A 114,802-nucleotide genomic window follows, 5' to 3' on the forward strand; every position below is an offset into this window, starting at 1 on the left:
TCACAGAGAGAGGAGGAGATCCTGCTCCCCTATCTCTCACATAGAGAAGCCGCAGCAGCAGCATGGAGAATATTATACAGCAGTAATGAGCAGTGTAGCTGTGGATCCAGCACTGGGGTGAGATAGTAAAACACTTACTAGAAGCAGCAGTGTGTTTGTGTGTCTCTGCAGCTAGTCCCTTCTTCCCCTCCCCTCTCCAGAGACATCTATGGGCAGCAGCTGTAACCTGATCGCTCAGTATAGCTGAAAATCTGTTTCATCTCTGCCCTAGTGAAAACTTATTTTACCAGTGAATTGAGAGTAAATGGTCAGTGCATAAAGAAGAAGAGGTGGCAGATAAGTGGACGAAGAGGCATTTGTCTATAGTTAGATTTATAAAAAAGTTTCTTATCACCACTTGTATGACGGTTACACTATAAAAGCTATGAGTGCCCTTCCAGTCATTTTTTCCCTTTATACCTTATTAACCATTTTCTTTCAATAACACGCAGGGTGCAGATGGATAATACTGTTTATTTACAGCAAAAAAAAATTGTAAAGGTTTGACAAAAAAAACATAAATCGAATCTCGATTTTCAAAAACAATTAGCCGGGGTGATTCAAAGAAAAACAATTATAATAAAAGCATAAGACTAAACCTATTACCGGTAACGATCAATGAAGCTCGCACTGAAACCCAACCCAAGGGTCTCCGTCAGGCCCCTGCCATGCTGAGGCTCTGAATCGGTCCACGCACAACTTCCGGGGCCACATGCCGTGACCGCATGCATTCAGCTGAGAGTACAGCAGGTTCTTGACACGCTGGTACAGGTCTGATGAAGCCTGGGGCCCCCGGAGAGAATATTCGGGTTATTTTATAGCTCTCTCCACATATACAAACTATTTCTAACTCTTAGGGGGGATTCACACGAGCGTGTATTCGGTCCGTGCGGGCCGCGTGGTTTTCACGCGGCACGCATGGACCAATACAAGTCTATGGGGCAGTACAGACAGTCCGTGCTTTTTGCGCAGCGTTTGTCTGCTGCGCAAAAAGCGCGACAGGTTCAATAACTCTGCGTATTTCGCGCATCACGCACCCATTGAAGTCAATGGGTGCGTGAAAATCACGCGCACCACACGGAAGCACTTCCGTGGGACGAGCGTGATTCGCGCAACAGCAGTGAAAAGGATGAATGAAAACCGAAAAGCACCACGTGCTTTTCTGTTTCCGAACATCCAAACGGAGTGTCTTTGCGATGAGCGAAGCCGGACAAGCGAACCGAACTTCACCGGGTTCGGCCAAACTCGTTTTGGCCGATCCCGGCAAAAAAATTATCGGTACGCGACGTCAGGAGATAGTCACTGTCCATGGTGCTGAAAGAGTTAAACTGTTTCAGCACCATGGACAGTGACTTGCGATCCCAAAATACATTAACCTGTAAAAAAACCCGAAGTTCTAACTTACCGATTACTCCTGTCTCCTTCCTGCAGTCCGACCTCCCGGGATGACACTTCAGTTCAAGTGACAGCTCCAGCCAATCACAGGCCAAGCACAGGCTGCAGCCAATCACAGGCTGCAGCGGTCACTTGGACTGCTGCGTCATCCAGGGAGGTGGGGCCCGATGTCAAGAGAGGCGCGTCACCAAGGACGCGTCACCAAGGACGCGTCACCAAGGCAACGGCCGGGAAGTTCTCGGTAAGTAGGAACTTTATCTTTTTTTTTTACAGGTTTTTCGCTGTTGTGTTCGGCATTCACTGTCGAGGGTGCTGAAAGATTTAGCTCTTTCAGCACCTTGGACAGTGACGGGCGTTGACAAGCCTCATCTCTATGATGCCGGCTGCGCGAAAATCACGCAGCCGCGCATCAGACACGCATGACACACGCAGCTGTCAAATGGTTTTTGCGCTCGCAAAACGCTGCGTTGTTTGCGCGCGCAAAAACGCAACGTTCGTGTGAATCTGGCCTTAATCATTATACAATCAAAAGCTCTGGATATTTCTAATATACGCTGTGTCTTAAATATTTTCAAGATCCCTGCTTGCTGTTAGTAAATGGAAACATTCTTCTATAGATCCAGAGTCTGAAAACTAGATGGAGCTCTGATATACTGTAGCGAACCATCCACCTGTCAGCTGGACTTGATGAGGAGAGGTTTTCAGTTTCCGGATGTAAAGAGTGTGTTCCCTACACAGTTTTACACGGAGCATATAGGGGCCCCTATGATTAGAGGAATGGTAACACTTAGTTGTAAAATGATTCATACATTTCCAGGAGGAATAACAGAGGATATGCAGAGAAAAGATTCTCAAATATTGTTATTTCGTAGGGAATGCAAGTATTAAAGGGGTTTTCCAATCTTGGACATTTATGGCACATTCACAGTATATGCCATAAATGTCTGATAGATGCGGGTCCCACCTTTGGGACCTGCACCAATCTCTAGTACTGGGCCCCCTAAACCCTCCATCCTACCTTGTCCTGCTGTCGCTGCTCGACAGCCACTGACTGACAAGGTGATCAGGGGTACGGACACAGCGTAGCTTCATGAACTGGCTGAGCTTGGTTGTGTCCGTACTCCTGACCGCCTGGTAGGAGGGGTTAGGGGCCCCCGTTCTAGAGAGATGCTGGTCCCAGAGTTGGGACCCGCATCTATCGGACATTTATGGTATCCTGTAGCTATGCCATAAATGTCCAAGATGAGGATACCCCTTTAAGGCTCTGTTCACATCTGCGTCATGGTTTCTGTTTAGAACAGAAACCACGACGCAGTGCCGGATTCGCCGTACGATGGACTTTATTGACTTATATCGTATGCAGCGCTATTCTTCCCGTCAAATCTGACAGAATCTGCAATGGTACCTCCAATGCAGATGTGAACAGAGCTTTACTGAAATAGACACGGCACGGATAGATGTCCCCTATAATACCCTCATATGTACAAAATTGGCAAAAGCCAATTTCTAGTAAAAAAAAAAGTATTTTTCCTGTACTTTGATATTAAAATAATGTGAATATTCACCTAAGCACAAAAGTGTACTCAGCAAGATGACAAATTTATCAGAGGCACAGGTCGCATCGGAGTGGAGAGGGCAGTCTTGGTCCGACATAGATTTGACACTGCAGTGAACTGGACAATACTGGGAATGTGATCTACCGCTCAGTTAAGTGTCTCTAGTATTCAGACGCCCATAAATAAGAATAAAACGCAAACTTGGTCGATTAAATAGTTAATTATTCTGCATTGAAAAAAATTACTTATTAAGTAACACGTGTTACCAGTAAATGATGGATGGAATGTCACTATAAATGTTCTGTGTAATTCAAGAATTGTCCACTAGATGGCATTACCATACAAAAGGACACAGAGTATTGATGTGAAGCGGTGGAAACATGACAATATGTGATGGAGAATCCGCACTTGGCATTGATTGAAATCTCCCAGGATATAATGTAAGGGTGTATTTACACATTGCGGTCACGTAATACTGCGGTTTGGCCGTAATTTCGTAAAAATGACATAGAAAACGCTATAGGACCAGGACATGTAAATATTGTAACAGCAAAATCCTGTGATCTCTGTACACAGCCCGGACCAGAAAAGTTCTCACCTTGGCTTTACCACCTTATAGTATAGGACACCTATTGGTTTGAATACTGGTATGCTCAGAAATTGAATAAAAAGAACAGGAAGGCTCCGTGGCCGCACGCCAACCTACCTTAGCGTGGTAATAGGAGTCTTGTATCTGCTGCTTCTCTAGGAAATGCTGGATATTGGCGTAGTACATAAGCATGGCTGCTTTGCAAAGTCGACTCCCAGGGATCGGAGGTCGACTGAATTTACTGCAAATGTAAAGATGATGAACATAAAATGATTGCGGTGGCTGAATACTTATTGGCAATATATTGGCTTAAACAGTTAAGTTCAACGACAATTGCGACTGCATCTCCGGTTTTTACGGATTAGATGAAAGTTGCCGGAACTGGCCGGCCGGCTATCTAATGTGTATGTAAGATCTCCGCATGCCCGATCCTATTTACCTTCATTGCAATATAATAGATAGACTTCTATTATTTTTTTCCAGAAATAGCTCCACTCTTGTCCATAGGCTGTGTCTGGTATTGCAGCTCAGTCCCATTTACGTGAATGCTGCAATAGACGCCGTTTATGGACAAGAGTGAAGCTAAAATTTGGAGAACAAAAAGCAAACCTTGGTGTATTAGATTCCTCAAACTTAAAGTGTAACAAAACGTTCAACAAACTTCTGACATGTGATAGTGACATGTCAGAAGTTTTGATTGGTCGGGGTCCCAGCACTGAGACCCCCACCAATCGCTAAAACGAAGCGGCAGAAGTGTTCGTGTGAGCGCTCAGCCGCTTTGTTTCTGTTCGGCTTTTTCCGGAAATCAATGTACTGGCTCAATGGAAAGTCTATGACCCTGCACTCCGATACATCGGCTTTCCGGAAAAAGCCAAACAGAAACGAAGCGGCTGAGATCTCACACGAGCGCTTCTGCTGCTTTGTTTTAGCGATTGGTGGGGGTCTCAGTGTTCGGACCCCCATCAATTAAAACTTCTGAAATGTCACTATCACTGCGTCTGTACGGTCTCTACCAACTCACGAGCAGGGACAATACAGACACGCTCACTTATATCGCTCCATATCTGCCATTCAGTGTGATAAGGAGGGGCTGCGCATGCGTCCATGAGGACCAGGCCCCCCTTCTCAGGATTGTGGGGGTCCAAGTGGTCAGACCCACAGATCACATTTTTCATGGCACATTTAGCGGATATGCTATAAAAGTTTAGGGCAAACCCCTTTAAGGTCCTGTTCACATGAAGTTTGTGATGTACATTTGGCGTGTATGCCAAGAGCACAGACGTTAAAGGGGTTTTCCCAGGGATACAACATTTTTGTACTAATACTCTATGTCAAAATGAAATAAACTTCCTAATATGCATCATGTCAAAAATCGGAACGTATTTGTTCCTCTTCCCCTTACCGGCCGGAAGTTCTGCTTTTCATTCTAGTGTTTTTTGGCACGGGCGTTATTATGCAGACAGACCTGTGTCAGTACGTCACTGTGTATCAACGCAGGTCTGTCATCAAAGCATAAGCAAAGAATGAACAGCGAGGGCCCTGAGGAGGCTGTGGACCAATAGGAAGCCTCAAATCCAGGACTGCTGAGATATACCCGGGTTTGAGGCACCCTATTAGTCCACAGCGTCCTCAATGCCCGGCCCGTTTATTCTTTGATTATGCTTCAATGCCCGCCGCAAAAATTGTGTCTCCCTGGAAAACCCCTTTAAACATGTCTATAGGGCTCCATGAGCGTGCCGGAGGCCCTTTTGGTCTCTATCGGGCTGGTATACTTTTTTTTTTTCTAGGTATGGAGTGGCGTATTAGACCCGGCGTATATATGTTAAATGTAGGTGAAAAACGTGGTGTGAGAACAACCGTGGCCCTGACATTGGTCTCCGCATCACACTCACCTCTCCACCGTTTGGCCGGTGTTGGCATCTACGATCTCCAGATCCTTGTCTCCCTGAGTCCAGTTGATGCTATGAGAGGGGTGAATGGGTGGAGGGTGTTTGTTATTGACTTCTGGTCCGATAAACATGTATGGGGGGTGCACAGCATACGGGGGATACAAGGTCAAGTCCAAGGGAGAATCAAGCCGACCATTCACCGCCTGGTTGAAAGCTTCTATGTGCTGCTCCGTGGTCCCTGTAGTCAGAGGGAAAGACCCAAATATGAGCAGTTACCCCGATCAGTCTCTTGTGGAATAAGCCGGTATATGTAGATCACACACGTTACCTGTAACAATGCTGGTTATGTACAGGGGTTCCACAAACTGACTCAGTAAAGCCCCCTGGACCCCCAGTGCGCTCCATTTGTGCAGCTTGTCGGTGGCGGTCATACAGCAGACATGTGCCGCCAGTATACTGGGAGGACACTCCGACACGGGCAGCGTGGTACCTTTAGCGTGAATACACAGGTGTATACTCATCTGTTCTTGCCAAGAACTAGGAAACAAGAAGGTTTATCAGGATGTGCAAAGAAAACAAAGGAAGCAACATATTGGCAGCGCATCAAAATCCATTCCTGTGACTAGGTGATCGGTTCCACATTTGGAGGACACGTCTACATATTGCACGTTTTTTGGATCTCTATTAGGTCAAAACATGAGCCGCAAGCTAAGGAATGGCCTGCCACGCAACGTAATGCGGGAAAAAGTGGTCTGGATCAGAGCGGAGATGGGGGGGGGGATGGTCTCGATTATAGCAAAGTTGGAGAAGGAGTGCTCGAGAACAGGGCGAAGTTGGGAAAGTGGTCTAGAACATAGTTGGGGAATAAGTGATCGAGAGTGGTCTAGAACATAGCAAGGTTTGGGAAGAAGTTATCTGTAACAGAACAGGTTTGAGCTGGGTGAGTGGTCTAGAAAGGTTGGAGTTCGGGATTGGTCTAGAACAGGTTGGAGTCTAGGGTAATGGTCTAGAACAGGTTGGAGTCTGGGGTAATGGTCTAGAACAGGTTGGAGTCTGGGGTACTGGTCTAGAACAGGTTGGAGTCCGGCAGAGTGGTCTAGAACAGGTTAGAGTGGGGGGAGTGGTCTAGAACAGATTGGAGCTGTAGGAGTGGTCTAGAACAGGTTGGAGCTGGGGGGGAGTGCTCTATAACAGGTTGGAGCGGGGGGGAGTGATCTAGAACAGGTTGGAGCGGGGGGAGTGCTCTAGAACAGGTTGGAGCGGGGGGTGTGGTCTAGAACCGGTGGAGCGGGCGGAGTGCTCTAGAACAGGTTGGAGCGGGGGGAGTGGTCTAGAACAGGTTGGAGCGGGGAGAGTGGTCTAGAACAGGTTGGAGCTGGGGGAGTGCTCTAGAACAGGTTGGAGCGGGGGGAGTGGTCTAGAACAGGTTGGAGTGGGGGGAGTGCTCTAGAACAGGTTGGAGTGGTCTAGAACGGATTGGAGCGGGGGGAGTGGTCTAGAACAAGTTGGAGCGGGGGGAGTGGTCTAGAACAGGTTGGAGCGGGGGGAGTGGTCTAGAACAGGTTGGAGCTGGGGGAGTGCTCTAGAACAGGTTGGAGCTGGGGGAGTGGTCTAGAACAGGTTGGAGCGGGGGAGTGGTTTAGAACAGGTTGGAGCGGGGGGAGTGGTCTAGAACAGGTTGGAGCGGGGGGAGTGGTCTAGAACAGGTTGGAGCTGGGGGAGTGCTCTAGAACAGGTTGGAGCTGGGGGAGTGGTCTAGAACAGGTTGGAGCGGGGGAGTGGTTTAGAACAGGTTGGAGCGGGGGGAGTGGTCTAGAACAGGTTGGAGCGGGGGGAGTGGTCTAGAACAGGTTGGAGCTGGGGGAGTGCTCTAGAACAGGTTGGAGCTGGGGGAGTGCTCTAGAACAGGTTGGAGCTGGGGGAGTGGTCTAGAACAGGTTGGAGCGGGGGGAGTGGTCTAGAACAGGTTGGAGCTGGGGGAGTGCTCTAGAACAGGTTGGAGCGGGGGAGTGGTTTAGAACAGGTTGGAGCTGGGGGAGTGCTCTAGAACAGGTTGGAGCTGGGGGAGTGCTCTAGAACAGGTTGGAGCTGGGGGAGTGCTCTAGAACAGGTTGGAGCTGGGGGAGTGCTCTAGAACAGGTTGGAGCTGGGGGAGTGCTCTAGAACAGGTTGGAGCTGGGGGAGTGCTCTAGAACAGGGCTTCCCAAGCTTTTTCCAACAGACCTCACAAATAACGACATACATGATGACGCCTGTGCCTCCCCCATATAGTATTTGACAGAACTATTACTCCTATCACTAGGTGGCTCCTCACCATTGATGCCTCACAGTTTGATAAGTACTAGTCTAGGACAGAGCTGGGAATGGAGCTGTCTGGTACTACAGCACTTGGCCTCAAAACAAAGAAGCCTCGGGCTTGATGCATGTAATAATCATTATTGGGCATGCTAGAAATGGCGTTATCAGCAGACCCGCTGCCATAATGTGCCGTAGAACCGACCACACAATGATATAGTGGAAGATGATCCCTGGCATATGACGGCATCCGGCACCTATTACACACACTCGTGCCCATCCCCCATGGTTATAATGCGGTGCAGTACAACGTGGCGCTCACAGGCCGCTCTGAGTTCCTCCTTCCGGGATGCAGCTCATATAGAGATGAAGGTGAATGTTCGGTTTAAGGACCAGGGACTGCGTCCGCTGAGAAGGACAGAAGATGCACGCGTCTCCGGCCCCGGGAAGATTACTGTAGTACAGGCCGACTTCCTTGTATAGATATCTAGGAAGAGAAAGGAAATGGTTAAATGACAGGACTATAGTGACGTGTGATGGAAACGCTCCCGCTCCTCTGCCAAAGTAGGAATAAAATCTAATAATACAAACATAAAAAGCAGGAAAAATCTCTCATAGGGGGCGCCCTGACTACTTTGCTTGGAAACACGTCGACAACTTTATTCCCAAACCCACTGTAGATATGGGATTATGGCGTCCCTATTATTTACATCCTTTTCCATAAGTCAACAGCGTATGCAAAGATAATAAACGCGTAATATGGGCTGTTAACCCCTTAAACTTTTTTATACTTCTAATCTATCAGCGTACGCCTGTATGACACTACATTACACGGTCTCACTATGACACTGGCTGCTGTTAGGGCAACGTTAGGGTCAGTTCACACAGAGTTTTTTTGCAGGCAGAAAATTCTGCCTGGAAAAATCAGCTCCGTTTTTTTTAACGTGGTTTTGTAAAACACGCGTTTTTGGAGGCGCTTTTTATTTTTTTTACCTCTTTCTTCAACAGGCAAATGGGAAAAGCGCGAGCGTTTTTTTGCTAAAAGTGCGTCAAAAACTGCAGCGGCCGTTTTTTTCTGTCTCACATTGATTTCGATAGGGTTTTTGAGGCGGAAAACGCTTCAAGAAAGGTCATGTCGCTTTTTTTTGCCGCAAGGGGGAAAAACTCTGCATCCCATTGAAATCAATGGGACACGATTTCTGCCTTTTTCTGGCCCGGTTTCACGTAAAAAAACAGCGCCAAAAAACTCTGTGTGAACTGGGCCTTAGTGTGCCCTGACAGCAGGCTTACTGATCAGACAGCCCTGGGGTCCTTTCTAGGTCCCCGGGCTGACTGCATGCAGGGGGTTCTTCCAGTCTCCGATCGCATATATGGAAAGGTTTAACCGCTGACATCCAAGGTTCCTCCGGAGGCTTCTCTAAGAACGGCAGCTTCTAGTTACAGCTCCTGCTTAGAGAATGAGCGCTCATTATCCTCTTCTACAATGACACCAAAAGAAGTTGCTGTAGACTAGAGGACCTGCAACGCCTGCCGGCAAAGACAGTGGGCGGTTATTAAAGAAAAATATCTCTTTCTCCACATATCAGAAGCCTCTCTCCCTATACCTGCCTATTGTACTATTTGTATCTATTCAGAATCTCTGCACTCACTGAAAAACAACGTCAACTATCTGATGAGCAGATCACCTTACGGTGTTATACCTGTAGTGGATCCCCATTCACAGGATCATTACAGGTCAGACCCCTTTAAGATGAGAACTATGTAGACGTCTTATTGGATGACAAACCAAACCGATCCCAAATCAATGTCCCTGAAATAGAGATCATAAGTGATTGCACATGGCGTCTCACCTCAGCAGTGCCCTCCTTGCCACAACCAATGCGTGGCAATCGTGAAGCAGCAGGCCGTGGTACTCCTGCCATCCCTGATACCAGGTAACACCAGTTCCCAATGCCACCACCTCATAGACATCGCCATTCTCCTCTTTATCACAGACATCTGTAGAGCGGATAGGCAGAGACTTATATACGTGTGTGAGCGGTAACAGAACCGGGGTATACAGGACAATGGCCGCTCACCTCTCTGCAGTATGAACGCCGCCAGGTTAGTCCTGTGCTTGTTATATTCGCTGTCGCCCACCAAGCAGTAAAATGCGTTATTTGCCACCGCAGCACATCTCTGCTCATGTGTGATAATGTACTCTGCAGGAGACAAAACTATATATATATATCACCTATATACACATTATATCCTTATTATTAGGGTATGTGCACACACACTAATTACGTCCGTAATTGACGGACGTATTTCGGCCGCAAGTCCCGGACCGAACACAGTGCAGGGAGCCGGGCTCCTAGCATCATAGTTATGTACGATGCTAGGAGTCCCTGCCTCGCTGCAGGACAACTGTCCCGTACTGTAATCATGTTTTCAGTACGAGACAGTTGTCTTGCAGCGAGGCAGGGACTCCTAGCGTCGTACATAACTATGATGCTAGGAGCCCGGCTCCCTGCAGTGTGTTCAGTCCGGGACTTGCGGCCGAAATACGTCCGTCCATTACGGACGTAATTAGTGTGTGTGCACATACCCTTAAAGTGGATCTGTCAGGTCTCGTATATGAGGGCAGCACAGGATAGAGGGGGAGACGCTGTGCTCGGGGGTATATAGTTTTTCATTATTTGATTCAATTTTTTCCCGCAAGTGCCCCTACCCCTTCATTTTGCTCATCGGGTGGGACCCCCACGATTATCGTCTATCAATATTTTATCCTGGACTACCCCTTTAATAAGACATTGGCAAGCAATCTGCAGCAGTAGAGGAAATGACCATACTGTATGTCGGAAGGTTTCATCTGTGAGAGTCCGGGCTCTAAGACCCCACTGTTTGAGGTTTGTGAGGGTCTCAGTGCCCAGACCCCCCTGCCGACATATCAGGAGTTTAATGACACCTACGAAGCCACGAACCTCACCTCCATCTTCGCCACGCAAGTCTGAAAATGGCGCTGTGTGATACGGCTTTTGCGGGAGGGACGGGGTCTCCATCACGTCGGTCCGAGAGGCTGAATACATAGAAATGACATTAACATCATTGTTATTACAGACATCACATGACTGGTTATTATATGTGAGGATACGGGAAGAAACAAGAGGGATTCTCTAATCATACGGAAGAGCAGACGGCTGACCGATCCTTCAGGTCACATTTATCAAAAAATGCTGCCACGTTGAATGGGGCTCTCGCCTGGACCGCGAAATCCTCTTTGTGTTCGATTTTATTAGAGGTGTATCATAAACTGTTAGGCCTCATGCACTTACGTTGCCCGTCATACGGCCGCTAATGACGGATCCGTGAAGCACGGACCAAACATGGATGGCTTCCGTTTGCCTTTCCGTTGAGGGGTTAACCCGACACAAACCTCAGACGGAACCCCTCAGCGGAACGCAACGCCTCAGCCAGCTCATATCTATCCCTCCGCTCCTGCTGGAGATGATGCGGTCGGACTGGCACCTTGTACCATATATTCTGGGATTGGCCTATACGTCAAACTTTTTGGAAGGATATTATTTCATTTTTGTTGCCTACTACGGGAATAATAGCGGGTGCTGATCCGGCTCTGGCTGGGAGTGGAGAGAATACCCACTGACTTCAGACGCTTGGAAGTCTCCTACATCCCCAAACGTAGCCGCATTATTTGGGATGTATCGACCCATTGTTCGTATCAACGTCTTTGTTTTTTATCTCAGACAGAATAGATATCAGAATACCCCAGCGACATGCCATCAATATCTTACATTAGGGGATCCTTTTACTGGGATTTTTGACCTGTTAATATAAGGGCCAAAGTTTTTTTTTTTTACATTATGCCACATTTAGGATCAGAATTATCAGTGACTTTGCCACTTCACTAGTCGGGCTCTGGCCACACGGCGACACCTGCCATGTTAACACCTGCGGCTACTGGGCCACGCAAACTCACACACGGCCTGTATCTACAGGACTGCCCGGGATATCTGCCAACATCTTGTTGTTGGCACTGTTTATGGGGCACTCCCTGGTTGGTACTGTTTATGGGGGCACTCTCTGGTTGGCACTGTTTTTGGGGGCATCCTCTGGTTGGCACTGTATATCGGGGCACTCTCTGGTTGGCGGTATTTTTTATGGGGGCAATCTCTGGTTGGCACTGTTTATGGGGGCACTCTCTGGCTGAAACTGTTTAGGAGGCACTCTGGTTGACACTGTTTATGGGGGCACACTCTGGTTGGACTGTTTATGGGGACACTCTGGTTGGTACTGTTTATGGGGACACTCTGGTTGGTACTGTTTATGGGGACACTCTGGTTGGCACTGTTTATGGGGACACTCTGGTTGGCACTGTTTATGGGGACACACTCTGGTTGGCACTGTTTATGGGGGCACTCTGGTTGGCACTGTTTATGGGGGCACTCCGGTTGGCACTGTTTATGGAAACACTCTGGTTGGCAGTTTATGGGGACACTGGTTGGCACTGTTTATGGGGACACTCTCTGGTTGGCACTGTTTATGAGGGCAGACTTTGGCTGGCAGTTCACGGGTTACTTCTTGTTCAGGAATATTTATAGGGGGGGCACTTTCTGCACCTATTATAGGGGTACTCTAGCGGACATGGTACTCCCTGCTTGGCACTAATTAAGGGGGCACTCCTGCTGTCACAGTGTGGGCTCATAGTGTGAAGTCTATGAGAACATTTTCCACATCTACAGTAATTACTAATCATCGCTCCCACAGAAACCTGCACCGAGGACGAGTATGAAGGACTCAGGAGCACCCGTGCAGACATAGCAGAGCTCAGTGCTGAATACACGGACATCACACGCCGCCTCCTCACCTGTCTGCCACACTACACGTCTGCCGCAGTTCCTCGCACACGTGACCAGCAGCGCACGGCCAATCAGCTCCCACTGCCCCCAAACCAATCAGCAGCTGAGATCTACCTTCACCCAATCAGAATGTAGTAAGCTTCGCTACCAACCAATCAGGAGCGCTTATACATCCTTTCAGCCGGGTCCCTCGCAGTCGCTGCGTTGTCGTGTAGCGTTGTTGTCGGGCCTTTTTATTGGTGGAGAGGCCGCCGGTGTCTATTGTATAGACCGGTGGACTAGAAAAGTGGATTACCAGCTGTCTGAAAGTGCTCCTCCTAGCGTCGCCTGATAGTTCACGACAGCCGGAAAGCCACAGGTGCAGCACGCCACTAGTATTACATGGCATTACTTCACCCACAGGGGGTCATTTTAACATAATATGGACACTTAGATGAGGCATTAAGTTAAATTCACAGACTATAAAATGTCATCTGCGGAACTAGCCTGATAATCCGCTGCACGTGTCACATCCTGTGAATAGGGTTTTGTATGACTTTGTTGCAGATTTTTGGTGCAGATCACTTACCCGAAAATCTGCAACAAATACGTGTGGGAAGCCTAAGTAGCATACTGCATACATTTGTCATATAGAAGGTTGTGGTTATGTGAATAGAGCTTTGTTGGTTTTAGTCTTCTAAATATGAAAACAAAAATGTTTATTCACTGACTGCAAACAGAGTTCTTAAAAATATGGGCATTGATACACAAAGTCTATTAGAAAATTGCAGAACCCATGACTGGAAGTAGCGCAGAAACTGAGACAGAGAAGCTCCATTATGAGGAGGCAGATAAATCAATATATCACAATGACCATACACCATCTATAGGGGACGGGTCCAGGGAATTAAACATCGATTTAGAGACAAGAGGGGTGACCACCAAGGCCGGTTATTCAATCACCGATCTGGGACGCTATGGAACATGTGATCACGGGGACAGGGAAGGGACAGCTCTGCTGTGGGACATGCTGAACTTCAGGTATTTTGGGCCCCCGGGCGTTGATATTTCCGGGCTCCATTATGGGGGCGGATATTAACTCCTGTAGTGCTGAAACCTCCGAGACGTGCAAGCGTGATCATAAAGTCATGCTTCTCGGGTAAGGAGGGGAGTGGCGCCTCACCAAAGGTGCTGTGTACTGGTGCCAAGGTGCGGTGCACTGGTGCCAAGGTGCGGTGTACTGGTGCCAAGGTGCTGTGCACTGGTGCCAAGGTGCGGTGTACTGGTGCCAAGGTGCGGTGTACTGGTGCCAAGGTGCTGTGTACTGGTGCCAAGCTGCTGTGTACTGGTGCCAAGCTGCTGTGTATTGGTGCCAAGCTGCTGTGTATTGGTGCCAAGGTGCTGTGTACTGATGCCAAGGTGCTGGGCGTTGGCATCAGTGAGCAGTAAAGACTTGTCCTCCCCTTTTGAAAGCCAACTAGGCCTGCTCTCCTGAAGATACAGGGGGTGGCGCTGTCAGCAGTTTTGAGACCTAAAAACCACTGACGGATTATGGGTTTTCCAACCCCTAAGATTAGGTTCCTACAGAATCACAATATTAATAAAGACTTTAGTCTGAGTTCACACTGAGCGGATACGCTGCATAAAGTTACACTGAGTATCCTCCCCGGTAGCCGAGGGGAATTAGAAAGCTGTGGTGCAGTTTTTCGCCCGGAATGTCGCGCTGCGGAAAAAAACTGCAGCATTTAGCCGGCCTCCTGGGATGACGTTTCACCCCTGGGGACCGCTGCAGCCAATCTCTGACGTCATCCAGGCCGGCCTCCTAGGATGACGTTTCATCCCATGTGACCGCCGCTACAGTCTGTGATTGGCTGCAGTGGTCACATGGGATGAAACGCCATCCCAGCAGGCACGGCCTGGAGGAAGAAACACAGACTTCTGGGTAAGTATAATATTTTTTTGTCTGAGCTGTGTTTTTTTGTGGCGGAATCACTTCGATTCCGCCACCAAAAAAAACACAACTGCTATTTGTTTTGCAGGTTTTACCTCCCCATTGAATTAAACCCGCAACAAATAAGCAGTGATGACGAAAATACAATTGACATGCTGCGGAATAAGATTCCGCACCGCAGGTCAATTTGTAAGCGCTTTTTCCGCTCAGTCTTTACGCAGCGTGTGGAGGAGATTTGTTCTATCTCATCTACTTTGCTGCTACTGTGCGCCGTTACCGCACCGCTGGTCACTTGGGTTTACCTCCGCTTCTTGTTGTCATTGCTGCGTTATGTCAGCCTGGCAGCCAATCACTGGCCTTCTCAGTAAAGTGTTATATATAGTGGCAGTCACGTGACATGACACAACGCTAGACAACACGCCATTGTGCGTGACAAAGGAGCCTGCTGACCATGAGCGAGGGAGCAGTTCTACATTTTAATGGTAAGTATATTATAAAATGCAAAGGTGTAACTTGGGCCCCGGAGCAAAATCTGTAACAGGGCCCCACCAACCATAATACTGGTATCATCTTATGTGGCAGAGCAGTCTTTAGCCCCCCCAAAGGATAAAGGGCCCGAGTGCGACTGCTACCTGGCGGAGGTGTCTGGCGGCAGCTTTACTCCTACTCCCTATTGGCCGAGCACGTGTATGGGGGAATTGGGAGGAATAAGGGTATGTTCACACGGCGGGGGTCCGTAACGGCTGAAATACGGGGATGTTTCAGCCTGAAAACATCCCCGTAAATTCAGCCGTACCGGCATGTGCAGGCGCTTGAACGCCGCGTCAATTACGGCCGTAATTAGCGCTGCTATTCATTGGAGTCAATGAATAGCGGCTCCAAATACGGCCAAAGAAGTGACAGGTCACTTCTTCTACGCGGGCGTCTATTTACGCGCCGTCATTTGACAGCGGCGCGTAAATATACGCCTCGTGTGAACAGACAAACGTCTGCCCATTGCTTTCAATGGGCAGATGTTTGTCAGCGCTATTGAGGCGCTATTTTCAGACGTAATTCGGGGCAAAAATGCCCGAATTACGTCCGTAAATAGGCCGTGTGAACATACCCTAACTGTTGCCCGAATGAGCATTCGGCTGACCGCTATCTGAAGTGTATGGCCAGCCTGATAATTGTGAATCATCCTATAAGAAATAGACCCTAGTATGAAGCGATTGGCTCTAAAGTCAGCTCCAAGGGGCATTGTCTTTTGCTGGACCTTTGGGGCCCATTATCGTCACTCGGGCCCCTTGACAATCTGCTGGGCACGTCTGATCCTGCGACCTGTCACAAATTGGTAGTTGGAGGGTCTGAGCACAATGACTGCTAAGTGTTAATCCCAAAGAGCAGAACAGATTTTCAGTTTCGGGTTTAATGTAAACTGAATCTTCTTTTTGTCTAAACATTTCTTTGCGTCGGCGGTCAGACTCACGTCACATAAACCGCATTCCTGGCACGAAGGGAGACGTGGGGAATTGTTCTGGACCAGAGTCACCTGTTCTGTCGTGTGAGGAAAATGCTAACGTCACGAACTGTAGGAAGCCGTCAGTATCTGATGTCCCGCTTATAACGGCAGCTACAGTTATAGTGGATGTAAAGTGAGGTCACGCGAGGGGGCACAGGCAGGCCTGGCCGTAGAAATGGAGCTTACACTGCGTGGGGCCCTTATACGTATACACTCCCAGGAGCAACCTGATAGCGGAGCAGAAAAAACATCTGACTCCATTGTCATCACCGGTCAGTGAGCCCAGGGATTAATAAGACTGAGCGCGCTCCATAGAGAGATCTGGTCCGCTGTTATATGGCCGCCCTGATCTGTAGGATATCTATAATCACTGCTGGACAGGAAGAGGAAGCTGGAGACCGGCCACTGGGCAGCCTGGAGAGATGAGTAACCACTCCGAATCAGATATATAACCCCTTCACCGCCAGGGGTGTTTCCATTAACACCTTCACTACCCTAGACCAGCAGTGGTGATAGTAAGTGCCACTGCCAGTGATCGGTGGCAGCGGTCTCGGGCCGATATATAAAACGTCATCGCTACTGCCATGTAAACAAAGACTGGTGGGAGACCGCAGGAGCATCGGTGCTGGAGCGGCAGGGAATTTTGTCAGGCGGGTATTGTTTTTCGTTATTTGATCACATATGCTGCTGTCAGGTTTTTTTTAGTGCATTGACAATCTTTTATCCCCAATATACCATAGATAACCAGGGATGTTATTAAGGAGCTGTCCAAGATTAGAGTCTTCCTTAAACTGCGCCACTCCTGTCCTCAGGTTGTGTCTGGTATTGCAGCTCTGCTTCATTGAAGCGAATAAGGCTGAGGTGCAATACCACACACAACCTGTGGGCAGGTGTGGCACTGTTCTTGGAAAAAAGCATCCATGTTTTTTCTAATCCTGGACAACCACCTCACTTCCCTTGACCACCAGAAATTCTTCCATTAACCCTTTCAGTGCCCTAGACAACCGGATATATTACCATTAACACTGTCACCACCCTAGACCGACCTCCCGGGATGTTTCCATTAACCCTTTTACCATTCTAAATCACCATGGATATTATTACTGACCCCTTCATTACCAGGTATGTTATTATTAACCATTTTTCTTTCTACCCAGATCACCAGAGATCTTTCCATTAACCCTTCGCAGCCCTAGGCCATATCTGACTGATGGATGCTGGTCCCACCTATGTCCAGAAAGAGGGTTCACCGGACCCTGCCCCCCCCCCGATGAGACTGAGAATGAATGGAGAGGTGGCCGGCTGTTTCCATAACTCCCTGAAGTAGAATGGAGAGACGTGCGGCCACCTCTCCATTCATTCTCCGCCTCGATGCGGCAGCTGGCGGGCACCATCCCAGGCGGAACGAGGGTTGGGTGAACCCTGTTCTGGACATGGGAATGGGACCTGCATCTATCAAACATTTATAGCATATCCCTATGGCACTGTGGGTGGTACTGGGAAATACCTTTGCCTACTGGGATGCTAAAACGCGTCAAGTTTGGTTTACTAGACCGTGCACCCGCGGCCATAATACGAACGATAGCATACAACCGCATTATAGCCATCTGAATGAGGCCTTATTTTAGACACAACTGGAACTACCGTGCATTACTGCGTGCATTTCATATCATAATACGGTACGCGATCTGTATTGTATTGTGGTTAGCACTTTTTCATATCGGGTGCTGTATATATTGTACTATATACCCCCCCCCCCCCTCTGAAATCAGTGGGAAAGATATATCAAAACTGGTATAAAGGAAAAGTGGAATAGTTGCCCATGGCAGCCAATCAGGTTGCTGCTTTCATTTACCAAAAGGCCTCTGAAAAGTCAGAGGTGTAATCTGATTGGTTGCCATGGGCAACTACTCCACTTTTCCTTTGCATCAGTTTTTATAAATCTCCAATGTGTTTATGGGAAAATATGGCCGAAGATATGGCATCCAATGGCGCATTAATTTAAAAATCAGAACAAAAAAATCACCGCCATATACAGTCCTATGAAAATTCACAGGTATGTATGACAGCCATATTCAGAATACATGAGATCGCGAACACTTCAATGTACATGCGAGCAATGTTTTGGTTATTGGGACTTAGTGGCTGGTACAGTTAATTGTGTAAAGATGTCTCTCTAGTACAGTCTGCGGATAACTTTATTTTAGGTGAATGCTCTGTAAGTATGCCCTGGGTGTGGAGCACAGCAGTTGTCATCACTTTCCCCGCATTATCACTGCAGCCCACACCCAGCTCTCCTCCTGTTAGCTATTTATGTCAGATTGTCAGTGTCTGCATCCCCGCAGCCATGTTGTGTAAGGTTATGTGTATAGAGTACAGTATATTGGTCTTCACAAAGATGGCGGCTGAGTGTAGCGGAATAAGAGACACTGAGAAGGCCGCTGGTTGGCCCGCATACTACTTAGTAGGCGTGGTTACTCTGTGGGCGTGTTAGCTGCTGTCAGGACCGTGAGTCACCCGTCCCGCAGCCGCGCCCTGTCCGGAACCGAGAAGGAGAGAACAGCGGGGAACCCCGGAACCAGCGGCGAGGGAGGGTGAGAGCGGCGTATACCGGGTGTCTCGTATGTAATACATGTATATATTTAGTATGTTGTGCGTGCATCATTGGTATCTGTATACGGGATTATGTGCGTGTCATGTATATACGGGATTATGTGCGTGTCATGTATATACGGGGTCATATGTGTATATATGGGATTGTGTGGGTCATGTATATACGGAGTTATGTGTGGGTCATGCGTGTATATATACGGGAATGTGCGGGTCTTGTGTGTATATACGGGATTATGTGTGGGGCATGTGTATTTCTAGTCGTGCCACTTGTTGCGGCCGAAGTCACCGCGTAGCCCTTGTCTACATCATTAAAAGTCGCCCACCTCTTTATACATCTGGAGAACTTTGAATTGTAAATTTGCGCCAATAATTTACGATTTTTTTTTTCTTTTTTCTTTCTAACCTTTTGATAAAAGTAGATTTCCAGCTTGTCCACGCCCACTTTCCTCGCTGCTTTTTATTTTTTGTCAGGTGTTCGGCTGGGGCTACTTGGTGGCGTTGGCTGCGCACATGACGATAATGTAAGTGATTGTGGCCGCGTTTGCCACCTGCAAGTTGCTGTGACCATCGTAAGAAATGCAAATATTTTGCGCAACGTGCCCACATTCACTTGCATTACTGCTATGTACGCAGCGCTGCGCGACACCGCGATCTTTGGATGTGCGGCGTGTCATGGCCGACGTCGCTGTGTAGCCGTAGCTTAACTCAATAATCATCATTGTGCAGTTAGGTGACGTCACGTGTATGTGTGTGCGTGTGCAGTTGGGTGAACTCATACGTACTAGAGGATATTTTTTTTCATTAAAGGGGTATCCACAGGACAGGTGATAATTTTCTGTTGGCTGGAAGCCCCACCAATCGCGTCATCGTATGACATCCGACCTCCTCTGTCCGGTCGCCGGTCGGTGCGATCTCGCGCTATGACGCTGGCCTAGGAGTGTCTGGAGGAAACAGCCTCATGCTGATAGGTCAGAGGCTCTCTGCTAGCTCCGCCCATTGTGAATCACTGGCGCTCAAAGCCACTTAGCTAGCCAGCGGTTCATTTACATATTGTTCAATAAATAAAGAGGGGGCCAACGGGGGACGCAAAAGTAAGGAACAAACCCCGCTAGACTCAGAACGGCAATTGCGCGAGTCTATTAACTTCGTTTGTAGGGACTAGGGACAGGGACTCTTTAAAATGTTTCCTATTTTTAGGATCGGTTCTAGAAGCCTGACCCTAGTGTGAACATGGCCAAGGACAGCTCAGAACTGGCGGTGCATCTGTCACAGGCATTAGTTTTCATACTGTACGGCGGAGCTATACGTGGGGGGGGGTACCAAGATGGAAGCCTCCGACGTATGCAACGGTACAAGCATAGGCCCACCTACGGTTAAGAAAATAATATACTGCGCAGTATTATCGAACTGTACGGAATAGTGTGGAATAGCAGAGCCGAACATACAGGTAAAAGCAGGTGTACAGACAGCGCCAATTATGTGAGTCTAATAACTGGCGTTGTAGGAGCTGCTGACCGGTCCTCTGTGTATCCGCCCTGGTCGTCGCAGGGAATCCCGGCCGAAGAATCGCACCAAATTGTGTTGCAGTTTTTCAGCCATGTTGTGGGCTGCGGAAATCCGGCACTGAAATAAAAATATTGTTGCTTACCATGGCAACGCGTCCCTCCGACGTCCCGCAACCCCGGGGTGACGTTACATCCCATGTGACCAGTGCAGACTGTGATTGGCTGCAGCAGTCACATGGGATGAAACGTCCTCCCAGGAGGCCGGCCTGGCCAAAGAAGCACAGAATTCTGGGTATAATTATTTTTTTCCTGAGTTGCAATTTTTACGGCGGAATCGCAGCTTTTCGGCCGCAAAAATCCCAATATTTGCTGTTTGTTGCAGGTTTTACTTCTGCATTGAATTCAATGGGGGAAACCCGCAGCAGAAAAGCAGCGGAGACACAAATACAATTGACATGCGGAATAATAAAACGCCGCACCGCAGGTCCATTTCTGAGCGTTTTTTCCTGCTCGTGGTTTACGCAGCGTGCGGAGGAGGTTTGGTCAGATCTCATCATCCTCTGCTGTTACTGTATTATGCTAAATTAGTTGTGGAAAATCCGCAGTATTTACGCTGCGTGTGAATTTATACTTCTCCCTCAGGGTAAAAAGAGAACAGTCCGATTTTTTTTTTTTGCCTGGAATTCGGGACTCTCATCCGCAGTCATTGCTTCCCTAATGAGCATCAATGCCATAACCCCCCCCCCCCCGGAAGGGTCCCAAAAAGCCCGCTTCATCCCATCAATCCCAGGCGGCCCATGACTACCACCGCCCAGGTGATAAGAATCGGGGGGCGCCCGGGCTCTAGTCAGAAGTTGGCAGACTCATTCGGAAATCTCTGGCTCAGTAATGATAACCGGATGCGAGGGATCAATCTTTCCTGTGGACGGTCATGTCCCCCCCCCCCCCTTCCAATCCAACAAGCTTTCCAAATATTTATTCTATTTTGATGAGGTGGAGACAAGCGGCTTCTGGTGCTACTCCTCTCCAGGAAAATCAAAGGTGCGGACATGTTGTTATAATCTAATTTGTACTGCACTAGTTTCCCCTCATGAGACATTGGGCAGACCCCAGTTAGATAAATGATGCTCTATGGATTTCAAAAGGCCCAGTCCTTTGTTGTCCTGGAGATAAGCAGCACCAGATGCATCAGGCAGCCCCTTATCTCTCTCTCGTTATGGCTGTGTACATGCACAATCAGCATACGTGTCTATAGGGTAGTCGGGGGGAGATAGTGGTTGACTTGTATGTTACGTGGATTCGCCTGCAGTCACCACACCCTGCTTGTCATATCCAGAATGAAGCCGTAGCTCCCGGTTCCTGCTAACCCATCCCCCGTTTCTGGAATCGCTCAGGACTAGTATTGTCATGAGGTCCTGGCTGTAAGCCGGTATATACGATGAGCCCTGTACTCCGCTCATTCATAGTTTATCATGGGGACATATATTGTATGTGGACGGACCGGTTCCCCTGTACATTGAGGGGGCGGGGGTGTGTGACTGGGTTGGAGGGGGTTCTATTATTTACCAGGGAGAGGTTACCGCTCCGCATTCCTCACCGGCCGGGCCGGTGCTGTATGTGCATTCTTATATAGCGCCGTATATCTGCAGCCTGTCTAGAGGGATCAGCGGTGTCTAGAATGAATTGGTATTCCGTCAATTGCTGCAGGGCAGATTTTACCTCCCTCGTCCAAGACCTTCCCTTACCTGCCCGACCGGTTCCTCCATCCAGAATACTGTAATGACCTACAGGTGTACAGTGATCGCAGGGCGGGGTCCGTGTCAACCTAGTAATGACAGAAGAGCAAGACTGTGTATATTTGTCTATAGAGGCTGCTACGCGAGCGACTGTCCGTGAGCGATTGTCTATTAGCAAAGTCATTCTGAGACTAGACTTCTATATGGGATCTATGAACGTAGCCATCAATGTATGGCCAGCGGGGGTCTCGCTAATCAGCGGCAGAGCCTGAGCGCCGCTGCTCCTTAACTGCAGTACCCGCCACAGTCCTGTCTTTAAAGGGGCTGTCCAGTCCCAAAAAATCTGATGGCCTATCCTCCGGATAGGCCATCAATATCTGATGGGTCGGGGTCAGATTCCCGGCGCCCCCGCTGATAAGCTGTTTTGATGGGACCGCAGTGCTCGTACACACTTGTATCCGCGGTTCACAGTATTACAGCCTTCTCCCAGATCGGCGCCTGTGCCGGGAGTCAGACCCTAACCGATCCGCTATTGGTGGCCTACCTGGAGTATAGGCCATACATTTTTGGGGACTAGACAACCCCTTTAAGACTGACTTGTACTGCGGCTCCACCGCGCTCAGCCCCATTCACCTGAGCTGCAGCTCTCGGCACCTGCTACACTGGGTTTCCTACTTTTTCTAGTAACGGGCTTAAAGGGGTTGCCCAGAATTAGGAAAGCGATTGCTTTTTTTCCCCCCAGAAATGGCTCCACCATTCTTTAAGTGAAAATAAATGAGCTGCAATACTAGACTTCACCTTTGGACAAGAGTGGCGCTGTTTTAGGAAGAGGAAAAAAAAAAAAAGCTGATTTTTTTTTTTTTCCCCCTCCTTAATCCTGAACAACTTTTAAAGGGACACTGCGCTTGGGAATTAAAAAGAAAATAAAAACACATTTTGAGACTTTAGTGGCTCCTGAAACCTGCTCCCGCCATGATAACACGAGGTGGTACGTAACTTGTTTGGTCTCGATAGCAAACATGCCAGTGGGTGAAGCGCTTTCCCAGAATCGGCGCCACTCTCGTTCATTGGCTGTTTCTAGTTTGGCAGCTCATCCGATTCAGCAATACCAGACACGAGCCATGAACAGCACAGTTTCTGGAGAAATAAAACGGATCAGGGCATGTACATTGGCATCTAAAATAAAGGATGAAGCAACTTCGCAAATAGTCGTGATTAGAAATCTCCAACCGTATTGTGTACACAGCTCCTATGCAAGCCTATGGGAACAGGCTTTAAATTAAACTTGTGAGTAGTGTAACTCTGCAGTCGTGTGATGGCTAAACAACATCCCGTCTATGGTGTTTGTGGGGGGTGTAAAATGAGTTAGTCGTAGCCTCTGCTTGTCCTCCTGGGAGTTGACAGCCCCTCTGGGCCCGCTTTATCCGCTCAGGGCTGGTCATGTTTTATGTGCTAATTATTATTTATTTATTTTTTATTTCTAGGTAGACTGCAAAAATGTTTCTGATCAATCGATACATGGGAGGAGGAGGAGGTGGCGGAGGCGGTGGAGGTTACTTTGGTGGAGGCGGTGGTGGTGGTGGCGGCGGCGGCGGGGGAATCTTCGGGGGGATTCTCAACGTCATCAGGTAAGTAGCGGTACAGATGAACCTTCCGTAATTGCAGTAGAGGGGTTTTAGTGATACTCGTCAAAGGGGTCTGATTATTTTTTTTTCTCTTGTGGAATCTGCGCCGCTCCTGTCCATGGGCTGCGTCGGACAGATATCCAAATTGCCAGAATGGGACTGAGCTATGATACCAGATTCAGCCCGTGAACAAGAGTGCCGCTATTTTTCTGGTCACAGATTACCCTTTTAATATCCATGCCTGAGGCAATTCGCTGATCGCCACCAATCCGGGGAAAAGGATGATTTTGCTGGAGAAAGATGCGACTTCCTATACGTTTCCCCTGCAGCGGCCACTACAGGGAAAATGTAGTATTACATGTGGCCATTAAAACGGACTTGTGTGTGTTGGAGCGAGAGCCCCCTCTGGTGTCCACATGCCCTAAAAGAGTAAATGCAAGGAGGTTGTTGTGATAAGACATACCTATTATACCGCCACTAGGTGGCTTCACACTGTTTTTATGAAAAACGCCACTTTTTTGTAGCTTTTTTTTTTCTTCACAAAACTGCAGTGAGATGTTAGCTGAAAGTCACTGCTGAAATATTGAATGCACTGCGAACGTTGCGTTTCTATAGGTGCCATTTTTTTCTTGGGTTTTTGGCTCGGTGTAGTTTTTCTTCCCTAGACTTCAATTTGTATTTTATTTTTTGCGTTTTTTTTTCAGAATAAACCTTGTGTTGCAATGAGGACTTCTTGCGTCACATGATTTGCAGTGTAAAAAACGCCACAAAAATAAACGCAGGTAGTAAAGCGCACTATTTGCAAAAAAATTCCACCCAAAAAAATTTTTACTTAAAAAAAAAAAAATTTACTTCCCCCCCCCCCCCAAAAAAACTCCTAGTGACACTAGCCTCGGCCAAATCGTCTCAAGCTGTTGGAAATGAAGTTCCCCCAATTGCCTTTTGTAAACTCTGGACAGATAATTTTGATGGTGAATTGTAGTATTTGGGGTTTTTATCCTATTGACCATTATTTATATGTCGGAGCAGCTGGTACTGGGAGTTTTTATCTTCTTGTGATCTGTAATCTCTCGGTTTCTGTTCTTCACAGCGACGCGGCTGCAAACTACAACCCAGATCCTCCGGTGAGAGAATATTACACTTCCTGCTTATATAAGGGTCCCATATATTGTTGGGAATACTCAGGTGGTCCTGGCGTTACTGAGTCCGCTCTACACGAACCTTATGGGCGCTTACTTCACCCACTAACCAGCCCCTAACATGCGCTTTGAAGTTGTTGCAGTTTTCGCTGTAGAAGAAGGACCTTTTTGGATTTCCTATTGATCATCCCATTGAAAAAAAAGAATTACCCCCCCCCCCCCCCCCCATCTGCCTAAAATGTCTGATAACAGGGAACGATAGCGATTGTATTCAAATCCACAGCAGGTTAAAGATAGGCTTTAGATTTAGGGTATGTTCACACGAGGGCGTCCGTAACAGCTGAAATTACGGGGATGTTTTCAGGAGAAAACATCCCCGTAATTTCAGCCGTAACGGCATGTGCAGGCGCTTGAACGCCGCGTCCATTACGGATGTAATGGGCGCTGCTTTTCATTGGTGTCAATGAATAACGGCTCCAATTACGCCCCAAGAAGTGACAGGTCACTTCTTTGACGCGGGCGTCTATTTACGCGCCGTCATTTGACAGCGGCGCGTAAATATACGCCTCTTGTGAACAGACAAACGTCAGCCCATTGCTTTCAATGGGCAGATGTTTGTCAACGCTTTTAAGCCGCATTTTTCGGACGTAATTCGGGGCAAAAACGCCCGAATTATGTCCATAATTAGTGTGTGTGAACATACCCTTAGTGTTCCTGGAGCACCCGGTCTTCTCTCTTTGCTTCAGCCGCACACTGTTCCTTATCTCTGCTTAATTATTACCCTCCCCCTCCAGCCCCCACGGAGCCACATTTCTGTCGTTGAGTCAAACGAGAGCGAGGAGGTGCGACAGTTTCGTCGGCTCTTCACCCAGCTGGCCGGAGAAGTAAGTAATGGGAATGTATTGGCATGAGTTCCAGGGTTGGCACCGTCGGTGTTGTCATAGGGAGGTTGTTTAATTATGCACGGCTCAGTTGTCCCCGCGATTTCTGATGTTGACTCCTTGGCTTCTCTAGGACATGGAAGTCAGCCCGACCGAACTGATGGGAATTCTCAACAAAGTAGTTGGACGACGTAAGTATTCTGCGCTCATGGGGATGTTCTTGCTTTGTTGTGTTTTTTTTTTTTTTTTTTTTTGTAATTTTTAATTTTACATAATTAAATGGAAAGTTCACATTAAACAACCAGATTACAGAAGCCTTATTCTCCATACCACCTGCCTGCAAACTTGGGTAGATTCATCTGCCCTCATTTACCAAAACCATATATATAGCCATTGCCCCCTCCCAATTGTGTTGTGGGGGTCGCTGATTAGCTATCTGAGGAAGCCTCCTCCCTTACACCCTCAGGGACCACAGTCACTATTGACCGCAGCACCTAAGGGGTTAAACAATTTTTGACTATCTCGGCCATGGCCACGACAGTGTCAATCACAGTGGTCCTCCCATGGGTAACGGCGTGGACACCGCTCCTGTCCCTGCGCCGTAAATATACAACAGGTTAAAGCATTTACAGAGTAGGAAGGGGTTAATGACGTCCCTCTCACCAGGAGTAGTCTCCTTTCTCCATATGGAACCGCCGGTACGTGTATATAGACGCTGCGCGTTCTCTTCCCTCCAGGGAGTGACTGTAATCCGCTTCTCTTTATAGATCAGGACCTGAAGACGGACGGGTTCAGCATCGATTCGTGTCGCAGTATGGTGGCAGTGATGGACGTATCCTTTAAGGAATTGTATACCGTGCCCGTGTTTGTACCGGTTACAACCTTTCTTTCTGTTTTATTACTACAGTGAAGTTCATTTAATTCGTCATTTGCTTTTGCAGCAGAACTACGATAAAATTTGGAAACCCGTATGGCCTTACTAGGTCCTATGGACATCATTGAGGGGAATCACATTGTCAGGAGCCCCTCTATAAGCCTGGACGGAGAGTCGCTGACAAACTCAATCTCTTCTCCTTTAACGTTTTCTATGACCTTTTGACAATCCAGAATATTGGATAATCCAGTTCATATCTGGTCTAATCAATGCCGGATTAAAGGAATTTGTACTTAAAAATGTGTCTGCCCAGTACAGCAGCCAGTAAGCCTGGGGGGATTAGGGGTGGGCTGATGTGTTTATCAGGATCAATGAATATATAGTGAAATTCCTTTAATCTGGAATTTGATAATCCAGCACTTGGTTCCAGTACAGAATATGTTGTGAAGTTTTAAGAACTGGAAGCGAAAGACGGAGCAGTCAGAACTAATAAGGAAATTATAAATCTGAGTGAACCCCTTCACTGTGTGCGCTGCTGCGAGCAATTATTATTTATTGCTAAAAAAGGTTTAAAAAAAAATAAAGCAACTTTGTAAGCCGTTGCGATTAAAAAATGGTTTGCCGTTTTGTGTATACAGCTCTTATGCAGACCTGTGTGTGTCCATGGTTACAAACTACAAACAAACCCTGTGTAGTCAGATCCTGCCGTCATATACTTGCGTTTTTTTTTTTTTCTTACAGCCGACAGCTGTCACAAAGGTCTTCATAGAAGCTGCATACACAAAACGGGTTTTTAATAAGTTATCTGCGAAGTTGCTTTATTTTCGGCTGTATATGGTGGAGTACACGGGACTATTACTGGATGCAGACGGTTGATGGGTTGATTTCTTAACGCCACCGTTCAGAGTGACAGCACTGGCAAATTGGGCTTTGAGGAATTCAAGTACTTGTGGAACAACATCAAAAAATGGCAGGTAAGAAAAACGGCAGATGGTAAACAGACTGCACACATGGCCGCTGTCCCATCCGATGATTGTAGGGGGCAGTAATGAGCACTTAGGGGAGAATGCTCTCATGCATTTCATAAAGAAGCTTTGCAGCATCTGAGGTGTGTATAATGTTCTGCAGCAGCTGAGGTGTGTATAATGTTCTGCAGCAGCTGAGGGGTGTGTATAATATTCTGCAGCATCTGAGGTGTGTATAATGATCTGCAGCAGCTGAGGTGTGTGTATAATGTTCTGCAGCAGCTGAGGGGTGTGTATAATGTTCTGCAGCATCTGAGGTGTGTATAATGATCTGCAGCAGCTGAGGGGTGTGTATAATGTTCTGCAGCAGCTGAGGGGTGTGTATAATGTTCTGCAGCAGCTGAGGTGTGTATAATGATCTGCAGCAGCTGAGGAGTGTATGATCTGCAGCAGCTGAGGGGTGTGTATAATGTTCTGCAGCAGCTGAGGGGTGTGCATAATGTTCTGCAGCAGCTGAGGAGTGTGTATGATCTGCAGCATCTGAGGTGTGTATAATGTTCTGCAGCAGCTGAGGGGTGTGCATAATGTTCTGCAGCAGCTGAGTGTGTATGATCTGCAGCAGCTGAGGTGTGTATGATCTGCAGCAGCTGAGGTGTGTATGATCTGCAGCAGCTGAGGTGTGTATAATCTGCAGCAGCTGAGGAGTGTGTATAATCTGCAGCAGCTGAGGGGTGTGTATAATGTTCTGCAGCAGCTGAGGGGTGTGTATGATTTGCAGCAGCTGAGGGGTGTGTATAATGTTCTGCAGCAGCTGAGGGGTGTGTTTAATGTTCTGCAGCAGCTGAGGGGTGTGTATGATTTGCAGCAGCTGAGGGGTGTGTATAATGTTCTGCAGCAGCTGAGGGGTGTGTTTAATGTTCTGCAGTAGCTGAGGGGTGTGTATGATCTGCAGCAGCTGAGGGGTGTGTATAATGTTCTGCAGCAGCTGAGGGGTGTGTATAATGTTCTGCAGCAGCTGAGGGGTGTGTATAATGTTCTGCAGCAGCTGAGGGGTGTGTTTAATGTTCTGCAGTAGCTGAGGGGTGTGTATGATCTGCAGCAGCTGAGGGGTGTGTATAATGTTCTGCAGCAGCTGAGGGGTGTGTATAATGTTCTGCAGCAGCTGAGGGGTGTGTATAATGTTCTGCAGCAGCTGAGGGGTGTGTTTAATGTTCTGCAGTAGCTGAGGGGTGTGTATGATCTGCAGCAGCTGAGGGGTGTGTATAATGTTCTGCAGCAGCTGAGGGGTGTGTATAATGTTCTGCAGCAGCTGAGGGGTGTGTATAATGTTCTGCAGCAGCTGAGGGGTGTGTATAATGTTCTGCAGCAGCTGAGGTGTGTATAATGTTCTGCAGCAGCTGAGGTGTGTATAATGATCTGCAGCAGCTGAGGAGTGTATGATCTGCAGCAGCTGAGGGGTGTGTATAATGTTCTGCAGCAGCTGAGGTGTGTATAATGTTCTGCAGCAGCTGAGGAGTGTATGATCTGCAGCAGCTGAGGGGTGTGTATAATGTTCTGCAGCAGCTGAGGGGTGTGTATAATGTTCTGCAGCAGCTGAGGGGTGTGTATAATGTTCTGCAGCAGCTGAGGGGTGTGTATAATGTTCTGCAGCAGCTGAGGTGTGTATAATGATCTGCAGCAGCTGAGGAGTATGATCTGCAGCAGCTGAGGGGTGTGTATAATGTTCTGCAGCAGCTGAGGGGTGTGTATAATGTTCTGCAGCAGCTGAGGGGTGTGTATAATGTTCTGCAGCAGCTGAGGTGTGTATAATCTGCAGCAGCTGAGGAGTGTATGATCTGCAGCAGCTGAGGGGTGTGTATAATGTTCTGCGGCAGCTGAGGGGTGTGTATAATGTTCTGCAGCAGCTGAGGGGTGTGCATAATGTTCTGCAGCAGCTGAGGAGTGTGTATAATGTTCTGCAGCAGCTGAGGGGTGTGTATAATGTTCTGCAGCAGCTGAGGAGTGTGTATGATCTGCAGCAGCTGAGGGGTGTGTTTAATGTTCTGCAGCAGCTGAGGGGTGTGTATGTTCTGCAGCAGCTGAGGGGTGTGTATGTTCTGCAGCAGCTGAGGGGTGTGTATGTTCTGCAGCAGCTGAGGGGTGTGTTTAATGTTCTGCAGCAGCTGAGGGGTGTGTATGGTGATGATCTGCAGCAGCTGAGGGGTGTGTATAATGTTCTGCAGCAGCTGAGGGGTGTGTATAATGTTCTGCAGCAGCTGAGGGGTGTGTATAATGTTCTGCAGCAGCTGAGGAGTGTGTATGATCTGCAGCAGCTGTGGGGTGTGTATAATGTTCTGCAGCAGCTGAGGGGTGTGTTTAATGTTCTGCAGCAGCTGAGGAGTGTGTATAATGTTCTGCAGCAGCTGAGGAGTGTATGATCTGCAGCAGCTGAGGAGTGTGTATGATCTGCAGCAGCTGAGGGGTGTGTTTAATGTTCTGCAGCAGCTGAGGAGTGTGTATGTTCTGCAGCAGCTGAGGGGTGTGTTTAATGTTCTGCAGCAGCTGAGGGGTGTGTATAATGTTCTGCAGCAGCTGAGGTGTGTGTATAATGTTCTGCAGCAGCTGAGGGGTGTGTATAATGTTCTGCAGCAGCTGAGGGGTGTGTATAATGTTCTGCAGCAGCTGAGGTGTGTGTATAATGTTCTGCAGCAGCTGAGGGGTGTGTATAATGTTCTGCAGCAGCTGAGGTGTGTGTATAATGTTCTGCAGCAGCTGAGGTGTGTGTATAATGTTCTGCAGCAGCTGAGGGGTGTGTTTAATGTTCTGCAGCAGCTGAGGGGTGTGTTTAATGTTCTGCAGCAGCTGAGGAGTGTGTATGTTCTGCAGCAGCTGAGGGGTGTGTTTAATGTTCTGCAGCAGCTGAGGGGTGTGTATAATGTTCTGCAGCAGCTGAGGTGTGTGTATAATGTTCTGCAGCAGCTGAGGGGTGTGTTTAATGTTCTGCAGCAGCTGAGGGGTGTGTATAATGTTCTGCAGCAGCTGAGGTGTGTGTATAATGTTCTGCAGCAGCTGAGGTGTGTGTATAATGTTCTGCAGCAGCTGAGGGGTGTGTATAATGTTCTGCAGCAGCTGAGGGGTGTGTATAATGTTCTGCAGCAGCTGAGGTGTGTGTATAATGTTCTGCAGCAGCTGAGGTGTGTGTATAATGTTCTGCAGCAGCTGAGGTGTGTGTATAATGTTCTGCAGCAGCTGAGGGGTGTGTATAATGTTCTGCAGCAGCTGAGGTGTGTGTATAATGTTCTGCAGCAGCTGAGGGGTGTGTTTAATGTTCTGCAGCAGCTGAGGTGTGTTTAATGTTCTGCAGCAGCTGAGGTGTGTTTAATGTTCTGCAGCAGCTGAGGGGTGTGTTTAATGTTCTGCAGCAGCTGAGGTGTGTGTTTAATGTTCTGCAGCAGCTGAGGGGTGTGTATAATGTTCTGCAGCATCTGAGGGGTGTGTATAATGTTCTGCAGCAGCTGAGGGGTGTGTATAATGTTCTGCAGCAGCTGAGGGGTGTGTTTAATGTTCTGCAGCAGCTGAGGAGTGTGTATGGTGATGATCTGCAGCAGCTGAGGGGTTTATGATGTTCTCCAGAATGGTATAATAATCCACTGCAGCTGCTGATGAACCTCTTAAAGAGCAATCATTACATACCAGCTAATCAATGGTTGACACAGCAGAAGGATATTGCTGCAAAAGTGATCTGTGATAAACTGCTTCTGCAGCAAGAGATAAGCAGCACCTATGTAGCGCCCCTGATCTCTGCATAATCGTCAGGTTCTGACATCAGAATGTGATGTTTATATGAATATTTTCTAGAGACTTGTCAATGTAGAATTTGGTCTGGTTGATAAACGTCAAACTTTTAGGTGCCTATGATTTTCCAGTTATATTATATTGATTTTCCCCCCCTTTTTTTGTTTTTTTAGGCAATTTACAGGAGATATGACACTGACCGATCAGGGACTATTGGCAGCAGCGAGCTGCCCGGGGCTTTCCAAGCAGCAGGTGGGTCGATTCTCCACTCCACACAAATCACATTTATTTTAATGGAGAGAGGAAGAGAAGGTGGAGGGGTGGGGGCTCGGAGGTCACACTGGTTGTACCCCGACTTTAAGATGTGTGTGCTGCCAATATCCTTTGTTATCCTCCTGGAAATGTATGAGTAAATTTACAACTGCTCACAGTTTTAGGGTATGTGCACACACACTAATTACGTCCGTAATTGACGGACGTATTTCGGCCGCAAGTACCGGACCGAACTCAGTGCAGGGAGCCGGGCTCCTAGCATCATACTTATGTACGATGCTAGGAGTCCCTGCCTCGCTGCAGGACAACTGTCCCGTAATGAAAACATGATTACAGTACGAGACAGTTGTCTTGCAGCGAGGCAGGGACTCCTAGCATCGTACATAAGTATGATGCTAGGAGCCCGGCTCCCTGCACTGTGTTCGGTCCGGTACTTGCGGCCGAAATACGTCCGTCAATTACGGACGTAATTAGTGTGTGTGCACATACCCTAAAGGGGTTTTCCAGTTCTAAGAAACTGATGGCGGGATAGGCCATCAATATCTTATTGGTAAGTGCCCCTGCCGATCAGCTGTTTTAAAGGGGCCGCAGCGCTCGTACAAGCGCTGCTTCCCCTTCATTAACTTTACTACTCACACTGAATCACAGACACTTTTCTTGTAGTGGTGGTTCACGGTATTACAGCCTTCTCCCATTAAGCTGGTCGGTGGGGGTACAGAGAGTCTAAACCTGACCCATGAAATATTGATGGCCTATCCCGAGGATGGGCCATCAGGACTGGACAACCCCTTTAAGACACTCTACGGACACATCCTATTGACGAGAGGAATGGTAACGCCCAGTTGTCAATTCATTCATACATTTCCAGGAGGATTAAAAAAAACATCACAACATCTAAGAACATATTCTCTGGAATTGGTATTTTATGTCGAATTCAAGTTTTTAAAAAAAATGGAAGTGCCAGGAGGGCTAACAGATCCTCTATACTACACCACACAGGAGAGCTGACAGCTCCTCTATACTACACCACACAGGAGAACTGACACATCCTCTATACTACATCACACAGGAGAGCTGACAGATCATCTATACTACATCACACAGGAGAGCTGACAGCTTCTCTATACTACACCACACAGGAGAGCTCACAGCTCCTCTATACTACACCACACAGGAGAGCTGACAGATCCTCTATACTACACCACACAGGAGAGCTGACAGCTCCTCTATACTACACCACACAGTAGAGCTGACAGATCCTCTATACTACACCACACAGGAGAGCTGACAGCTCCTCTATACTACACCACACAGGAGAACTGACACATCCTCTATACTACACCACACAGGAGAGCTGACACATCCTCTATACTACATCACACAGGAGAGCTGACAGCTTCTCTATACTACACCACACAGGAGAGCTCACAGCTCCTCTATACTACACCACACAGGAGAGCTGACAGATCCTCTATACTACACCACACAGGAGAACTGACAGCTCCTCTATACTCCACAACACAGGAGAGCTGACAGCTCCTCTATACTCCACCACACAGGAGAACTGAGAGCTCCTCTATACTACACCACACAGGAGAACTGAGAGCTCCTCTATACTACACCACACAGGAGAACTGACAGCTCCTCTATACTACACCACACAGGAGAGCTGACAGCTCCTCTATACTACACCACACAGGAGAACTGACACATCCTCTATACTACACCACACAGGAGAGCTGACACATCCTCTATACTACATCACACAGGAGAGCTGACAGATCCTCTATACTACATCACACAGGAGAGCTGACAGCTCCTCTATACTACACCACACAGGAGAACTGACACATCCTCTATACTACACCACACAGGAGAGCTGACAGATCCTCTATACTACACCACACAGGAAAGCTGACAGCTCCTCTATACTACACCACACAGGAGAGCTGACAGATCCTCTATACTACACCACACAGGAGAGCAGACAGATCCTCTATACTACACCACACAGGCGAGCTCACAGATCCTCTATACTACACCACACAGGAGAGCTGACAGATCCTCTATACTACACACAGGAGAGCTGACAGCTCCTCTATACTACACCACACAGGAGAGCTGACGGCTCCTCTATGCTACACCACACAGGAGAGCCGACAGCTCCTCTATACTACATCACACAGGAGAGCTGACAGCTCCTCTATACTACACCACACAGGAGAGCTGACAGCTCCTCTATACTACACCACACAGGAGAGCTGACAGCTCCTCTATACTACATCACACAGGAGAACTGACAGATCCTCTATACTACACCACACAGGAGAACTGACACATCCTCTATACTACACCACACAGGAGAGCTGACAGATCCTCTATACTACACCACACAGGAGAGCTGACAGCTCCTCTATACTCCACCACACAGGAGAGCTGACAGCTCCTCTATACTCCACCACACAGGAGAACTGACAGCTCCTCTATACTACACCACACAGGAGAGCCGACAGCTCCTCTATACTACATCACACAGGAGAGCTGACAGCTCCTCTATACTACACCACACAGGAGAGCTGACAGCTCCTCTATACTACACCACACAGGAGAGCTGACAGCTCCTCTATACTACACCACACAGGAGAGCTGACAGCTCCTCTATACTACACCACACAGGAGAGCTGACAGCTCCTCTATACTACACCACACAGGAGAACTGACAGATCCTCTATACTACACCACACAGGAGAACTGACACATCCTCTATACTACACCACACAGGAGAGCTGACAGCTCCTCTATACTACACCACACAGGACAGCTGACAGCTCATCTATACTACACCACACAGGAGAACTGACACATCCTCTATACTACACCACACAGGAGAGCTGACACATCCTCTATACTACATCACACAGGAGAGCTGACAGCTCCTCTATACTACACCACACAGTAGAGCTGACAGCTCCTCTATACTACATCACACAGGAGAGCTGACAGCTCCTCTATACTACATCACACAGGAGAGCTGACAGCTCCTCTATACTACATCACACAGGAGAGCTGACAGCTCCTCTATACTACATCACACAGGAGAGCTGACAGCTCCTCTATACTACACCACACAGGAGAGCTGACAGCTCCTCTATACTACACCACACAGGAGAGCTGACAGCTCCTCTATACTACACCACACAGGAGAGCTGACAGCTCCTCTATACTACACCACACAGGAGAACTGACAGCTTCTCTATACTACACCACACAGGAGAGCTGACAGCTCCTCTATACTACACCACACAGGAGAACTGACAGCTTCTCTATACTACACCACACAGGAGGGGAGCTGACAGCTCCTCTATACTACACCACACAGGAAAGCTGACAGCTCCTCTATACTACATCACACAGGAGAGCTGACAGCTCCTCTATACTACACCACACAGGAGAGCTGACAGCTTCTCTATCTTGATCATGAATCATTCCTGATTCAGGAGTGATGGATTTGACCCTTTTTGAGCTGTCAGGAAGCAGTAACTTGGGGTAATACTATAGATCCAACGTGTGACTGATTTTATCTGTTAACTTTTATATACACAACATCATTCAGATTAGTACAAAAAGGAAGGATTTGATCCAGCACTGCAATGGTGTGATTTAAAAAGGAACGTGTTCCCAATTTTATTGGTATCAAAAACCTTGTTTAAAAATTCGGTAACAGGCTTGGCGTCAAGGCAGTATGAATGAATGCCATGATTAAGAGCACCAGCCGTGCTCGAAACGCGTAGGCCTATTACACCTACCAAATACTGCCTTGACGCCAAGCCTGTTACCGAATTTTTAAACAAGGTTTTTGATACCAATAAAATTGGGAATACGTTCCTTTTTAAATCCCACCATTGCAGCGCTGGATCAAATCCTTCCTTTTTGTACTATTGCCTACCGTGGACCGTTGCGGAGATCCGGGCGAAGCAGGACTGTCAGGCGGCGAGCTGGAGGTTTCCTCCCCCTTGTATTACAATCATTCAGATTACTAATCCTGCTCTATAATCCCTGCTATTCTTTTAGGATTCCAGCTAAATGGTGAATTGTATCAGATGATCATTCGTCGTTATTCTGATGAGAGAGGCGATATGGACTTTGACAACTATATCTGCTGTCTGGTGCGGCTCGACGCCATGTTCCGTAAGTAATACTACACTGGTTGGTTAAAGGGGTATTACAAATATTTTTGGTAAACTCTGTCCCTCTGCTCGCCTCTCAGATGTGTACAACAAAGGACAAGGGACCACTCAGTTCACTGTGTAGCGACCTGAATGGTCGGATCTCATTGATCCAACACACATATAACATTTCCTATGTAATGCCCCTTAAAGGAACAGTGTCACGAAAAAAATATTTTTTAGATCAATTTGATTTTAGTGTTTTATTAAACCTTTTTTTATTTATTTGTGTGTTTGTGTTTTACTTTTTTTTATTTTTTCTTCCATATGGGGCTGCCATTTTTTTTTCCATCTCTGTATGTGTCGATTAACGACACATACAGACATGGAATACGGCACATAAAGTCCCATAGTGAATGCGAACGGGGCCCGTTCCATCCACTATGCTGTACGCCGTCTGTGTGGGAACGGCGCATGCGCCGCTCCCACACAGTCCAAGTTGAACTTTGCGACGTCCTGTGGACCGGAATTCGCGGCCGGACAGTAAGATTACTACTTCCGGTCGCGGCTTCAGGACTTGTGCACTTGGAGCGGCGGTAGCAGACGGAGCGGACGGACCGGAGGGAGCGGCGGCGGCAGGAGCAGGTAAGTTATTTCTATGTATTTTCGTGTTTGTGTGTGTTTACTACTGTATGTTAACCTTCTACACTGTGTGTTAGCTCAAAAAATGGCGACACACAGTGTAGGAGGTTAGACCGTTCAATCCCCTCGTTTCTCCCGGCATTAGCCAGGATAAAGGAGGGGGGATTCTGTGAGCTCACTAGAGCGAGTAAGTTTTCTCAAATTTTGCAGCATAAAGCAATTAGGTTGCTTTACCACATGCCAATGCTGCAATTTTGGGAATTGCTCCATCTAGTGACCAGCACTGGGAAATATTATAAATTAAAATCTTATTTATAATATTTCCTGACTTACAAAAATTTACAAAAATTAGAACAATGTTTAATCACCTACACACTAATTGTTTAACTAAAAAAAAAAAGTGTTCTGTCTGTGGGATGGAGCATGACACAGGGACTCTGGTGTTTTTTGAGTCTCTATCATGTAACACCCCCTTGTGCCTTGTTTAGTGTATACCTATTGCCTGGTGTTCTGTTATTTGGGTTGTCTCAGAGAGATCCCCTTTCAAATTTTTTCCTTCCCTTTTTCCCATCCCTTGGTTGAACTTGATGGACAGGTGTCTTTTTTCAACCGTACAAACTATGTAATATGGAAGCCATAGCAGTGATCAGCTGATCGCTCCGGCTCCCAACACCTTCGGTAAACAGCTGACTTTACCACGGCAACCGGACCAGCCTGGCGTTTCTTCTGCAATGGCCACTGCACAGGAAATGTGGTATTACATGGCGGTCATTCAGATGAGTAGTATTCATGTCCTACATGGATGGCTCAAGGCCTTCAGAATGGGAGCCAGACATGGCTGATCCTAATTTATACCCACAGCAAACGCTAAGGGAACTGTTAGGCTGCCCCATATACATTCGATCTGCTGACATTTTTATGACGTGTTTGGTCCGCCTACTCGTCCTTTTTATTTATTTCCTATTTACTATAAGGGGTTTTCAGTTGTTCACATTCTTATATCACTGTATGCATATAGGGGTCTGTTTAATAGGAAGCTGGGTAATCTCTTGTAAACAGGAATACCAGGCGGTTATCCAGACTAAGGACCTTTCACCCCGGCCAATTATCAGGAAACGATCGTTCACATAACACACGATCCTGCCCTGTGTAAACAGAGCAATGATCAGTCAATAGACGGGCTGACGCTCGTTCATCGGCTGATTTTATCATTTCTGCAGCCTAAAATATTATCGTTCTCGGCAGCACATCTTCCTGTATACACAGACGCGCTGCCGACATGATAGAAATGTAAGGGGACGAGCGATCGTAGTAATGAGCGCTCCTCTCTATACTAGCTCCTTGTGAAAGGAGCAAATGAGCGCCGATCAACGAGCTGCCTCATTGATCGGCGCTCGTTACGGCCAAAATGGGCCGGTGTAAAAAGACACTAACATGGGATATAGTGGACATACAAAATCCATTCATGGCTATGTTGCCTGGTGCGATTCAAACCTATGGCTCCAGTAATGCAAGGAAACGGCGCTGACCACCGAGACACCCAACTTGGGCTCATTTATTGACTAATATTTCGGCCACCGTTCCAAGGGGCAGCTGCAATCTGTTACATTTTTTTTCCCCATCATAAACCACGCTCCTCTTGTCCATTGACTGTCAGATATTGCATTCAAGTTAATGGGCTGAGCTGCGATACCAGACAAAGCCACTGGACGAGATTGCCACGGCTTCGCTGTAAAAAAAATAAATAATTTCGTAAAACATTTTTAATTCTGTGTTTTTTGCTCTCAGTCAAGTCATAGACCGGGGGAGGGGGGCATTGATGTCTGGATACTCCTATGCAGGAGGAGCGTCATGTCCAGCTGTATTTACATGTCACTTTCTTGCCTTCCAGGTGCTTTCAAAGCTTTGGATAAAGATGGAGATGGGAAAATTAAAGTGACAATTCAGGAGGTAAGAGCTTTAGTGACGCAGATTTAGCCACGATCAAACACGCAATGTGATAAATGTTCATTGTTGAAATCCTGGTCTCCAAACATGTATGTTATGCCCTTAAAACTAATTCTATCGAATATAATAACTGCAAAATCGTTACCCTTAAAGAGGCTCTGTCACCAGATTTTGCAACCCCTATCTCCTATTGCAGCAGATCGGCGCTGCAATGTAGATTACAGTAACGTTTTTATTTTCAAAAACGAGCATTTTTGGCCAAGTTATGACCATTTTTATATTTATGCAAATGAGGCTTTCTAAAGTCCAACTGGGCGTGTTTACTTCTTTTACTAGCTGGGCGTTGTGAATAGAAGTGTATGATGCTGACGAATCTAGCTTCTGGCAGTGCAGAGACACACAGCGTGTCCTCGAGAGATCAAGCTGTGACGTCACTTCCTGCCCCAGGTCCTGCATCGTGTCGGACGAGTGCCGATGTGTCCTCGCTCGTCCGACACGATGCAGGACCTGGGGCAGGAAGTGACGTCACAGCTTGATCTCTCGAGAACACGCTGTGTGTCTGCACTGCCAGAAGCTGGGTGGTAACGAAAAGTGGATGATGCTGATTCGTCAGCATCATACACTTCTATTCACAACGCCCAGCTAGTAAAAGAAGTAAAAGAAGTAAAAACGCCCCGATGTACGCACAATACACGCCCAGTTGTACTTAACTTTAAACACGCCCAGTTGGACTTAAGAAAGGCTCATTTGCATAAATATAAAAATGCTCATAACTTGGCCAAAAATGCTCGTTTTTAAAAAAAAACAACGTTACTGTAATCTACATTGCAGCGCCGATCTGCTGCAATACGAGATAGGGGTTTGAAAATCTGGTGACAGAGCCTCTTTAAAGGGCTCTTCTACCATAGTTAGTTATGGCTAGGATATACCAATACATCCTGATCCGTGAGGGTCCGACTTCCAAGACCCCGCTGATCCTGATTATGAAGGGGCTCAAGTGCTGTGGCGCCACAGCTACGCTCCCGGCCATACAATGTACTGGATATGACAGCACAGCCCTATTCACTAAAATTGTGCTGTGTTACAGTACACAGCGGGTGGCCGGGAGCTAAGCTGTGCAGAAGGGGTCAACTACTTCTGTTCTTGGGATAAACGGGGTACCAGAGGTCAGACCCCCCCCACTGATCATAATGTTATAGCATATCCTAGCAATAAGCCATAACATTAGCACATGGGAATATCGTTTTAAATACTTGCATTGCACCGTGTGACAAGTTTTTATCCTAATGGGGTTAAAGTTTAACTCCAGTTTACATAAGGAATCAATCAACTTAAAGTTGAGAAGCCTTTTTGATTACTTTTCTTATCTTGTATTGATCCCGAGTTACAACCTGTTTTATACTCCAGAGCTGCACTCACAATTCTGCAGGCTTGAAAGCTCCCAGCGTTCCCTGCTGGCCCAGTGTATGCACAAAGCTTACTCTGGTAATTTGCCTTCTGGGCAGTGTCCTCTTTACACTTAATGTCCCTAAAAAGCTCTTATCAATCTTAGTGAATTGATCCGCCGGCGCATAGAATATAACGGACAGGATGATTCATGGGAACCTCAAACATTGATTCATCAGCGTCACTCGCCTAACGTGACTCATGACGGAGCTTGACATTTCTGATTCTGTTTCCCCGCAGTGGCTGCAGCTGACCATGTATTCATGAGCCAGGAGAAGACTCGGAGCTGTGAAGACCTCTCCCCTCTGTCCCAGCTGTAAACATGCCTGAATATTTCTTTTATTTTTTACACTCCTTATCTTTGTAAACTTCAGTAGGCAAAATATTTTACACTTTAATATTGGAATATCCGCACTGGGGCCCCAGTAATGGTTGGATCCGGACTGACTGGCATCATGTTCTGTGTGATGATTCTGCTCTTATATGCTCTGTAATGCCAGGTGAATGACAATAAATCCGACCAGTCCAACCGTCCAGGGACTACTTTGTATACAGCCAACCTGTCGTGTACATAGCTGATGCGCCGTTCATGGAAAGTTGGGCTCATTGAGGTCTCTTGGCCCGTACGGTACTTCTCATGTGCCTCCAACTTAAAAAACAAAAACAAAAAAAAACAGCTGTTTCGTCACAAGCCGTATTAGAGTTACGGGAGAATACCTCAGTAATATGGCGGCAGGGACCGTAGTGAGCTGTATGGAGTCCGTGCACCGTCATACGGGGTCTGCTGACTGCGTGACCACTGAAGGTGAATGTCCAACATGGAACTTTATAGTATATCTTTAGGCTGAGTTCACACGTCGCAGGTTTTCAATGCAGGTTTTAACCTTTGCAATGCCACGGCTGAGAGCCACGCAAATCCGCCACTTGTAAACTCCCACTTGGGGTATGTCCACGCAGAGTTTTATTGGCTGATTTTGATGCGGAATAGACGTGTTTTTCAGGATGGCTTTTTTCTGCTCGCTGAATGCGTGTCCTGCTCGGTCTTGGGACGGATTTCGCCCTTGAACCTTCCATTAAAAGCAGAAAGAAACTGCGCTGTGCGGCCCGTCGTGGTTTTTGGCATTTTTTTTATTTTTTTGTCAGTATAAATAATAACCAAAAAAAGCCTCGGCACCACCTGCATTTTAAAAACTGCCTCCAAAATCCTGAAGGAAATTTGTATTCAGATTTTTTTTTTTTTTTTTTAGTGCCTGACCAATGAGCATACACAGAGTTTTTTGGCGCTGGTTTTGACTCCGAAACTGAAATGGCTGAAATTATGATTTCAATGGCAGACATAGGCATTTTTTCCCCAGACGGCTTTTAGCTGCTTGTGGGGAAAAAGAAGCGGCTTGTTCTTTCTTGTCGTGGTTCCGCCTTTGACTTCCCATTGAAATCAATGGAAGGCATAAAAAACCTGCGGCGTTTGTTTCCGAGCGTTTTTTGCAGCATTTTTTGCCCGCGGACCTTGCATTAGCTTCAATGGCCATCTGAGGAAAAAGCAGGAAATTTGAGGGAAACTTTGACCGAAGGAATTTTTAGACAGGTTTTTTTTTTTTTCTCCCTGCAAAATAAAAACTGTGTGAACTAGGCCTTGTAGTGGTCTAAACTCAGTTTTTCTAATCTGGAGCTCAAAATTCCACAAAATACCCCCTTTGGCTGACTGTACCCACCACTAGGGGGAGCTCAATAAGAGTGTTTAGTAAGCTCCTCCCAGTAACGGCTGCAGTCTGATAGAATTCTCTCTTAAAGAGAACATGTCCCTTCTCCTGACTCGTCTGTTTTAGTAAATACTTGTATTCCCCATGAAATAACAATTCTGGAGCATCTTTTCTTAGAACTCTTCTTTGTGGCATTCCTCTGTTTATTCCTCCTAGAAATCTCTGAATTAATTGACAACTGTGTGCTACTATTTGCCTTGTCAAATGGGCGTGTCCCTACAGGCTCTCTCCCCGAGCACTGATTGGACAGTGTCAGTGTGTAGGAACACCCCCCCCCCCCCCCCAATTGTTAATTCCCAGTTGTCAATTGACTTACACATTTCTAGGAGGAATAACAGAGGAACGGCACAACGCAGAGTTCTAAGAAAAGATGCTCCGTAATTGTTTTTCATGGAAGTATTTAATACATTAGACATGTCACGAGAGTGGACGCATCCGCTTTAATTTTATAGGGAAGATTTATCAATAGTGTATGATGGATGCAGTGGGGAGCGGGCAAAAACGGTTCATGTAGCGCCACTTTATTAAAATCGGGCATGCGGCATTAAAAACTTGGCACGATTCACTAGTATTTTAGACACATTTGTCCTTAGGGCGCCACCTAGCTGCAGGACGTATATACGACAATATAGTGCAACAAGAATGGGACATGACACAGAGTCTCTAATTTTCTGTAATTGGGAATGCTCCTGGTAATCGCTTCTATGGGATCCCCGGGTTGTGTTAGTGCACGGTCAGCATCCCTAAATATTCATCCATTGAGACTTTATATACCGCAGGCCACACATTTCCCCACCCGGCATCATCTTCGTCTGCTTTCTTTCATGGCATGTTTTATATTTACATATTACAGATTAGGAATGGTGCAGTGTAAAAAAAAATAAATATCACCAGCCATGGTGTACCCACCAAAAGACAGTATATGCCATAGGGCCCGGCACTGACCTGCTTTTCCTTGCTGTCTTCAGCTGTCACTGCGGTTACTGGCACCAGCCACTAGTGGGACATCACTGCACGCAGCTGTATATTCCTAGCTATATAAATACATATGTAGTGAGCGCCACCTAGTGGTGGTTGCTGGCAGCCCGGTCACTGATGTACAAAAACACAAACGGCAAGAATATGTAGTGAAAAGCGGAACAGTTTATTATAACCAATATCCACGAAAACGGCAGAAACGCGTTCAGAAAGTTATAAATGACCACGTAGAGAATTGTTATATTTCATACACTAGCTTTTATAGCCGGCGTTGCTCGGGAGGTTGACTTACGGTATAGAGAGAGTAAAGGTCACTATTTAAATACCTCTCGATATGAATTTAATTGCTAGAGTGTAAATAATGTTATTGGAAGCATAAAAGAAATGAAGCCATATATTCAAGCGGCTTGGATCGTCCACACGTCGTGAGTATAACAGCAAATCGGTTTCGTAAGCTCGCTGGTGATTGGCAGGTTGCTGCTTCCTCTCAGGCCTCATGCACACAAAGGTATTTTTTTCCTCCCGTAAATACGGGTACTTTGTCACATGTATTCGACCCGTATTTACGGACACTTTTTCAATGCAAAATTGCACTGCACTAATCGGCAGCCCCTTCTCTCTACCAGTGCTGGCTAGAGAGAAGGGGCAGCCATTCTCCAGTGGTAGTCACTGTCCCGGGTGCTGAAAGATTTACTGCCGATCAACGCACACACGCACACACGCACACACGTCCGTGCCGTAATTACGGCCTGAAATAGGACATGGTCTATATTTTTCAACAGCCCGGGCACCTTCCTGTAAGCAAATGGTGAGGTACCCGTGGCCTATAGAAGTCTATGGGCCTGTAATTACACAGGCTGTAGCGGCAGTCACATGGATGAAGGCCGGCCTCCTTGGATGACGCTTCATCCCATGTGACCACCGCTGCAGCCAATGAAAAAAAAAAAAAATCAGGCTTCAAACAATCTTTCGAAAATATAAGATTATAGGGTCGTCTGGCTGTATTATACATTGTGAGATTATACGGGGGGCCGCTCTTATTCAGGACCCTCATCAGTCAGCGGGAGCCCACAGCAGCTACAAAGATGTCTCTATACATAGATTATAGTCACATCTGTCCCTGTCCCCAGAGGAGCTCACAATCTAATTTCCCTGTCTCACTCACACACCAAAGACCCTTTCCCTTCTTACATCACATTTATAACCCCCGCTATTACCGCCCGCTCTCTCCGCCAGCATATCCATAACCTCACACCCCTCCCCCTCTGGCAGAACATCGAACCCCCCCCCTTCTGGTCACACATAGATAATTCAGCCCCTATCAGCACATAACAAGTTCTATACCCAGGGGTGGTGACTGTCCTGACAATGGGGGCAGTAGGCTGTGGGTCTCCCCTTTCCCCCGGCCATCACTTCTAGCCCTGATCACACCCCACAATCCCAGAACAGAAGAGCCCAGAAAAGGAAAGAACCAGATGACCAGAATAACCAGCACTTGTAGATTTATAATGTTTCCGATTTTTTTTTTTTTATAGCTTAAAACCAAATGTGAAGTAATTTACTGCATGTGAATTACTATCTATCTATATCTTCATAGTCAGCAGCAGTGAACCTGCTTGTCTATGGTTTCCACATAGCAGCTGCTGACTTTCATATACCGCAGGGGGAAAGAAGAAACTGAAAACAAAGTGACAACAGAAAATACAGCAAATGAAGATAAATAATAAAAACCCTGGCTATTATATATTATCAGTCTATATCCAATGTTAATCACTGGTGGAGCATTAACTCTACGTATAACTAAGCGATATATAAGACGTCTCACTTATATGTGTAATTCTACTATTCAACTCACTCATAATATCGCCACGCATGCATGCCAGCTTATATACCACAGCTAATGTTGTAGCCCGGGCCGCCATCAGGGTGATCTAGTCAGTAATACAGTAAGGGGCCTGAGTAATTCTGTCAGAATACGGGGCCATTTGTTTTATACATAAACCCGTATGGGTTCTAGGTTTATATATGATCTCTACTCTATGGTACTGCTATGTAGACACTATGATGCCACTGTAGTGGGGGCACTATGCTATGTGGCTGTAGGTGCACTACTATGGGGCACTGCTCCCAGGACATTAAAATATGGGAACAGTCAGTTATTTGGTCCTTACATTGAAGGGTTATTTTGCTCTATAGCACTGTGGATTGGGGTGAACCTTCTATAGGTTTGCCCTACAATGTACAGATGCCCGGGCTCTATGGGGTAGGTTAGGCTGCACAGAAGGACATTGGATATGTTATGGGACGTGTGTGCTGTTTCCTTTACTAACTATAGAAATAATATAATACATTTTCTTTTAGGCAGTTTTACAATAATGCCGATATTACAGCTAAATATAATTCTAGGGCTGTGAATATTGAAGTGCTGGATGATCAGTGGGGCATGTGACGCTCAGGGGTCAGCCATAAGTTACATATTGTGATACTATTACTAGGTGGACGGGGGTACAATATGACCAGGGCCCACAATAGTCTTAATCCATCAATGTCCATATTTATACTGGGCTCTATTAGAGGCTTATACACTGTGACTAGGAGAAATTACTGATAGTGACCCCACTAATCCTACAAGGAGCAGGAAGGAAGCACCATTGTATGAACTGCGCCACCCCTGCTCCGGTTGTGTCAAACCCTACAGGAAGTGGGAAGGAAGCAACGTTTTATCAACTGCACCACCCCCACCCCCTCATGGCACTGAATCCTACAGGGGACAGGAAGGAAGCGCTCCTTCCCCTGGTTGTGCCAAACCCTACAGGAAGTGGGAAGAAAGCACCGTTTTATCAACAGCACTACCCCCATCGCCTTGTGGCGGCAGAACCTACAGGGAGCAGGAAGGAAGCACCGTTGTATGAACCGCACCACCCCTGTCCCGGGTTGTGCCACACCCTACAGGGAGGGGGAAGGAAGCACCGGTTTATAAAGAGCACTACCCTCACCCCGTCGTGGCACCGAAACCTAGAAGGAGCAAAAAAGTAACTTTATTATTAAAAAAATACAACTCCTTTCTTACAGTATTTCTTGATAAGCTACTTTTTCAAATCCTAAATTAAAAAATTCCTATAACAGATCAAGTAGATAACTAAGCACATTGTCTCATAAATAGGTCTATGTTGTATCGTTTTGATTTATTTTTTTATTGCTTTGTATGTTTAATTTGGATCTGAATAAGTAGCTTTGTCCCATCTCTCAGTCAGGCAGCTGCTGTAAAGGCCCATTTACATGAGGAGATTATCAGGATGATGCACTTTATATAAAGCATTCTTAGAATAAAAATTAATTTTCTGCATCTGAATGTAAATATAACTGGGATAGAATTGTCCCTTATAGATGGGCCTTTATTGCTCTGCTCCTTCACCCCATAACTAAAATTATATTCACTACTAGACCTCACATATGGTTTTAAGCTTACAGAAATATATAACAAATTAAGAATTGAGCCCTTTTCTCACTATATAAATGTCAGGGAAGATCTAGATGACGACATGTATGGAAGAAGGAAGAAAGTCACATCACGCAACTCCAGTCACGCCACACAAGTCGCCATTTAGCGCTTGTCTTACAGTTGTTGTCCGGTTCTTTGCTTTTCTAATATATAAAATACCTTCCATAGTCAATACATGGAAAGAAGATTAAAATCATTGGAGCAATCGATCAATTAATCAAGTAAATGTAAAGATTTTCCCATCACCGCTTTGCCTATATATAATATACATTATCTCCTCAGACACCACTTACTAGAAGTCTTACACCCAGAACGTTTACCCCTTTAAGGCTTCTCTAGTTTCGTACATCTCAAGTGTCTACTTCCAGTACACGATAGTGGCTCCGCAGGACGCTTTCTACAATAGATCTGGGGGTCGGCCAGTGGTTACTTTTTCTATACAGTCTACTTAACGACAATAATAATGATGATGATAATAATGATTTCCCTGCCTCGTGCACTGACCATTACTAAGTCTCTCCATATTTCTTGGTATTTTCTGGAGTTACCACTACTGCTCCTTTACCCTGGGATCATATATTCAGTAATATCATATAAGTTCCCTCCTCACTGTTCAGTCGTCACGGGTTTTCAGGTAGGACGGACACAGCAGGATTAACAATGTCTCTTCTAGGTGTATGTAGGAATCTTCTAGCTGCTCGCCAGGATCTCGTTCTCTGTATTGGTTGGTGTCTTCTAGATGTTGGAGGTGGTCGTCTTCTAGGTGTATGCAGAAATCTTCTAGCGGTTAGCCGGGATCTTGGTTACTGTGTTGGCTGGTGTTTTCTAGATGTTGGAGGTGGTCTTCTTCTAGGTGTATGCAGGATTCTTCTTCTGCGTTTTCACAGCAACAAACGCGTTTTAAATGAGACATATTGTTGTAAAATTTATGGGGGAATTCCATCTTCTGAAGAAACAGACAGTGACAAGATTAAATCATTGGGGGGCCGTGAACCGAGACCTCCACTGATTCCCATAATAAAGAGACCACAACGCTCACTAAAACTCCAAAATCTGGGGGGGGGGGGGGGCAGGGTCATCGCTGAGCGCTACAATCAGGAGATAGAGATCTTCTCAGCTGTAATTCTCCTGTAATTTACTGTTATTAGTTATTCTCACATTTTATAACCCAACTCTCCCATGTGACTGGCAAGGTGACCAGTAACTGTCAAGTCCCAGTGCCAGCTGCCATCCTATGTCAAGCGTATTTACCCGCATCCTGCAGCCGCCCCTCATACCGGTGAGCCGATCTATATGAATATCACTGTGTCACTGATATCCTGCTTCAGGCACAGGTCTAGTGCCCCCGGTGTGAAGGTCCAACCATGATTTAGTCATCAGGGCGATAATCTTTGGGTCATCAAGGTGATAAACTTTGGGTCATCAGGGCGATAATATTCCCAGTATTACAGCAAGGTGAATAAGGCAAAGCAACCTGACACAGCTGCCGTAAATGTGGGAGGGAATCTCATCAAAGGAAAAGGTGTCTTCAAATTGCTACGCAGTCTCCGACTGCCATTTTGGGTGCCATTGTACAAATTCAGCTGGCAGAAGCTATAGGACACACCAAAAGGCTAAGGGTATGTTCACACGCTTACTAAACAAAGGAAAAACAGCCCCTGATTTTCAGCCATTTTTTAAATCAAACGCGCGTTTTTGGCGGCATTTTTTACGGCCGTGTTTGGAGCTGTTTTTCTATAGAGTCAATGAAAAACGGCTCCAAAAACGTCCCGAGAAGTGATATTCACTTATTTTTGGCCGAAAAACGGCCGAAAATAAGCCGTGCGAACATACCCTTAATATTGCGGCGCAGTAATGGAGCGGGCACAGGAATTGCGGCCGCACCATCACTAGCGAGTGTCGGCTGTAATATAAAAATATCTTGCAGCAATGGCAGGAGATAACTCCTGTCACGGACGTTTAACTCTTTAGATGCCAAAGTCAATAGCGACCCCGGCACAAAGGAAGGAGGTGACTACTGTCACCCCATCATTGTTTCAGGGAGCCCATGGGTTGGCATGGCTGCTGGGGGCCTAACATGTATATAAGCAGGGAGAAGTGTAACAAGGGGTATAAAGAGAAGGATGGTCCCGAAATATGCCACACGACAGCTGGCGTAACTAATGACAAGCATGGTGACCCCTGATTACCGGTCACCGGCTGGCATGTCCTCTCCATGGAAACTTACTGAGGGGAGGATGAGAAGAAGACAATTCATTTTTGTGAGATGACTTTGCAGTCAGTGTTTGCAAATATTTCCGTAATCCGGCAAAGATGTTATTTTTCTAAATATAATTCCCCTCCAGCCCCCTTCGTCTGAGCAGATAACAGGCCATCATGCTCCACTGTCATTGTCCTTTCCCGCCCTTTTAGGAGGATGCTGTTTCCATGGCGAAGTTACTAAGACGTCGCTATGGTAGCCAGCTGCGTTCTATAGGGGGAGAATTATTGGTTGGCGAGTTTCCAGTGGTTGCCAATCACAACATATTCAAGCTAAAGCCACAATCACCCGGGAAACGACTTGGTGCTCACAAGCAGATGATCGTGCTGGTGATACAGGTGAGGTGTCTGTCGTCTCTGTCATGGCCGAAAAATGTTGTCACAATATGGAAATATCCAAAATTGCTGTTACCGTTAGTTAGGATAAGCGGTCGCCATAGTAAACGTTACTTCATTGCTTACACAATGTTGTCTGGTATGTCATCACTGAGTCATGATGTCATGATATGATGTCACGATATGATGTCATGATGTACTGTGTGTGTTTTCTGTATTGTACCAAACAAAGTAACACTCCTCCTATAATCCCCTAATGGAGCACTGGACTGGAGGACTATTATCTTCCTATCTTTTCATTCCTGTGCCCCCTATACCCTCATTACTTTCTTGCCCCAACTATAAATGCCCCCTTACTTTCCTGCTCTTTTCCTCTCTTCTCCTCCTTCTAGTGCAGAGATATACTCCCCTAGACCATAATTTGCCCCCATCCCTCTTGTTGCCAACGTCACTCATATCTCTTACTAAAATACTGTCTGCCCACCTATCGCCCCATTCCAGTGCCCTTTCTTGCCCCCTATCTCTTCATACATTGCTGTTCGTTGTTTTCCTATATCCCCATTCCCTTTAACCCCTTCCATTTCAGGGCTGCTTCTTGTCCCCCTATTCCTCCATTCATTTATTGCCCTTTCCCTTCACTTCCCATTACCTTTCAGTCCTATGCCCTTCTGTTTCCTCCTATCCCTCATTGCTATGATACCCAATTGAGTTATTGCCAGTCTTCCCCTTCATCATCTTCCTCCTCTTCCCATTCCTATGTTTTTCCTCGTCCTCCGATGCCCCATTCCTTTGTTGCACTCTTCTACTTCTTGCTTTGTGTGCTGCTACTGCCCCCTGTCTCCTCATTTCTGTGAAATGTATTCCCATAATTCTCCAACTCCTGTGCTGCATCCTTTAACCCCTTCCCCCACTTTTGGACTACTTCCTGACCTTCTTTCCTACATTCTGGTTTTCACATCATTCTGGTGCCACATCTTCTAAAGATCTGTAACTTTTGATCGCTATTCAATTTCTTTATCACTGAATACTCCTCTTAATATCCCATTAAAATCTCCTTACATATAAGCAAAAAAAATTCACGCCACTGCCCCTTTAGCTCTATAATGAATGTTGAGTAGAGTCCCTGGCATGATGTCATTGATATACATGGATGTATATATATCTGTCTATAGTGATCCAGAAACACCATACTCCCCTAGACTCTATAGCCCTAAGATGGAGAATAAGGGCCAATGTGATAATGATCTACAACTGAAGAAGCGAGTGGACCAGGTCACTGAACAGGTGAGAGATGTGTTTACCTGGAGGAGCTTGTCGCCCCCTCCAGTGCTAGTGCATGTGAAACAATTTCAGAAAAGCGGAGGAGCTTCAACAGGAACCTCACCTATTGCTCTGTCTGCAATGGAGACCAAGCAAGTACAGCTTCATCCCCTCAGATAGCCCCCTGATGAAGATATAGGTGACCAGGAGAAGTAAGATCTTTGATCCATGGTCGTTTTTTTTTTTTAAAGTGACAATGCATGTAAGGCCATTGCTGGTCAGGACTGGTTTGATCTTGGGATCTGCAATTCAATCTATTTAGGCATTTATACTGTTAGCAGTGTAAAAAAACCCTTCTCTTTTTTTGTAGTCTCTGGATATTACACGTCGTATGGTGCAACTTGTGGAAGAGGTGAGAGATCAAAAGTCAAATGCTGTATATCACGAATGGTTTGTGGTCACTGTATTTTTACATGATCCCTAAACTAAAATGAAGCACTGCCTCCCTGTCTATCCCTGTAATTGATGTAGATACAGATAGTACTGCCTCCCTGTCTATCCCTGTAATTGATGTAGATACAGATAGTACTGCCTCCCTGTCTATCCCTGTAATTGATGTTGGTACAGATAGTACTGCCTCCCTGTCTATCCCTGTAATTGATGTAGGTACAGATAGTACTGCCTCCATGTCTCTCCCTGTAAATGATGTAGGTACATATAGTACTGCCTCCCTGTCTATCCCTGTAATTGATGTAGGTACAGATAGTACTGCCTCAATGTCTCTCCCTGTAAATGATGTAGGTACAGATAGTACTGCCTCCATGTCTCTCCCTGTAAATGATGTAAGTACAGATAGTACTGCCTCCCTGTCTATCCCTGTAATTGATGTAGGTACAGATAGTACTGCCTCCATGTCTCTCCCTGTAAATGATGTAGGTACAGATAGTACTGCCTCCATGTCTCTCCCTGTAAATGATGTAAGTACAGATAGTACTGCCTCCCTGTCTATCCCTGTAATTGATGTAGGTACAGATAGTACTGCCTCCATGTCTCTCCCTGTAAATGATGTAGATACAGATAATACTGCCTCCTTATCTGTCCCTGATAATTATGTAGGTACAGATAGCACTGCCTCGATGTCTTTTCTTGTAAATGATGGAGGAACATATAGCACTGCCTCCATGTATTGCCCTATAAATGATGTAGGTACAGATGGTACTGACTCCATGTCTAGCCCTGGTAATTATGTAGGTACAGATAGCACTGCCTCCATGTTGCTCATTCATCTGCTGGTCGTATCTTTTTTTTTAAAGTTAAATATTATCGTTGTCGGCAGCACATCTCTCTGTGTAAACCGGGAGACACACTGCCGACATAATAATAATGTATGGGGACGAGCAATTGGAGCAACGTCCCCATCCATAGCTCCTTGTGACAGGAGTAAACGAGCGCCGATCAACGACGTCAATTGACCGGTGTAATAGGGGCTTAACACCCACCCAGTCCCATTGATCTACTGTAATTTGATCGCCAGCTGAAAGTGCTGTATGTCATGACTCCATTAACTAAACACATAGAGTTAATCTTTGAAACTTTATATTTTTTGATTGTTTTTTCATAATTCCATTCCGGGATAGAGTAAGGATGCTGGAATAAGGACACTGGTGATGCTGGATGAGCAGGGAGGTAAGACTGAGAACAGAGCCATTTATTTGTTATTTATCCTCTGCTCCATTGCTCTCACCTTTGTTATATGTTCTCTTACACTCCATCATTCAGAAATGGAAATGGAAGTTTTCTGAGTGGTCAAAAAGTTCATGCATAAGTCTGTCAGCGACTGATGCCCCCATGGTCATGGTCACAGAGCCTGCGTTGAGTGTAACGTATATAATGTAGCTCACCCGCACTGTTCCTACGCTCAGTTGTAGTCAAAATCAATGCTCTAGGTAGTTTTTATGACAATTCCACGTTACCCTCTAGTGGTGGAAATATAGATTACATCTACTATCGGTTTAAATAGAAATACAGATATAGCAGACCTAAATTTGTCACATGGCACAATACTTCATGATATCATGATGCTATCTCTGGATTTTAAGCAGGTAACCCCACTAGTTGTCAAGTTTAGAAAACCCATTTTCAGATACTGTATCGGAGAATTTAGAGTTAATAGGGGGGGGGGGGGGGGGAGGGGGTCCTCTGTTCAGCATCCTCATCTTTTGGCCAAGAGGGATTACAAAAGGCGTCTTTTGCTCTGGAAGACCTGTCCTGTACTGCATCACACAGACAACCTATAGATTTGAATGAGCACTGTGTAATGCTTAATTTATCCTGTGGTGGCGCTGCAGGGTAATTAAACACTTACTGCCAGACTTCCTCACAGATTACAGTCGATTGCTGGGGGTCCCAGCAGGGGGACACTTTGTGATCAGCTTATTGTCGAGGGACCCTTCTAACAAGTAGTGATTGTCTAAAGCAGAGATCCCCTTTAGGGTATGTGCACACACACTAATTACGTCCGTAATTGACGGACGTATTTCGGCCGCAAGTCCCGGACCGAACACAGTGCAGGGAGCCGGGCTCCTAGCATCATAGTTATGTACGATGCTAGGAGTCCCTGCCTCTCTGCAGGACAACTGTCCCGTACTGTAATCATGTTTTCAGTACGGGACAGTAGTTCCACGGAGTAGCAGGGACTCCTAGCGTCGTACATAAGTATGATGCTAGGAGCCCGGCTCCCTGCACTGTGGTCGGTCCGGTACTTGCGGCCGAAATACGTCCGTCAATTACGGACGTAATTAGTGTGTGTGCACATACCCTAAACGTACTGACTTATCAGGTCTACTAGTGGTATACATCCGGGATCTCATCCTAAAAAAAATGGACTATAATGTCTGAAGAAGTATTAAACAGCAGAGCTTCCCCCTACTTAGCAAAAGTGCCCCCTTAGTGCCCTTCACACATTAATAGTGCCCCCACACAGTAACAGTACCCCCTAAGTAAGCCCAATTCAGTAAAAGTGCCCCTTTAGTGCCACTGCCCACAACATAGTAAGGGCCAGTTCACACTGAGTTTTTTGGTGCTGATTTCAACGCGGAAACCATATCGGAATCAGCGACAGAAAAATGACCGAAACTGCCTCCCATTAATTGCAATGGGAGGTAGAGGTGTTTTTTTTCGCCACGGCGACTTTTTGCCACTCGCGGAGAAAAAAAGCGGCATGTTCTTTCTTGCCACGGTTCCGCCTCTGACCTCCAATTGAAATCAATGGGAGGCAGAGAAAACGTTTCTTACAAAGTTTTTTGCCCGCAGAAAAAAACACGAAAAACGCTGCGGCAAGAAACTGCAGGCAGCTCAAAATTCCTGAAGGAATTTTGAGGCAGATTCTTTCCGCCTGCAAATTTCTCCGTGTGAACAGGGCTTATAGTTCCCCCAAATTAAGCCCCACAGTAAACTGATTGTCTGAACGAGCTCTTAATATGTTTATGTTTCTGCCCATTAAACGCGTTCAGAGCAGCTGGAGCGGATTGACAAGGGATTGAACCAAATAAATCAGGATATGAGAGAAGCAGAAAAGAACCTAACGGATATGGGTAAATGCTGCGGACTGTGCTCCTGCGACAGGTAAGTGTCCCTGCCTGGTACTTACTCAGTTCCTATGACATTGAAACTTCAGTCTTGATTTATTGCTTGAGGCGGAGGCTGATAAATGATGATAATAGTTGATGTTCCTTTTATAAGGGTTCAGGAGCAACTGGCTTAGACAAGGGTTTAGTATATAATATACTGTACATGTTTCATTTCCAGTGCAAGATACAGATGCAGTAGAGCTGGGTTTGTCATTTAGCACAATGTTTGTGGTTTTTCATAGGACCTACTGAGTTATCTTGGCAATTTAAACAAATTCAGCTCTGCTACATCTATACCTTATTATTAGAGAGCCTCTAGTGGTCATTGTCAGTAGTGTAATAAAAAATTTTTTGTTTAGCGTCATGTGTTGAATGTGCCAACTGGATGTACAATCGTGGCGGAATTGAAGAGATGGGAGTGCCCACTTTGACTATTTTGCCCGCCACATGCTGAGAGCTGTTTCCAAGAGACGGCGTAGCTATGGCTAGAATGTTTTTGTTAATAAGGCAGCTGCAGAATGCAACGTCTCAGTGAAATCGGGACATATACTGCATCCAAAAAGATCCCAGCCCCAGCCGGTCCTTATTTATAAACTTCTCCTTCACCTGTAATTCCCCAGGTTGATGAGCAGTGCCACGTACAGAGCGGCCTGGGGTAAATCTAATGACGACGTGGTCTCCGCTCAGCCTTCTCATGTTGCTGATGAAAGAGAAAGGATGAAGATGAGCGGAAGTTATATCCGAAGGTAAAAGATTGTAAAATCTGAGAATACGTTTCGATCAACCTTCATCCAGCACCCCATGCTGCACGAAATATGAAATGTCCCCATTATTTTCAGCCCTCACCTCATTCATGTATTCAATGCCCTTCATGGTCCTGAGGATCCAGGTGATAAATCCGAGCTCCAGTTCATCTACAAATTAGGTTGTCCTATGTTTTAACTCATGGGCAGTCCACTTGTGTCTTGTCTTTGTGTCATGACCTGGGTCTACTAGACTAGAGGATCGTCTGGTGGGCGGACATCGGCCTGGGTTTAGTTAGTCTTCTAAAATGTTATCATCTACGCCATTGTCAGAGGAGCACGCCGATAATCCACAATCTTATGCTAAAGCCCTTTGGGTTCACCCATTTTATGAGGTTATTGGGTATAGTCTCTATCTCTGAAACACAATTTGCTGCCACCAACTTCTGGAATGGGTTACTGTAGGACTCCTGGACAGTCTTAGGCCGGGTTCCCAAGTAGAGTAAACGCTGCAGAATTTCCACAACAGAATTCTGTGCGGAAATTCTGCAGTATTTACAGCAGCAGCAAAGTGGGTGAGATTTCAAAAATCTCATGCCCAGGCTGCGGAAAAAAAACTGCAGCGTAAACGTTAATAACTTAACCTGCGGTGCGGAATTTAAATCCGCAGCATGTCTATTTATGCTGCGTTTTTGTTTATTTTCCGTTGCGGGTTTTCCCCAATGAATTCAATGGGGATGCAAAACTTGCAACAGAAGGCCAAGCTTTGCTACTTTTGCGGCATATTCTTAGCGTTTACACCGAAAAAATCGCAACGCCAGGATTAAAAACCCTAACAAACCTACTTACCCAGAACCCCCTCCTTCTTCCTGCAATCCTGCCTCCTGGGATGACGTTGTATTCCATGTGACCGCTGCAGCCAATCACAGGCTGCAGCGTCACATGACCTGAAACGTCATCCAGGGAGGCCGGAGCGGACGTCAGAGGAGGGAGGGGGTAAGTATGTGTGCTTAATTATGCAGCGGAATTTCCGTCCGAAACATCGCACCATTTTTTGGACGGAAAGTCCTCCGGGTTCCAGGTCGGTGGTTTTTACGCAGCATATTTGTCCTGTGGGAACCCGGCCTTATAGCCCTATGAAGAAGTCCCATAAGTTAACCAATAGATAATCTTTTACTCTAGGGTAACCAGGGATTCTCGTGAAGATGAAATGGAGGAAAACTTAACTCAAGTTGGAAGCATCCTGGGTAACCTCCGTAGCATGGCGCTGGACGTTGGGAATGAAATCGATACTCAGAACAAACACGTCGAAAAAATCATGGAGAAGGTAAGATGGAGAATTGTGATATAATGTATATTTAGAGAGGGGAAGACCCTTCAGTTTACGGTCTCTCACATTTTTTTTAATCTCCATTCCAGGTTGTTGTGAATGAAGATCGAATACAGGAAGCAAATACCAAAGCCAAAAAGATTCTTAAGAATGTGTGATACCTTCCTCAGGACTATATTCTGAAGAATTCGGGAGAACCCTGTGAGAGTCCCTAGATCTCAACCCTGTAGAAACATCTTGGGGCAGGGGCTATATAATGTAGAAGTCCATTAATTTACCATCAAAACATCTGCCATTGTGTATACTAGCATCACAAGCAGCACCATGCCCCCTTCTTAGACTATCCTGGCACTATAATTGTGTAGTGTGGACAATATGTTCAGTAGTTAAATTCGTTCTCCGCATTGAACAATCCCTACTAATTAGAAGGGTCCCTCGACAATAAACTGATCGCACGGTGTCCCCCTGCTGGAACCTCCAGTGATCAGCTGTAATCTGTGGGAATACCTGCCAGTAAGTATTCAATTTCCCTGCAGCGCCACCACAGGGAAAATGAAGCATTACACAGTTACCAATCAAGTCAATGGGATGTCTGTGTTCTGTAGGGCAGGACAGGTCCTCCAGAGCGAGAGGCGTTCTATGTATCTGCTCTCCACTCTGGTTTGGAGATGAGGAGCCTGAACAGGGGCCCGTCTCTATTAAATTCGAATTCCCTAATAGGGTGTGTGACATGGGTTTTCTAAGCTGGACACCCCCTTTAATGGTCATGTAAGGAGTCTTTTTGCATTGAGGAAAAACTCTTTTTAAATCTGAAAAGAATAATTAGAAGAACGGATTCCTAACACCCAAAGCCTGCCCTGCCCTGCCCTGATCTACTTTATATCTCCTAACTCTTTGGAAGGTCTTTGAATATGTCTCCATCTTGACTCTTGCCATTGTCCGATTTGGATTAACCACTGAGGGTTCCATTGTAGGATGGGAAACCTTAAAGGGGTGTTCCCAGAATGGACAATTATCACCTATCCACAGTATAGGTGATAATTGTCAGATCGCTGGGAACCCCACCAATTGTGAGAGTGGAGGTCCTGAACCCCCGTTTCTCTTCACTGCTTGACCACAGTAAGGAGGACAGTGAATGGGGCGGTGGTCAACCATGCGCATTCAGAGCTATTTCGGTCATTCTCATGGACTTTGAATGGAGCGGCAGTACGCATGCTTGACCACTGCTCCATTCAGTGCTCTGCTCACTGCGGTCGAGCAGTATGGAGAAGCGTGGTTTCGGAACCCCGTTTTAATGCAAAGGATTTGCAAAATTCCCACTGTAATCAATGGAAATCTCTACAATTACAATGGACACCTACGGTCCTCCAGAGTTAGGAGCCGTTCCTAATGTGTTGTTGGGGTGTTCTTGCGGGATGCCCTCTGTTAGTTCACCTAATTAGGCATTTATAAAACACTTGTCTGAAGCAGATATATTTTGATATATATATTTTTTTATTTAGGGCTTTTCATGTGCCCTCGTGGTCGGTGGTCTTACCTTGCTTTAACCTACCGAAATGCCCACACTTACCTTTGCTTGAATTGGGTTAAGGACAATTTCTCATGAAACTAATTCAATACAATATCACGACATGTTGGCAAAACCCTTGACAGGCTGCAACCCACATCACTACCACTGGGTGGCCACACATAGACGTATATAGCCTAGACATCTCGTGACAGAGTATCACAAAATCATCTCGCGCCACACATCTCAGAATATGTTGAAATAAAAGGAAAGGTAATGAAGGAGACATCTGTGCAATTGGTTTTAGATTTATTTGTAATACCATTAGGTGCAAAGGTTATAGTTGCACCCGGTCCCTGGTTCTTTATAAGGGCCCAAAAGTCCCCAAGCCACATGAACGTAGCAGTGCTATAAAGTGAGTTAGGCCTCATTTACACGAGCGTATTATACGCGCGTGCGACGCGCGTGCTTTGCACGCATGTCGTACGCACCTATATTAGTCAATGGGGCAGTTTAGACGATGCGTGAATTGCGCTCAGCGCGTGTGCGCAGAAAAAAACTCACGACATGTTCTATAATCGTGCGTTTTTCGCGCACTCACGCACCCATTGAAGTCAATGGGTGCGTGAAAACCACGCATGCCGCACGGAATCACTTCCGTGCGAACTGCGTGATTCGCGCAAGAGCTGTCAAACTCCTGAATGTAAACAGAAAAGCACCACGTGCTTTTCTGTTTACAAACATCCAAACGGAGTGTCAAATTCGAGATGAGCGCCCCGAACTTCACCGGGTTCGGCCAAACTCGTTTTGACCGAAACCGGTAAAAAATGTTCGGGTACGCGACGTCAGGAGACAGTCACTGTCCACGGTGCTGAAAGCGTTAAACTGGTTCAGCACCATGGACAGTGACTTCCGCTCCGAAAATCCATGAACCTGTAAAAAAAAAAAAGACGTTCTGACTTACCGATAACTCCGGTCCGACCTCCCGGGATGACAGTTCAGTCAAAGTGACAGCTGCAGCCAATCACAGGCCAAGCACAGGCTGCAGCCAATCACAGGCTGCAGCGGTCTCATGGACTGCGGCGTCATCCTGGGAGGTGGGGCCGGATGACAAGAGAGGGACGCGTCACCAAGGCAACGGCCGGGAGCCCGGACTGGGGGAAGCAGGAAGTTCTTGGTAAGTATGAAAGTCTTTTTTTATTCACAGGTTGGTGTATATTGTGTTCGGCATTCACTGTCGAGGGTGCTGAAAGAGTTACTGCCGATCAGTTAGCTCTTTCAGCACCTTGGACAGTGACGGGCGTCGACTAGCCTCATCTCTATGATGGCGGCTGCGCGAAAATCACGCAGCCGCGCATCATACACGGATGACACACGGAGCTGCCAAGTGCCTTTTGCGCGCGCAAAACGCAGCGTTTTTTGCGCGCGCAAAACGCACACGCTCGTGTAAATGAGGCCTTAGGGTGATCTTGCCACAGATGTTCCATCAGCCCTTGTTCCAGAGATCTCTAATTTTGGTGCCTTTGCATTGTCTTCATCACCCTGACCCCACTGAGCTCGTTCTTGATGCTGAGGCCCCGCCACATTAGTTCTAGTTTGGACTATAAACTTTATTGCTTGTGCCTTGTGTGTGCATGTGAGGACAGAGTGTGCATAAACTTTTAGTGCATCGCAATTGTCATGTACCAGATTTGTAAAGGCTGTGTAGTATTTTTACTATTGAAGCACAATAAAGTAATGACGCTCTCAAATTGTAGCCATAGTATTCTTTTTGTCACAATAATGTATAGCCCAAAAAATTAATTAATTTTGCCTTTTTAGGGCGGGGTTGTGTAAACCAAACCACACCCCTGTAGCTAAGTCCCACCCCCTTGATCATCTCTAGCTGAAATGGAGGGGTTATGAGGAAAGTTAGACCTTTGTGGTCCATTACTGTGTCAGAGCTTGGGCCCACTGGAGGATCCTCCGGTACTCTGATATGCCAGTACGGCCTCCTGCGATGACAGATCGTCCCATGTGACCACCGCTGCAGCCTATGACTGGCTGTAGCGTTCACATGGGATGCAATGTTATCCCAGGAGACAGGAAGGAGGAGGGCGTTCTAGGTATGATTTTTTTTAATTTTCCGTAGTTGCGATTTTTGCAGCATAATACGCCACAAAAGTCGCAGCACTTGGCTTGATGTTGTGGTTTTTGCATCCCCATTGAATTCAATGGGGAAAACTCGCAACGGAAAATCAACAGAAACGCAGCATAAATTTACATGCTGCGGAATTAAATTCCGCACCGCGGGTCAATTTATTAACGTTTATGGTGCGTTTTTTTCCGCGGTCTGGGCATGAGATTTTCTGAATCTCATCTACTTTGCTGCTACTGTAAGGCCCTGTTCACACAGAGTATTTTGCAGTCGGAAAAATCTGCCTCGAAATTACTTCAGCCGGGTTTTTCGTGGCGTTTTTCGCCTGTGGCCATTGAGCGCTGTGGGCAAACACTGCCACGAAAAACGTAATCTCTGCCTCCCATTGATGTCAATGGGAGGTCAGAGACGGAAACGCCCGAAGAAAGGGCATGACGTTTCTATTTCCCGCGAGCGTTTCATACCGCTTGCGGAAAAATATTATATTCTATATTATATTGAAATCAATATGAAGCCTTTTTTTTCTCGTGCTGTTTCCGCGTCAAAAACAGCGCCAAAATACTCAATGTTTACGCTACGTGGGAGCCCGGCCTTAAAAACGTAAGAAAAGCATCGGCAGAGGACACTATCTATGTCGAGTGTCCATCCTGTATAATGAATATTCTTCGGTTCTGTAGAATTAAGAAGGAATTGATAGATGACAGTGACAAATAGCAAACACATCATGGCTTTTAATGGCGTTTCATTCTCTGTCAGGCTCTCGGACTTGCTGAAGTTCTCATAACAGTCACTTCTTCTGGGGTAAAGATGCCATGACAATATTGTAGAAGGCCAGGAGGCTCCCTGTAATACAAAGAGGATATATACAGCCATCACATGATATATGATAGGGACTGTGCATTCTGATCTCATCACTAATGTCACGGTAGGGCTATGGCTATCTGGTAACAATCACACTCAGAAGTATTTCTTCGGCATTGTCAGGTTGGGACAACACAACAGTATTTTAGGTTGTTACATGAGATTCTTGAAAGCTGTTGCGCCTTCTCTACTGTAGGGTACAATCCAAAACCTTGGTCTTTGAAGCTACTATGGTGTGGCTCATTGTGTACCAAAAGTCATTGGCACACGTTTACTAAGACAATGTTTCTACCTAGGGGCAGCTTAGGGCCTTCAATAACTGGGGCAAGGTTGAGGTCAGGACCATCAATTAGGATTGTGGCTCCGAGGTTAGGCCACCAGGGACGTCTAGCCCTACTAGAGAACATTTGGGACAGCAGCCATCCCTACTTGTCCCTGCTTATCCATACATCTTTGGATTTCCCCTTGGTACTACCGGGACTCCCTAAAGACATCTGATGTTAGAACGTTCTTGGTCACTAAGGGCTTATTTACACGAGCGTGTTAAATGTCTGTGGGACGGCCATTGAAACAGCGGCCGTCCCACGGACCTATGTAATTCAATGTGGCCAGTCACACAGCCGTTGTTTCAACAGGCCGTGTGAAGGGTCCGTGCGAAAATAGGACATGTCCATTCTTTTCGCGCCTCACGCATCCCTAGATAAACTCTCGACTATGGGGGATGCGTGACATTGCGTCCTGCAGCGCTGAGCACGGATGCACCTCGGATGTGAAAAATGGCAGTTTTTCACGTCGGTGACGCGCAGCACTCGTGTGAATCAGGCCTAACACTGTATTTTGGATGGTCTCGTATTTCGTAATTCACCCACGTATATGCTTGATTGTCAGGATTATACTCATGTGTCAGACATTGTGCACATACATGGTTACCAGGGGCACGGCGGGTCATGTCCATCATTACAGAGCGGAGTCATATACTGTATGCCTGATCACTCTGTTGTATTTTATGGAAGGTAATAAAAGCCAACCGAGCTAATGTTTGGTTTTTGGCTCAGTTCCATATGTATGCAGTGCCTTGCTCTGACCATTGACCCCCATCAATGTTATCTTATGTTATGTCTCAATGACCCGTCAAAAGCTTTTTAAACGTGTAAACCCATTATCATTAACAGTTCAACCAATAATTGAGAAATGGCTGTTGAATTCCATTGAACATTATCGTTCCTCACACTACGGGATCCTGTCTTATGTTAGTCATTGTTTATATTTTGTGGCTGTTGTATACCTGCGATGGTGATGCCCATTGTAATTCGGTAGAGGATGAGATCTCCTGAGCCTCCTTTCAGGTGAACCGGTAAGCCATTGTCAGCCTAGAAAAGGTAAAGAAATCATTAATTGTACAATCAACATACAAGAATATAGTGATCTCTTGTATTGACTTGGCAACTTGGCAGAATCATCTGTGTCTACGTGGCGGCATCATCTCTGTCTACGTGGCGGCATCATCTCCGTCTACTCTGTGGCATCATCTCTGTCTACTCGGTGGCATCATCCCCGTCCACTCGGTGGCATCATCTCTGTCTACATGTCGGCATCATCCCTGTCTACTCGGTGGCATCATCCCTGTCTACTCGGTGGCATCATCCCTGTCTACTCGGTGGCATCATCCCTGTCCACTCGGTGGCACCATGTCTGTTTACTTGGTGGCGTCATCCCTGTCTACTTGGTGGCGTCATCTCTGTCTATCTGGCGGCATCATCTCTTACTACTGGCGGCGTCATCTCTGTCTTTCTTGGCGGCATCATCTCTGTTTACTTTGAGTTGTTTATTAATCGATGTACGCCAATTTTCTGGCATAGAAAAGTCCAAAGTTTTGGCACACCCCATTATTGTGCTAAAATTTGCGACTTCTTTTCTGACAGGGATGCACAGAAAATCTGCCAAAATGTTGCCCTTGTAAATTCAGGGAAGAATGCCACCAGGGGTCACTTACTTCTCCTCCGAAACAGGGCAACACCTGGATATATGCTGAAGGTATACAGACAACTCTCGGCTGAGATGAATGGAGGTCGGCCATGATTTGGTCAGCAAAGACCTCATTCTGTATAAAACCAACAGAGAACTGGACTACTTTACGAAATGTTGGAGGAACAATACCTGAAATATTTTCTGTTTCTCTGGGACGCGGTTTTGCATCTGTACACGATTGGATGTGGAGAAAGCTCTTGAGATCCTCTGCCCCAAAATCTGTAAAGAGAAGTTTATCAGAGTTTCTTTGAATTACGACAACTCAAGATGTATAAATAATAAATCCAAGTCCTTGAGCAGCCCTTTAATATCCATCCAACGCGTGAAAACCGTTTATTAATATCTTACTTCTGTGCTGAGCTATGATCACTTAACGTCACAGGCCCAAAGCCTGAGGCTGCACTACTGAGAGATTCTGATGACAGCTCCCCTTCTGATTTCTTTCAGGTGCAGTCTTGTCATGGGGACCTTGTATGGTTTCAAGTCCGCAACAATATCTATATTTGCTACCTGTGGCATCTGATGGGCATGATAAGACTGATGGGAGGATCTGGGGGAGATTCAGTGGGTGTTGCAGCCGTGATACAGATGCTTAAAGTGTCGCTTTAACTTGGCTCTCCCGCCTGATGTTACATTAGTCATTGAAAGACGCTAGTGTATGCTGTGCGGTAGATTTGCCGAGGCAACCGTTCAATGCCGAGGAGTCTTGCGCATAGGTCCTATTCTTATTATTGACTTGCCAGCTGTACTTCCAAGCGTGCCCAAGCATCTCTCTATGCCAGATGTAAGATTGGGTGGGAGGGTGACCGTGAAATTACAGTGACACTCTAAAAGCGGCGTATTACGGCTGTGGGAAATCCCTTTAAGGCAGAATACGGGTGAATTTTAGCATATATAATACAGCCGTAACACCCGGATCGCCCGCTTTCTACATGGATCACTATTAGGTGACGATCTAAGTTTGATTCAGTAAAACCATGAGAGGTCTTGGTGTTGCGGCTGTAAAATAGATACTAACATGTGCCCACATTACACCCGTCTGTTTACAGCCTTAAAGGGGTTGTCCACTTTCATACAAATATATATAATTAAACATATGACGCACAGTTGTCATGATTACTTATATACCTTGATTTTGTATTATGCCGAATCTCCGATTCTTTGTAAACAGTGCTCTCTCCACCGGGCACGTGCCACTTCTCGTCCATGTGACATCTTGTCCTGGGGTTCGGTCGCCTGACCCACACGTCCATGTCTCTACGTGCACTCCCATCATTTGGTTTCTACTGCGTATCTCCTGTTCGGTGCATGCGTAGTAGGTGCGTCTTAACGGCGCCGACATTTAGCTGCTGCTGCGCATGCACCGAATTCCCAACAAATGCGCAGTTGAAGCTGTGGGGCAGATTTACTAATACTGTCTAAGTTTTAAATAGTGTAAACTCAGGCAAAGCCGTCAGAAAATTTACACACTCTGATTTTTGCACCAGAATTTTGGTTCCCTTTCTCTAAATAACACCCCTTTCCAGCTAATCTACGCACCCTTGTCAAGCCCAGCGCAAAAAGTGTTTAAAAGAGTTATTTTGGCTCAAGTTGAATAGTAAGGCCCTGTTCACACTGAGTTTCTTGACATGTTTTTTTGACACGGAAACCACGTCGGAAAACGCGCCAAAAAACAGCCGAAAATGCCTCCCATTGACTATACGAGGCTTACTGTAGTAAACTCACAGAGGTGATCCAGGTTATTAAAATAGATGGCCTTCAATATAAGATCGGTAGGGGTCCGAATGTTGGCACCCCCCGCCATTCAGCTGTTTGAAGAGGCCGCGGCCCTCATACAAGCGCAGCAGCCGCTTCATTGCTTACCTGGTTCTCCTCTCTATTCATATTTGTATGCGCCCTTAGGCCTTATTCACACGAACGTGTCCATTTTGCGCGCGTAAAAAATGCAGCGTTTTTCCTGCGTTGCAGTTCCGTGTGACATCGGTGTCTGCGGTTTTTACTCGTGTATGTCATCCGTATGTCATGCGTTTTTTACGACAGCAAAATAAATGAAGGAGGTGGTTTTCTTTTTCTCATCATTTCCTTAGCAACTGTTGCGGGAATCACGCACAGCACACGGATGTGCGTCCTTGTGCTGTCCGTGATTTTCACGCACCCATTGACTTCAATGGGTGCATGATGCGCAGAAAACGCATAGGACGTGCAGTGAGTTTCACACAGCGGTCACACGCTGCGTGAAAAACACGGAATGTCAGAATGGCCCCATTGACTTGCATAGGTCCGTGTGACGTGCGTTGTTTTCACGCGCGTAACACGGACGTGAAATACGCTCGTGTGAATAAGGCCTTAGGGTATGTGCACACACAAAATAAAAATCATCTGAAAATACGGAGCTGTTTTCCAGTGAAAACCGCTCTTCATTTTCAGAAGTTTTTTTATTCAAAGTCGCATTTTTCGCTGCGTTTTTAACGCCCGTTTTTGGAGCTGTTTTTCTATAGAGTCTATGAAAGACGGCTCCAAAAATGGCTGAAGAAGTGACATGCACTTCTTTTTCGCGGCGGTTGTTTTTTTTGAGTTTATGGCCAGAAAAATGTCCGAAAATAGGCTGTGTGAACATACCCTTACTTGTAGTGGTCGTGCAAGGTATCACTGTCCCAGGATAGACCATCAATTTTAATAGCCCGGATGACCCCTTTAATAAAAACGCACCGCTTCTACAGCTCATGCGCCAGGCACAAAGTTTAGTCTATGTGCAATAAAGGCTAAATGACAGCAGCGCTGAGCAGGGTATACGGGAGTACGCGACGCCACTGAACACGACTACGGCAGAGCACAGAGGTATCTCCCCGCTCTGCCATTAAACAAAAGACATGTATCCCCTCTCCACAGGATCTCCACAGGACAGGGGATACATGTGTGATCGCTGGCAGCGATAGGGAGAACGGGGGACTGAAAGTCCCCTGAAGTTCTCCATCACAAACCTCGGACTTCCGGGGTCTGTGTCGGCAGCTCCGTAGAAATGAATGGAGCGCCGGTCGTGCTTGTGCGCATGCGTGACCAGCGCTCCTTTCATTTTTATTGAGCTGCGCAGACGCCGGAAGTCAGAGGTTAGTCATGGAGAACTTCGGGGAAATCACGCAGCCGCGCATCATACACTGACGACACACGCAGCTGTTAAGTGCCTTTTCGCACGCAAAACGCCGCGTTTTTTGCTTGCGCAAAACGCACACGCTCGTGTAAATCAGGCCTAAAACTGCATCAAAATTGCATGTGTGATTCTAGCCTAAGGCTGGGTTCACACAGTGCAGATTTGCTGTGAATCTTGCATGCGTTTTTGTTTTTTTTTTAAAGCCAAAACCAGGAACAGAAGAAATATATAAAGAAAGGCCTTATAGGCCTCTTCTCCTGGATCCAATTCTGTTTCTGGCTAAAAAAAAAAAACGCATGCAAAATCTGCAGCAAATCCGCACTGTGGGAACACAACCCAAGGGTGAGGTTTTTTTTTTTGTTTTTTTTCAAATGCCACAAATGTTTTTTTCCTAGATTGAAACTTTGCTTTGTGGCGGAAGGAAAGTGAGATTTTTTGGTGCCCCAAGCGGTCGTCAGTCCATTCTTGCCCGTCACATTTTAGATAGAGTCGCTCCTTAGTCCTGATAAATCGGATACTCTGCCGATAGTATTTGAGTATTAATAGTAATTGCTAACAGTCGGCTGGGGGGTCCATCACTACAAGGGTTATTACAACTATTACGTCTCATCTTGAAGGGAGATTTCTACCTACCCAGTAACTCCTCATGGCTGCTGCTGCTGCTGCGATGGCCTGGGCTTCACTCGTCCTTTCTGGGTCATCTGACAAGGACGCACACATATGATCTTCCCTGCCAGAAATAGACGTCGCAGAGCAGCCAAAACTTCTGCATGTTATACTCGGCTACCGTGACTCTAGAAGGGGAGTAACACAAGAGAGGAGGATCATGGGAATTAAATAAAACCCTTGGACTGAGAAGGGTGCAGGAAATTATTCGTCTCTGTTGCAGCAGGTGCAGGGTTAACGTTAATATATTTGTAGCCCTTTCTCAGGCCCTAATAGCAACTATTATGTGACTTTTTGCATCCAATTTTATGTTTTTGCGTAACCATAGCATGAAATTTGCATGTACTGCAGCTGTCATACGACTCATATACCCCTATAGAATATCACCGCTAATGTACCATCTCTCAATCCCTGCAGACCCCATTGAAGGGCATGCAAATTCCCGGTAGTGAATGACTTAACCCCTTTGTAACCAGGCTTCAATGATGATTCATTCTAAGACCTCGTTCACACAGTGTTTCTTTGATGCAGATTTTGACGCATTTTCCGTTTGACAGAATCAGCAACAAAAAATGACCCCAATCGGCCTTCCATTGGTTTCAATTGGAGGATTTTTTTTTTTTCTGGATGGACTTTTTCTGCTCGCTGAAAGAAAAAGAGTCCTGCTCTATCTTGTGGCGGATTCTGCTTTTAACCGATTATTGAAATAAATTGGAAGCATCTAAGAATAGCGCCGTGCGTCTCAACGTGTTTTTTTACGTTGTTTTTGTAACAAAAAAAAAAACACTAGCGGATTTTGCAAATTAATAAGGTTTCCAATAAAAAAAAAAACAACTCAAAAAACATTTCAAAGACGTCCTCAATGTTTCTCTATGGGAGAAATATTTGCGAGAAAACTGCAAGAATTACGACATGGTAGAAATTTTTGCGACTGGTTGTGAAGTGGAGCCCTAGCCTAAATCTTTATCTAATCTAATCTATCTATCTATGTCTAGTTATGCCACTTGGAGTAAATATTTATGTAGCATATCTCCAAACCATCCCGGATTGGGCAGGACAGTCCCGGATTTCAGGCAGTGTCCCACTGTCCTGGGGCGGCATCTCCCGGACCCCGGTGTCAACTGTATCTGCGTCTTGAGGACGCAGATACAGTTGATCCCAATGCTGCAGCAGGGAACCGTCAACTCCCTGCTTCAGTATTAGTACATAGGACTCCACGGGAACAGCGCTACTTTAAGCGCCGAGCCCGAGGTAGTCCTTGATGTCACAGTCCATATATGGACAGTGACGTCAGTGGCTTCTCCTGGAGCGGAATCCCCGGCTACAGCATTGCGGACGATCTACAATGGGGATGGCACTATCTACATGAGTACTGTGTGTGGCACTATTTACATGTACACTGTGGCACTATCTACATATAGCACTTTATATGTGGGTACTGACACTAGGGGCAGCTATTGGGGCATTATACTGTATGGGGGCAGCTATGGGGCATTATACTGTATGGTGTAGCTGTGGGGGCATTATACTGTATGGTGGCAGCTATTGGGGCATTATACAGTATGGGGGAATCTATAGGGGCATTATACTGTATAGGGCAGCTGTAGGGGCATTATACTGTATGGGGCAGCGATGGGGCATTATACTGTATAAGAGCAGCTATGGGGGCATTATACTGTATGGGGCAGCTATAGGGGCATGACACTGTGTGGGCTGAACCGGTTGTGTATGGGTGGGGATTGGGGGGATAAAAGGCGTGGCTTAAAAGGGAAAAAAATTGCTGTGGTGCGCTTCGAGTGCCGCATCCGTTGTCCCATTTTGATACTTGAAAGTTGGGAGGTATGATATGGGCAGTTTATACACTGCTCAACTCTGGGATGAATTAGAATGCCCAATGACTTTTTGGTGATCCTATCCAGCCGAAAAGTGTTGGAAAAACTTGTGTGTGACTCTCTCTATTTCGCAGTCTAAGGGCTTATTCGGACGAACATGATATACATCCGTGCAACGCGCGTGATTTTCACGCGCCTCGCACGGACCTGTGTTAGTCAATGGGGCCGTTCAGAGTGTCCGTGAGTTTCACGCAGTGTGTGTCCGCTGCGTAAAACTCACGACATGTCCTATATTTGTGCGTTTTTCGCGCATCACGCACCCATTGAAGTCAATGGGTGCGTGAAAATCACGCGCAGCACACGGAAACACTTCCGTGTGACGCGCGTGATTCGCGCAACAGCAGTAAAAATTATGAATGAAAACAGAAAAGCACCACGTGCTTTTCTGTTTACAAACATACAGAGTGTCATAATGATGGCGGCTGCGCGAAAACCACGCAGCCGCGCATCATATGGTGATGACACACAGAGCTGTTATGTACTATTTGCGCGTGCAAAACGCACATGCTCGTGTGAATCCGGCCTAAGGGTATGGCCCCACGTAGCAGCATTTCCGTGGCCGCAATGCATCTGATAGCTGTGCCCGCACCCTGTCCGGCACACCTGTCAAGTTGCTAATCAATGGCCGTGCGTTGTTCCGGGTAAAACGCCTGTTTACCTGCAAAAACGTGCAGCCATAAAGGGTGTATTCATTAATGGCCGCACCATTTTGCAGGTCAACAGCCGTTTTACCCACAACGCTCAGCCATTAACCAGCAACTTGACAGCTGTTCCAAAATGTGTTCCGGATGCCGAACTATCTCCAAATTTTTTTGTCCATGGGCTTCCACTAACATTAAAGGGGTCGTCTCATCAGAAACAACCACTTTCAGAATGCGACCCCCTGGGGCTCCCTTCTGAGGAAGCTGCGGCCAGAAAATTTTGTATTACATGGGATACAGCTGAAGTCCACCAGAACGGGAATCGCTCTTTCAGAGCAGCTCTCTGATCTGGTCATAATGGGGGGTCCCGAGCTTCATGAGACAACACCTTCAATCTGGCCCTGCATACGTCAGTATGAAAATATAGTATATGGAGAACTTATATATGTGGAGTCTGAATACAAAAAAATAAAAGAATCACAGCAGGTCTAAAACAATTACAAATCCACCTCAACGTGTAAATACAAATATCGTAAAGTTGCTTTGTGTTCCCTTATCACAATCCTAAGTGAGGGTGTAATACCTAAAAGGTCCCTAGAGGGCGCACATCTGATACCTTTTAAAAATGAACAATTATTGCGGGACATGTCGCTGCCACTTGTACAGCAGAGAAAATTGCCCATGATAAATCACGATTGGCTAAGTACAGATGATATTTTTATTTTACATTTAAAGTGACGGATAAACTTCATTCTCTGACAGAGAAATGTATTTTGCTTCCCAACTTTTTGCACCTGCCCAGCAACCCAGAAATCATCAATACTGTTTATTAGGGGTGTACACTAAGAATGGACGCCCAGCCCTCCGATCCACAGCACTGCCGGGAATGTATCGCCTCCTAAGCAAAATCTCCTTAATCTGGGAAATGAGTAAATAGAAGAAGTGGAGCATAAAGTAATAGTAGTAGAAGTGATTCCACTTTCAAACATACACAGTCGAGTCCCATTATTATGACCACCTCCTACTTTCGACGTTGGCAGCGCGTAGCCCATGAAGGCAGTAATGGATCGTTGGCTGGCTTGGTGGGTATATAAGGTGTGCGCATTTTGTGAACTGTTCGCGTGCTGCTGTGGTGAAAGTTTGTCGTGAGTGGGCAAATGGCACCATTGGGAATAATTGACGTGGAAACAGCGGAGCACCACGTGCAATTGATGTGAGAGGTGAGTGTCGGCTACGAAGGAGCCCGAGGGCCGAACGACACGCTACAGCGGAGCAGGTCACCGTCAAAATCAACCAGGGGACTACCAAACGTGTCTAACACAACAGTTCAGCGAACCCGACTGCGTATGGGGCTCCGAAGCCGACGGACGGTCACTGCTCCTATGCTACCAAAGGTGCATTTGAAAAAAAGGCTTTAATTTGCACGGCAGTATCAGAATTGGGCCACCGATGATTGGAAAAGGGTTGATTTCTCCGATGAATCATGTTTTCTGTCTCATGGAACGGATGGACGTTGGCGTGTCGGGTGAGAAACATCAGAGAACAAACACCTGGCAACCATTGCTGGAAGAACACAAGCTGGTGGCGGCAGCGTTATGGTCTGGGGAATTTTTTCATGGCATTCTCTGGGCCACTCATCCATGTGGAGGGCTCTGAACCGATTTGGTTATGAATCCATCGCTGCAGATCACGTCCACCCATACCTGCGGTTTGTCCTCTCTGGTGTAGATGGAACCTTCCAGCGAGACAATGCGACATGTCACACGGCTAGAAATGTCTGACAGTGGTTGGAAGAGCACGACCAAGACTTCCAAGTACTACCCTGGCCCCCTAATTCGCCAGACTTGAACCCAATTGAGCTTCTGTTGGACCTCGATCGTCTTGTTCACTCTATGTATTCCCCCCCATGCACACCCTCCAGTAAACGTGGGATACACTGTTTTCAGCATGGCGCCGGATACCTGAAACAACCGACCAGCACCTTATGGAGTCACTCCAGCCCGTCTAGCTGCTGTCCGTGCTGCACACGGGGGTTAGGGTATATGCACACACACTAATTACGTCCGTAATTGACGGACGTATTTCGGCCGCAAGTACCGGACCGAACACACTGCAGGGAGCCGGGCTCCTAGCATCATACTTATGTACGATGCTAGGAGTCCCTGCCTCGCTGCAGGACAACTGTCCCGTACTGAAAACATGATTACAGTACGTCGTATTTCTGCTAGTCAGGGAGGGTATCCCTCAGAAATATCTGGGTCCTTTTCTGTCAAATGGCCCATCAACCTAAATGATTGAAATAAAGGGGAAGGATTTTTGTGCAGCCCCTCAGACCCGTACAATATATTACAGATGTGTCCTTCCTTACCTTTCATCTTATCTCGACATATCCTGTGAGATGTGTGGCCTGAAATGAAAAGCTTTGAAAGACATAATCTTGCGATATTCTGTCACGAGATGTCTATGCTATATGTGTCTATGTGTGGCCACCCAGTGGTTGTGATGTGAATTGCAGTCTGTCAAGTGTTTAGCTAGCATGTCACAATATTGTATTGAAATGGTTTCATGAGAAATTAGAGTACTTAACCAAATTCAAGCAAAGGTAAGAGTGGACAAATCTGTAGATGAGTCTATAGAGGAGAGGGGGGGGGGGGGGTTCAGAATATTAATTGGGGCCTGTGCATTTACACTAAATTTTATTTAAGTGCACCAGTTTGGGAACCAGGTTTGCACATCGTTGCTTTTCCATTTATAAGTGAGACTTCATAGCACCCATGCGGTGACCTGTGTGCAGTCAGTGGTTGGCAGGACACAGGTAAGTTTGGGCCCCTTCTTTGCCTGGACCCCTGACATTATTACTACCTGTACTGCTCTTAAAGTAGCCCGGATACCGGTGCAGGTGGTTCTGTAAATGTACATTCTCTCTTCATGCCTTATAGTGATCCAGCTCCTCCTGATGTGATGTCAGAGCTGTGCTGTGAGCCAATCAGGTGTCTCCTCCCTGCTGCTCCCTTTCCCCTCTTCACACCACGCCGTTTTACTGAAATCTGAGTGAAAACTGCAGCTGCATCCGCCTCCTCCCTCCTTCTCTATATATAATTATTCATATACTGTCAGAATAGTTGCAAACTATTTAAAGGACTTTTTCTTCTCTGAACGGCCTGTTTTCACTGAGCAGGTCCTCTTTAATACCACTAAGCATACGTGGCGGCCATTAACAGCAGTGTAATTCATGGATGCTAGCGGTCATCCAGTGGAAGCCCTGATTTGACAGCACCTGATCAGAAGACCCCCTCTTTTACCTCCATTTGATTAATTATTCAATCATTTATTACTCTATTGTCCAAAGCAGAGAACCCTACTAAATGAAAATACCTATTAAATTAAAGTTGAACGAAAAATTTATTGGGAGACATATAGATTTCCTATTGAAGCTGAACTCCTCTTAGATACTAAGTTTTTGCCATAAGTACAACAACCAGAGGCAGAACTTGAATTTTCTGGGCCCCAATGCAAACTCTATAATGGCCCCCGCACCCACCTACCATGTGCTGTTTAGAATACTGTTGTCTTATGATGTGGAAGTGGGGTCTATTTCCCCTATCGGGCACCAGGTCCCAGGTGCGACTACTGCCTCTGCACCCCCCTTAGCTATGCTTCTGACAACACATTTCTCCCCATACTACATACCTACGGACGGGATACAAAGTAGTTTCTATGACTATAGAAACTACTGTGGAACTTTAACGGGGGTAAAAGGGGGCAGGGATGTTGTTCCTTTCATGGGAAAAACACAATGATGGATTGCTCCTATCTAGAATTATAATGTGGGTTATCGCTTGTGTTGAAGATCTGCTGTATACCCCTACTATCCATCCCTTGATTGCCCCTTAAAAAGGGGCTTCCCCAATCTGCCCTATTACAGAAATTATTATTTCTCACTTTGGTATGGGGCCCTTTGAATTCGTATTCCCCTGCGCATACTCATCCTATGACCCTACTCTGTATCTTCAAAATAACTACAGTGGTCTCATATAATTTATTTATATTTTATTTCTCTTTCTTATACATCACCAACATATTGTTCATCACTGTACAGAGATTGCCATCATTCGCACACAATCTTTATTCCCTATCATACACACTGAGGATTCTGGAGGAAACCCACACAAACACAGGACGAATATACAAATGCCATGCAGATGTTGACTACCTGGTCAGATATGAACCAAGGACCCCAATGCGGACCACTCAGCCACCGTGCTGCCCAATAAAGTAGTCAAAAATACAGCATGTCATTGACAGCTAATACGTTTACTAGTTTTCCAACTGGTAGGGATGCAACTTTTCCTGGAAATGTGATGATCTCCTACCCTCCAAAATATCACCTACCCCTGATCCATGTATGTATAGTTGTGTCCTCTATTTCTTTCTTTACACCCAAAAAATTTCTCCCCCTTCCGATTGGTAGTCTGGACGGCCACCAACTCTGCCTTCCTCCTGCAAACACAGTGATTTGTATGAAAAAGTACTTCCTTTTAGATATTTCCAGAAGAGTAGAAGTTATCACCAGGTGGTTCATAATACAAACCATGAACCACCCTTTGCAGACGAGGAATGGCTTCCTGAGGAAAGTAATATGGTTGGGGGGAGTTGACCTGTCCATATCCAAGTTCAGGTATCTGTAGTCAATCTTCCAGGTCCAAAATTAGAGGTCTTCCAGAAACCACTTTTCCACACTATGAACGACCTGGTATACTGGACTTTCTCTTATTATTTCACATATTCTGCAGTATTGATATGATGGGCCTTTATTATTTTTTACCCTATACTCTAATCTCCAATTGAAATACTTCCTATACTTTTCATCATCTTTATCCAACTCAAGAAGGTAGGCAGCCAGCTCCTTTGGACTTGGAAAATCATCAACATGAATGAAGGCATCTCCAGGGACAAAGCGTTCATAGTTCTTCCGGGATGTTCCCAACACAACTGGTACTGCCCATGATCCAAAGGCATTCGACCAAAACTTCTCAGTGATATAATCCTTGTAGATGGAATTCTCAAAGGCCAAATAGAATTTATACTGGGAAATGGTTGCGTAGAAATCATCCCAGCTCAATTTCTTGTGTTTTGCTCCAAACACATCAATAGAAATGTGTTTCTGAAGCTCCTCATAATAGGCAATGCGGGGGGCACCAGGATACCATTTACTAACCACCCAAGAAACCAGCTTGGATTTTTTTGGAATGGTGAAGTTCTGAACACTTTTTTTTAATGGTTCCATCTGACCATATGGAGAATATATATCTGAATCTTTCCGGAATGTCATGGTCATGTTAAATAGGTTATCCAACATTTTCAAGTTCACGAGAATTCGTGGTGGCTCCATATTGTACCAGATCCAACGCTGAAAATTAGGTTTTGGCTGTTGGGGCAAAAACTTTTTGTCATACATAATATCTGCATGATGAATGAGGACAGCATCAGCAACACTATATAGATTTCTGTCTACGGTCAACTTACATCCAAATATTCCAAATTCGGGACACTTATCTAAAGGGGACACATATCCCCAAGGCCACTTCCAAATAAGGACAACAATGTCTTCTACTTGACTCTGATGGAGGACTGTGCTTTTATTTTCTGTGGAGTTCTCAGTTCCTTTCCCCATACAAATAAATTTTTGAAGGTTTGTTGACACCCCTGATGTGATTTTTTCATGTTGCCATATAAAGGATAAGAGGACCAGGGAAAGAAGGAGGGTCACTATTTGCAGGCACTTGCGGTTGTTTGAAGAGATCATCTTTAGTCTGTAAGGAGATAGAGAATCCAAGTATTAATTGTGTTGGTCAAAATCCATGACTTTTGTTGTATGGTGAATTTATACTGTATATAGGTCTTGATATTGTCAAATAACCATAGAATGTGTATACGTTTGCAACCATTTTTTTTTATTGCTCCATCGCATCTAAAAAATAAAATAAAAAAAATGAAGCAACTTTGTAAATAGTCTTGATCAAAAACAATCCCACCATTTGATGTACACAGCTCCTATGCAGACTTGTGTGTCTGCATCATTACCGGCTCCAAATAAACCTTCTTTGTACTTTGATCCTGCGGTCACGCGTTCCTCCCTTCCTTTTGCCCTTTTTTCTCACCAACCTACCAATCGAAGGGAGTAACATAGCAATGCAGAATCCGACTACACAGGCTTTTTTTGTAGTCTGTAACCATGGAGACACATCAGTCTGAATAGGACCCGTATACATAAAACAGTAGGATCATTTTTAAACCAAGACTATTCACAAACAGTGAAGCAGTTAGAGCACTGAAAGCAGGAAAAAGCATAGACCATAATAATCACGACTTTACAATTTCTTAAACAAAGCCATTGATGGGGGTGGCTACAGCGGAGTGAGGCCTCCAAACAGGTTATGGGGCCCCGTAGTTAATTGTTGCATATCGGTCTATGTGATGTAATGTAAAAAGCAGCATTCCATTTTTTTAATTTCAATTATTTTGTCTCCAGTGAGGACGTTATGTAATGGTCCAACCCAATGGTGTTGGATTTCCCTTTCTTTTGTCATTCGCCTATTTTACTATTTTGGAATTCTCACTCAACTTACACCTCTTTTACATAGTACGGTTAAAAAAAAAAAAAAAAAAAATACATATGTCCATCACGTTTAACCAAGATATGGGAGAAAGGGAAGGGATATTGGGGACATTACCTTATTATAGCATTATAATTATGCTGCTGGCACAGTCCACTCCTACCTGTAGGTACCGCACCTCTGGATCTTGGCTCGCAATAGTGTGATATTCGATAACAGTCATGTTCTACCTGAACTCGTATCTAGGACACGGTCTACATGTAAACAAGGTGACTTCAACCAGTTCCTAATGTAATGTAATTATGATGACCCATACAAAACCTAATTATTTGCTTGTAATTGATATCTTAATGTTAGTGACTTGGTTAAATACAGTTTTAGGCTAGATTCACACAGGTGTTTCGCATCTCAGACGTGAAAAACGGGCGTTTTTCACGTCAGAGGTGCATCCGTGCTCTGCGGGACGCGATATCACGCATCCCCCATAGACTAGAGTGTATGGAGGGATGCGTGAAAAAAATAGGACATGTCCTAGTTTCTCACGGAGAATTCACACGGTCCGCTGAAACAACGGCCATGTGAGCGGCCACATTGAATTATATAGGTCCGTGTGATGGCCGTTGTTTCACCGGCCGTCAAACAAACATTTAACACGTTTGTCTAAATAAAGCCTAACTCCGATGTAGTAGAACATATTGTGTAGCTCTGGAAAGGTTGATGGCTCAATATGAGGGACATAACATCAGGACAACATTAAAAACCTCTAGACCAAAGTTAATTCTAATAGTCTAGTTACCCATTCTTAAACCCTATGAGGACAATGAAGATTTAGGGTATGTTCAAGCGCCTGCACATGCCGTTACGGCTGAAATTACGGGGCTGTTTTCAGGAGAAAACAGCCCCGTCATTTCAGCCGTAACGGCATGTGCAGGCGCTTGAACGCCGCGTCCATTACGGACGTAACTGGAGCTGGTTTTCCATGGAGTCCATGGAAAACGGCTCCATTTACGTCTGAAGAAGTGACATGACACTTCTTTGGCGCGGGCGTCTATTTACGCGCCGTCTTTTGACAGCGACGCATAAATATACGCCTCGTGTGAACAGACAAACGTCAGCCCATTGCTTTCAATGGGCAGATGTTTGTCAACGCTTTCAAGCCGTAATTTCGGGTGTAATTCCACGCGTAAAACGCCCGAATTACGTCCGTAAATAGGCCGTGTGAACATACCCTTAGAGCCGGGGGAAATTTCAGATGGACGCCTATTTCTGGTGGAGGGGAAGTAGTGTTACATTGTGTTCATTCTACCATCTCTCCCCTCAAATGGGAACGGGGGCAGGTGGACCTCTCATTGACAAGTATATGCTCTAACAGGGCATATCAAAAGGGATTGTCCAGATGGACAGCCACTTTTCAGTGTCTTTTGTGAACATATGATCATTGTTTTCTGAGCTTTGTTTCAAGTTAGGCTTTATTCAGACTGTTTGGTATACCTATAGACAGAGGTCAATTAACACTCGAATAATTTATGGAAAAATTACAAAACTTTATTAAGACATAGATACACACATAATAAATGATAAAAATAGAACCATGCTATGCAGAAAGTGTCCTGCAGTTGGAAGCAATACAGGAAAATTTGGATCCAGAAAGTATCATACAGTGCAGAGATACGGCGTTTAGTAATAAACATATATTAGTAACAAGAGTCAAGTGACACATGTATTAACGCCCAATGTTCCCTGCATGTATTCTTATGAAGTTTAAACATATGCCAAATGTGAGGTCAAAAGACGACTTACCCATGAGTGATTGCTCCTGCAACTGGTGTCTCTGCAGTTGCAGGAGCAATCACTCATGGGTAAGTCGTCTTTTGACCTCACATTTGGCCTATGTTTAAACTTCATAAGAATACATGCAGGGAACATTGGGCGTTAATACATGTGTCACTTGACTCTTGTTACTAATATATGTTTATTACTAAACGCCGTATCTCTGCACTGTATGATACTTTCTGGATCCAAATTTTCCTGTATTGCTTCCAACTGCAGGACACTTTCTGCATAGCATGGTTCTATTTTTATCATTTATTATGTGTGTATCTATGTCTTAATAAAGTTTTGTAATTTTTCCATAAATTATTCGAGTGTTAATTGACCTCTGTCTATAGGTATACCTATGATATTTTAAGGTCAATACACCAAGTGTTACTTGGTTTCACATCAAACCTTGTTGTCTGTATTTCAGCTAACAAATGTAGGTTTATTCCTGAATGTACAAATTAGTTATTTATTCAGACTGTTTTAGCCTTTCGTCGGAGGCAGGGCCGCATCATCCATGAGGCAAGGAGAGCGTCTCGCTTCAGGCGGCGGCCTGCTGCCTCTCTGAGGGGGCGGCGGCACCACTGAAACAAACTGCTGCCACCCTCTCCTGCACTATAATTGTATCTGCGTCTATAGGACGCAGATACAATTACATGGATCGCTAGGCAGGGCAGGGCACATTAGTTCCCTGGCCTGCCATTTAGCACCTTTCAATTGACTCAAGCGACGACATGACGTCATTGCGCCGCTTGAGTCATTGAAAGGCAAGTCACGGATTGAAAGCTCATAGCTCACATGCGGTGGCTGATATGTATTACAGTGCCCTTGCGGATTACGGCCTGTGGGAGAGACTACCTTGAATTGTCGAATTAGGATCAATAAACATAAATCGACTAATCGTCCTCTGACCAGATCTCCCGGTTTCTAAACGTTTTGTTAATTCTGGCCCTTCTGTAAAGGATTAAATTTTGGATTTCATTCCCCCCCCCCCCCACAGACGAGGTGGGGATAGGATGGAGCTTGCGTGGATCTTTAATCTAAATACATCGGCATCTAATGGCCTCAGCCTTGAATTCAAGGTAATTCTATCGATGTGCTAATTTGTCTTCCTTTTGCTCTTCTGGAATGGGGCATTTCTCGGGCTCCACTTTTCTTTGCCTTTTGTCTTCTCTGAGTAGGTGAATATAGAATATGTATTATGTGACTAATCTATTTTTAATATAGATATGTTTTTTTTGTAGATGGTATCTGACTATCTCTCCTGGATCCATGCGCCCAATTGTATCCATTCTCCGCTACAATATTTAATCTTCATTTGGCTATAGACGTTACAGCGTTGTCCATTATGGAACATTTGACTGATTTGATCCACCACTTCCTTGTTCCCTGGGACATATATGTATGGTTGGGCTGACTAATAAGATTTGCATTCTATTAATGACATATACAAATAGTGTTCTTTATTACGATTGGTCATTCAGCATCAAACATTGAAAACTATGTACGGTCTGATTGTATATTAAACATTGACTTGTCTCTTGCATTTCGACTATTAGTGCAAGTTCACACAGGGTAGATACGCTGCATAAAATTCACGCAGCGTATCTCTGTGCGCAACAGGGAATTCCGGCCAAAAAGCCGCAACAAATTGTGGTACAGTTTTTCGACCGGAATGTCCGGTGCGGGAAAACTGCACACAAAAAAAAAACAACACATACTCATGCTTACGTAACCATGGCGATGCATCCCTCAGCCGCCATGCAGCCTGGCCTCCTAGGATGAGGTTTCATCCCATGTGACCGCTAAAGCCTGTGATCGGCTGCAACATTATCCCAGGAGGCCGGCCTGGAGGAAGAAACACAGACTTCTGGGTAAAATATATACATATCCCAAAAATAAATCTTGCAGCACTCCAATGCAGTAAGTGAAAAAAATGTGGTTTTATTCAAGCCAACATAGAAAAGGTGCGACATTTCAGTCCAACATTAGGACTTCTTTTTCAAGCAAAGTCTTAATGTTGATTTTAAATACCTATAGCTGAATGTGAGGACATATCACGCCTCCACTGAGGGAAGAATAACACCAAATACAAATTGTATCTGCAAAAATATATAAATCCTTTATTACATTAAATCATAAAAACATATTGGCCATCAGGACCTAAAATACAACAGACAATTTAAAATACACTGGCATAGAGAACAGAAGGGCTATTCAAAAAAAATATAACACGTACACAAGTGCTGTATATATAGCAGCAATACGGGTCATTAAGTCAGACAAGCTGTGTGTATATAGTATGAGGAACTCTGCAAACCACACATAAGGTTCAGACACCCATGTCATCACACAACAACATGAAATAGAACCATCAATATATGCACAGGGATGGCAGCAAACAAAGTACAGTGTGTACAAAGCTAAATAGAGAACAGGAAGTCACCATGAATAAAAGTACGGTCCCTGAACCTATACCAACCCAGGTGTAGTATGAATAACCCAAAAATGATACCCCTTGAAAAAGCTACCGCGAAACGCGTCGGGGCTCCTGGCGTGGAGTTCATTTTTGGGTTATTCATACTACACCTGGGTTGGTATAGGTTCAGGGACCGTACTTTTATTCATGGTGACTTCCTGTTCTCTATTTAGCTTTGTACACACTGTACTTTGTTTGCTGCCATCCCTGTGCATATATTGATGGTTCTATTTCATGTTGTTGTGTGATGACATGGGTGTCTGAACCTTATGTGTGGTTTGCAGAGTTCCTCATACTATATACACACAGCTTGTCTGACCTAATGACCCGTATTGCTGCTATATATACAGCACTTTTGTGTACGTGTTATATTTTTTTGAATAGCCCTTCTGTTCTCTATGCCAGTGTATTTTAAATTGTCTGTTGTATTTTAGGTCCTGATGGCCAATATGTTTTTATGATTTAATGTAATAAAGGATTTATATATTTTTGCAGATACAATTTGTATTTGGTGTTATTCTTCCCTCAGTGGAGGCGTGATATGTCCTCACATTCAGCTATAGCTATTTAATGTCTATTCTCTTTTTGATATGTGCGGACGTTTATTATAACGTGCATCGTTTGGCCTGTCTCAGTATAGGTATTTAATAAAGTCCTAATGTTGGACTGAAACGTCGCACCTTTTCTATGTTAGCTTGAATAAAACCACATTTTTTTCACTTACCGCATTGGAGTGCTGCAAGATTTATTTTCTGGATATCGATTTAGTCTTTGGATCTGGACTACTTGCTGGCACCCATTTACATACTAATTTGATTGTGTTGGAGCGCTGCTGTCTTTTCTGCTGGTATATATATATATTTTTAAAAAAAATGTCGTTAATGAATTAGAATATCGTCAAAAAGTGAAACTCATATTATATAGATTTATTACACACAGAATGATCTATTTCCAGCATTTTTTTAGTCTCATAAAATGAGAATATTATATAAGCCCAATTTCCTTAAATTACACCAGGTATTGGCACATTTGGCAGTGTGGGCAGGTGCCAAGTCCTGCTGGAAAATGAAATCCGCATCTGCATAAAGCTCGTCAGCAGAGGGAAGCATGAAGTGCTGGGAAATGTCCCGCTAGACGCTGCGCTGACTCTGGACTTCATATAACACAGTGGACCAACACCAGCAGATGACACATTATTATAAACTGTACTTTCCGCATCAAAATTACGCAACGTGTGCGTTTAGCCTTAAGAATCTCATCTACAGGTTACAGATTTTTTCTGCACGTAAATTGACCTGCGGTGCGTATTTTAAAATCTGCAGAATGTCAATTTATCTTGGGTTTCAAAATGAAAAGGCACCTATTTCCGCATTAAAATGTAAAAACCGCACCAGAAAACAAAAAAAAAACAACACACTATTAGGCTGGGTTCACACGACCATGTTACGTCCGTAATGGACGGAACGTATTTCGGCCGCAAGTCCCGGACCGAACGCACTGCAGGGAGCCGGGCTCCTAGCATCATAGTTATGTACGACGCTAGGAGTCCCTGCCTCTCCGTGGAACTACTGTCCCGTACTGAAAACATGATTACAGACAGGACAGTTGTCCCGCAGCGAGGCAGGGACTCCTAGCGTCGTACATAACTATGATGCTAGGAGCCCGGCTCCCTGCACTGTGTTCGGTCCGGGACTTGCTTCCGAAATACGTTCCGTCCATTACGGACCGAACATGCTCGTGTGAACCCAGCCTTAGTTGCAGATTTTACCTGCATTTACCTGCGGTTTTGATTCAGATTTTCTGCAATGTGTGCATGCAGCCTTAGACGGCACACATACAGGTCTGTAATAACAATTTGGAACAAAAAATGATCTTGCTATATAAGAACGACAGGTGACGCATGTACCTGATGAGGACGGCTTGCCTTGTATTTGACTTTCCTCTCAGCTTCCTTGATAACTTTCCATATCGTTGTAACTTTTCCTTTTAGAATATCCTTTAGTAAACTCCCGTATTGGTGTTATCACAGGACTGGATGTATCGTAAAATGCCATAATTACTGATATAAGGGCAGATTCAAGGACCAGGTCCCAGCAGGAAGTTATATGGAGGGAGATTACACAGGTGGAATATACTGGAGAACATCCAGTTTCACACCTGCTAATCATGAGGGGGATGGCTGCTTAGTATTCTCATTGCACACAGATAAGACTTCTATTAGGCTGTGTTCACACAGGGCGGATACGCTGCGTAAAAGAACACAACATATCCACCCTGGTCTCCGCAGGGAATTCCGTCTGAAGAACCGCACCAAATTGTGTGGTGCAGTTTTTCGGAATATCAGCTGCAGGAAACCGCACATAAAAAAAAAAAAGGTTCATACTTACCCGTAGACATGGCGACGCGTCGCTCTGACGCCCTGTATCCTGGGATGAAGTTTCATCCCATGTGACAGCTGCAGCCTGTGATTGGCTGCAGCAGTCACATGGGATCAAACGTCATGCCAGGTCCCCCGAAAATCCACGGGTCAATTGTCGCCCCATTCATTTCTATGGGCCCATGCACACGACCGTGGTTCCCACGGTCCATGCATGGCCCAGGAGCCTGGACCACAGAAAGAACGGACATGTCTTATTAAGGCCGTGTTTGCGTTCCAGGCTCATAAAAATTAATGCATGCGGCCATGTGCACGGCCGGCGATTTGCGGGCGGCCCGCGGGTGACACTCCACGGCCGTCCGACCCAAAAATCACCGCCGTGCACATGGCTACGGTCGTGTGCATGAGGCCTTAGCGTTGCGATTTCTGCGGTGGAATCACATCTTTGATTCCACCGCAAAAATCGCAACATCTGCTGTTTGTAGTGGGTTTTACCTCCACGTTGAATTCAAAAGGGAAGAGCCGCAGCATAAAAACAGCGATCCCGCAGCATAACTTGACATGCTGCGGATTAAAAAAAACGTACCACATGTCAATTTATGAACTTTTTTTAGGCTGTTTTTTTATGCAGTGGAAAATCCGCAGTATATACACTATATGTGAACCCGACCTAAGTGTCCCAGTCACACGGTTACGTGTAGTGCACCACACCGGCTTACAGCCTTTTATTCTAAGCACTTGTTAAGGCCGGGTTCACACATAGCGTAAATACTGTGGATTTTCAGCAACTAATTTAATTGCGGAAAAACCATAGCGTATTTCAGTAACGGCAAAGTGGATGAGATTTGCATAAAAAAGCCACAGAAAGAGCTTTCCTAAATCGACGTGCGGTGCGTTTTTTTTTAATCCGCAGCAATGCCAATATATGTTGCGAAATCGCTGCTTTTGTATTTTTGCATTTAATAGGGAGGTAATACCCGCAACAAATAGCAGATGTTAGGATTTTTATGGCCGTAAAGCTGTCATTTTGCTGCAAAGATCTCAACTAGAAAAAAAAATAAATCTCATATTTCCCCAGATCTCCCTGTTTGAAAAAACGGTCCGTATAAAAACGCCCCGTAAAAAGAAGCGCATGTCACTTCTTGAGCCGTTTTTGGAGCTGTTTTTCATTGAGTCAATAGAAAAAGAGCTCCAAAAACAGCCGTCAAAAAGGCATCAAAAACCGCTTGATGCTTAAAAAACGGCTGAAAATCAGAGTCTGTTTTTCAGTTAAAACCGCTCAGTAGTTTACAGCGGTTTTTTGTTTAGCGTGTGAACAGAGCCTTAGGCCTCCTTCAGACACACAATGTTTCTGGCAATTCAAACTGCATCAAAAAACGCTTCTGAAAACGCTAGCAAAAATGTAAATGTAACATGCGTTTTTTGTGTTCCCATCCGGACACTTTGTCCTATGACCACATAAAATAATCCTGGTAAATGGAGATCGTATATACTGATATTATTCAGTGATGTTAACCGATTGAGGTGTCAGTCTGTCCAGGGACCATGTGATAATTATTCCTTATCTGCCTCATTAATAGTTCAAAGGTCCTTATTACTGGCAGGATCCGTTGTAAACAGGTTTTACACAGTTTACGGCCTTAAAACAAGCGTCGACCTACAATACAGCCTGTGGTTCGGTGCTCGTTTCTCTATTTAAACAGAGCAATGATTGTTAGTTTTGGGTTATTACGATTATTCGTACCCATGCATTTGCATCGTGTCGGCAGCACATCTTCCTGTTTACACATGTGTGACTAGCGACCATTTTTTTGGCCATATAAAAGATGAGCTCAGCTGATGAACAAACCTTTGCTCGCTTATCGGCTGATCGTTGCCCTGTTTACCCAGGTCAATGATCGGGAATGAGAGTTCTAGATATGTATGTTTTTTTTTTGTTTTTTTTTCCTGAGTTGCGTTTTTTGTGGCGGAATCGCTGCAATTCCGACGCGAAAGTCACAACACTTGACTTGAATTAAATGGAGAAAACCCGCAACGGAAAATCAACGAAAAGGCAGCATAAATTGACTTGCTGCAGATTTAAATTCCACACCGCAGGTAAATTAACGTTTACGCTGCGGTTTTTTTCCCGCAGCGTGGGCATGAGATTTTCAAAATCTCATCCGCTTTGCTGCTGCTGTAAATCATGCAGAATTTCCACACAGAATTCTATTGCGGAAATTCCACAGTGCTTTTGCGACGTGGGAATCTAGCCTAATATAGAAAATTGTTGTGGATATATACACAAAGAAGTGTGCGAGACTACATGTACTCACATATTTCTACAAATGCAAATATACAACCCCCAAATTCCTAGTTTATTTAATAGACATATAGAAATCACTTTTGCAGTAAATGCCGCAATTTCGGCCGCAATTCCCAGACCGAACACACTGCAGGGAGCCGGGCTCCTGGCATCATAGTTATGTACGACGCTAGGAGTCCCTGCCTCTACGTGGAACTACTGTCCCCTATTGAAAACATGATTACAGTACGGGACAGTTGTCCCACTGCGAGGCAGGGACTCCTAGCGTCATACATAACTATGATGCTAGGAGCCCGGCTCCCTGCAGTTTGTTCGATCCGGGAATTGCGGCCGAAATACGTTCCGTCCTTTACGGACCGAACATGCTCATGTGAATCCAGCCTTAGCCTCCCCATTCATAACATGTCTTCTCCAATCCCCCCCCTCGTACAGGTCTCAACACCTTTTTATTGCCGGTGCCAATGACAGACAAGAAGGTACAGTCTCGTTTGAGTGAATGTGAAAAGTGCAATATTTCAGGAATTTTTTCAAAGGGGTTATCCGGGAGCTTACAAAATTTGCAAGTGGGAAAGGGGAGGGTATAAAATAATGAACAGATACTGATCCGTTGAAACCCCTCTCATCCAGCATTGCCGCATTAGTAAAGAGCAGGGTACTGGTTAGCTGAATGAGATGCAGCTCGGGGGAGGGGTACTGGCTCTCAATGAAGAAACCCAGTGGGCATATAATGACATATTGCTCTGTACTTATGAGGGCCTCTGTTCTACATATAGGTCTATCCACAGGAAATGGGAAAATTATGGAGTAACAAAATCATGAACCATAAAAAGCGCCGCTGTCATCAGAAATAAATGAAATGGTAGTTATATACAGAAATAACGGCTTTATTGCGGCTACGCGTTTCGATGCTGTACCAGCATCTTCATCAGGCCATTCAGTATACCAGACAAACAGACCATATATAATGCAGTCAATTCTGCAAATTGTTTTAAATAGACCGTCAGAAATCTAACTGCTGTCTGACGTCAGAGTAGTTTTGGCAGGCAGGGAGAAAATGCAAATGTTATGTCATCAGAAAAAACACACAAAGGCAAAATACTTGGTAAGCTGACAGTGCATGAATACATATGTAGATAGAATAAAAATTATATATGAGCCAAAAGCTTAAAATATGCGATGTATGGAGTAATACATAGAAGGCAGGAGAGGGAGCGGTGGTGTGAGGGGGACCTGCGGTGTGAGGGGGAGCGGCGGTGTCACGGGGAGCGGCCATGATATTGTCAGAAGGTACCTGCTACAGCGCCGAGGTTGTGGAGAAATGTGCTTAGACGTGACTGGTGACTCACGATCCATTACGTCTTCTTCAATCCCCCCCCCCCAGTCACGGCTGATCACATTTGTCCACAACCTTGGCTCTGTAGCAGATTCCTTCTGCCAATATCATTGCCGCTCCCCTTGACATAACATTTGCATTTTCTCCCTTCCTGCCAAAACTGCTCTGACGTCAGACAGCAGTTAGATTTCTTGCGGTCTTTTTTTAAACAATTTGCAGAATTGACTGCATTATATATGGTCTGTTTGTCTGGTATACTGAATGGCCTGATGAAGATGCTGGTACAGCGTCGAAACGCGCAGCTGCAATAAAACCGTTATTTCTGTATATAACTACCATTTCATTTATTTCTGATGACAGCGGCGCTTTTTATGATTCATGATTTTTTTACTCTATCATTTTCCCATGAATATTGCAGTAACATTACTGTACACCGATTTGGACTGAGCTGCAGCTGTACTACACTATTATCCCATGCCTACACCAGAGTTGTGCCCGAGGTTGCACAACTCTTCTAGGTGAGAATACTCGCCCCTACCTCTTTCCGCTTTGGTGACCTGCACCATGTGGCGCCGTGTCTCTTTTATCTTTCTCCTTTAGGTATCCACAGGCCATAAATGACTGATAGTTACAGGTACCACCTCTGAGACACGCACCTATTTCCTGAACGGGGGGGGGGTCCTTTCAGACTTCAGAATTTATCAGTAGACTGACAGCTCTAGAGACAGATTTCAGGCTGCTGTATATGACCATCTCTTGTATCTGCCGGCAAAGCACACTCCTCCCTTGTGCTAATGATACAGGATGCAGAGCAGCGGCAAACATGGACACTACTGCCCTGCGCAAGGTGTTTATCCCCCCTTCAATGCCAACAAAACCATATGTATATAATTAAAAAATGCACATGTGCCACTCACAACACTGTAGACATGCTGCACATGTGCAACCCCACATGCTGCACAAATGCCACCCATACGCTGATTAAAAGCCACCCACACCCTGGACCCATGCTGCACACGTGCCACTCGTAACCAGGACACATGCCACACATGCACCAACTACACATAGGACAAATTACGCATATGCACCACCCAAAAATAGGACACAGAATGCACGATCGTCATTTACAAATCACTCACACGCTGGACACATGCAGCATGCGCACCACTCAGAGAGCACACATGACGCATAAGTGCCATGCACACACAACGCACACCCAGGACACATGCCACACGCTGACAATTTGCATTACATATCAATCAAAATTACCAGGTCTCCTTTTTTTTAATTGGTAAACCCTGGTAGAATTCCTACAAGCTGCAACTAAACCTTGCCCTCGAGTCAGGTTCGCCCTGTCCACTTTGCAATTAAACCATGCCGCTCTGAACATTGCAACTTTCTAAAAAATGAGGACTTCAGAAGTCTTCAGTCACTTGCCAACTTAGCTTCTGCTCCTTAAAGGGGTTGTCCACTTTCTGAAAACTGATGACCTATCCACCGGATAGGCCATCAGTATATGATTGGTGTGTGTCTGACATCCGGACCCAGCACCGATCCACCAGACCCGCGGCCTTCGGGCGCCGGACGATGTTGACGGAAGCAGTTGGCTCCGGTCAAAGAATAGCGGCCGAGCTGCAGTACGGCAGCTCTGCTCCTATTCAAGTGAATAAGCCAAAGAAGAAAAAAGGTCACGACCATGTAATTGAAAAAATACAAACAATCCTTTATTAATGTTACTTAAACACATGCAATAAGACAAAACTAGACAAGGTATTGCACGTGTTTAAGTAACATTAATAAGGGATTGTTTGTATTTTTCAATTACATGGTCGTGACCTTTTTTCTTCTGATCTTTTAGTCACTAGGACCACTGTTATATTTGGGGCTATCGCTTGGTTCGCTATATTAAAGTGCAATGTGCAATGTTCGGAGCCACCTGCTTCAGGCTCCAACTACTGCATCCCGTTCCAAACATCCGGTGCACAGGGGCAGCCGGAGTTTCAGATCGGTGCGGGCTCCAGATGTCGGACACGCACCGATCATATACTGATGACCTATCCAGTGTCTAGGTCATCAGTTTTCAGAAAGTGGACAACCCTTTTAATCTTACTGTGGTAGAGAGGCACCACTCACCCTTGGGGCCCCTGTGCACCTGCTGAATTGGCGGCATGTCTGCCTCTAATACAGAGGGAGTTCAGAGGAAGAGGAGACTGCATTGGCTGAGTGACTTACCCTGTAGAATGCAGAGACAGGTGAGAGTGGAGGGGGAGAAGCTACAGAAGCCTTTCTGGGATGAAGAGGAGAGCGGCATACTGGAGACACCAACCCATCTAGCATTTGCCAGATGGGCAGTCCGGCCCTGGGTCCCTCTTCCTTTTAGAGGAGTCTCTGGTTTGGATGACTTGAGTAAATTTGCATATTTTTTCCCATAGAGCATTGCCTGTACAATAAATCACCATACACTTATTGAGTTTCTTCAATGAGAGCCAGTACCCCCTGAGATAAGTGTAACTTTGTAGCTCCCATGCAGTGACTGGTGGCAATGTGACAGCCCATACGTGAGTATGTGACCCTTATTTTCTCGAATTTCCAACATGAGTACCACCTGTACTGCCCTGGTGGTGGCCATGTAAATACATTCCCCTCTAGCCAGCTATGAAGACACACTGCACCCCCATGTATTTTTCTATTCAGATACACAGAAAAGGATAGAGGTATTGTCCCCTAGATTCATTGTTTCTAAGTTAGAATAAACTACCTGGCAGGGGCACCTTAACACGGGACACATACAGGTCTGTAATGAGAAATTAGAGCAAAAAACGCTCTTGCTACATAAGAACGAGATGTGATGCATGTACCTGATGTGGACGGCTTGCCTCGTATTTGGTATTCCTTTTAGCTTTCACGATAACATTCTATTTTGTTATATCTATTCCTTTTAAAATATCATTTAGTAAACTCCCGTAATGGCGTTATCACAGGACTGGATGAATAGTACCATCAAACCAATGCCTTCAAGTTCTTTTTGTTAATTGTGTACACCTTCATCAGGCAGGAGAATGTGGTGGAGCAGAGTCCAACAGGTCAGACAACATTTAGTGCTGTAGGGGGGAATCTGAACTATTATTTCTCTACAATGTGAAAAAAGTTATTCTGGGTGTGTCCATGTCCCAAAATAAAAATAAATCAACATTAGCGGGAAATTACAGTGAATACAATGATTGATGTGATATAATGTTAAAGGAGAATATTGTTCCCATCCAGACCCTCTGTGCTATGACCACATAAAATAATCCTGGTAAATGGAGATAGTATATACTGATATTATTCAGTGACGTTCACCCATTGAGGTGTCAGTATGCCCAGGGACCATTTGATCATAGTTGCTTATCTACTGCCTCATTAGTATTTCAAATGTCCTTAGTAGTGGAAGGAGGCAATTGGGCATACTGGGAATAGATTAACCTATAGGGGTTTTCCTGTCCCTAAATATTGATGGCCTATCCTCCGGGTAGGCCATTAATGGCTGATCGGTCAGGGTCCGACTCCCGGGAACCCCGCCTATCAGCTGTTTTGAAGGGGGTGTAGCACTCGTATGAGCGCTGTTTCCCCTTAATTTCTACTTGCTCACTGTGAATTGTCAACACAAATGTAGCGGCGATTCACAGTATTGCAGCCTTCTCCCATTGAAGTGAACGCCTTTCATCATATATGTGCCGCTGAAGTCAATCAGTGCCTCAGCAGTGATGCTGCCTTGAACATCACGTGCCCGCAGCCGGAGTGTCTGGGACCGAGGCGGTGGTGACTGGGGTCTCATCCCTTGAGCGGCGGGTGTTTCCAAGGGTGAGTATCTGTTAGTTAATTATGTTATACCCTCCTGCAAAATTTGAAAACTTACGAATAACTACTGTAAATATAGATAGTGACAGAAAATTTTTAAAAAAATAACCGAAAACTTTTTAGAAAGACGTTTCACAAAAATATATAATCTAAACTAAACAATAGATCATTTACTGATGATAGATTCTCATTTAGGGTTCCCGACCGAGACCACCCTAGGGTGAACCCCTGATTAATACAGAGCAGGGTACTGGTTAGTTGAATGAGATGCGTTAGACGCAGCTTGGGGGGGGGGGGTATTTGCTCTCCCAGTGGGTCTATGAAGACTTATTGTTCTGTACTTATGAGAGACTGTTCTACATATAGGTCTCTCTTCCTTTTAGATGAGTCTTCGGTTTGGATGATATGAGTCAATTTGCATACTTTTTTTTCCCATAAAGCATTGCCTGTAAAATAAATCACGGTACTTCCACGGGGTCTCTTCAATGAGAGCCAGTAGCCCCCTGAAATAAGTGGAACTTCATAGCTCACATGCAGTAGCTGGTTGAAAGTGGGTGGATGACAGCCGATAGGTGAGTATGAGACCCTTATTTTCCTGAATTTCCAATATGATTACCACCTGGACTGCCCTGATGGTGACTATGTAAATACACCCCCCTTAGCGAGCTATGATGCCACACTGCACCCCTATGTGTTTTTATATTGAGACACACAGAAAATGATAGAGGTATTCTCCCCTAAAGTGATTGTTTCTAAGAGAGAATACACTACCTGGCAGGGGCATCTTAAGACAACACACATACAGGTCCGTAATTAAAAAGTAGAACAAAAAAATGATCTTTCTATATAAGAACGACAGGTGACGCATGTACCTGATGAGGGTGGCTTGCCTTGTATTTGACTTTGCTCTCAGCTTCCTTGATAACTTTCCATATCGTTGTAACTGTTCTTTTTAGAAAATCCTTTAGTAAACTCCCGTAATGGCGTTATCACAGGACTGGATGTATAGTACCATCAAACCAATGCCTTCAAGTTCTTTTTGTTAATTGTGTACACCTTCATCAGGCAGGAGAATGTGGTGGAGCAGAGTCCAACAGGTCAGACAACATTTAGTGCTGTAGGGGGGAATCTGAACTATTATTTCTCTACAATGTGAAAAAAGTTATTCTGGGTGTGTCCATGTCCCAAAATAAAAATAAATCAACATTAGCGGGAAATTACAGTGAATACAATGATTGATGTGATATAATGTTAAAGGAGAATATTGTTCCCATCCAGACCCTCTGTGCTATGACCACATAAAATAATCCTGGTAAATGGAGATAGTATATACTGATATTATTCAGTGATGTTCACCCATTGAGGTGTCAGTATGCCCAGGGACCATTTGATCATAGTTGCTTATCTACTGCCTAATTAGTATTTCAAATGTCCTTAGTAGTGGAAGGAGGCAATTGGGCATACTGGGAATAGATTAACCTATAGGGGTTTTCCTGTCCCTAAATATTGATGGCCTATCCTCCGGGTAGGCCATTAATGGCTGATCGGTCAGGGTCCGACTCCCGGGAACCCCGCCTATCAGCTGTTTTGAAGGGGGTGCAGCACTCGTATGAGCGCTGTTTCCCCTTAATTTCTACTTGCTCACTGTGAATTGTCAACACAAATGTAGCGGCGATTCACAGTATTGCAGCCTTCTCCCATTGAAGTGAACGCCTTTCATCATATATGTGCCGCTGAAGTCAATCAGTGCCTCAGCAGTGATGCTGCCTTGAACATCACGTGCCCGCAGCCGGAGTGTCTGGGACCGAGGCGGTGGTGACTGGGGTCTCATCCCTGGAGCGGCGGGTGTTTCCAAGGGTGAGTATCTGTTAGTTAATTATGTTATACCCTCCTGCAAAATTGTAAAACTTAAGAATAACTACTTTAAATATAGATAGTGACAGAAAATTTTTTAAAAAATAACCGAAAACTTTTTAGAAAGACGTTTCACAAAAATATATAATCTAAACTAAACAATAGATCATTTACTGATGATAGATTCTCATTTAGGGTTCCCGACCGAGACCACCCTAGGGTGAACACCTGATTAATACAGAGCAGGGTACTGGTTAGTTGAATGAGATGCCTTAGACGCAGCTTGGGGGGGGGGGGGGGGTGGTACTTGCGCTCCCAGTGGGTCTATGAAGACTTATTGTTCTGTACTTATGAGAGACTCTGTTCTACATATAGGTGTCTCTTCCTTTTAGATGAGTCTTTGGTTTGGATGATATGAGTCAATTTGCATACTTATTTTTCCCATAAAGCATTGCCTGTAAAATAAATCACGATACTTCCACGGGGTCTCTTCAATGAGAGCCAGTAGCCCCCTGAAATAAGTGGAACTTCATAGCTCACATGCAGTGGCTGGTTGAAAGTGGGTGGATGACAGCCGATAGGTGAGTATGAGACCCTTATTTTCCTGAATTTCCAATATGAGTACCACCTGTACTGCCCTGATGGTGACTATGTAAATACACCCCCCTTAGCCAGCTATGATGCCACACTGTACACCCATGTGTTTTTATATTGAGACACACAGAAAATGATGGAGGTATTCTCCCCTAGAGTGATTGTTTCTAAGAGAGAATACACTACCTGGCAGGGGCATCTTAAGACAACACACATACAGGTCCGTAATTAAAAAGTAGAACAAAAAAATGATCTTTCCATATAAGAACGACAGGTGACGCATGTACCTGATGAGGGCGGCTTGCCTTGTATTTGACGTTCCTCTCAGCTTCCTTGATAACTTTCCATATCGTTGTAACTGTTCTTTTTAGAAAATCCTTTAGTAAACTTCCGTAATGGCGTTATCACAGGACTGGATGTATAGTACCATCAAACCAATGCCTTCAATTTATTTTTGTTAATTGTGTACACCTTCCTCAGGCAAGAGAAAGTGGTGGAGCAGAGTCCAACATGTCAGACAACATTTAGTGAATTGCTGCAGGGGTGGAATTAACTAATAATTTGACTGCGATTTGCCACAGAGGATAGAAATGAAGAGCTCATTAATCCTCATTATTTAGGCTAGCATCAAATAAAGTCAATGTCCCAAAATAACAGTAAATCAACATTACCAAGAAATTACAAAAAGTGACTACAATGAGTGATGTTACCTTCTATTAAAGGAGAATATTGTTTCCATCCAGACACTCTGAGCTATGACCACATAAAATAATCCTGGTAAATGGAGATCGTATATACTGATATTATCAGTGATGTTAACCAATTGAGGTGTCAGTATGCCCAGGGACCATTTGATCATATTTTCTTATCTACTTCCTTACTAGTATTTCAAAGGTCCGTAGTCCTGGAAGGAGGCAGCTGGGTATATTGGGAATAGATTAACTTAAAAGGTAAGTAAACTTTAAAAAAACTTCTGACATGTCATAGTGACATATCAGAAATTTTGATCGCTGGGGGTCTGAGCACTGAGACCCTCCCCCCGATCACTAAAACGACTGGGGCACCTTAAGACAGCACACATACAGGTCTGTAATAAAAAATTGGAACAAAAAATGATCTTGCTGTATAAGAACTAGAGGTGGCTCACGTACCTGATGAGACGGCTTGCCTTGTATTTGACTTTCCTGTCTGCTTCCTTGATAACTTTCCAGAAATTCTTTGTTTTTTGTGTACACCCTCATCCGACTTAGAAAGTGGTAGAGCAGAGTCCAGCAGGTCGGACAACATTTAGTGAGTTGCTGCAGGGGGGACTGAACTACTAATTCAACTGAGAGCTGCAAAAAAATTATTCTGGGTGTGTTATGTGTAAAGGTTAGAAATGAAAAGGTCATTTATCCTCATTATTTAGGCTGGCATCAAATAAAGTCAATATCCCTACATGCCCAGAGACCATTTGATCATAGTTTCTCATCTACTGCCTTTATTAGCATAAGCTAGGTGCGGAGGCAGTCGGGCATACTGGGAGTAGATTAATTTAAGGTGGCTTTACACCTGCTATCCAGGCAGTTATTCGCAGTTCTGTTTTCCACCTTAAAATAAGTGTCGATCGTCAGTACATAGCTGCCAACAGTCCCAAATTTGCCGGCATTTTCCAGAATTTACAGAGCCAGTTCCGGCAAATTGCTGTCCCGAGACGTGTCCCGGCAACTGCCACATTCAATTGTATCTGCGTCCTCAGGACGCAGATACAATTGAATACTATGGCAGAGCAGGAAACTATCCACTTTCTGCTCTGCCATTCACTCCTCCTGGAGCGGAATCCCCGGTCAGATCATCGGCAACACTCTGGCCATGGATTCCGAACATAGAGGGAAGCCCTGATGACGTCACTGTCCATATATGGACAGCCAAGTCAGGGGCACCTCCTAGAGCGCCTGAACACCCGGCCAGAGCTTTGCCGATGCTCTAGCTGGGGATTCCACTACATATATGGACAGTGATTTCAGGGGCTCCTCCAGGAGAGGAATCCCCGACCAGAGCATCGGCAATGCTCTGGCTGGGGATTTCCCTCCTAGAGGGTGCCATAATAGCTCTATCTACAGGGGAGGGGAGTGTGTGGCACCAGCTACAAGGGATGGGAGTGTGTGGCACCAGCTGCAGGGGAGGGGAGTGTGTGGCACCAGCTACAGGGGAGGGGAGTGTATGGCACCAGCTACAGTGGAGGGGAGTGCGTGGCACCAGCTACAGTGGAGGGGAGTGCGTGGCACCAGCTACAGGGGAGGGCAGTGTGTGGCACCAACTACAGGGGAGGGAAGTGTGTGTGGCACCAGCTACAGTGTGGCACAACTAAAGGGGAGGGGGTGTGTCCGGCACCAGATACAGGGGAGGGGCTGTGTGGCACCAGCTACAGCGGAGGGGGCTGTGTAGCACCAGCTATAGAGGGGGCTGTGGCACTATCTACAGGGGGCATGTGGCACTATCTCCAGGGGGTGGCATTCGGCATTATCTACAGGAAACAGTGTGTGGCAATATCTACGGGAAGCAGTGTGGAGCATAATCTACAAGGGGCACTGAGTTTGGCTCTATCTATGCTGGTTCATACTCTACCAGTAGTGATCAGCACATATCGCCTAGCCCTAGTGATAAAGTGAGACATCACCTGCCTGTAAACAACTGGATAACCAGAGACATGCCGGCCACCATAGTACTTGTCAGCCAAACTAGTGCAGAAGTTTTTTGTTTCTATATTTGTATGCAAAAATTCTGAAAAGAAAGACACGCCCCATTACTGACACCCACCAGATAAGCCACCCCCCATAAGACATATCCACCAAAGATACCACACCCTAAGTGTCCCTGGAAAGAGTTTTCAAATGTTGGCAACTATTACAATACATCTTATGGATCACCGCTCCTTTGTTCCATTCAAATGGAGCAATGATACCTAGTATAGGGACAATTACAATCATTCGTCCCCATTAATTTGCCTCATGTTGTCAGCACATCTCCCTGCTGACTAGCGACCATTTATTTGGCCACATAAAAGATGTGACGTTACATGGGGCGATAATCAGGAATGAGTGTTCATATGACTTTACACTGTATGCACATTGGTAAGTATTTGGGTGGTCTTAGGGTTAAGTCCATGGAGTGGGCAGAGGAACATTTGGCCATATGAAGCTCTGGAGCTCTCTCTTTTCCTGACACCCCTGGACGAACGGCACTCACATATATATTCTAGGTGTAAGTGTGTGTCCGCATAGACATAGACATTGGATTCACGTCCCACAGTGACTGTGTTTGTGTAGCTGTACAAATTTTTGCAACCTGTAGTTAAACCCTATTTACATGTGGATCTTGGGATTCTGTGTCCGGCACGTGTTTATGGATGTGTGGATTATATATGCTATTTATGCATGAGTCTCTATATGTACATGTACTAATGGTCAAGGGCTGGATGTGGCTTTGGTTATTAGTGTGATATACACAAGAGCAGAAAAAAAGGAAGTATGAAAAACGGGAGCCGACATTCAGCCCACGAATCCTCCACATATAATCCACAGGATAGGAGAGATATGCATATAGGAGAAATAACGTGGACACATATATAAAAATGTGTCCAAGACTATATGTAATCAAATATTCCCGCAAATGTATACAGCCGCAAATAAATGGGTTTATTGAAAGCGATTATGTCTTCTCCAATCCCCCCTCGTACAGGTCTATACACCTTTTCAATTCCAGAAAATTGAAAGGTCTCATGCTTTTCAATAAAAATGTTAAATAGCATTAGACACATTGTGCTGTTCTTTTGATAGGAAATTCCAATTTTTAATGTTCCGATTGTACACCCTATATATGACAGGTTGCATGTTGTGCAATGTATCGTAAATATATAACGTAATGTGTAGCACAATTCATAAAACCATTCCGTTTATATTCCTTTTTATTTTCTGAGGAGCAGAAGTCGTTGCTGTGTGAACATACTTGCACACATTGCATTTTGCTCCCCCACACGTAATAACGTTCCGATTGTACACCCTATATACCATTTGATCATATTTTCTTATCTACTTCCTTACTAGTATTTCAAAGGTCCTTAGTGATGGAAGGAGGCAGCTGGGTATACTGGGAATACATTAACTAAAAGGGTAAGTAAACTTTAAAAAAAACTTCTGACATGTCATAGTGACATATCAGAAGTTTTGATCGCTGGGGTCTGAGCACTGAGACCCTCCCCCTCGATCGCTAAAACGACAGGGGCACCTTAAGACAGCACTCATACAGGTCTGTAATGAAAAATTGGAACAAAAAATGATCTTGTTGTATAAGAACTAGAGGTGGCTCACGTACCTGATGAGACGGCTTGCCTTGTATTTGACTTTCCTGTCTGCTTCCTTGATAACCTTCCATAAATTCTTTGTTTTTTGTGTACACCCTCATCCGACTTAGAAAGTGGTAGAGCAGAGTCCAGCTGGTCGGACAACATTTAGTGAGTTGCTGCAGAGGGGACTGAACTACTAATTCGACTGAGAGCTGCAAAAAAATTATTCTGGGTGTGTTATGTGTAACGGTTAGAAATGAAGAGGGATTAATCCTCATTATTTAGGCGAGCATCAAATAAAGTCATGTCCCTACATGCCCAGAGACCATTTGATCATAGTTTCTCATCTACTGCCTTTATTAGCATAAGCTAGGTGCGGAGGCAGCCGGGCATACTGGGAGTAGATTAATTTAAGGTGGCTTTAGACCTGCTATCCAGGCAGTTATTCGCAGTTATGTTTACCACCTTAAGATAAGTGTCGATCGACAATTCATAGCTGCCAACAGTCCCAAATTTGCCGGGAATGTCCCAAATTTACAGAGACAGTCCCGGCAAATTACTGTCCTGAGAGTAGTCTCGGCAACTGCCACATTCAATTGTATCTGCGTCCTCAGGACTCAGATACAATTGAATACTAAGGCAGAGCAGGAAACTATCCACTTCCTGCTCTGCCATTCACTCCTCCTGGAGTGGAATCCCCAGCCATAGCATCGACAACGCTCTGTCCGGGGATTCCGCACATAGAGGGAAGCCCTGATGACGTCACTGTCCATATATGGACAGTGAAGTCAGGGGCTCCACCTGGAGCGCCTGAGAACCTAGCCAGAGTGTTACCGATGCTCTAGCTAGGGATTCCACTACATATATGGACAGTGACGTCAGGGGCTTCCCCAGGAGAGGAATCCCCGACCAGAGTATCGGCAATGCTCTGGCTGGGGATTTCCCTCCTAGAGGGCGCCACAATAGCTCTATCTACAGGGGACAGGAGAGTGTGGGACCAGCTACAGTGGAGGGGAGGGGGTGGCACCAGCTACAGGGGAGGGGAGTGTGTGGCACCAGCTACAGGGGAGGGTAGTGTTTGGCACTGCCTACATGTGAGGGCAGTGTGTGGCACCAGCTACAAGGGAGGGGAGTGTGTGGCACCAGCTGGAGGGGAGTGTGTGTGGCACAACTAAAGGGGAGGGGGAGTGTCTGACACCAGCTACAGGGGAGGGGCAGTGTGGCACCTGCTATAGGGGAGGGGGCTGTATGGCACCAGCTATAGAGGAGGCAGTGTGGCACTATCTACAGAGGACCCTGTTGCACTATCTACAGGGGGCATGTGGCTCTATCTCCAGGGGGTGGCATTCGGCATTATCTTTTCCTGCCGCCCCTGGGCGGACAGCACTCACATATATATTCTAGGTATGTGTGTCAGCATATACATAGACATTGGATTTACGTCCCACAGTGACTGTGTTTGTGTAAATGTACAAATTTTTGCAACCTGTAGTTAAACCCTATTTACATGTGGATCTTGGGATTCTGTGTCCGGCACGTGTTTATGGATTTGTGGATTATATATGCTATTTATGCATGAGTCTCTATATGTACATGTATTAATGGTCAAGGGCTGGATGTGGCTTTGGTTATTAGTGTGATATACACAAGAGCAGAAAAAAAGGATGTCTGAAAAACGGGAGCCGACATTCAGCCCACGAATCCTCCACATATAATCCACAGGATAGGAGAGATATGCATATAGGAGAAATAACGTGGACACATATATAAAAATGTGTCTGAGACTATATGTACTCAAATATGTGGGGACCAAAAATTATTAGCAGTGTAGTTGTGCTGATTCTGAGATTTTCATAGATTTTTATAGCGCTGCTGGAGGACTGGAAGTCTAGTGGCACAGTCTTCCTTGATGACAATACGACTCTTCGTCATGGGACCGGCCCTCCTGTACTCTATGTATAAGCAGTAGCAGTAGTACATCCATTACATAGAGTACAACGTGACCGGTCACATGACAAAGAGTCGTATCGTCATCAAAGAAGACTGTGCAACTAGACTAACAATCCCCCGGCAGTGCTATAAAAATCGATGAAAATCTCAGAATTAGCGCGAGGGGGGACCGGAATGTATATTAGCGAGTGTATCACATACTGTAGTGACTACACCAATAATTTTTGGTCCCCAAATAACCCCTTTTATAGTTAAGGCCATTAGAAAAAGGTGTGCCGAGGCGCAGGATCCAGTAAGCCACCCGATTCAAAAATTTCTTCTCCAATCCCCCCTCGTACAGGTCTATACACCTTTTTCAATTCCAGAAAATTGAAAGGTCTCTAGCGATCCACCATGCTTTTCAATAAAATGTTAAATAGCATTAGACACATTGTGCTGTTCTTTTGATCCGAAATTCCAATTTTTAATGTTGCGATTGTACACCCTATATATGACAGGTTGCATGTTGTGCAGTGTATCATAAATATATAACGTAATGTGTAGCACAATTCATAAAACCATTCCGTTTTTATACTCCATTTTATTGTCTGAGCAGCAGAAGTCGTTGCTGTGTGAACATACTTGCACACATTGCATTTTGCTCCGCAACATCTAATAAAAAAAACCGGTTTGTGATAACCGTGTTTTGTTGGTTGCAGTCATTTTGAATAAACTCGGGGTAGAATGCCTCCCATAGTTTTGCTACACATTCAAGTTCTTGAATTATATTTCCTAGTAGGTTGTCCTGATTTAACACTGGCAAGTATTTATGGAAGGTTTTCTTTGCCTCATTGTATTTAAAAAAACAGGATTAAGTGGGCATTTTTTTTTAAAACTATTATTTGTATTTTTGTTGGAAGATATACAAAAAAGCTTCATGTTTTTTATTTTTTTACAAGTTGTCAATCATCCAATCTGCATATCATATTCTCCATAGTCCCTCATTTAATTCTAGACATTAGTTTTTACTTTAAAACATTTTTTCATTGAATTTTCACAATGAGCGAACATACAGGCAAGAGCCAGAACAGAAGCTTTAGCATAGACATTGGTTTTTAAAGTTGGATTCATCTTTGCTAGCTCTTCTTGCTCGTATGTATTCCCCTTAAGGCTGGGTTCACACAACCTATTTTCAGGCGTAAACGAGGCGTATTATGCCTCGTTTTACGCCTGAAAATAGGGCTACAATACGTCGGAAAACATCTGCCCATTCATTTGAATGGGTTTGCCGACGTACTGTGCAGACGACCTGTCATTTACGCGTCGTCGTTTGACAGCTGTCAAACGACGACGTGTAAATTGACTGTCTCGGCAAAGAAGTGCAGGACACTTCTTTGCAATGTAATTTGAGCCGTTCTTCATTGAACTCAATGAAGAGCAGCTCAAAATTTACGAGCGTCACAGACGCCTCGCATAATACGAGGAGGAGCATTTACGTCTGAAACGAGGCAGCTGTTTTAGTCTGAAAACAGTCTGTCTTTTCACATGTAAATGCCTGCTATCGTGTGCACATACCCTTAGGCTGGGTTCACACGAGCACATTAACATCCGTAATGGACGGACGTATTTCGGCCGGAAGTCCCGGGCCGGGCTCCTAGCATCGCAGTTATGTACGACGCTAGGAGTCACTGCCTCTCCGTGGAACTACTGTCCCGTACTGAAAACATGATTACAGTATGGGACAGTTGTCCTGCAGAGAGGCAGGGACTCCTAGCATCGTACATAACTATGATGCTAGGAGCCCGGCTCCCTACACTGAGTTCAGTCCGGGACTTCCGGCCGAAATACGTCCGTCCATTACGGACGTTAATGTGCTCGTGTGAACCCAGCCTTAGGGATTGCCTTGATGGTGCTTTGAGTGGCAATTCTTTGCATTAGGAATGGTATGACCTGCCGGTGGTTTCCTATAGAATGATGTGAATACTATATTCCTTTTAATGACTTCTTGTAGCCACATGTCTATAATTTTTTTTTTCATCTGCAAGTTGGGCTGAGGAACCTTAAAATTTTATTGATTATCATGTATGTAGTTTAGAAAGTCGTGCGCAGACGCTACATAGATCATCGATATATCGTTCGTACCACAAGATGCATTCTCAAAGTTGCATAGAGTAGTACATCCTCGAGGCTATCCCTAAAGGTGAACACATACGAGCAAGAAAAATTTGCATAGGACTTTCAAAAACAATTGCACACGATGGAGTTCGGGCTATGAAAAACATTTTATGATGCGGGGAGGCAGGGACCGAGCTGCTGTTCCAAACTGAACAAATTGATACAGTACGGAACAGCAGTTCGGCGGGGAGGCATGGACTCCTAGCATCATAAAATGTATATGATGCCAGGAGTACCGTTCACCTGTACCGTGGTCGGGCCGGGATATCCGACCGACACCCGGACCGTTTTTCACGGCCTGATCTCAGTCGTGTGCAAGAGGTGTTAGGAGAAGAGTATATGCAGGTTGAATGCTCCCAACATGTAACAAATAAAAAAACAAGCTTTTCATCGCTTGTGTATGTCCCCTCGGGAGCAATAAAAAAAGTGAAACACAGTTAAAAAAAAGTTTTTAGTAATATATATATACATTTTTTAATAAAAGTAAAAAAAAAAATCCCATTTTTCTCTGCTGCTGCAGCCGATAGAGTAGGGACCCACTTTAAAGAGGTCGCCGTGAAGTGGCAAGTGGGCTTATACAGTGTGATCAAAATGTTTAGAAAGAACCTCATGTTCATGTTTCTAAATTATGCCTAGCGGCTCAAATCAACGTATATATTGTGGATTGTGCGGTCCATGTCTAGTTTCTCACAATGCGGATTACGTACAAAGGTTGTCGAAGGGCGGGCTAAGCCATTCCCAGGCTGACCGTGTGAGGGCACAAGTAGCCTTACACGGGTCGGCATGCTAAAATTGGATCGGCCGCTGGAAAAACCTGCTGACGCCGCTAAAGAGGAAAAGATCCATAAAGAAAGATCAAGATCCAAGAAAGAAGATGATCCAGGACTTTGAGTTTTGTTCTATGGATTAAAAGATTTAATTTCAACTTCGTTCTATGGACTGTGAGGTTTTGTTCCTTTGGACACTAGACTCCTGAGTCTGAGGACTGGCGGAAAGGTGTCTTTGAGGAGATAAGTGATGTTGAGTACCTAAGTCCAAAAGTATACTTCCTTCCATCTCAGACCACTACCAGTAACCAGGGAGGTTGAGGGGGTAAATACAACCCCACAAACACTTCCCCAAACGCATTGTCGAGTCCCCGACAATAGGGGTATTGTAAAGGCAAGTGTCCCCTCTTTAAAGGGGACTATATATATTGTGTGATGTCTCATGAGCCAGGGATGTCTCATGAGCTGTAGAGACACGGCCCAGGTCATGAGTAACGGCTTCACAACAAGGCAGGACAATTAGTCATTGTCCTGCTTTGTTTGGAAGCCATGGAGACAGGAGATACTGTTTGATCTCCTATCTCCATTTCAAACTTCCCGCACGCACGGGCGGTCTCGCGTTCATGGGTCGGCCGGTGATGTCACATCACCGCGCCGCCCCATGTTAGTGTTAGCCGGGGCGAGCGCCACTCGCTCCCTGATACGGGCATACCGGCAGGGTTTAAATAGCCCTGCGTTGGTACGCTCAGGAACTGAGTCCTGCCACTACCACTCCAACGTTATCTCCAGCTGGGACCTGCCCTCACCACTCCACCAACGCCAGCTCACCTGTCCTGCCTCCTGCTCCTGTATCTCACCGCCCCAACAACGGACCTCTCCTGCTCCCCGGCTGCATACCGCTAAGTCCCATTGTTAACCCTTTATACCTACATTGCACCTCCCCTGGTTAACCCTCACATTACCTGCACATTCCCATATCCCTAGTTAACCTTTTCCCACCTGCCTGTACATACCTTGGTCCCTGAGTTAACCCTTGCTGACCTGCACATCACCTGGTACATATAACCTGGTTAACCCTTTTCCTACCTGCACATCCCCTGGTACACATCCCTTGTTAACCCTTTCCTACCTGCCTGCACATTCCCATTGTTAACCCTTTACCTGACCCCTGGCAACCCTTTATCCTCCACCTCTCTTGTTAACCCTTAGTGTACAGGGACAGTTATTTAGGAGGGAGTGGGACAGAAATAGTGAACGTGTGGGAATTACAACGTAACTTATGTGTATGTATTGTAATGCAACGTATATATATGTATGTTTAGGTAAGTGGGTGGTGGTATAGATTGTGATACCTTGTTTATACCGTGCCGTGTAATGTCAGCGTATTCAATACCAATTAAGTTGTTATGTATATTGGGATACACTGATATTGTACTGTTATTATTTACTGTGTTTGGTGTATTTTATCTAATTGTAATTACTGTTTGTATTAATAAATATTACCTTTATTTACTTACAATCGTTTCCCTTACTGACTAGCAAAGCAAGTAGATTAACGTTGGTATAAGAAAAAGGTAGGGGAGATAGGCATAACCCTAGTTACCCTAATATAAAGGAGGTAGTAGTAGTGGGTGACACGGGTAGGTGAACCCCGCTATTACGCCACCTCCTTTTACAGGGGACGAGCCAAATCGGCCCAATTGTAAAAGGACCATTATTCAGAAGAATTACACTCTTTCTATAACATGGAGAGGATGCACTTTCTAAAGAATATGTGCAAACCGATTCCTAGATAAGATCCAAACATAGATCCCTTCCCTTCCTGTAACATTTTTGTGGGACATTGCAAAAAACATTCTGTCCTTTCGGTCCTATTGCATGGCACCATGGTCACCTACATATCTTTATCAATGATATTAGGCCGTAGGGGAAACTGCTCCCAGGAATGGCCTATTTCATAATGAGGAAGATACTTTCCATCCTCGCGAAATTGGTAACAGGGCATTTAGACGTCACCCCAGACATCCTAAGTAACTTCAGACCGACCATCCATGATGAGCCCTTGTCTCTGTGTGGGAGGTTGGAAGCTATGTATAGGAAAGTGACTAAAGGCCGAGTTACACGGCCAATAATTGGGATAATCGGGATTGATTGGCTGATAATGGCCCGTGTAAATATGGCAACGATTAGCCGACAAACGAGCAAACGCTCATTCATTGACTGATCACATTTGTGCAGCCTATAAAATCATTGTTGTTGGTAGCACATCTCCCTGTGTAAACGGGATGTACTGCCGGCAATGATGCAAACTGATGGGGACCGAACTAATACATTGGCCCCATACAAAAACATTGGCCCCTGTAAAAGAGCTTGTTAGCGGGCGCCAATCAACTTGTTATAGTGTCAATTGCTGCTTGTTAAGGGCAGTAATCTGCCCGTGCAAACCAGATAGCAGTTATCGGCAAACCTCGAGATAAAAATGTTCTACAGGATAAGACTCCTAGACAAATAACTGTGGGAAGTGGGGGAATGTCCGATGCTACCATAGCCTACAATACGGCCATATAAAATGATTCCGCCCACAAAGGATTCACAAGTATCATGTAAACTCGGATAATAATGGTTTCACAAATAAATCTTCTTATGTAAGGTGGGCAAGTACGCTACAACAGACACAGAGATCACATGCGAGTAGACATGCTACACATAAATTATGGCTGCATCAAGACGTTGTTACAACAGATGCCCCAACTGGGAATCTGGTACAATAGTTGTATTGTTATGGATCCCTAAAAACTACGGCCCCCGATATGCACTGGCCCACCAGAGTACCAGAAGATCCTCTGGTGGGCCCAGACTGCTCAAATAATGGATCCCAAAAGGTCAAGCAGAAGACAACTGCATATGGAGCTGACTTGGGAGCCAAGCACTTGCCACTAGGGTCTATTTCATATGGGTGATTCACAAATAATATTTTTGACGATATGTCCTATGTGTTCAATGAAACCAAAAAGTGGTTGTGCACATATTCTGTATAGATGGTGGGTGGGCCCTCAGAATCATTCCCTCTGGTGGGCCCAAGAGACCCCAATCAGACGCTGCTAATATGTAACCTTTAGGAAAACTCCATATAATGGCCAGAATGCTATTCGTGTGTGCTGAAAAGACATGATCACCAACAAGGGGGGAGGGATGGGTGAATGGTAAATAGTACTTTATCGCGTTATTTTTATCAGCATATTGTAAATGTACTGTAGTTCTTTTGTGTATTCAACAGATAAGGGTTGCCTACACAACAAATGCGTATTGGAAGAGCTGAAAAACAAACTAAATGTAATATATCACCAAGGGCAACTATTGAGAACAGCAGGGAAGGTGAGAACTCAGAAGTAAGAGTCCAAAATCCTCCAAAATGCTAAATCTGAATAATACGTCTCACCGTTGTACGCTGGCCTGAAGTGATCAACTGCACTTATCATACGTCGAGAGTCTTCTCTCCTCCACCTGAGGTAGACACGATAAAGCTGCAATAGTTGGTGCGTTTTCCAAGGAGTGTCACTGGTCAGTCTCAGGGTATGTGTACACACACTAATTACGTCCGTAATTGACGGACGTATTTCGGCCACAAGTACCGGACCGAACTCAGTGCAGGGAGCCGGGCTCCTAGCACCATACTTATGTACGACGCTAGGAGTCCCTGCCTCGCTGCAGGACAACTGTCCCGTACTGTAATCATGTTTTCAGTACGGGACAGTAGTTCCACGGAGAGGCAGGGACTCCTAGTATCGTACATAACTATGATGCTAGGAGCCCGGCTCCCTGCACTGAGCTCAGTCCGGTACTTGCGGCCGAAATACGTCCGTCCATTACGGACGTAATTAGTGTGTGTGCACATACCCTCAGTGTTGGTGATATTATTCTGGAAGGGTTTCCTCCACTCCTCACTCTCATCTCTGCAGCTTAAAGATCTCCGATGAGTCAAATAATCATGCCCAACGCGAAAAATGGACGGTCCTTTAATGCTGCAGGAGATAAAATATTGCCACCATACTGTAGACTGTAACACTCTCTGGTTAAAAAGGTTTTTTTATTCTACTCACAAAATTAGTATAAAACAGAGCTCAAATAATTTAAAACATGGCACACCGTGCACTCGCCCACAAGGATCTTTAGGCTGCAGAGATTGGATTGAGGAGTTGAGGAAACCCTTTCTGAATAACATCATAAAACATTGAGATTGACCAGCGACACTACTTGGAAAACGCGTCAATCGAGTCTACGTCTGATGGAGGAGAGGAGGACTCTCGACGTATGATTAGTGCCATTACGCACTTCAAGCCAGCGTAGAGCGGTGAGACGTATTATTTAGATTTTGAATTTATTTGAAGACCTGCTTAGGAATTTATGATCCATTTCTTCTCCATTGATTGAGGTCATGAGTCGATCCACGGCCGTGCCCCTCAGGGGGTTAGGCCATGCAGCTCTCTTGATGATAATGATAGATATTGTCTCACAGACATGGTGACTTGATTTCCCAGATAGAATAGCAGTGGCCATGTGCATATAAACTTTGTGAGCTCTATATTTGACTAACTACACTTTATTAGCCTAGGTACTATTGTTTTCTTTAGAAGCAATAGCTTTAGGAAGGAACTACCAGCTCACGTAGTTAAGGCCCATTTATTTGTGACAATTTTGTTATATTGGCTATTGGCTACGATCATATCTTGAATGCCCTTACTTTAGCAAAATGTTTGGTGATTTCTGTAAAAGGTATGCTTAAAAAAACCAAATTTGAGCTTGTTTAAAAGTATTTTTTGTCTTATATTGACTTTTGTTGGCATCTAATGACAATAGTGGTGATGTGGTGGTTGTTAAACGATGTGCGGTCCAGGTTTTCATCTCTCCCTTATGTTCTTAAACTATTGCAGTACACTGAACCCTAAACACTATCATTTCTCTTTAGAATTGGGCAGTTGAGTTCTTGTTGGGAGTGCTAAAAATTTTGTTTATTTTGTCACAAAACCGTCATCGCGTTGAAGAATTCCTCTGGAAGGATGTTGGGCAGGTGCCTAGATAGTACCTAAAAGACAAGCTGTATGATGCAGAATATACCTTTAGCAGCAGAACTGCATGCGATACAGTGGCGGATCCCCATAGGTCCGTTATGGGTGGCCGCCCGCGGCCCGGAACTCTCGAGGGGCCCATGGCCGCCCGCAGACCATATCACACTTTTGTCATGCTTTAGCTGTGAATCACTGCAAAAACCATGACAAAACTGAAGGCCCCTGGAATCAATGGTATCCGCGTCCAAAGGATTTGACATGACTGGCAAGGCAAGGAATCGTTGGCGCTATCTACAGGGGGCTGTGTGTGACACTATCTACAGGGGCTGTGCATGGCGTTATCTAGAGGGGGCTGTGTGTGGTGCTATCTACAGGGGGCTGTGTGTGGCGCTATTTACAGGGGCTGTGTGTGGCACTATCTACAGGTGGTGTGTGTGGTGCTATCTACAGGGAGCACTGTGTATGTGGTTCTTTACTTTACAGTGTTTGTGACAATTATATTCAGTGGCGCAGTGTATGGTGCTATTATATTTAGGGGCATAGTGTGTGGCACCATGAGAATTTTATCTTCATTTATAGTTGTGAAAATGTTGGAAAAGTGAGGAGCTGAAGATAATCTAAGTGGCAAATTCTGCAGAAATGGGTCATGGCTGGGAGAACTAGTCATGATGTCTGAACCGGATGGAGAAGAAAAGAGGAAAAAAACATCTAGAATCTGAGAAGAAGTCACCTGTGAGTCACTGTATTTATAGACAATCTGTCACCTCTCCTGACATGTTTATTATAGAAAATACTTGTATTTCCCAAACAGTCTTTGTGCAGTCCTGGACTGATAGACAAATGGGTGTTACCATTCCCCTTGTCAGGAGTATGTGTCCCTGCACAGTGTGATACTGTCAGCATGTAGGGACTCAGCCCTTTGACAAGGGGAATCATAACACCCATTTGTTAATGCTTGCACAAAAAGGTAGTGTTAACAATAGTTACGGCGCGGCAGGGCGGTGATGGAAAAGGGTGGCCCAAGTTTGGATAACAGCCCGGGACCTATGGTCTACTTAATCTGCCACTGATGTGATATAGTACAGGCTGCATTCTTAAAAATGGTATTGTTAGGTCTTTAAGTGTCTTTACCAAGGTCTATTTCCTATTCAACTTAGCTCAGAATGCCACTATGAGGGCCTGTCATAGCTCTTCTCCTCTTCTCCTCTTACTTAGGTAAGACCTCAGGCCGACAACTGCCCACCTAGTGCGTGACCTGACCCACAACATGTAGCGGCTAGTTACCACTAGGACCAATTGAAGAATATGATGTGATTTGGGTGGAAGCCTACAAAGTCTGCAGCACAGCCAATAGGTCATGGGGCATAGCTCTCGCTATTGGGGATTCTGTGAGGGAGAGGGTAGCCCCACCGTAAATCCCAAGGGCACATTGAAACAATCACGACTGTCTGGACGGACAATGGTTTTGTTGCAGCCGATCCAAGGGGGAAACTCCTGCGGGGCCATATAAATGTGACGTTTCAGCCCCCCTAACTTGAAAACCATGTAGAGTGCTGTCTACTTCTTAGATATCTATCTATCTATCTATCTATCTATCTATCTATCTATCTATCTATCTATCTATCTATATCGGCTATGACGATGGATAAAAATCAAAAAGTTATGGCTTTTGAAAGGTGAGATGGAAAAAACTAAAAGAAAAATCCCAAAAATTGCTGTGGCGGGAAGGGATTAACTAATCATCGATATACAATACATCAAGATTTTCCTGTTTCAAAACATTTCCGTGATTTAGAGCACAATGAACATGGCTTCCGATTTGTGATCATAAACCACATTCCTATTACCAGACCAGGGTGTGATAGGTTAACTATTTAAAGGGTAACTAAACTTTCAAAACTTCTAAAATGTCATAGTGACATCAGGTGTTTCATTCAGTCCCATTGCCACAGGTGTATAAAATCCAGCACCTATCATTAGTGATAGAATGGGTCATTGTTAAGAGATCACTGAATTCCAGCGTGGTCCTGTAATAGGACGCCACCATTGTAACAAGTCAGTTCGTGAAATTTCTTCCCTCCTAGATATTCCACCATCAACTGTGAGTGATATTATTGTAAAGTGGAAGCGTATAGGAACCACAGCAACTCAGACACGAAATGGAGACCACGTAAAAATACAGAGCGCTGCTGCACATAGTACATAAAAGAGTCTGAGTTTGGAGAATGGGAGGATAACATTACAGAGCCCTGTCCTCAACCCAAACAAACACCTTTGGGATAAACTAGAACGTAGATTGCGAGCCAGGCTCTTCTGGATGAATGGACAAAAATTCATAGACAGACTCCAAAATCTTGTAGAAAACCTTCACAGAAGAGTGGAAGCTGTTTTAGCAACTCTATATTAATGCCTATGGATTTAGAATGGGATGTCATGAAAGCTCTTGTAGGTGTTATGCGCAGGTGTGCCAATATTTTTCTCCATATAGTGTATTTTAGTATAGACTTCCTATTGAGCCCGTACACCGTTACATCGGCTTTCCGAGAAAATCCGATCAGAAATCAAGCGGCTCAGTGTTCACACGAGCGTTTCTGCCACTGTGTTTTAGCGATCGATGGGGGTCTCAGTGCTCGGACCCCAACCGATCAAAACTTCTGACATGTCACTATGACATATAGAATCTGAGAAAAAGTCACCTGTGAGTCACTGGATTTATAGACAATCTGTCACCTCTCCTGACATGTTTATTATAGAAAATACTTGTATTTCCCAAACAGTCTTTGTGCAGTCCTGGACTGATAGACAAATGGGTGTTACCATTCCCCTTGTCAGGAGGATGTGTCCCTGCACAGTGTGATACTGTCAGCATGTAGGGACTCAGCCCTTTGACAAGGGGAATCATAACACCCATTTGTTAATGCTTGCACAAAAAGGTAGTGTTAACAATAGTTACGGCGCGGCAGGGCGGTGATGGAAAAGGGTGGCCCAAGTTTGGATAACAGCCCGGGACCTATGGTCTACTTAATCTGCCACTGATGTGTTATAGTACAGGCTGCATTCTTAAAAATGGTATTGTTAGGTCTTTAAGTGTCTTTACCAAGGTCTATTTCCTATTCAACTTAGCTCAGAATGCCACTATGAGGGCCTGTCATAGCTCTTCTCCTCTTCTCCTCTTACTTAGGTAAGACCTCAGGCCGACAACTGCCCACCTAGTGCGTGACCTGACCCACAACATGTAGCGGCTAGTTACCACTAGGACCAATTGAAGAATATGATGTGATTTGGGTGGAAGCCTACAAAGTCTGCAGCACAGCCAATAGGTCATGGGGCATAGCTCTCGCTATTGGGGATTCTGTGAGGGAGAGGGTAGCCCCACCGTAAATCCCAAGGGCACATTGAAACAATCACGACTGTCTGGACGGACAATGGTTTTGTTGCAGCCGATCCAAGGGGGAAACTCCTGCGGGGCCATATAAATGTGACGTTTCAGCCCCCCTAACTTGAAAACCATGTAGAGTGCTGTCTACTTCTTAGATATCTATCTATCTATCTATCTATCTATCTATCTATCTATCTATCTATCTATCTATCTATCTATCTATCTATCTATCTATCTATCTATCTATCTATCTCATATCTATCTATCTATCTATCTATCTATCTATCTATCTATCTATCTATCTATCTATCTATCTATCTATCTATCTCGGCTATGACGATGGATAAAAATCAAAAAGTTATGGCTTTTGAAAGGTGAGATGGAAAAAACTAAAAGAAAAATCCAAAAAATTGCTGTGGCGGGAAGGGATTAACTAATCATCGATATACAATACATCAAGATTTTCCTGTTTCAAAACATTTCCGTGATTTAGAGCACAATGAACATGGCTTCCGATTTGTGATCATAAACCACATTCCTATTACCAGACCAGGGTGTGATAGGTTAACTATTTAAAGGGTAACTAAACTTTCAAAACTTCTAAAATGTCATAGTGACATCAGGTGTTTCATTCAGTCCCATTGCCACAGGTGTATAAAATCCAGCACCTATCATTAGTGATAGAATGGGTCATTGTTAAGAGATCACTGAATTCCAGCGCGGTCCTGTAATAGGACGCCACCGTTGTAACAAGTCAGTTCGTGAAATTTCTTCCCTCCTAGATATTCCACCATCAACTGTGAGTGATATTATTGTAAAGTGGAAGCGTATAGGAACCACAGCAACTCAGACACGAAATGGAGACCACGTAAAAATACAGAGCGCTGCTGCACATAGTACATAAAAGAGTCTGAGTTTGGAGAATGGGAGGATAACATTACAGAGCCCTGTCCTCAACCCAAACAAACACCTTTGGGATAAACTAGAACGTAGATTGCGAGCCAGGCTCTTCTGGATGAATGGACAAAAATTCATAGACAGACTCCAAAATCTTGTAGAAAACCTTCACAGAAGAGAGGAAGCTGTTTTAGCAACTCTATATTAATGCCTATGGATTTAGAATGGGATGTCATGAAAGCTCTTGTAGGTGTTATGCGCAGGTGTGCCAATATTTTTCTCCATATAGTGTATTTTAGTATAGACTTCCTATTGAGCCCGTACACCGTTACATCGGCTTTCCGAGAAAATCCGATCAGAAATCAAGCGGCTCAGTGTTCACACGAGCGTTTCTGCCACTGTGTTTTAGCGATCGATGGGGGTCTCAGTGCTCGGACCCCAACCGATCAAAACTTCTGACATGTCACTATGACATATAGAATCTGAGAAAAAGTCACCTGTGAGTCACTGGATTTATAGACAATCTGTCACCTCTCCTGACATGTTTATTATAGAAAATACTTGTATTTCCCAAACAGTCTTTGTGCAGTCCAGGACTGATAGACAAATGGGTGTTACCATTCCCCTTGTCAGGAGGATGTGTCCCTGCACAGTGTGATACTGTCAGCATGTAGGGACTCAGCCCTTTGACAAGGGGAATCATAACACCCATTTGTTAATGCTTGCACAAAAAGGTAGTGTTAACAATAGTTACGGCGCGGCAGGGCGGTGATGGAAAAGGGTGGCCCAAGTTTGGATAACAGCCCGGGACCTATGGTCTACTTAATCTGCCACTGATGTGTTATAGTACAGGCTGCATTCTTAAAAATGGTATTGTTAGGTCTTTAAGTGTCTTTACCAAGGTCTATTTCCTATTCAACTTAGCTCAGAATGCCACTATGAGGGCCTGTCATAGCTCTTCTCCTCTTCTCCTCTTACTTAGGTAAGACCTCAGGCCGACAACTGCCCACCTAGTGCGTGACCTGACCCACAACATGTAGCGGCTAGTTACCACTAGGACCAATTGAAGAATATGATGTGATTTGGGTGGAAGCCTACAAAGTCTGCAGCACAGCCAATAGGTCATGGGGCATAGCTCTCGCTATTGGGGATTCTGTGAGGGAGAGGGTAGCCCCACCGTAAATCCCAAGGGCACATTGAAACAATCACGACTGTCTGGACGGACAATGGTTTTGTTGCAGCCGATCCAAGGGGGAAACTCCTGCGGGGCCATATAAATGTGACGTTTCAGCCCCCCTAACTTGAAAACCATGTAGAGTGCTGTCTACTTCTTAGATATCTATCTATCTATCTATCTATCTATCTATCTATCTATCTATCTATCTATCTATCTATCTATCTATCTATCTATCTATCTATCTATATCGGCTATGACGATGGATAAAAATCAAAAAGTTATGGCTTTTGAAAGGTGAGATGGAAAAAACTAAAAGAAAAATCCAAAAAATTGCTGTGGCGGGAAGGGATTAACTAATCATCGATATACAATACATCAAGATTTTCCTGTTTCAAAACATTTCCGTGATTTAGAGCACAATGAACATGGCTTCCGATTTGTGATCATAAACCACATTCCTATTACCAGACCAGGGTGTGATAGGTTAACTATTTAAAGGGTAACTAAACTTTCAAAACTTCTAAAATGTCATAGTGACATCAGGTGTTTCATTCAGTCCCATTGCCACAGGTGTATAAAATCCAGCACCTATCATTAGTGATAGAATGGGTCATTGTTAAGAGATCACTGAATTCCAGCGTGGTCCTGTAATAGGACGCCACCATTGTAACAAGTCAGTTCGTGAAATTTCTTCCCTCCTAGATATTCCACCATCAACTGTGAGTGATATTATTGTAAAGTGGAAGCGTATAGGAACCACAGCAACTCAGACACGAAATGGAGACCACGTAAAAATACAGAGCGCTGCTGCACATAGTACATAAAAGAGTCTGAGTTTGGAGAATGGGAGGATAACATTACAGAGCCCTGTCCTCAACCCAAACAAACACCTTTGGGATAAACTAGAACGTAGATTGCGAGCCAGGCTCTTCTGGATGAATGGACAAAAATTCATAGACAGACTCCAAAATCTTGTAGAAAACCTTCACAGAAGAGAGGAAGCTGTTTTAGCAACTCTATATTGATGCCTATGGATTTAGAATGGGATGTCATGAAAGCTCTTGTAGGTGTTATGCGCAGGTGTGGCAATATTTTTCTCCATATAGTGTATTTTAGTATAGACTTCCTATTGAGCCCGTACACCGTTACATCGGCTTTCCGAGAAAATCCGATCAGAAATCAAGCGGCTCAGTGTTCACACGAGCGTTTCTGCCACTGTGTTTTAGCGATCGATGGGGGTCTCAGTGCTCGGACCCCAACCGATCAAAACTTCTGACATGTCACTATGACATATAGAATCTGAGAAAAAGTCACCTGTGAGTCACTGGATTTATAGACAATCTGTCACCTCTCCTGACATGTTTATTATAGAAAATACTTGTATTTCCCAAACAGTCTTTGTGCAGTCCAGGACTGATAGACAAATGGGTGTTACCATTCCCCTTGTCAGGAGGATGTGTCCCTGCACAGTGTGATACTGTCAGCATGTAGGGACTCAGCCCTTTGACACGGGGAATCATAACACCCATTTGTTAATGCTTGCACAGAAAGGTAGTGTTAGCAATAGTTATGGCGCGGCAGGGCAGGGCGGTGATGGAAAAGGGGGGCGCAAGTTTGGATAACAGCCCGGGACCTATGGTCTACTTAATCTGCCACTGATGTGATATAGTACAGGCTGCATTCTTGAAGATGGTAGTGTTAGGTCTTTAAGTGTCTTTTCCAAGGTCTATTTCTTATTCAACTTAGCTCAGAATGCCACTATGAGGGCCTGTCATAGCTCTTCTCCTCTTCTCCTCTTACTTAGGTAAGACCTCAGGCCGACAACTGCCGACCTAGTGCGGGACCTGTCCCACAACATGTAGCGGCTAGTTACCGGTAGGACCAATTGAAGCGTATGGTGTGATTTGGGTGGAAGCCTACAAAGTCTGCAGCACAGCCAATAGGTCATGGGGCATAACTCTCGCTATTGGTGATTCTGTGAGGGAGAGGGTAGCCCCACCGTAAAGCCCAAGGGCGCATTGAAGCAATCACGACTGTCTGGACGGGCAATGGTTTTTGTTGCAGCCGGTCCAAGGGGGAAACTCCTGCGGGGCCATATAAATGTGATTTTTCAGCCCGCCCCCCAACTTGAAAACCATGTAGAGTGCTGTCTACTTCTTAGATATCTATCTATCTATCTATCTATCTATCTATCTATCTATCTATCTATCTATCTATCTATCTATCTATCTATCTATCTATCTATCTATCTATCTATCTATCTATCTATCTATCTATCCCCATCTATTCGAGTACCAGTGAATCCAACCTTGATCTAGGGTTCAAAGTTACCTAATAAAAGAAAAGACAATTCATCCCTCGCACAAGGACTTTTTCAAGTAATGTGACACGTCAAAGTAGATATATATATATTACAATTCAGTATTAAGGATCGAGTAATGTCTTTTATAAAATACAAACATATAAAATTGTATCAAATGTGTCATTATGCAAAGGGAAAAGGCAATCCCTCTTTGGTGCTGTCCCTCTTGGTAGTTCATTTGTTGTGATCTTCCCTCCATCGGTCAAATTGGCGATATCACATGAATAGAATGAGATCTGCAACCACGATTTGAGAAACTATATATTTATTGCAGTGTTTTTAAAATATAGCAACGCGTTTCTATTGGTACCCCAAAAAGGTACCAATAGAAACGACAGCTCGCCCCGCGAAAAATACCACGGAAAAATATAAAAGTTATGACTCTCAGAATATGGCGACTAAACAAATTTTATTTTTAACAATTTGTTTTTTCCTTGTAAAAGTAGTAAAACATAAAAAAACCTATACAAATGTGGTATTGCCGTAATCGTATTGACCTGCAGAATAAATTCAACATGTTTTTGTTAAAAACAAAACCCCCCAAAAATTGAGGAACAGCTTTTTTTTTTTTCATTCCACCCCTCAATTTTTTTTTCCTAGTATATTATATGATACAATAAATAGTGCGATGAAAAACTACAACTCATCCCGCAAAATCGAGCCCTCGTACGGCTATGACGATGGATAAAAATCAAAAAGTTATGGCTTTTGAAAGGTGAGCTGGAAAAAACGAAAAGAAACATCAAAAAAATTGCTGTGGCGGGAAGGGATTAACTAATCATCGATATACAATACATCAAGATTTTCCTGTTTCAAAACATTTCCGTGATTTAGAGCACAATGAACATGGCTTCCGATTTGTGATCATAAACCACATTCCTATTACCAAACCAGGGTGTGATAGGTTAACTATTTAAAGGGTAACTAAACTTTCAAAACTTCTAAAATGTCATAGTGACATCAGGTGTTTCATTCAGTCCCATTGCCACAGGTGTATAAAATCCAGCACCTATCATTAGTGATAGAATGGGTCATTGTTAAGAGATCACTGAATTCCAGCGTGGTCCTGTAATAGGACGCCACCATTGTAACAAGTCAGTTCGTGAAATTTCTTCCCTCCTAGATATTCCACCATCAACTGTGAGTGATATTATTGTAAAGTGGAAGCGTATAGGAACCACAACAACTCAGACACG

At 45.1% G+C, this 114,802-nt stretch overlaps 5 protein-coding genes across 10 annotated transcripts; 2 read left to right on the forward strand and 3 right to left on the reverse strand.

Moving 5' to 3' along the window:
- Nucleotides 1-493: 493 nt before the first annotated feature.
- LOC142659823 (adenosine deaminase domain-containing protein 2-like) lies at nucleotides 494-12,726 on the reverse strand. Of its 4 annotated transcripts, none has more exons than XM_075836314.1 (9): nucleotides 12,628-12,726; nucleotides 10,732-10,821; nucleotides 9,842-9,964; nucleotides 9,614-9,761; nucleotides 8,086-8,250; nucleotides 5,797-6,005; nucleotides 5,472-5,706; nucleotides 3,697-3,820; nucleotides 494-822 (listed from the first exon to the last, which is right to left on the reverse strand). In XM_075836314.1, exons 2-9 carry the CDS (start codon nucleotides 10,802-10,804, stop codon nucleotides 655-657), a joined length of 1,245 nt encoding a protein of 414 aa, XP_075692429.1. In that variant the 5' UTR covers nucleotides 10,805-10,821; nucleotides 12,628-12,726; the 3' UTR covers nucleotides 494-654. The 4 variants fall into 4 exon arrangements, with proteins under 4 accessions (XP_075692429.1, XP_075692430.1, XP_075692428.1 ...); XM_075836315.1 differs by lacking the exon at nucleotides 12,628-12,726 and adding an exon at nucleotides 12,532-12,615; XM_075836313.1 differs by lacking the exon at nucleotides 12,628-12,726 and adding an exon at nucleotides 12,510-12,614.
- Nucleotides 12,727-12,840: 114 nt separating this feature from the next.
- CAPNS1 (calpain small subunit 1) lies at nucleotides 12,841-40,170 on the forward strand. 2 transcript variants are annotated; one of them, XM_075836318.1, is made up of 11 exons: nucleotides 12,841-12,977; nucleotides 23,389-23,532; nucleotides 24,620-24,653; nucleotides 25,463-25,552; nucleotides 25,683-25,740; nucleotides 26,317-26,381; nucleotides 27,329-27,397; nucleotides 31,336-31,414; nucleotides 35,507-35,623; nucleotides 38,135-38,193; nucleotides 39,877-40,170. In XM_075836318.1, the coding sequence occupies exons 2-11, from the start codon at nucleotides 23,402-23,404 to the stop codon at nucleotides 39,901-39,903; spliced, it is 729 nt and encodes a 242-aa protein (XP_075692433.1). In that variant the 5' UTR covers nucleotides 12,841-12,977; nucleotides 23,389-23,401; the 3' UTR covers nucleotides 39,904-40,170. The 2 variants fall into 2 exon arrangements, with proteins under 2 accessions (XP_075692433.1, XP_075692432.1); XM_075836317.1 differs by lacking the exon at nucleotides 12,841-12,977 and adding an exon at nucleotides 18,520-18,644.
- A 7,977-nt stretch (nucleotides 40,171-48,147) lies between these two features.
- LOC142659832 (synaptosomal-associated protein 25-like) lies at nucleotides 48,148-58,679 on the forward strand. 2 transcript variants are annotated; one of them, XR_012850375.1, is made up of 9 exons: nucleotides 48,148-48,474; nucleotides 49,644-49,755; nucleotides 50,102-50,143; nucleotides 51,369-51,417; nucleotides 53,244-53,355; nucleotides 53,981-54,106; nucleotides 55,286-55,430; nucleotides 55,523-57,364; nucleotides 58,403-58,679. XR_012850375.1 is itself a non-coding variant. In XM_075836338.1 (8 exons), the coding sequence occupies exons 2-8, from the start codon at nucleotides 49,687-49,689 to the stop codon at nucleotides 55,589-55,591; spliced, it is 612 nt and encodes a 203-aa protein (XP_075692453.1). In that variant the 5' UTR covers nucleotides 48,148-48,474; nucleotides 49,644-49,686; the 3' UTR covers nucleotides 55,592-57,653. The 2 variants fall into 2 exon arrangements, 1 of the variants encoding a protein (XP_075692453.1); XM_075836338.1 differs by lacking the exon at nucleotides 58,403-58,679 and having other exon boundaries at nucleotides 55,523-57,653.
- Nucleotides 58,680-59,786: 1,107 nt separating this feature from the next.
- Nucleotides 59,787-65,908, reverse strand: LOC142659833 (cytochrome c oxidase subunit 7A2, mitochondrial-like). Its single transcript, XM_075836339.1, has 4 exons — nucleotides 65,748-65,908; nucleotides 62,096-62,185; nucleotides 61,224-61,308; nucleotides 59,787-59,920 (listed from the first exon to the last, which is right to left on the reverse strand). Exons 1-4 carry the CDS (start codon nucleotides 65,832-65,834, stop codon nucleotides 59,865-59,867), a joined length of 318 nt encoding a protein of 105 aa, XP_075692454.1. The 5' UTR covers nucleotides 65,835-65,908; the 3' UTR covers nucleotides 59,787-59,864.
- Nucleotides 65,909-72,348: 6,440 nt separating this feature from the next.
- On the reverse strand, nucleotides 72,349-92,802 carry LOC142658863 (3-galactosyl-N-acetylglucosaminide 4-alpha-L-fucosyltransferase FUT3-like). Its single transcript, XM_075834476.1, has 2 exons — nucleotides 92,682-92,802; nucleotides 72,349-74,126 (listed from the first exon to the last, which is right to left on the reverse strand). The coding sequence occupies exon 2, from the start codon at nucleotides 74,117-74,119 to the stop codon at nucleotides 73,022-73,024; it is 1,098 nt and encodes a 365-aa protein (XP_075690591.1). The 5' UTR covers nucleotides 74,120-74,126; nucleotides 92,682-92,802; the 3' UTR covers nucleotides 72,349-73,021.
- Between the last annotated feature and the right edge of the window lie 22,000 nt (nucleotides 92,803-114,802).

Source organism: Rhinoderma darwinii, chromosome 8, assembly GCF_050947455.1.
Source record: "Rhinoderma darwinii isolate aRhiDar2 chromosome 8, aRhiDar2.hap1, whole genome shotgun sequence".
NCBI classification, from domain to species: Eukaryota; Metazoa; Chordata; class Amphibia; order Anura; family Rhinodermatidae; genus Rhinoderma; species Rhinoderma darwinii.

Bases quoted from the DNA above. Each gene is read 5' to 3' on its own strand.
- LOC142658863 (XM_075834476.1), bottom strand. From the start codon at position 74,119: ATGATCTCTTCAAACAACCGCAAGTGCCTGCAAATAGTGACCCTCCTT.
- LOC142659833 (XM_075836339.1), bottom strand. From the start codon at position 65,834: ATGTGTGCGTCCTTGTCAGATGACCCAGAAAGGACGAGTGAAGCCCAG. The intron at 62,186-65,747 runs GTAGGTAGAAAT...TTCTCTTTACAG, and splicing joins CAGCCATGAGGAGTTACTGG to ATTTTGGGGCAGAGGATCTC. The intron at 59,921-61,223 runs GTATACAACAGC...TTTGTATTACAG, and splicing joins AATGGGCATCACCATCGCAG to GGAGCCTCCTGGCCTTCTAC.
- CAPNS1 (XM_075836318.1), top strand. From the start codon at position 23,402: ATGTTTCTGATCAATCGATACATGGGAGGAGGAGGAGGTGGCGGAGGC. The intron at 24,654-25,462 runs GTGAGAGAATAT...CTCCCCCTCCAG, and splicing joins ACTACAACCCAGATCCTCCG to CCCCCACGGAGCCACATTTC. The intron at 26,382-27,328 runs GTATCCTTTAAG...GCCACCGTTCAG, and splicing joins GTATGGTGGCAGTGATGGAC to AGTGACAGCACTGGCAAATT.
- LOC142659832 (XM_075836338.1), top strand. From the start codon at position 49,687: ATGGAGAATAAGGGCCAATGTGATAATGATCTACAACTGAAGAAGCGA. The intron at 50,144-51,368 runs GTGAGAGATCAA...ATTCCGGGATAG, and splicing joins TGGTGCAACTTGTGGAAGAG to AGTAAGGATGCTGGAATAAG. The intron at 55,431-55,522 runs GTAAGATGGAGA...TCTCCATTCCAG, and splicing joins TCGAAAAAATCATGGAGAAG to GTTGTTGTGAATGAAGATCG.
- LOC142659823 (XM_075836313.1), bottom strand. From the start codon at position 12,609: ATGTCCGTGTATTCAGCACTGAGCTCTGCTATGTCTGCACGGGTGCTC. The intron at 10,822-12,509 runs GTAATTACTGTA...CTATGTATTCAG, and splicing joins TTCTGTGGGAGCGATGATTA to CCTCTCGGACCGACGTGATG. The intron at 823-3,696 runs GTAGGTTGGCGT...CGGGGGCCCCAG, and splicing joins ACTCCTATTACCACGCTAAG to GCTTCATCAGACCTGTACCA.